We start from the raw sequence: 142,246 nt of genomic DNA on the forward strand, positions 1-142,246 counted from the left end.
GAGTTACTAAGATTCTGGAGCATTAAAGTATCTTTATTAATTGAAAGAAAAGGGGGTTAATTAGCTTTAGCTGTTCACGCTCTGGTGACAATTTCTCTCTATTATTCTTTAAGATTTAACTCTTATTTATAATGTTGTACTTTAAACTGTGCCACTTTTTTTCTGCAAGTCAGGAAATAGAATAATCCACTTGAAATCAAGCCTATTTAATGGACAATGACAAACTCATCCTGATATTTAATTTTATTATTCTTGTTTTGAAAATGGAACTGTTAATTAGATTTGACACTCATGGCATTATATCACTGTCTGATTTAACTTTTCCTTTGTCTGACTCAAAATAATTGGTGAACATGAATGGGGTTTTATTGAGAAACACGTACAGGAACATCTTTTTTATTTGAAATAAAATATGTTAAAAGATTATCAATAGCTCTGATGTTCATCCTGTAAAACATGGGTGCTAAATCAGGTATTCTACCACAGCAGTGTAGAGGGAGAATAGAGAGATGCGAAGAGTATGTTTTGTCTGATTAACATGGTCAGACAGATGAAGATGAGAGAGACAGATGACTTCATAATCTATTGAAAGAGCCAATGTAACATCTCATCATGTAGTTAGAAGCAAGCAACAACTCATCAAACCCGAGCTCTACACCTTTATCTGGAGCTCCTTTGACAATGTGAGCTCTGTGTTCGAGCTTCTCCACCGCAATCACATGGTACCAGCTCATATCTCTTTTATTGGTCTTTACCTTTTCCTTTTTTTTTTACTCTCTACTTGTTGCCTTTGTATCTTTTCCATATTCTGCTGTTCAGACTATCAGAGATATTGTTCCACCTACTACACGCAACCCCAGAAAAACCTTCAGCCCACCTGTACTACGGTGAAGCCTGCCTCTCTAAATCCAGCTCAGTGCGATAAACTTGAAATCTGTGCTGATCAGGGCGTTGTGCTGTTACTGTGAAGCTGTGATGGTGATTGGCAGTGGCACTCTTGCTCAGGGATTTTAAATTTTGCAGCATCACGCCTCGTCCTCACTACTGAAACATCTATTTTTGCTGCACAAGAAGAGAGGAGGGTTGTGATATAATACACTCCGGATAAAACATCTTAACAGTGGCAAATAAACGTGATTGATCATTTAAGAAAAAATGATTCTCCCTATATTTTTCAGCTTAAGGATATATATATATATGTGTGTGTGTGTATATATATACACACACACACATATATATATATCCTTAAGCTGAAAAATATAGGGAGAATCATTTTTTCTTAAATGATCAATTTACAGCAAATTTATATAATGGATCACAAAGCAATGACTGTATTCACGTTTATGTGTCCATAATAAAGTGTCCAGTTCAGCGCTCATATAACCGTATAAAATTTTAGAAAGCTGTTTTTGAACTACTGTAATGGTGAGGTGGATCTGCGGCTGATTGTTATAGCAGTGTCCATGGTGCTAAATCGTCTATAGCTTAAGGGTCCTTCAGCAGGGCAGGTTGTTGAGTTTGAGTTTGTATAATTGCTGCATAATGCTTCCCTCTACTGGTCAAAAGCACGAAGAGCAGCCGATATACAGAATCATTAGAAATAGTGGTAATGGAGAAGTGTGCATTCATGCGTGCACAGCTGTAGCAGCCACTGATAGTCAACCTAGAAACATTCAAATAAAAGTCATTATGAAATAATAGGTTTTCTCAAGGCTGCCATCTAGTGTTTAATAGTCAACGAAACAAAACTAAACGTGACAGAAGAAACGTGATTCAGTCATTGTTTCAATAGTTTATATTTTGTTATCTTCAACAGCTGTAGGAAAATGTAAAAATATCTTCATCTTCATGGAGTATATTTACTTTTTTAAGCCTGGATGGAAGTTAATATCATCTTTTTCTGTATTTTCATGCACTACAAATCTTTACTTGAATATTCAGTAAATTTACAAAATGACCACAATCTTCTCCTCTAATGTCAAAAGCAACAACGAACAAAAGAATTAAGAGAAAAAGACACAAATAAATGTACAAAAACATACTTTCTGTGTTTTAAATCCATGTGAGCCAGATTAATCAGCACTCTCTGTAAAAGCTTCATCTTCATACAAGTCCTCCAACTCTCCTTCTCTGCTTCCCTCTCTGCTGACTTTCCTGCAGGCGACAAACGCTCAGTCATGTCGTTGAAGGTGCAGCACTATGTGAGATTGCATGTGAGGAAGAGGAGGGAGGAGGGGTCACACTAGACTACAAATGTTATGGCGTACTCGTCCTTCACAGCAAAGCTTATCACTTGCCCCCCAACATCAACCTCAATAGAGGGAGGAAAAGCCAACACAAAGCAGTTGTCAACAACGCCATGTGTCCTTTTATTTTTGGTACAGCTCGTTGCTGAGAGATTTGTGTTGTCTTGTTCCTCCTAAATCCTCTTAAGGTTGAACAAACAACCGATGAGCTCCACTAAGTATGAAGCATCTGAGCTCAGCCTAAATGCTTAAAAATTTACCTCAAGGAAGGATGAAGGTGAGACGAAGACCCCAGTAAGCCCCAAGAACCACTGTAAGAAGGAGATGTGACGTAAGAGGCCAGGATTTAAAGTTTGTAATGCAGTTTATGACAAACACAAATTTTACTTTAGAAACGCAGCAGTTGGTTGTGGACAGAAATTTTGGGGAAAATTGCTTTTTTGCTTGAGAGTTAGATCAAAAATTTGATGACAGCTATATGTCTGTTTATATTTATGAATGTGAAGCTACAGCCTGATACTGGCTTAGCATAAATACAAGAGAAGTGCAGGAACTGCTGATCTTAATTGTAGCCTTAATCTTTAACAACTCTTTCAATCTGTACAAAAGAGCGTGTTGTGGATTTTGGGTGTGTTATGTGTAGAATGAAAGTCATTCATTTGCAAAGTTTTGTTTTTACATTTCAGTTTTTACATGTATTGTGTTACTGTGTAAGATTGTGAGGTGCTGTTATCCAGATTTTGAGTGATGGTAGCTGTTTTTGCTGCTGGCTAGTGCTTCATATTTTACTGATAGACATGTTCTCTGCAGAAAAAGATCAGTGAGTTCAGTTCATTAATTTTGTGGTTATACGTAAATAAGATGAATAAGATCACTTTTTTAAGCTATTTTTGCCCACCAGGTTTTTTTTCCAATGACTGAAAAACTTGAGCGTACAAGCAGTCAAAATAAAATCAAGCAATAGACGAAGAAACAGAATAAATCTACTTCTGTGATCGTCCATTAATAATATATTGTAATTTGTGCTGGAATTTTTTAAAAAATGTCTAAAAAAAACAACCCCATTTGTTAGTATTATACTATGATAATGCGTTGGAAGATTAACCTGGCTCAGGCTAAACATGAAGTTAATTCTGACCTGGATCAAAGTGCCGCACTACGTCATCCCTCCAAGAAGATCAATCTAAAAAGTTTTGATCTTCTTTAAGCTGGCTGGAGCGCCAATCAATACCTTTCAGAGTGTGGAATATTTCTGCCTTTAATTTGATTTAAAAAGCGTTGCCATTATTAGCTCAAATGATCAGAAGATTTCAGTATTTACTCATCACATGTGTCAGATGGGCTTCACATATTTTGCTGAGTGGGAGACTGCAGCTCTGTGCTGTAGTACTGCTGGTAGCTGGGTAAGTGTGGAGGAGGATGTAGCTTCTCATCTCTTCTCATGGAGGCGTAATTAGCTGTGCCCCCCACAGACCGTTAATGGAAAACAAAAGCAGCGCAGCCACTACCGCTGCCACCGGGGGCTCCCACTTAGCTTATCAGGAGAGGACAAATGCTTTTATCTGCCTGCTGCTCGTTTAAGGACACAACAAATACAGTGTAAGAGCTACTCGGTATTTGAAGATTAATGCTCTTGATATGCTGGAACTGTAGATCTCCTATGTGTAATATGGGAAAGAGACTCTACATATGAACTGATCTATTTTTATCCAAGCATCTGCTCGCTGCTTTGCTTTGTTAGAGGCCTAATCGCAGAGCTGGCAGTCTGGCAGAGCGGCGCAGGCAGGATTTGCAGAGTAGGCTACTTACGTAAGAAGACCTCCAGGGGCAGACATGGACCTCTCCGCCCGTCTGCCCTGACACTCAAAGGGATTACTGAAAGACCGCTTCCTCAGCATGGACTTCACAAGAATCTGAGGGACATCAGAGAGAGTATCAGTGAATTCCCATTTGATTTACATTTTTGGTAAACTGTTGAGCTGCAAATCTTAGTTTTTAATTCTATTATATAATGAAAAAATAATTTAAAAAAATTATCCCATGCAATGTTAAGCATGCAATATGTCTTCTAATGCATGCTTCTGGAGGCAGGAGGTCTGAGCACTTCAAAATCATAATAACCCACTGATTTTTTTAACCATTTTACTGTTACTTTTGTGTGCTTTCTCTCTTTTCTCTTGCGTGGTTTTGAAGCATAAAGGACTGAAGTAATTGAGTTCTACTACCAGATTACCATTTAAAACATGCAGATGAGATGTTTTTGTTTCTTTTCATTGTTGTTGTTGCGTTACTTTAACACATTCAAATTACAGCCACGCAGTACATTACTTTTTTTTTTTTTTTTGCAAAGACCACAGTGCCAGCTGCAGGTACTGTGGTCTTTGCATGATCAATCAGATGTGTGCGACTCACCACAGTGGAGAGGCTGGGGATGAGTTTAATGCTGTTCTGCACCTCCTCCTCAGTGACCTCAACAACCGTGCAGTGCTCCTCCTCCAGTGGGAGAGGATTTGCACCGTTCTCTGTCACCCACGGATGGAGCTGCATCCGGACCACATATGTTCATTATAATTGATGTTGTTTCTGTGATTCTAGGATGTAGATGTGATAGATTTTCCTTCTCACCTTAATTTCTGGGATGGTGATTCTTGTTTCAGGGTTTTTATCCAGCATCCTTTCAATGAGCTCCTTCAGTTCATTACTTATTAATGGCCTGTCAAAATAAAAGAGTCAGAAAAATAAGTGGATAGGAATTAAACACATTTAGGTATGTTAACATGTGACATGAAGCTACTGATGAATAATAATATATTATACAATAATATTAAATATCAAATCATTATAGACTGAATGTCAGTAAGTTCCAAAATGCTAAACAAGTGAGCACAAGTTTATAAAATATTTAAAGCGCCGATGAAAAAAAACAGCTAGCTGACAGAAGATAAATGAATTAAAGTAAAAACACAAATTACTGACTCCTTACCTTTAACTAGATTTGATAAAACACTTATGAATAAAGAAAATAACAAATTATAATCAAATAAATGATCAGAGACCAAAAGCAAATAGATTTGTTCCCATTTTTTGCTTGATCTCAGGAGAAATCTATTCAATGAATCTATAAGAAACTACGATTTTAACCCATACTGGTCCTACTATATTTTAGTCTTATGTATCTACATAGAACATTTACACAAACCTTGAAAGTCAAAATCTGATATTGTCTACTGAACAATCCTACAGTTTGCTTACGTCTCTGGAAACTCCACAGGTTTGTTCTTTATCTTGTTGTGTAGAGAAACTATGTATTCATCATAAAAAGGACACTAAAGCAGGAAAAATAGAAGAAAAGGGATTCAAATGTTAAACGACTGATGTAAAAGTGTATTAATCTACAAGCATCATGCTGCAAACATGCTTACCATCCCAAAGACGAAGCAGTACAGTGTGACTCCCATCGCCCACACGTCTAATGCCTGGCAAATAAACACAAATGATCACAGTGACACCACTGAAAGGCTCTCAGCTGGTTCGCTAAGCATCACTTCTTGATACTTTCTCTCAACTAACACAGCCTGATATGTAAAATCAAAGCATAGTTAAATCACTGATGACCAATAGGGAAAAGATTGTCTCACTTTTCCACTGAAGCTCTGCTCGTGTTCGGTCATCATCTCCGGAGCCATGAAGGCCGGCGTCCCCGCTGTGCTTGACAGAAGGGCGTCTGTCCCCTCAAACTCTTTGCTCACACCAAAGTCTGCTATCTTGACGTGGCCATCATCTCCCAACAGCAGATTAGATGGTTTAATGTCCCTGTGAATAATCCTTTGGTAGTGTACTGCACAAAAAAATATAGATTTAACATTAATTTACATTACATTTACATTTTTCCTGTTAAGTTTATTATTTATGTACAGTTTTATATTCTAAAGTTAAAAAACAGCTTAAAATTAACCTTTGAATATTTTCTCAAATATTTTTCTTTTAAAGTCAAATATTATCCAACAGCTTATCTGACCCAGATCATGGGGCAGCTGTCAAAGCAGAAACACCAGACTTCACTGCCCCAAAGACATCCTCCAGCTTTTCCAGCAGGATACTGAATCATTCCCAAGCTACTGAAGAGACACAATTGAGGACATCCTCCTGTCCAGGGTGTCTTCCTGGATCTGAGACAGATCCTGACTGCTTTTGGTCTCCACACACCTCAGCTTGATATTGTAAAAGCTCATGATGAACATATTTGCAGTTAGTAAAATCAACTTAGTTAAGCTGCTAATCGTTTTGAAATGTGTAGCTGTGACAGGAACGATCATTTGGGCTTAATTTCATATGGAAACAAATTGTAGACACAGATATTCACCCATTCCTGCCTTGAGGCTTATGAGTGAAGTGAATGCAACTGAACAGATATGTAAAATCAGATAGAAATGTGTCAGAAAGTCTGTGTACTTACAGTACTCTATTCCAAGGACAACGTCTCTGAAGTAAAAGCGAGCCTGCTGCTCCGTTAGAGGGTTGTCAGTAGGCACCTCCATCACCGGTCTGACCAACATGAGAGGTGCACAAAAGCAGAAACTTACATTAAATAGTCATGCTGTATCTAATCATCATGGTGGCATCCCCAACTCAATAAAATCCCAATTCAGAGCTCAATAGAATACATGAAAGCACAACAACATACCCTTTTGTCACCAATTCGAAGGCTTGAAGACAGATTAAAATGAGATTTTAATGACTTCTTGCCTTCTTATTGAAAACAGTATTGCAGCAAAATAGATTCATAAATTATAATAAATATAAATTATTGCCTACCCATGTGAAGTCCATCTTCATCAGGATCATCCAGCACCTGGAAGACACAGTAACTGATGTTTATAATAATAGTAATATTATTATTATTATTATCATTATTATTATCATCATTATTACTACTACTACTATTATCATCATCATCATCATCATCATCATCATTATTAAAATAATAAGTCTTTGGCTCCTTTCCCTTTGCTAGTGGAGAAAGTTTAGTCTTTTTCTAGTCTATCGTTCTGTCCACCACAAGCACATTTTAAGCACAAGGAAGCAGCACAAAGGCCAGTGACACAGTTACAGTGTTTGTTTGTTTTTAAACATCTTTTACAAAGACTGACTCAAACAGGGATAGAAGAAATAGATGGTTTTGGTTTTCTACATTAATACAACCAGGAAGTGTAAATTATCAGATTAATGATGGGATGACACAGGCACAGTTAATCTGGCATGTTTTTCATCGGCAAGAGCAACCAGGGCTCAGGCACAGGGTGAACATGCAAACTCCACACAGAAGAGCGGTCAGTACTCGGGTTTGAACCCACTGCTGTGAGGCAATAGTGCTGCCCTCACCTGGTAACTAGCCTCTGTTAAATCTACACTGTAGGTACGTTTTAACCCCAAGACGCTCTAAAATCTTAAAATGTAACCTGACGTCCAGCGCTCTGAAAATGTACCTACACCTCTCATTGATTCAGGCTGAATTGGCCTATTTTCTACTCCTCCTGTGCATTTCCAGCCTCAGTTTTTGAGTGTATCAGTAAGAAAATAACAACATTGCCTCAGCATAATATGTCCACAATTCTTGAAGGGAGATTTTGAAAAACGATTGACGTGAATGTGAGGGAATGTTCAAAGATGTGGAAAAACCTGAGCAATAGATATGTTTTCCTCCAGAGAAAAAAAAACACACACAAAAAAAAAAACCTGCCCCACCAGGGAAATACATCAGAGGGTTTTTTTTATTTGTTTCTATTGTGGCTGGCACCACATAAAATACTGGGCCGTGACCACAATGTAATTAACACTACACACAGGGATGCATGCTGGCAACCGCGTCAACCACATACATAGGTTACGTCATAAGCTCTACGAAGATTCACTGCCGAAGTCTAAATCAGCCGTGAGATGTTTCCATCACTGCAGACTGGAGTTGGACCTTACACCAGTCACTAATGCAGAATCATTTCACCCAGCAATGTTTATGGTACCGAACTGAAGACAAAAACCAGATGTGAGCAGATTCTTTTTAGTCCATTGCTGGAGGTTTGAAGCTGCCAACAGCAGGGACAACTTTAGAAGTTGCTCGTTATGTTTTCTAGAAAGAATAAATATCAGTGATTACTACAGAGTGAATCCACTGGGAGAATTCAAGACAAAAGCCTGATATTAACATACATTAGTGTGTACCATTGCGAAGGGGCTTAAACCACCCACCAACACTATCTAATATCTGCCTTTTTCCTGGATCAAATAACAGCTCATGATACGAAGCATGTTGAAGATGTCACTTCTGTGGGGAATCACTCTGTGACTCTGTGTAAGCCACCATTTCCCTGCATCTCTGCTTGAACCTTAATCCAACATATTATCCAATCCAAAGTTGCATTCCGCTCTGTATTAAAAGCAGAAAAAGACTTTTCTATTATAAAGTGTTTATTGCATTCAATATCGTGCATACTTCAGCACAACTTTCATTCAAAGCTGAAATGTTTGTCGTGTTTATTTGTGTTGTTCTAAGCTTCCAATGAGATTGTAAGACTGAGTCCTCGTACCAACCTCGATCAGTTTGACAACATTATGATGGTCCAGTTTCTTCAGGATGGCGATCTCCTTGTACGCGCTCTCCAGAGGCAAGGCGGCTTTAGGGAACGGATCCTGCTGTGACTTTGACCCTGAGGTTGGCAGGCGGCCTGGAATGTATACACATACATACACACACATAACCACTAAAACCACAGCAAAAATGCCAAAAGGGAATTAATACTTATGACTAAGAATACTTATTCACTCACGCAAAAATCCACACTGCCTCATCAGCTTCTTCTTTGAAACTACTTTCATTGCCTAAATGAATTAAATAAAGCAAATTGTGGTAATAAAGGCAAACTGACATGTAAATTCTTCAGTATAGTTTAATCTTTTGACTTACATAGTGTTCTTCTGAATCTTCATTATAAGCCAATTTCACTACTCCATACGAACCCTGGAGTGAAACACCAAAGGTAAAAAGGTTCATAAATCGCATTCCCTCACTTCTGTATTACCAGAGTATATGCTATATCATGATTTTAATTTACCTTTCCAATCTCTTCCTTTAGTTTATACTGGTTAAGCTGGATACAGTCCTACATAAGTGAAGGATAGAATTCCATTATCTGATCAGTAAAATATCAAATTATTTAAAAATAATGTGAAAATTATGTAAGAATATCTCACATCAACGCCAGTGATTGACACACGTTTGGTCTCAATGGTTGGCTGTCGGGCCATGCGACTCCCTCTCTCCTGCAGAGACATTTTCCTGTCTGAGAGGCGAATTCGGTTGGTGTTGGTGGTCCTTGGACCACCCGACCTGTAGCCATTAGGAGGGGTTAAACGGTTGGCGGCCACGTTCATGGCTGCCACCAAGTCAGCAAGCTCGCCGTTGTTCTCCAATTCCAGCTCTGGCCTGCTGACGGTGTCAGCGCTCATGGTGGTTAACTCTGACTCACTCACAGCTCAGCGTCCCAGAGATGTTTTGGTGAAGAGCTAGAGGACGCATCATGGTGCTGACAGGTTGAAGCAGAAACAGAGGCATGACGAGATTTTGATACTGAGATCTTTGACTGGAAGAAAGTACTACTGCATAGCCTCTGTCAAATATGTTGCTTCGATTTTTTTTGAGTAGTACTTCTGTGTTGACATTTGCATCAGCTCTGATTCATACAAAAATGTTCTGCTGCATTTTAATACAATATTAACATCTTAATGCATAATATTGCTGGCTGTGACCGCACCAAGAGTCAGTGCATCTACATCTGTGGCGATGAGGTTCAATGTTGCCTCTCATTAAGACACACATTAAAGGAGCAGGTTTTCCAACCTTGTTAGAGTCTGTACAGACAGATTGTGGGATGTTGACTAACGCCTCAGGGTGACACTGTCACTGTAGATGTAACTATGACCTTCTGACTGTCTTTGTATTTGTTTTTGATAAGACTACAATGCTATGGCATTTCCGAGCATCTGGTTACATTTTTGCCTTAAATTCAATAGAGACAGAAGATTAACTAAAATAATGACTGATTTTTAACATTTATAGTAAATCTTAAAGGAGGCACACAGGTAGGATTAAAACTGTTATCTCTTTATTTGTATGCAAACATTTAATCATATAGTACACCATAATGCAGCCAGGTCACCACAAGATTTATTTCTGCACTAAAGCCGCAGCAACTGTTGCATTGTGGGTAATGTAGGCACCAGAATTTGTGGAATAAAGAAGAAGCCCAGCAATGTTGTTGTTATTTGACTGCATAAGAGTTGAGGGTAAAATATAAACAATCTGATGTTAAAGTGTCACGTGAAGATGTGGTAAATTTGGTCTTCAGTAGTAAAAGGAGAAAAATGCAGTTTCAAGAGTCCAAAGGTGTAAAACAAAATTGGGCTCTTATGATCTGGATGAGGTTTTCAGATCATAAGAGTTAGCGGGAGCCAAAACAGACTTGTTGACAAAGGACAAAAGGAAAGACGTGACTAATTATATACAGAGGACTGATTACACAACAAGACAATTAAGACAGGGCGGGCAATCGCAAACAAGGACACTCAGACAGGAGAAGACAAGTCACACATGGAAAAGGAGTGAGTGAAGACGATGAGATAAAGTACAGATGAGTGAGATGACACACAGGGAGGAGAAACTACCAACGTAAGGCAAGACAGAGAGGAAAAGACAGAAACACTGGGACACTACAAACACAAGAAATGAATAAGAATAAAATCCAACCAGGAACCAGAACCCAGAAACAGAAAGTAATGTTTGTCCTGTAACACTGAAAACACATGAACATTAACTGTCTCAGGAGTCTTTGCAGTCTTAGCAAAAAACTGCCCGTAACCAAAACAAGTGACTGTTCACTTCAGGTCGGTGCAGTGATAACTAATGAGACAGTGAATAATCACAATACTTCAAACTACAGCTCATGTACTGTGAAAGAAAAATCACAAATTCATGGAGGGACAGAAAAAATGAAAAGAGATGTGCTGAAAAGTGAAAGGACAGCTTTTAGCACATCGTGTCAAAATGAGAGTTTCACATCAGTGATTTTGTTTTAATAACTAGCAAAATTAAAATTCAAGTGATTGCTCTGAAGCCATACTTCAGAGGACTAACTTTTAAACTTACGTACAAAAAAACTCGAAATATCAACCTAACCTTGTTTGTTAGTTGTTGTTCATCCCCTCCATGCCATAATTATTTCTTATTTACTCACAACATGCAGGAATCACAGACTCACAGGACTCTTTTCACACTTTTTCTGCAAACTTTTGCGAACAATAAAATGTGTTGTGCTTTTTGTGCAAATAGAAAGTCTGGTTAAGAGAAAGGCCCGTTTGTGGTTTGTGAGTTGAAATAATCCTTTGAGGAGTTTGGAGTTATATAAATAATGACTTCTGCAAACTCCAGCACAAGCATAGATAAGATAAGAAGTGATGTGAACAGAAACAAAGGCAAAGACACAGAAAAGGAGAAATCCTAACAATCAGAAGGTTAACTCTTTATGAGCAAGACTTCTGTTGCCCATAATGCAAAACTGAGAACTGCAAAGCTTTTTGTGAAGATCTGTAATATTTCAAGACGACACAATTTGCACATTTAAAAAGTAATGTTGTTATAAATTTTTAAAAAGGAGAAAAGGACCTAAGAAATGCAAAAAAAACCTAAAATAAAACCCTATAACCTCATTAGAGCCGTCTTCAGCATACCACACACACAGTAAAACACATCACTATGCAAAATTTTAAAAAATTAAGTACAAGCAGAATCGCTTCCTCACCCAGTGGACATGTCCTGTGTTCAGAGCTGTGGTGGTAAATCTGAATGTTGTCTGGACATGAAGCGCCTCTCAGTCTCAGTGCAGGACTTTCACTGACGGATGGCAGCGCTGGACTTAAGGATTAACTGAGGCTACATATAGCCTCAGTTATTCTGAGGGCAGCAGTGGTCATGTTGACAGGGTGATCAAGACAGGACAAGGCTAGACAACAGAGACACACAAAACCAAGAATAATCCCACAGTGATAGCGACAATATGTCAACAACACACACTCTCACAATATGCTGTGCACTGCCGTTTTCTTTTCATCCTTTACTGTGATAAATACAGCAGATTTATATAAAAAGTATGCAGTATATAAATACTAAGGTCTTTAATCATTACAAGTTACAATTCTTTTAAATTATTTTGAAATTCTCTAGAACTCATCTTGAACAAATATTAAGCATGGCAAGGAAACTATTTATGTAATTTATTGACAAGAATAAATAACTACCAGCATTATCTTCAAAGGCTTTTTCCCAAGTCCTTGATTCATTAATAGATGATGTGTTTCAGTGATTTTTACACATTCAAACTCAGTTTTAAGACACTCCCAAAGAAAACCACACAGACCTTTTTGTGTGAAAGGTTCACACAAGCTTAAAGAAGCATTTTTACCAATTTAGTTATTGGCTATTATTTAACCAATAACTAAAGTTATTATTTAAGTTAAACTAAAACATAAATATGTTTTAGTTTAACTACTTTCGGCAGAAAGTAGCAAAAATTACAAAAAAAAAATGCAAAACATTTCTTTCTCCAGGATTTCAAACTTTCAAAGGAAGATTCATGTTTACTTCCACAAGTTCTGCAGTAGTATAACCTCTGACTGTCTTTGAATGCAGCATCAACAGCTCCCGAAGGACGCTTCAGGAGCCAGCAGGTGTTATACTGAGGAGACAGAGAGCATCCAGAGCACGGACGGTCAGCATGTCTCTGCCGGTCCGGTTTCACTTCGGCGTCCGCAGAACCAGAGAGCTGCGAGAGCTGCTGGAAGACGAGGACAAAATAACTCACATGGCCAGGAGCAGTGAAAAGGTGAGTGAAAAAGATGTTTAAACTAACACGAATAAGAAGTATTCGGATTCTTTTAAAAGTGCAGCGCTTAACAAATTCATTAGACCACGTTTCCCAAATTTGAGCCTGCACCCTTGAGATCTCCGAGAAGTAAATAAGTGAAGTAAATAACTGTAATTTGGCATCTTAATAAAAAGAAAAATGTTAATATGCTTTATAATTTGTTACTCCAAATTTATTCCAAAATTGATGGATAAAAACAATAATTATATGTTAAAACTACAAATATAATGTGCACACATGTAAATAAAGACAGGGAGAAAATTATTTTCGTAATTACCAACATGGTTAATTGAGGGCATTGGGTGGTAAATGTGTTAAGTAGGTTACTCTACTTCTGCGAAGTATTAATGACACACAGTAAAATACTCTAAGAAATATTAAAAATATTCATACTTGTTACATAAAAATGGTCCCTGTCAATGTCCTACTATTCGTCAGTGTTATAAAATCATCAACTAATTATTATTATCATCATAAATTCACAGTAGGACCTCTTCCATTTTATAATCTTTGACTATCAAGCATTTAATATTTATTGCTTTAAAAAAGAGATTTAAACAAACATTATAATAGCGACTAATACATTCCTCCCAGTTGATTAATCAATCAAACATCTTGGGTCTGCTGTTGTTTACTTTTGCACATATAGGGGAAAAGCACAGCACTAATTCATTTCTTGTTTCTAAAACAAGATGTGGTGCTTTTTTAGTTTCAGAGGCTCCAGCAGGCTGCGCAAAAGACACGGATTTCAAATCAAAACCTGGCCAAAGTCAATCTTAGCCAGAAACCCAAATTTAGAGATGCAAAGCTGCTGCTTGCAGTGAAGTACAAGGAGCTGAAGAAACTCAGAAGCATCATTCAGGCCAAACAAGATCAACTCGGTAAGTGAAAGCCCTTCTGGTCTGATTTTCTTTGCCTGTCCAAAAACTATTTAGACAACATGCTGAAACACTTTCATTTCTCATTATAGCAGAAAAATACAGTGTTCATTATGCTCACTGGTGTCTCCTGAACAAGATCAGACATGCAGAGGAGGAGTCTGAGGTGAGGAAACAATGTTTTGGGGGGTTTTTTTTTTAATAATTTGCAGAGCCACTTTGTTGATCTGTGATCAGTGAAGTATTTTCTTTAATAACACACTCAAATACCTTGTTGTTAATAAGACGATAGTAACTAAATCTCACTGCATTACATCAGAAAGATCTGCAGGATCAAGATCTGTAGGAATGAAAGGTTTGCCAAGTAAATAAAAAAAATAAACAAAACACAGGATTCTTTTGTTTTTTTCACATTTATATTAATTCAGGAGTAATATCCCTGCGTTGGCTCAATATGTTCACTCTGTCTGGCAAAGTTGTGGCAAACTATTATCCCATTATAAAAATAGTCCTAAAACACAATAAATATATAGAGTTTGGTCAAAAAGTATTTGGACAGAGACAATGTTTTTCTAATTTTAGTTTTGTACAAAACCACAATTTTTCTATTTTAGCAACTTAAGGATGGCTTGTTTCACCTGCATTGACCCATGTTGTCTGTTCACAGCTAAATCTTCCAAATGCAAGCACCACACCTCAAATCAACTCCAGGCTTTTTATCTGCTTAATTGACAATGACATAATGAAGGAATTGCCCACACCTGCCCTTGAAATAGACTTTGAGTCAATTGTCCAATTACTTTTGGTTCTTTTAAAAAGAGGGTGGCACATGTTAAGGAGCTGAAACTCCTAAACCAGGGCTGCCCAATCCCAGTCCTCGAGAGCTACTATCCTGCAGCTTTTAGATGCATCCCTACTCCAACACAGCTGAATCAAATGTTTGATTACCTCTTCAGCATGCCATCGTGTTTGGCAAAGGCCTGATAACAAGCCATTCATTTGATTCGGGTGTGTGGGAACAAGGATGCATCTAAAAGCTGCAGGACGGTAGCTCTCGAGGACCGGGATTGGGCACCCCTGTCCTAAACCCTTCATCCAATTTGAATGTTGATACCTTCAAATGAAAGCTAAGAGTCTAGACAGTATGCCCATGTCCATTATATAACTGCCATTGGAATATGTTTCATTAAACAGTTAAAAAAAAAAAAAACTTGTGTCAGTTTCCAAATATATATGAACAGCAAGCTACATTTTTCCCACTTTAATACCCACAAACATTTCAGATTGATGCTGGAGCCAAGTTGTGCTCTGCAAAACGCCTTCTGTATGTGTTTCTGTCTCACAGCTACTGTTTCAGAGGTTTACAGATGGAAAGACAGCAATACAAGATTTTTTGGAGCTCTTTGTCAGCTCCCAGAAACTCCACCACATCAGGTTGGTCCTGATGAAGAACCTGCAGGAGATAATCCGAAATGAAACAAAAACAGCACAAAGGCTCAGTGAGGCTCACTATTTGTCTCTGGGCCTTCCTGAGCAGGTCAGTTTGACCACAGCTGCTGTCTTACCTCCATTCCTACTGGTGCTTGGCGCCCACATAAACACTGTCCCCTGTATCCAGCCTTCGCTGTTTTGCTCTGATGAGGATGAGCTCCTTCGAATGGGAGTGCACCTCCGAGGCCGCAAACCCATCCGTCTTCAGCCACTGAACGTGCAGCCGAGGAGGCACCAACCAGCACCGCACTGAAGTCATGGATTTTTAATCAAATTTAGTCTGGATTAATGTGTTTGTTGTAATAAATAAATAAATAAAATAAATATTGAAAAAAAGTAAAGCATGGGTAGAAGAATATATTCAGTTATATCAGAAAAAAACTCAGCAGGTTTATTGTTTATTCTGCAGAAAGGGGTTCTTTGGGGACTAGACCATTTATTTAACTGTGCAGGGACCAGAATTAGTTAATTTTCAGCTTGTTTGGACTGATGACTGACCAGCCACTTAAATCACCCTCAACAAACTTAACATGGACATTTTAAAGAAGCTACCAAATGCAAAGTGACTAAAGATAAAGCGCTTCATAGCTCAGAGTTTTATTTATTTTATTTTATTTTTTTGGGGGGGGGGGGGGGGATCATCCAACTCCCCTCAGAAACAGTTCCTAATGTATTTACTCTGCTGCTGTACTTTGAGTTACACATTTTTTGAAGCCTCACAACTCTATGAAGACCTTGAAATCTTTGAAAGGTAGCGTTTTCTTTTCTTTTTTTAATCTTTTGCACACCAGATCTGTGTCTTTAACTCATAGCCAGCATATGACGGATACCACTCAGCTTTCAAAGCTAGTGCCATTAGTGGAATATTATGAGAAAACACTCTTGCTGAGCTTACGGAAAGGTATCTTTTGAAGCACTTTTTAAGTGATGTTGATGACAGTTCTGTCTGGAGGGCAAAATTCAACTCATCTAGCTGACTTCTTTTCTATTCATTTAAAGGTGGCTGTGTGCATCTGAAGTCATTAGAAAGGCATATAAACCATGCCCCGTTTGCTTTTTCTAAAGTTTTGTTTTCCTTGCACATGATACATGATTTCAGGTGATCGATATGGAGGTTCTTTCCACAACTGAAAAAAAAAAATGCCATTCATAATGAAAAATTTCAAGTTTCATTCATTCAGTGCTGGAAACAAGTGTCCTTAGAACCATACACTGCAGATATACTATTTTAACATGGTAAACCACACCAACAATAACAGGAGGAAAAATCAAACTTTGATCATTTTGATTACAGAGTTTTAACTTAAGGTGATTTTACTGTAAACGCCGTCAGTAATTATAAACTGGTTAGAACACAGTAATGTTTTCTCTGTGGTGAACTTGAACTGCTCACTGACACTCGATACCTGCAGCCATTTATGCCCAGAGACTCCTGCCAAGGTCAGAGAAGGAGCACAAACAACGCTTCCTTCATGATGATGTCCACGCTCAAAGTCTTTTGATAAAAGACCAACGAGTCCATGTCCTGCTTTGGCTCAACATGGACTCGCCTGAGCGGACATTAGGGTTAGCCTGGGTGCCATGTGGTCCACCACACTTTGCCATACCAGTTCAGCCATGGAGATGATTAGCAAGGTGGACCATGTATACGGGCTTTTGTTCCAGCACAGACTTCAGTTTCATCTTTGTCAGCAGCGTCTTTTGTCCTGCAAGACTCAAACTGGGCAATTTTCTTGTCTGTCAGCTGGTTGTTTTGTGCTGTTCACCTCCGTGTCTCTGCATTGTTTGGCAGGAAACTCGATTATGTTTGAATATGCGGATACTTTTGTTAATAAGCTTGTATACACACCAAGAATGATACAAATGGCATAAGAAAGATGAACTATCATAAAATATTTGTAGGAGCTTGCATCCTCTAGCCTGAAAAGTCTTTTACTGGCTTGAATCTCACACTTAGGTGGTGTTTTATCTCTGTATTGTTTCCCTGAAAGGTCTCATGGGGGATTATACAGAAGAGTATCTGTAACAGCATCCAGTAGTACAGCAGGTATATAGTAACACATGATGAGGTTCATTGTGTACGTGTGTGGGTCAACATTTGCCCCCCTATAGAAAATCTTGTCCTTTTATTTACTGCCTTCTTATTTCATCTACATTTTATTCATATTTTTAAAACTTTAAACAGGACAGTCCAGTTGGTCAAAGCATAAACCATACATTAGACATAACTGACAGGCATACAAGTGCAACAGACCAAGTGAACCAGTATACTTATACATAGAGTCTAACTCACACACAGTCAACCTCGTATATGAGGTTAGAGAGAGGTTAAGAGATAAAAATGCCCTGACCCAGCAATACATTCACTTAAAAAAAACCCAACAAAAAGTCACAAAGCAATAATTTTACCCAAAATACAGAAAATATATGAGGCTTACAGGGAGTTTTCCCACAGTAGCTTAAACCCAGTGAGCAAACATATGCTATGAGTGCTGAGTTCAAGTTTTCAATGAAGACTGAGACATTTTAGAAAACAAATATTATGTCGGATTTAATGTAACCCATTTAATCTCATCTGTCACAATACTGATCTGAGTTATATAAAGGTCTAAAACTATGTCGGAATTATATATCTATGCATTTTGAGCAGATATTGAAATAATAACACTTTAGCATAACTTGTCATATGACCAGAGAAGATGGTGGGTTCAAAGCCACCAAGCAAAAGGTTATTGATCACGGTAACTAAAAGAGGCTTATTTGTTTTGGTCATCATTATCCAGCACCCACTGAGAATGAGCGACTTATTGCTGGAATTGTGAAGCAGCAAACCACAACAGTTTGCTCAACACCCTTACTCCTGATTTACCTCCTACAAAACACAGGTAGACTGGGTGGGCAAATGTCTATGCACCTCAGGATGATATAGAGCTGGCCCACCATTACACAACCAGAATGAAAGCTGTTGTTCCTCCTGAATCTGCAGTTATAATAAACAATTTGCCCTTTTCTCTAGTATCCAGGAACATGCCTTTCTGAAGAGTGTGAGTAGAGTATACATGTTATCTCAGTAGTTTCAATTATGGCCTAACATAAAACAAACATTTCTACCTTATCCATGAAATAAAATAAAAATAGGAGCTGCTCATTCCAAAAGGTGTTAATTGTATGCTTTGGGAAAATTCAGTATGAAATGGGATAATTACTCTGGGCTACATATTTACATACATTTGCACTTCCTATATTCTTTTTTACAGCCTCAGAAACATGTTCGACCTGTTCTGTCAGTATATATCCAACAGTCATTTGTTACCTTGCACATCTAAATTCAGCTTTGTGCTTCTCCATTCATGCGTGTATTACTACACTTGGAAGCAAAGGCAATGAATGCATACACTTGCCTAAGAAAGATACAACTTAAAGAATGCACTGTGGGCATTTTGTCTTGTGCGTCTGTTCAAGTGTGCCAGTAAACATTAAAATGCCTCGTGTGAAAAGAGGGCTTTTGGAGATATAAGAAAAGAATTAGTAAATATTTAAATAAATGCTTTTTTTTTAAAAATCAATCATCACTGCAGTTTCTCCTTGTTAGATGTGCACTTTTATTCCTGAGGGTGAAAAGGTCTAAACCAACAACAATAGCTGTGCTACAATGGCTTCAGTATCAAACCAACAGGCAAACAGGTCCGAGCAAAGATTTTCAGAACTGCTGAAACCTCATCACAGCTCTCTTTATCTGCTCGTAGCTCACAAACATCACAATGTTCCAGGAACCCAGGCGAAGGAATGAGGGCACAAAGCTGTGAAAGAAATCAGATGAAACAAGAATGTGTGTAGGAGTCACTCTGTCATGCTTGGTTTTCAAAAATACATTCCTTACCCCTTGTAGAAAGCTGTTGGTCCTTCTTTAATCAGCATGGTTATAGCACAGTTAACAGCACCGCTGTACTGCCCAGGCACTGAGTTCATGAAGCGTGTCTTTATCACATCCACAGGGGATGCTACAATCGTGGTGCAGAAACCGGCTGCACATGCTGCGGTGAAGTGGCACGGCATGTTGTCTGCAGGAAAAACTGATTTGTTATTTAAACAAACAAACACGACGCTGGAGAGAGCGTTAGAAAGATTTGCACTTACCTGTCATCAGGTTATACTTCAAGATGAGCTCTTTCATTATGTCATAGGTCACAAGCTCAGAGCAGTTTACGATGGCGTTACGAGTTATATTTGGAAGACAACCTGTAAGAACAGCAAACATATAGGAACACTTTTCTTTCTCTGGTGAACTCAGTCTTAAAAAACATCCTGCGCTGTCATCAAACAGTCATGAAAATCAGTCATGATTTTCACTTTGCTATAAAGAAGAAATTCTTCTACTGGCCTCAACAGTTAACAGCATCTCATTTTAAATCAGTTTCAGCAGCACACTCATGTCATTATCAGCAGAAATTTGCAATTTTTTTTTCAAAAAATGGAGTGAGAGGATAAAAAACAAAAGTAAATATAAGTTTAAATTTGTGGCATATTTGCTTATTCCTTAAAAATCTATTGTGTAACTTATTTAGGGCTTTCAGGGGAAAAAATGATCATGTAGAAGTTTCACTGGCTGCTAATTTATAAAAAATATCCACAAGTCCCTCTGGAAGCAAGTCTTGCCATTCAACAGCCATCGTGGTAACATCTCTGGGTACTTGCTGTATTTGGACTGTTGTTTTGAAGCATTGTCTAAATTAATTCTAGTTTTAATGGTTAAAGGACACAAAAAAATGCATATATTGAACTATTAACCCACACTGATTAAAAAAAGCACATAGAAATGTAATGACTTCACCGCCAAATAAGGTTTAGGGTTAAAAGTTAAAGCTGAGAGTCTGCACTCAAGAATGTAGAGTTATGAAAAATGTGTCACTGTCCAAAGATTTCTAGACTCTACTGTATGTCTTATTCACTAATAGAAATGGGAAAAATAATTGTCAATTGTGGGATTATACAGATTTGTCTTCCTTGGGGAAAACCTTGTGATTTGATTACCAACAATTCCAGGGAGTTTGTTCAGTTCTGTTATGTTGCAAGCAGCTAACGTAGTTTTAAGCCCTTTTTTTAATTAATCTTAATTTTCTTCACCAAAACAAATTCAAATCACTTGTTGTGTTTTTGTCAGTCAATAGAGGAAGCACTTTTTTTCTGGAGCCACACAGTATTTTCCCAAACATACAGTAGTTTCATGAACACCTGAAAAAGACTCACATGTAAAATCACTGTGGTTCCCCTTTAGGAAGACTAATCTGAAAATGTGCTGGTTTATCCAGAGGTCATTGTGGGCTCTCTGTCAGATGCCTGAAGTAACGCAAGCGTCACATCTTTGTTTTGCAACATAAAATCTGCACATAAGGCAGCCGGTTTCTCTGAGAAATGCTCGGCCAACAGAAGACTCCGTAAAATTCTGGGGACAAGTCAGTTGAAGTCAGTCACCTGTGGTCTAATTTGTGACGTAACATAAGTGTTAGGCTGCAGAAACCATAAAAGCGCCACTAACTTGTGTAAGTATGATTTTTACTTTTGTTTCCCTCAGAGCTTATATTTTTAACATGACCCTAAACCCTTGCTTTTTGCTTTTTCCTTTTTGTTGACCATGATGTTACAGCTCAGAGGCTGACATGAATCATCCCTGTGGCAATCTATGAGAAATATAATGATATAAGTCATAACTGCTACAAGATGACCGCTGCTCAGTGGTGTTAGGGATGTCATGTTGTGCAATAATAACACCTAAACCCTGTGGAGTGTATTTTAATATACCTTTCCAGAGGCCTTTAAAACCTTCGTCCCTGGCAATGGTCCTGTAGGCATCAGTCGTGCTGCTGTATCTCTTGACAGAGCCGCTCTCAGGCCGCAGGGCCTGAGCCTGGAACCTGACTTTCACCACGTCAGTGGGCTGAGCAAAAGCCACGGCCATCGCTCCTGTGGTGGAACCTGCCAGCAGTCGAGTCCCGAGTCCAGCATCTGTTACGCAAGCAATTGATTTATGACATGTTGGTGCCTCAAACAAAGACACACACAGCAATTAGAGATCAAACTTGGTGCAGTTCGGATAATCATAGTGAAACCTGGATGCACAAAATTTTTCAGTTATGCTTTTAATATGAAGCGAGTTAATATTTCACTTTCTATTTGGTAGATCCTCTTCTCTCAGGTTTCAAGCATCATTTCCTACTGGGGTAGACATACACTGTTTTCTTTGGTAGAACATTATTCATTCAAACTGGTTTAATTGATAATTTCACTAAATAAAGCAACAAGCTAGGCCAGAGATTATAGTTTGGAGATGTCCTCATCAAGGTCAGGCAGATGTCCTTATGCCTTTGGGAGAGTTTAAAAACCAGAGAAAAAGTGAAAGAGAGGGTTGGACATGGAAATGAGAACAAGCGGGTGTGTTGTTGTGTCTCTAATTTCTGAAGTTTTATTGATCTGGGTGGAAATCTGGATTGCTTAATAATGCCACAGCGGCATAGTTAGAATAGGTGAGGCCTCCAGCATAAACACATTCCTTGAAAGAGGACATTTTGTCCCACACGCCATCAGACTGTTTAACTCCTCTCTGGAGGGGAGAGGGAGGGGAAACAGGAGGACAAAGGTGGGGGGAACAACTAAGCTGCAGTGCCTCTGCACCTCACTGTACAATACCTTGTGCAATACTTTTTGTAAATAGTCAACAGTGCAATAGACTCAATACTTGAAATGTGCAATTCACTTGTATTTTTATTTTTTATTCCTATTTATTCTATTTATCCCCTTTGTATATTTTATTTATATTTGTCTCTGTATTTATATATGTGTGTGTGTGTGTGTGTGTGTGTGTGTGTGTGTGTGTGTGTGTGTGTGTGTGTGTGTGTGTGTGTGTGTGTGTGTGTGTATATATATATATATATATAACAGTTCTGTAACTGTAACTTCGGTCGGTGCTGTGCTTTTTTTGGAAGTCGAATTTCCCAGAGGAACCCACCCGAGGGATTAATAAAGTTCTATCTTATCTTATCTTATCTTATCTTATTTTTTCTCCATGGCTTACATCATGGAGGCATTTTCTGCAAAACAAGTTCAGGCGATTACGGTTTAGACTTATACTCATTTTAGTCTGAGTCTGATTTCCGGTTAGATGATCAGGACTTTTCAATTTCTGAAGTTTATTTTCAGATATTAGGAAGGGAGTGTTTGAGCTCATTAGCCCCTTAAGAAATCTTAAAAAAATCTAAACTAACCAGTTGCTCTAAACATCAGTTAAACGTCTCTTTCTGAACATAATTTCTTACATGTTTATACCTGCCGACTGGCATGTATTTCGTAACAGCTGTGAAACACTGACATCAAACTCACAGTAAAGGAATTTTTGCACATCTGGATCACCTGCAAGGATTTTATCTGTTTTCCATCTGTACCACCTTTAGCTGTGATAATTTTAATTATTAATCAAAACAATAAGACAGTGAGTTCTTCATAAAATAATTGTATTTGAAGCTCATTTTGGGGGGTTTTTTTTATGTTTATTTTTACTTTAACCAGGAAGTGCCGTAAATTAAGATCTCTTTTACCAATGGAAACCTGGCTTTAAAAGTTCACCATTATAAGGTTTGTTTAAAAAAAAATCTAAATTATAACATAAAGAGACATCGGACAGAAACAATAAATCCATCCAAACAAGGCAAATAATACAAAGTCCAGCTCAAGACCAGCAACAGGTTTAACAGGTTAAATTTGTTTGGTAGTTGTGAAACTCCTGAGGTACACTGGCTGTAAACTGCTGTGTACTGAGTTGTGGGATGTGGTTTTGATGCAGACGTACTTTCTGAGCTTTCTGCTGTGTACTGAGTTGTGGGATGTGGTTTTGATGCAGACATACTTTCTGAGCCTCGCGTGTAGAGCTGCTTCATGGTGTCATACATGCCGATGCGGATCGAGGCAAAGCTCATCTGCCTGTGCAGCCCTGCCACCAGGCCGCTGTACAGACTCCTCGGCCCCTCTGTCTTCACCATGGTGAAGATGGTGCCAAACACACCTCGGTATTCCGCCCTCTGGCCTTTCAGTAAGGGCTTGGATTCACCTTGCACCTGAAGAAACATAATAACAGGTTCAAGATGTGCCATCAGCCTCACTGCCTCACTTAGAGGGAAAATGTCCACATATGTCTGTGATCAGGCTGCTTTCTTAATTGTTAGGTTACATTCGTGTAACATGCAGCCGTGTTGAGATATTTCTGAGCATATGCTTGAACTAGGGGGTTGGACAACATGAAAAGCAGTTTATCTTCTAGTCAGCCAAAACACAGGTATTGGCTGACAACAATCTATATCTATAGTATCCTAAAAATGCTCATGTGGTAACATTATGAATAAATGTTATTTTTTATGCTCTTAGACAGATATGGCAACTTCAATGATTTTGGGAAAACTGACACTCACTGGTAATTTTGTTAGTTACGCCTGTAAAAAAAAAACAAACAAACAACATTGTTTTTAACAGGCGTTAACAGCCTGTTTCAAATAACTCCCAAGCATCTCAATAAGATTTCAGTCTGGAGTTTGATAACGCCAGTTCCTACTTTGACAAGGCCATTTGGGGTGGTTATAGCTCAGGTGCTAGAGCAGGTCATCTGCTAATCAGAAGATTGGTGGTTCCATCCCTGGCTGCTTTAGTCTACATGCCAAATATCCTTGAGCAAGATACTAACCCCAAGTTGCTCTCCGATGCATCCATCGGAGTATGAATGTGTGTGAATTGTAGATAGAAAAAGCATAGCAAAAATTGCTTGCTTGAATGGGTGAATGAGGCAGAGTAAAAAAGCACTATATAAGAACCAGTCAGTTTACCATTTAGGAGCAGGATAAGGATCCAAAACACTAGTGTGTTTCTTGCATAACTCAAGTGTTTTTGGGTTTGAAGGGACAAACTTATTGCTGGACATTCTCCTTCAGGATGTTCTGGTAGAGAGCAGAATTCATGGTTCCATTAGCTACAGCAAGTCGCTCAGAAGCATCAAAGCAGCTCGACACCATCACATTCCCATCACCTCTATACCTCTGACCCTAGCTGAAGTGAGGCCTGCAGTTCTTCAGATGTTGTACTGGGTTCTTTTCTGTGGTTCACTGGAGTCCCAAAGCCTTAGAAATGACTTTCCATTTCCATTTCCATTTCCAGACTGATATCTTTCAGTGACTTTTTGTTTTACATGTTTTGTTTTGGTTTTTTGTTTCTTTGAATTGTGTCATATTTTAGCCTACTTCACTTTTTAGACTGGCAGTAATCACACCTGGGTGTGGCTAGTGAAATTGAACTTTGCTTTCTTAAAAATGTGAGTGGTCACAGTAAATTTTACATTTTCACACAAGGCAAGGTAGGTTTGGATATCTTGTGTAAAATGTGGAAGTAAATTTAAAGGTAATTTGATATACAAAAAGAGGTGTTTACAAGGGTTATAGAGCTAGTTATGCAGCTATTTGGTGGTTACCTGTTTTGGTATTTACATGTTTACACATTTGAATGTTTACACATGCATGTTCAAAGCAGTAATAAGTATGTGTTATATCTACCTAGTTGGTTTTTCTGCATTGATCTGAGTATAACATTTCCTGGCTTCTTAGAGCCCAGTGAAATATTGATGACGGCGGCACACAGGAAGTGTTGGTTTTTGTTGTTGCTGTGTGCTGAGAGTAAAGAGGCTGGTAAGACAGTTAACTGTCTCCATCGTGCTGTTCCTAATTATTCAGGGAGATTCCATCAAGTGAACCCTCACGTTACACTTGTTTCTTTAATAACTCAAATCATCAGTTAAAAACGGACTTTGGGGTTTCGGTAATTTGGTGATCTGAAACATTTGAGTGTGACAAATATGTTAAAAGAAAGAAAGAAAGAAAGAAAGAAAGAAAGAAAGAAATCAGGAAACAACACTTACACGATAAGCTGAGCCGGGTCGGGGTGAGGGGGGTGTCCCTGTGCACCAATTTTTCCACTTTTTTTATATTCTGAATTGTGTTACACTTTTTGTTATAAAATATAAAGCTCTTAATTACCGAGAATATTTTGAGGTGGCTATAGTTGCAAATACCATGAGGTGGGTGGGGCTTCCTGATGCCTCACCTGTAGCCGGACTTTGGCGGTGTCCAGAGGGAAGGTGACTAGGTCCGCCACGCAGCCTGCTGTTCCAGCTGAGAAGATTTTAACAGCAGTTGTGGGCACCAAATCAGCCGCTCTCCCTCCAACCATGATCAGTGCCTGAGCTCAACAGCAAGCCTCAGCAACAACAAAACTTAAATAACAAAGTGCGCATTGAAGGACTAATCATCATTTCATCCTTCGTGTACGGAAACGAATAAAAGCGATGTAGGTCAAGCTCCATGCAAAAGAAAGTTTGGAGTTTGAAGGGAACAGCGTCGTTGTGCCATTACACAGAAACGCTCACGACAAGAAGTCGAAAGCAAACTGAACTAAGTCGGTATCTTTGCATGTCAACAAACACCTGACTGCGCAGCCGACGAGTGAAGCCTGGCCCACATTTACTGACTTTGAACGGACCTGCTGCACCGCCCTGCAGAACTCCAGATACTCATCACACACATGCGCGGAATACCCCGGATTGTTCTTTATCGGTGTTCTCTGTCATGATCCACCTGCTTTCAAATAAAAAACAATTTCAATGTCAGCGGACAAGAGCTGAGGCGTCATCAGGAAAGTTTTATGTATCTTAGTACGGATAATGTCCTCCCATTCTTATGGGAAATAATCCTGCTTTTGGTGTTTTTATGATGGCAATGGCGACCACCAACTCACAGGAGTTCACGTGGGTGTATATCTGATAAATGACCTGTATTTGTATAGCGCTTTTCTAGTCCCTAAGGTCCCCAAAGCGCTGTACACAACCAGTCATCCACCCATTCACACACTGGTGATGGCAAGCTACATTGTAGCCACAGCCACCCTGGGGCGCACTGACAGAGGCGAGGCTGCCGGACACTGGCGCCACCGGGCCCTCTGACCACCACCAGCAAGCCGGGGCTCGAACCGGCAACCTTGTGATTACAAATTGAGCCACGATCGATAACTATGAAGGGAAATAATATGAAATAATAGTCTTTTATTATAGAAATTGCACTTTCTCTTGATTGGCAGTGACATTTTCCTCTAAGAGGGACAAGAAGACTCAAACCATGGCAAAAAAAAAAAAAAAAAAAAAATGCCCCCCAAAGTATAACAGAACCTCACAACATCCTCAGTACAGGAGTAAATGGTTCAGGATTAACTTTAACTGAGTTATGTTACATCCCCAAAACTACCCTGCAGTGTCATTTGGGTGTTGTATCATGGATATGTGGTTGTTTTTTTGTTTTTAGATCGATTCAGGTTTCATGTTTCTGCTATCATACATCTTAAGGATGATGTATTTAAACCCTCTATTTACAGGAATTGTAGGTGTGTTAATATTTCAGTAGGACCACTATCTGAAAATATTAAAGTCTGGAGATCACACCTCCCCACTCTTCCATATTTGTTTATCTTTTATATAGTTGTTTATTATCAACGAAACGTTCAACTTTAACTGCCACCACATATTCCATAAATATTCCCAGTTATCCTGACTTATGCCTCATTTTTGCATTTTTTTTATTTGATGCCAATTACGTGTATCACATTTCTCATATAAATACCCACACATATGTACAGGTGCCCTTCTGTTATGTCAGCTACTATAATGAGGTGAAGAGGTGATGTGGACTAGCAATGGCATTTTTAAACTGAACTTCAATGTTTTATTTCTTTAACAAATCAACATGATGGGAAACCCAAAAACATGAAATTAACATACACAGCTGTCTTATTCAAGAGAGAACCTGAAACAGTTACATCACCAAAACTTGTGGCCACCAGCCTGCAGACATTCAGCTTCAATAAAACATTTAAAAAAACAAAAACAACAAAAAAAAAAACTTCAGTAGTGAAAATGGTTAATATTTATTTATAAAAATACAACATGTTACATTTAATATACATGATTATTGTTGCAGGCTGAAACCAAACGTCTCTAATTAGTCTCATCAAAGTGAGCTGCAAAAATTTTTGCTATTCTCTCCGTCTCTTTCTTCATGGATGACGGTGACATGTTGGGACGCTGCCGAGGGCCTCTGGGAGGTGGGGCGCTGTGAACCGATGAGTTCTGGTCCTGAAAACATGAAGCGTTAAAGTTAAAAAAAAAAAAACTAAAAAAAAAAAACACAAGTTCTGAACTGCTAGCACACAGTGTACCAAGACAGCTTAGTTGCAGGGGAGGCTGAAGACAAATAAGTTAATTGATCTGAATCTTTTTTTGTGATTATATGACTCACAATTCACACACAACAAACCTTTGTTTGGTTAGCCTTCATGTTGTGAGACTGTCAGCTGCATGTATCAGCAACAAATGGCATGCCTGAACTAGTTTCTTTGAAAGGTCTCGTCATCATGCAGGGAGGAGAGGTGGTGCCAACAGTCACACCACCTCTCCAAATAAGTTCTAACTCTCAACTTCTCTGTTTTATTGTGCTCTTCAAAAAGTTGTAAAATTAAAAAACAGGAGTGACAGTCATCTCCATTGATTCTTCTTTTTTGCATGTGACAGCATCTTATTGTATTGTACTGCAGTATTATATTGTGTTGTATATAAGACTTTTATTTTATTTTTATCTTTATATTGTTTTAGTGTACACTGAGGGCCGTGGGACCGTTTCAATTTCAAATTCTTGTGTATGGAATGTACATATGGTTTTTGACAATAAAGCTGTATTTGATTTATTATTTTTGTTTGTTTTAAATTGCATTAAAATGATCAATTGCATTAGAAGAGAGATCCAATCAGTGGTTTTAGAATTCATACTTTTTACTTAATCACATCCAAAGTTTGCAAAAATACAAAAATGTGTTGTTGGTTTAAAAAACAAAACAAAAAAACCCCAACATTTAAATGCTGGGCAAACACTGTGAATGAGATCAGAGAAAGTCAACCTGTTAGTGCTGCAGAACTGAGTGTTAAATTACACCGAATGTCAGTCTGGCATCACGCACATCACACATCATGCGAAAGATTATTCATAACACTGTGTGTACAGAAGGTTGGGCAAGTATATTTGCAAAATCATTAAATTATGCAAACATGAACAGATACATCAAAGGTAAAGGTTAATCTCTAACACCACTGTAAAAGTAACAGGAGTGGAGAGAGTGAACATATAAGCAGGCGTGACGGCCAAAAGCACTGCCCGTGGACAAACACTCACCGGGTTGCTGGATGCCTGGGAGAACGTGGGTGCTAAACGTATAGCTCTCATCGACGCCTCCAGTTGGTGGGAGGGGAGGAAGAAGTTTAGAACCTCTGCAGGAACAGAGCTTAATGGATAAAGTTAAAGAAAACACGTTCTCAGTGTGTTTTGAGGCAGTTACAACTGAAGAGGAGGGGAACTGTGTTTAAACACTCCCCAAAAACATGAAAGTAAATGTTCAGAAAAACAAAACAAAAAAAATATCTGTTTGACCTCCACGGGAAAACTATATTAAGGGGAAGTGCATCTGAAGGTTGCCGGTTCGATCCCCGGGCTCTCAGTCCTGGTCGTTGTGTCCTTGGGCAAGACACTTCACCTACCGCCTACTGGTGATGGCCAGAGGGGCCGATGGCGCGATATGGCAGCCTCGCTTCTGTCAGTCTGCCCCAGGGCAGCTGTGGTTACAACTGTAGCTTGCCTCCACGAGTGTGTGAATGTGAGAGTGAATGAATAGTGGAATTGTAAAGCGCTTTGAGTGCCTTGAAAAGTGCTATATAAATCTAATCCATTATTATTATTCATTATTACACAGACTGTGAGCAACCACATGGGATTTAGTGTGTGTGAGTTTATGTTCAGCCTGCTCAGCAGGAATGTTTTCGCACTTCCACCTGTCAGTCTCCTTATGTCTAGATTGTTGAGATGAATGTTGAAATAAAACCCTAAAGACGCCACACAAGATGAAGCATTTACACACCTAACACAAGTTTTATAATGAATCACTGATTTGAACTGGCTCAGAAAAGCAAAAACCAACAGCATAACCTAACGGCCACAAATGAATCATGAAACACATTTAAAGATACCGTTGGAGGTGTGGCTCGTCTGAGGAGGCGGAAACACTGTGGGTGTCTGTGGTGTGCTGTTTGGCTGGTGATGAATCTGTGTCATGTGACTTCTTGTTAGGGCTGTTTAGTTCTTGTTGTTGTCTTTCACCTCCAGCATGTTGCGACGTTTCATCACCTCTCTCCAGATCTGAAGCATCTCCTGTGGAACCATTTAAGCTGCAGTCGTCTTCACTTTCCTCTTCCCTGTGCTTCCCACTGGGGTGACCCGATTCCATATCTACCAGCAGTTCCTTCTTGCCCTCATCTTCACTCAGGTCCAGGTACTCTGGTCCCTCCAGGCTCTCCAGAGAGGCCAATTCAGGATCTGACAAGATGCTGGTCCAGGGACTAGTTTTGTCTGTTAATGAGGTCACCTCATTTAAAGGCCTCAGCTTCACTACAACCTCCTCATAATCCTCATCTGTCTGCTCATCCACATCATCGTCCTCTTCCTCTCTGCAACCTGTTTCTTCTTCATCACTCTCAGTCATTTTAGCCTTGCCACTTCGTCTGTCCTTTTCTTCCTCAGGCTCAGAGTCTGTGAGGTCCTCAGACACTTCTGCTGGTGTAAATGACAGAGGAGACGTGACTTCTGGGGAACAATGTGAAACTCTGTGAGGACTGGACGATCTCTCAGTGATTGCTTGTGTATTGCTGTCTCCAACAGGTGACACTGTTGAGCTACTCTGTGGGTTTGAAGGAATTGTTTCCAAGCGGTGTCGTTGTAGACCTGTGTAAAGAGACAGACAAAGTTTGAAGGGTTTGAGAAACACACATGCATGCAACATGTGTCTAAACCCAAAGCTGAATCTTTTTAGTTTTGTCTGGCTCACACAGAAGAAGTTAATAACATAAATGTAATTTGCATATAAAATAAATATAATGGGATATGAGAAAAACTGTACAATGAGCTCATTTAAATAACAAGCAGCAGAAGACTGTCAGTCTGCCCCAGGGCAGCTGTGACTACAACTGTAGCTGCCTCCACCAGTGTGTGAATGTGAGAGTTAATGAATAGTGGAATTGTAAAGCGCTTTGAGGGCCCGAAAAGTGCTATATAAATGCAATCCATTATTATTATTATTATTATTATTATTATTATTATTATTATTATTATTATTATTATTATTATAATAAATGGACTGGTTCTTATATAGGGCTTTTCTATTCTGAGCACTCAAAGCGCTTTACACAACTCGTTCATTCACCCAATCACACAAGCACTTTTCTCTTTTCTTAAGTTTTTTAGTTCTGTCTAACTAACATTCATACACACATCCACACTCCGATGGATGCATTGGAGAGCAAGCTGGGGTTAGCATCTTGCCTAAGGTTATTTGGCATGCAGACTGGAGCATACTAGGACCGAACCACCAACCTTCTGGTTAGGAGGTGACCTGCTCTACCAACTCTGCCAACTATGCATAAAAAAGCAAAACAAGAGAAATTAATAAAAAGCAGATTTAAAAAGTTTTGTTTTTAACTGGCTTTTAAAAGAGTCCACCGATCTTAAGTCTTGAGTCTGTGGGCCACTAAACAGAAGAATCTGTCTCCTTTTGTTTTCAGCTTAGTATTGGGCACCATCAGCAGGCCCTGGTCACAGAACCTCAGGGGCCTGCCATAGACATATGTTAGTAGAAGCCCTCTGGTATAACCTGGTGTCTGTCTGTGAAAAGCTCTCCAAGTTTGCCAAAGAACCAAGAGGTTCTAATTATTTCATTTTTCTCTTGATTTAGCTGAAGAGAACTGCCTGCCATCCACTGTTTAACAGTGTCTAGGCACTTCAATAAACTGCTAAGTTTTCAAATTTCATTTGGGTGAAATGAGGTGTAGAACCAATTATCATCTGCAGAGCAGAGATAAGAGATGCCCTTAAAGGTTGACAGAATGTGCCCAAGGGGGACCAAATACAATAAAAACAGCAGAGGCCCCAAAACAGAAACCTTGAAGTACACCAAAATGAACTGGATAAGGGGAGATCTGTGCTTTGAAGTAGCTACAGAAAATGATCTGTCAGACGGGTATGAAGAGAATCCCTCCAACCAGATACTGATATACCAACCTAGTACTTCAGCCTATTAAGCAGAATGAAACGTTCAGCTGTATCAAAAACTGAGGTAAGGTCCAACCTGAGCAGCAGAGAACAGTTTCCCCTGTTGCTCGGCCTCAAAATGTCATGTGATACTCTCAGAAGAGCCATTTCAATTCAATGAAATCTACAAAAACCTGATTGAAAGTGGTCAAGAATGCTGTGCTGATCCAGAGCAGCAGTTAACTGGTTGACCACAACGTCCTCTAGGACCTTAGCAGTAAATGGATGAACTCACCACTGATGATGTTGTGGACTTCTCCGACTAACTGGTTTGACTTTAGTAGAAGCTGAGATGAGCTGTACTCCGAGTCCCTCCGTTTCTCATGTTTATTGTGACTTTCCTGCTCTGGCATAGGTGGGAATGTAGGAGTTGAAAGTTTGCGGCTGAAATATTTCTGAATGTTGTCAAGCTCGCTCAGTTTTTTCCTGTAAGAAAAGAAACAAAGCTCAGGCTCTGCATCAGTCATAAATGGTTAAACAATGCAGTGTCCATAAACTGGTACCTGAGTGCTGAGAACAGGATCGAGCTGGAAGGATTGATGTCACCTGCACTGCTGCTGTGAAAGGACTGAGACGCTGTTTGCTCCTGCAGACTTTGATGGTACAGGCGTACATTGTCCATGTGCTCAGAATGACGGTCACTCTCACTGGACCTGCAGCAGTCATTACAATAACATATAAATACAGTTGCAGACTTTATATTGTAGCATGTGGCAATGAATAAAACTATGCAAGGACCGGTTCTGCAAAGCACCAGTTCTGTGCCAATACCAATGTTTAAAATAATCTGATAGCAGACGCTTGTGTTCTTTTGTTTTGTTGACATTTTGTGACAGGAAAACGAATTAATCCCCATTGCACAAACACAGTATTATACACAGTACTTACACTACACTCATTTATTTGTATTTTGTTTCCAAAGGGGTCAGACTTGTAATTTTTTGAAGTGGTCTTGTGCAATAGTTCTCCAGACTTTCTGAAGGTTTTTGGAGGACATTGGCTGCTTTAAACTCATTTTCAGTCCATATCATTTTCAGAGACCAGTGTTTTTTTAATTTTATTTTTGTAAAATATTATTTTATTTTACACAAGAAGTGGAAACTAAACTAAACTGTGTCACCAATGTTAAAACTGTTTTTTTGCCTAAATGCTTAATTGTTTGTTTCCAGATTTATACGTTTCAACAAATCGCTGCACATATTTCTGATTTTCATGGCAAAATACAAAGAAATGAGGGGAGGCTTAAGGCTTACTTACTTACTGTAGATATACAAAAACCTGCCCTAATGTTTTTCAGTCCTCAATGTGTCTAAACTAAGTGATACACATTTATGAGACTGGATCTCAGGAATAAGGACCACAAAAATGATGAAACACAGCTGATGAACATCTTCCATTGCCTTACTGGCTGCAAATATTCTAACAGATGATCGGCACAACCATGGTGTGAATAAAAACCTTTCAGAGAACAGCCTGTCCGTGTGGTTGGGTGATGAGATCTTCTGCTCAGGGAACCTGCTGATGTGAGAGGGAAAGCTGCTGTATGTGGCTGTAGTCTGGTAGCTGAGAGGAAAGGCCTGGAACAAACCCTGCCAGACAAACACCTTCTGGTTTGTTTCAAATTTTGAGAAAGCCATCAAGAGTAAAAAAATCTGTTCAAGCAGTCTGAGTTCTCTCACCAATGAGTTTTTGGCAGCTTCTTCACTCACAGATAGTCTCTGCCAGCGTAAATCTTGGACCCCCTTCAGTGGAGTGATGGACACTTTAAGCTGGCCGTGACACTGGCCGCCAAAGTCTGTGATGTTGTACCAACCGCACACTGATGGGAAGCCACAGACTAAAGGGGACAGGTCTACAGAGGCAAATCCAATCACCCTGTCCAGCTCTATGGAAGCAAAATGAAAATGAATAAATTAATCCTTCAAAAACATTAAAGCAACACAAACAACGGGGTGAAACAGCTCCTGTACCTCCTTTATGCCAGACTTTAAACACAAGGGATTGTTGTGGATCAACCAGGAGCTGCTTTGATAGCCTGGAAATTTGAAACAAACACATTAGCCTGATGTTTGATCAGTAGGTTATTTAAGTTGAGGTCTGTGAAGTTATTCAACCTGCACTCGTGCTGATGGTCCCACACAGGGGAGTCTGTGTTAGCTATCACAGCCGTGGACACTGGTTCAGCAGAGTCAGCAGTGGCGTATGAAACACAGCAACATGGCATCCCTTCACTGCGTTCTGCGAGGGGACAGCCTGATGGAAAAGACAAACATGTTGTTGTTAGTGAACTGTACGTTTTGTTTCTGTTTTGCTTTCTTTTTTTTAGAAAAAAAAAAGGCACAAGACATCAGGTCACACCTTTCAGGTTCAGGTGCATGGCCCGATCCACTGTGACTGTCACAGGGAAAGATTCATCTGTACTCTGTTCCGTGTGCTGCACAGATGAGATGTCTGGAGTGGCTCTGGAGGATTTATACTTGTGTTTGCTCTGTGCTGATGATTTTCTGAGTGTAGATGGAGAAAGGACTTGATCTCTTTCTTCCATGTCCTCTGATACCAGTTCTTCCTGACTGTCAGAGTCCACCTGAGTCTCAGCTCCAGTAGGTATTTCTCCTGGATCTGAACCGCCTGTCAAGGTGACGTGTACCCTGAGAGCTGCTCCTTGTAGATCTGCTGCTGAGCGCCTGAACAGAGGGTACACTCCTGTGAAAATACAAAATTTATTACACTCTGAAATATGGAGACGATTTTACTAAAGCATTGCTGAGCAGTTATTTCATACCACTTAGCGTCAGCTTCTGCTTGGAAGTCTTTGCAAGCGAGGACAGATCGACGAATGCTGAGCCCACCAGTCGGTCTGTGTCACTGGGCCTTCTGGTTTTATTTTTCTTAAAGGCAACCCACACCTGCACCTCCAGCTTCTCCTCCCTTAGATACCACATTAAAGGCTGCGTACGTCTCAGTTCAACAGTCCTACTTCCTTCAAAACTCACTGTGGCCTTGTCTTCCCCTGCGCCTTCATCAGCAGATGGGTGTTTCAGGTGAGAACAGAAGGCGTCTCGGTCATAGAACTTGTACCTGATGTAGCAGTAGGTGGAGCGCAGCAGCTCACTGTGCCCAGGTAGCAGCAAACAGTGGATGGGTAGCCACACTCTAGGCATGGTAAAGGTCAGCGAGAGTTTTCTCATGCTCTCTTCAAACAGTTCTTCTTCATCCTGCATCATGGAACTGTCAGTCAGGGTATTTTCCCAGCCTAAACCCTGAGCAGCTTTAATGACCCTTTCTCTATCAGAGTGGTGAGCGAAGCTAATGGAAAGCTCTAGGCCTCCGACCAAGATGTGCTGGTGCTGAGAAGAACTTGCTTCAAGACTTATATAAACTCCAAACCAGCCAGAAATACCTACATATGTGGAAAAAGAAAAACTCTGACAAAGTCTTAACAAAAAATAACTGCTTTAACTATTTTAAGCCCAACATACCTGTTCTTTTGTTGATGAGCTCAGACAGAGGTATTTTCACAGTCCCCAACATTAAATCTTTAGATTTGGAAACGTTCACACCTACAAAAGAAAAAAAAAAAAAAAAAAAAAAAAAAAAAAAGGACAATATTAGAAACAAATACTGCTAATAAATTTTTTACACAATAATGTTTCAAAAATTTTAAATACATGTTTGTTTGTTTTTTAACTTGACATTATGCTGCCAAAAAGCAAAGGTATCCTCCAATGTCCCATCCTGGATCAGCTCTTTTACAAACTTTTCCAACGCATTGATGTTTGTCTCACTGTTAAATGGTGTATAACGAAAAATATTCACAAACTAGGGCTAACATTCATGACGATTCTTAATATCTAGATCAGTCAGTTATTGCACGGGTGTATATGATATAATATAAAAAAAAAAACTATGACAATTTCTTTAAGGCTCCACTGATGGGTAAAGAAAAGATAAATAAAAAGTAAAATAAATGATTAATGGTCTCAAGTTAAACATAATCAGAAAACTGTAACATAATATACTTTAGGCAAGTTAAATGTAAGAGTAACCTCATTTCACAAAGAGTGCACTGAGCTCACTTAAACTTTTACGATTGTCTCGGTTCCACACAGTGAAGACAGCAGAAGCCTGTTCCAGCTGCTCAGCAAGGCTGAAGGTTTCTCCGCTGCTGGTCTGAGCAAGCAGATCACAGGACACCTCCATGTGGTGGTCGAACTCGGGGCAGAAAGCCTTTGCTGCTGTGCGGGTGCACCTCCTTTCACTCTCGGGCAAGAAAGAAAGCTGGACTGTGATGAAAGTGTTCAAACCAACGCCGACAAAGTAGCTGAACCTCTCATCTTGTTCTGATAATATCCTGAAATAGCAGAGGCAGTATTTCTAAATACTAATTTGGGCATTATGGTTTCAATACACATAAAGAAGAAATGAGCGAATACTTTTATTTTGATCAGATGAAATTTGCCACCAATCTCAGAATGAACAAAAATAAAACAGCAGAGTCTCAACAACTGTAGATTTGGTGCACATCATCAGCTCTTAATCCTACATCCTAACCCAAATATTTTTATCAAAGTGAGCAGGTGTACAAAAAATCTGTTCTAATTAATGAGCTTTATCATACATAGATGAAATAAAAAAGGCAAATTGTCCAGAGGTCAGTAATAGTGATGTACCTTGCGGCAGCCTTCAGACCACATGCTCTGTGCACTTGAACCACGAGTGTCACAACTCGAGAGGCAGCTCCTCTTCCAGTGTGTCCTTCAGGTCTCACAGGCCTGTGCTTGTATCGAATGCAAACATCTAACAGTCCTACAAAAACAAAAGCAATAACATTCAGATACGGCCTGTATCTATATATTCCTATTAGCATGCGTGCATAATTATGTGTGTATACCTGAAGGCTGAGGTTGGTGTACTGTGGGACTCTCTGTCCTGGGAATCAGGGGCAGAGAGAACATCTGAGCCTCATCAGGAGTTTGCCTCTGCATGGTAACCATGGCACACAGCTTGGACAGTGGAAGCATTCCTCTGGCCACGAGCTGATCTCTCACATTTGGATAGTAATATCTACAGAGAGACATTATATTGATCACAAAAAGAAAACAAGTTGAGCCAGTTACAATTAAGACTGATTACTTTCACATAAATTCTGATTTAAGTTAGTGGATCTCAAAATTCTGTCTGGCATGCCCCCACTACACCTGGTTGTCTGTACACACACATGCAGCTTGAGAATCACTTCACTAAAGACACTAAAGAGTAATGCTGCAGACCTGTATATCATTACCGTATGCACAACTGAGCATTTAGAAATAAAGTATTTTCCTTAACAGGATACAGTGTGATACTCACTGATTAAAAACATACAAAATGCACTAGATTTATGTAATGAAACAAAATTTACAAAAGCTGCCAAGGAAGTAAAGTTTTCTGTGCTCCTTGTACCTAATGAAACTTTAAGTAAAGTTTAAAACCTATTTTTACAGAGGGCACTTCAGCTAAAACAGGAAACCAAAACATTACCATTCCTGGGGTAAAAATATTAGGCTTATAATCAGCATTTTAACTGTGGTAAACATCATTTCATTATTTTATTAAAGTTTAAATGATACATGGATGACATAACAGCATCCACAAACCTGCACCACACTTCAAACTGGATGCCTCCACCGCTGCTGAGACCTTGCCTTGAGAGAGAGCTGAGTAGCAGCCTCTGGACAGGAACTCCTTCGGGAGCCAGGAGCACATGAGTCTCTGTGTGACCAAACACTGGGTCAGGAACACAGAGCGTTGTGGTGGTACGAAATGGTTTCAGGTTCACAGCTGTTGGGATGTGATTAAGCTTGGAATGATTCAGAGGGAATAGAAACATCTTATGATGAAGATTTGAAATGATTAGGTGGCCTTACTGCTCTCTATGAGGTTTTGGTCCATGTCTGCAGCAGAGTTGCCCTCCTGACAGGGGAAGCTGTACTGGATGTAGCAGTCTGCCTCACCCCACACTGTGGACTGCAGAGGAGTCATCCCACTGACCCTCTCCACCCTTACCACAAAAACATGCTCTCTCATAGATTCTACATGTGCTGCAGTCACCTGAGGGAGCAGAGCAGTTAATGTTTGTTTGTTTTCATACCAACACATTAGAGAAAGAAAGGGAACAAACAAGTTGTGTTGAAGTTTGGTGTTAACGTTTTCATGAATATTTATTCTACCAAGTCACATTCATGAGTTGTGAGGTTTTAAGGATCTAAATTAACAAAAAACAACAACAACAAAAAAGCATTGCAGCGAGTTTCCATAAAAACTCAATAGGGACAAATGTAAATTGTGCAGATTTATTTATATTTATATTTTGGTCTGTATTGTGTGCCAGCACATATTTAAAGTGGAATTTTCTCTATACTTTCTATTAAAATAAAATAAAAAAAACTGCCAGACTAATCTATTTGACAAGTATTATGCAGCCAATGGTAACACCAACCTTTGTTTGTGAATGTGGATGGTGATCAAGCAGATGAACTGGTCTCACAAGATGAGGCAACGAGTCATATTCTTCATCTCTCGTACGCTGGAGGGAAACGATCTGCTCTGATTGGCCCATAGCCAAAACAACCCTGAGGTTTCCTTTACAGCTCCCTGAGAACACATCAATGACAGGCATGTAGCAGTCCACCCCTAAAACAGGGTACTGCGCCTGCAGGAGGAGGTGGGTGATCTTTGGATCCCTGAAGGGGACAGACATATTTTAGTAAACATGTTAGTATGTTCTATACTTTGTCATATATTTTAGGAATCCACTTAGTGACTAGAATGTAGGGTAACTGCCTTTTACAATACATTCTTGGTGTATGTAAACCTGGGATACTAAAAGTTTTCACTGCTCTTCCCTCTCAGATATTATTATTGTGATTCCAATTTATAGGACTGTCAGCTAAATAACAATTACAATTGTTAATCAGTGGATAACGTTCTCAAAGCGTTGGTATATGAACAGTCAAAAAAACTAAACATCAAAATATAATTCCCAGGCACAAATGGTGTAGCATTCACATTTAACTAATTCCTTCAGTCAAAAACTCAGAGATACTTTTTGCAAACAAATAAATGGTCAGCTGACCAGCTAGCAACTGTAATATTTCATAATTATCCTATATTATTGTTTACCTATCTTACCTGAATGACATGTAGAACTGATGAAGAGGCAATTTAACTAGGCCAAGGAGTCGATCCTGCCCTGAGCTTCTAGTCTTCTGCCACACTTCTATGACCATCATATTATTCTTCATCCTCTCCAGCAGCTTAGCTGTTAAGGCCACAGGTGTCACCTAAAACAGAGAAATGTAAAGAGTGTATTTAGATCAAGCTGCAGGCACTGAGAAATCATCAATGATCCCGACAACTAAAAATGCCAGACTAAAAAAAAGGATTAAAGCCTGGAACATAAAACAGTTTTAAAGATAATAATAATAGTAATAATAAGTAATAATTATAATAATAATAATTATAATAATAATTATATTATTATTACTACATTTAATTAATCTACATTTACTTTTCACTAATTCTGAAGTGTCTGTTTGTTGCATCCATGTAGTTTTAATTGATTCAACAAACAGCTTCCAAATCTGGTAGCTTCTGGAATAAACAAATAAACAAAACGCCTGCCAGGTAAAACAGACTAATGTATGCATTGATTTTTATGTCAGATGCCTTTACTGAAGGAACCCCAAGAGGATTTGTTTCTCCTCCTGGTCTCCAACCAGGGATTTTTCCCATGATAGACAAACAGATAAACCACTACTCTGTGAAGCCACAGAATAATTTCTAATGCTAGTTTATGCTAATTTATTCTTATGTTAATTTTACTACTAGTTTCTTGTAGAATAGCACAGTATCAGGTACATAAATAAAATATTAAAAAAACCATGTAACAATATGTAAAGCTTTTAAAACAACAGTCAAAAATAAAAAACTCATAATGCTCCCATATACTCCTTTATTACAAAAAACAGCTTTGTGCAAACTCTTTGTAGATCCAGAAAAAAGACTTAAGAGAAAAAGTAAGTTTTATGTCTTTTGTTTTGTGGATTCAGTTTGCAAAAACATTATAGTAATTTCCCTTCATAAATAAGATCATTTCAATGACGTACAAAGCCAGGCAGCAAACTTTAAATGTGGTGAGAATAATGGACCTGCAGCACTTACCTGAACAAAGTTAAACGTAGGGTTTGGCTGACCCCAGCTGACAACAGATCTTGCCGGCTCATCACACCAAAACAGTTTACAGTTCAAATAAACATTCGGAGCCTGCAGAGGCCCACAGTTGAAGTTCTTCCCATCTGGTACCATGAGTAAGGCATGCAGCAGGGCCTCAGGTTCCTCCTCCACCTGCTGCCACGATTTAGGGGGAGATGTTTGATAGCCGGAAATAGGAGCAGGTTCCCTGGAGGGTCTCTGAGGTGTCCAAACATTCAGCCTGGCTTCTTCAAAAGAACTAGCCGGTAACTCCTCTCTGCCATTGGTAGCATGCTGGGTTCTGAGGCTCACCTGTCTCTCAGGACTTTGTGACGGTGACATGTCTCTCCAAGTCACCTTGCTTTTACTTTTTTCAGAGGAGAAACCTTTACTGTGTGCTCCAAGTTCTAGTGAAACCTGCAAAACACATCAACATTACTTCTGTGACAGTTGCTTCCAAACATTACTTCCTGAGTAAAAGAAGCAAGCCAATGAAAATATATTGCCTTGAGAGGTCCAAACTCCCATGTTTCACTGTTGCCTTCTCTCTGAACAGGCAACACGACAGACTGACTCAGCTGCTCGTTCTGCAGCAGACTGCGCAATGGATGAATTGCCTTACCAATGGCAACAGGCTGCAACACAGGATATAGTGATTTAACACATAGTACACCCGAGCATTTAAAAGAAAACAGCAATGATCTTTTTTTATATTTAATGGAATCACAGCCATGTGTTTGTAGAACATGTTAGAAATACAATAACAGACTCTTCAATATTTTAATCACACTTGTGTTATTGTCTGAAAATGTGTATGTCAAAAATATTTTAACTTCAAAACAACCAGTTAATTAAAAATAATCATAACGTAAAGCCTTTGTTAAGAAAAACAGTAGCTCACATATCATGAAATAATTGACAAATTTCAACAAAATCAAATTACTAATAGTCAGCCTGAAGATACTTACTTTCCTTTGGTCACTCTTTCGTGAGTAAATCTTGAAAATCAGATCAGTTCTCCACCACTGTTCAACTGTGGCTGTACTGAAGTTGACAGGAAACACAGAGAGATGATGGAAGTTCACCACTAAAAAACATAATGTTTGTCAGTCACAAACCTGAAGCACCACAAGCAGCACTTTTCACTTGGGATGATTTCATTAAAGCAGATTCTCAATGGTCATACCTCTTCCTGTGACTTTACTGGAAACAACTCTGGTCACTTCCCCATCTCGGCTTGCCTTACTGCGATCATGTCGATTTGAAGTCACTGGGAACGAATACTCAACAAAATATGTACTAAAAGAAGAAAATGACATACGGTTTTGTCCCTAAAAGTTTGTATTTTTTATAACAAAGTCAGTGATTTGCATCATCATCATTATTATTATTATTATCGTTATAATTATTATTAGCATTATGATCAACAAGATTTTAAATGTTTTCCTAACCATTTCCTGGCAATTAATGGCCGAAGTGGTTTTCCTTTATTTGAGGTTTTTCTGGGTGTTGTGGGTGAGCTGCCAGCTGGTACAGTCAGAGACTCAATCGTCACTCTTGCCAGCCGCACCGAACTCAGCAAAGTCAGCTGCTCTGCACTCAGGAGAAAATGGATATTCCCACCATCTCCTGACCGCTGATTCTCTGAATTGTGGCTGGACACAGAAAAACACAGTTCCCAACCATTTCATGCATCTAAGAACAACCTGAGCCTCTGAAAGAAGCTCTAGCTCTGACTTAAAAAGAATACGTAAAGGCCCTCACCCTTCACTAATCTTGGGTGCAGACTCAGTCAGCTTTTTTGCCTGATTTTTACTTGAAGACACGATCCCTTGGCACTCCTCCTCAGTGTCAGCTAATGTGGTACCTGTAATCTGAAAGAATGACAGTTATACTAGAAAATCTGTTAAACTGACAAAGCTTACTTTACCAAAATTTAAAAAAACAAACATATAAAAGTCATCTAGTTACAGGAGTTTTGTAGAACAAATTTTCCAGCAAGCTCTGATCATACTGTGGATCATTGAGCTCGCTATCGCTACAGACACTGCTATGACCAGAAAGAGAATCAGGGCAGGGGCCTTGTCCATCCCAGAGAGGAAAAGCAGAAGTAGAGCTTTAAAGAAAAGAGAAAAAAAGGGAAAACTTTAAGTAAAAATACAACATCGTACATCTGCATCTGGATATAAATTCAAACATGGATACCTGCCAAGTACCAGATCCACAGCTCTGTTGTCTATGTCAGCAGGTCCGTCCAAGCCACTGTCTGAGATTACAGTGACATCATCAGAGTGCTTCAGAGTTAAATCAGTGTGAAGGATATTTTCAAGAAACATCCCAAAAGGAGAAGACAAGGGCCTGCAAAGAAAAGAAGAAAGTCTTACAGAAAGTGAATTGGTAAGAGAGAGGAAGCACTATTTTTTTTCAACACTAACTTTGGCAGAGGTTGGATGTTATCCTTTGGTAGAAGCAGTGGAGTATCTTTCAGAGCCGCCGCACTATCGGTGTCAGATTTCAAAGCTGATATAACCATTGCATTTCTGAGTTTGTTTCCACGGTCGAGAATAACTGAGATGAAAGAAATAAAATTTCAAAATATAGATATGCGTTTCTGCAAACTGATAATGCATGGATGCTTAAACAAACCTGAAATGATATCATTAGTTGGTTGATTTAAAGGATTCACAGCTGTTTGACTGTTCTGAGATCTGTTTGTTGTTGGCATCTGATTTTCAAGCGTCTCTTCTTCGTCCCTCTGTGCATTTTGGAAATATAAGTGGTCCTTCCCTCTGAAAATATTATAGCAACGAATAAAGTAAGATCACTGTCCTCTGATTTAAAAATGGCACTGCGTATGCCAAGATATGAGATGCTGTGCAGGTGTTTGAATTCAACTCTAAACCTTGGTGTGTTTCCGCCACTGCTCTCGGCTGATTCTTTCCCGTTGTTGGCTGAAAGCAACCTGTGCTGTGAGGGCACGGTCATTGGGGTGACTTGTCGTCGCTCGGTGCTGAGGTCTGTGTGGGGACCGGAGCCGCTGCTGTCATAAGCTTCTGTCAGTGGCTCCAAACTAAGAGCTACCTGATGAGGGGTGTAAGAAAAAGCTTAGATGTGGACTGTCCTCAATGTCACAAACTGAGTGAGCAAAGCCCAATTTCAATACAGCCAATAATACTCAGATCCAAATAAGCACTTGGCAAGTAAATATGATTTTAAGTCTACACTCACCTGTAGCTCTCCCAGCTTTTCAGACGTTGGAGATACAAGAGTGTAAAATCCACTGATTGACTGTGATAGTGACAGGCGGGAGATGCCAGTGACCTGAGCTCGTGCAACTGGCAGATGATCTGGTTTAGTTAGGGCTTCCAGCACCAAAGAGCCCATATCTGTTGATGAACAGCATAATGGAGATTAAAAGGAAATCGAAGCAGCATAGCAAACTCAAGAGCATCAACCTCTCCTAACTACCTGTAAGGTAAGAGGTGAACTGTTTTGGGCCACAGCGGATGGGGAAGCGAGCTGTGGTCTTGATAGTTTTCTGTGCCAGCTGTGATCCATCTCTGGGAAAGAAATGTGTACCGTCGGACGACTCTCCCCACCAGCGCAGCCTGATGAACGTTGCAGATGGTGGCTTGTGAACTGTCCATAAAACTCGGCCTATGGTCACCTTCAGGAAGCATCTGAGCTGGCCCTCGACCAGAGGTGGGAGACTAGTGGATGGGGACACATCACTGGGGACTGCAAGAGATAAAGTGGAAACACAAAGAAAGTAATAAAAAGAATGGGATGTTCAGTTTACCTATATTTTCTTTTATTGCCTTGAAAAACATTGGACAAATATAACAGATTGGATATGACAAATTATATCAAGCCTTCCTCTAGAAAGAAAAACATGTACTGAAAGATTTTACCTAATGTTTTTCTTTAAACGAATGAAAAATATTAGGTTAAAGAGGGAAAATTTTACTGTCAAAGTTACTTTAACCCAAACTAAAAATCACACTGACAATACTGTTCTAACTTCAGCGGGATATAACTGGTTATATGGGGCTTTCAGTTAGGTCGTATGTTACAACATAGATCCACAGAGATTTAAATCAGACCTAAATAAATTTACAGCAAAAAACACCAATGCTTATACGTTCAATGGATATTTTATAAGTTCTTTTAATATCGCCCATTGCTCTATTAGATTGAGATCTAATGACTGTGAAGGCTAGTTACGTACAATGAACTCTTTGCCATGTTCAAGAAACCAACATTAGACAATTTGAGCTTTGTGACATTGTACCCATCAAAAAATGGATACAATGTTCAGTAAAGGGATGGACATGGCCAGCAACATTACAAAGGAAGGCTGTGTTTTGTTTTTTAAACAGTTCTCAGTAAATACATACTAAGGGGTTCAAAGTGTGCCAAAACAATATCCCCACAGCCTTACACCACCAGCAGCAGCCTAAACAGGCGTACTTTAATCTTACACCAACTTGCCATGTATTAGCAAGTATTTTGGTATCTCTTATGAAATCAATACAGTCTTGTTTATGCATAAACACCACAAAAACGAAAAAGGAATAAAACAGAAACCGATTGAAGGCGCCCGTTTTAAAGAGAGATTGTATACTTTGCCTTTAGCTTTAGCATATTTTGACAAAACCACAAACAAAGGTTGCATAAAGTTGACTGCTAGAGCTACACGTAAACAAACAAAAGAGATTTGTGAAGACCGGCGAAACAAACTGAAAGACAGTGCATACAAAACAGACAGTACATAGAGAAATGTAACTAATAAGTAAGTAAACATTTGAGGCTAATCTGAGGCTGACAGCTGTCGGTAACATTACAGTAGCTAACGGCTAGCTAAACTGAGTTTACCTTTCTTTTTGCTGCCTGCAGTTCTGGCGGACCTCTGCTTTCTGCTCTTCATCCCTCAGCTCAGTAAGCATGGACTGTAACTAACAGCCAGGCCAAAGCACAGTCAGAGACGTTAGCAGGCATGTTATCGCTCTGCAGCTAACTTATAATCCGTTAAACGCAGCTGAGTGAGCGGCACACACACACACCCACAGACACTCATAATACAAACAGCAGCGCGGAAAACTGTTCCCGAGCAACGAACTACCCCGCTTCCGCTGCCGCTGCTTTTCACAGAGGCATTCTGGGAAAGTGAGTTAATTTTTGCTGCGATGTTTTTTTTTAGAGCTATTGAATAGATTCATTCATAATAAAAATGTGGAAAACTACGACTACACAATTACTGAGCAGCATGATAACCGCCACGAGGGAGGATTTATTACACTTATATTTATGGCATTTACATTGTGTTGTACTAATACAGTAACTAACAGTGTACAATGTCTATCTTAATTATGAGGTTTTTAAACCATAATGTTTAAATAATTGCTGAAATGGAAGCAGGAATACAGAGATTAATTGGGATGGGCGGGGGGGGCAAATAATATTCTGTTTTAAGACTTTTCTCTGCCATTTGCTTTTTAGCCACAGTGGACACTTTTACTTTTTGCAGCTCAACCATTACATTGAATTGAAGCGATTCTAAAATTTGTGAAATATGTATCACAATGTATGTGACACACACATATGAAAGCTTTATTTGCAATCATTTTATTCAGAAGTGTATTTTATTGGCACAAAAGTGTTTTTTCTTGTACCCAGTGTCCAACAGTCCTTTAAAACAACCATAAGTGCAGCTTCAACAATGCATCCAAAACTGTTCAACTGTGTAAAAGCAAATAAACAATAGATTAAAAAAACAACCAAACAATATATATTACTGTGAAAAATTACAAATACACCTCCGAGCTGTCTACCAGTAGAGGGAAGCCCTGGTCTTTCAGTCAAAGCTGTTCACTAACACAAGTCTGTAATGCTCCCCCCCCCCCCCCCCCCCTTTCTTGAATCTGAGATTAAAAAGACTTGTTATTACCTATGATTTGCTTTTTATGTTGCTACTTATCTGTATTTTCCATCAGTTGTGCAAACTCACTGACTTTAAAAAGTGTTCGTTTAGTTCTCAAAACTTAGAAAGACCCATAAGGCTCTGAAGAATTTGTTTTGTGAGGAACAGAATCACTGTGTGCTCTTGACAGTGTGCCGAGGAAGACCTACGCATGACCTGATATTATGACCTCTGGTTATGTGAGCTTCAAATAGTTTGGACTTTACGCTTGCAGAGCAGCAAGTCCATCTGCAGCTATATTTGCTGTGGAAACAGTGAGAACCAGTGATAATGAGTACATCCAGAGTGCAGATTAAAACTCCTTCAGTTCTAAAAGAAACAGTAAATTTTAAAACAGACAGAAAGAAATGATTACTTTAAACCATTCTGATTATTGAGATGTTTGATTTGATGAAATAAAAATAATCTTTTTATTAATTTAAAAAATAGATGATTTAGATGATTTTTATAGGTAAGAAAATGAAACTAAATACCTAACCCAGCTTGTAACTACAGTGTTTTTTAATATAGTAGTATTTAGTTATTCTTTAAATGAAATAAATTTGTGTTCTAAGATCTTTTTGCTTTGAGCATTTCCTGTGACTTACACATGACAAGCAAAGCGTTATTAGAGCTTCAGAGCAGTCGAGCCTGTCTATCCATCATCTCCCTGGGAAAACAATCCTGCTCTTTACTGTGCATGCAGGAATGTGAAACAGGCTGGTTTATATACTTGGAAGTACTGTCTGTGTACACTGCGGTGAGCAAAGGTATTATTCAGAGATCCTTTCCACTCAAGCAGCAGGGCATCTCCAAAATGTCACATACATCCAATCCTGCTTTTCCTACCTCATATTGTGAATTTCAGCACTGTTTTATGATGGGTTATGACCTACTTAGACACTCATATCTGAATAGTATGCAGTCAGGATTGTTCATGTGAGTTTACACAAGTTCCAACATTAATGAAGAGCAGAATCTGAACCTCAACTCTCTACTCTTGCTGGTTCATTTGTTCCATGAGACATTCAGTTAAATCCAACCAAATTCAAAGAGTCTCCCACAGACAGCAATGACCACATCATTCAGCCAGCTGGGAATGTGCAGGCACATTCACAATTTCTACTTCCTTTGACTCACTGGCACCACCCTGAACTTCGAGCCTGAGCTCTGACAACATTAATCTCTGGTGACTCGGATTTTAACCTCTTGAAACCTGATTCTTTCTGAGACACTGATTATCTCTGTTGACTTAGTATTTATTATTAATTTACTATTTATATTTCAAAATAAAGTTTGATTTGTAAAAGCAGATCCCTGAGTGAGCCCAGTGTAGGAACAGGGCTGTATAAGATCTCTGTTTAAAGCTGTCAGGAGGTAAACAGCCTTGCACAGTGTACTAAAGCCAGCACAGTGTGCAAAGGCAAAGGCCTCTATCCATCTGCAGGAACTGGCCAGAAAGAGCATTTCGCCCTTGGGGGCTGGCTGCCAGATGCCCCACTCCTCCTCTGCCTCCTCCTCCTCCACCATGTCCACTGCAGCAGTGTCCGCTGTACACTCCAGGATCCCTGGGGCTTTAGGGCTCCAATCACAGATGCATGCTTCCCCAGCTCTCGCTGCCCTTGCTTGTGCATCAACTTTCCTGCTGCCTCCTTCTCTCTCCCTGTAGATGTGGCTCACAATTGCAAAGGCTTGCACTCCAAAGGGGCCCAGCAATGGCTCCACCCCTTCACTCTTGAGGATTCAGACTGCAGCGATGTTGGAACTCTTGACCATACTCATGGATCCATTTGTTTGCTACTGGAACACAAAGACAGACACAAATCATGTGAAATTATCTTCTACAGAAAAAAAAAACAGTATCATGAAAGTTTTTTTCTTTTTTTTTTTGCTGTTGAATATTTTCAACTTGTACTTGGAGTCATTGTACTTGGAAAGTGTAGCCTGGAGGTTAATATCTGGCGATATATATGGCTGCTAAAAACAACACCTTCACTAAATACTTCTGCAGCTGTTTTTCAATGATTCATATCTTTCTGTCAGCTTAACTGAGTCCTGAACACACGTGTGATGACCTGGTTCCAGGCATCAGCAGATGTTTACATTCCAAGTGTCTGAACTGCTCTCTGCCACATCTCTAAATGCCTAATGGGGTACAGATGTGCACCAGCATATCAGGAGAGCTGAATGCTGGATAAGCGATGGTGACTGATTTGCTACTTTCCATATTTACGCTACTTTTTCACAGCCCTGTCACATCATAATGCACCTGGGTCTTACCCCATTTGTCTCCAATAAGTACGGGGCAGCCAGCATGCAGTGTGTCGTCGTTTCCTTCACCATTTCTGTGCAGGTTCCACCAGAAGATAGCAGCTTTCTGTGACATGAAAAACAAAACAAATCATTTTGAGTATCTTAAAAAAAGAAGTGTGGTTTAAACTATGGTCAGTAACTATCAGTTATTTTAAGTACTTAATAATAAGTTCTATAGTCTTAATTTTTGGCCTATATAATATTATTAAGTAAACAAGTTTAAAAAGTGGGTATTTTATTGCGTAAGTATTTTATTTTTCCTAAAAAAAAAAAAAAAAAAGCACACTGGATTCTGCTGTTGTGCGAGGCAATTTGCTGACATGGTCCACTTGTCCCCTTAAACAGGATGTCTGCAAGTCAATACAGTCGCAGGAGGACGATATTACATCCTAGAGGTCAGTAAATGGTTTATTGTGTCTAAAAATGCTTTAAACCGTGCTTGGCATTCACAGTAACCACAGCAAACCAAATTTAAAACCTGTGGTAGATTTGGACTACCATGTTAGACCTTGTCTCCCCACGGCCATAATTAAAACACCAAAGGGGGAAATTTCTTTTCAAAGAGCATTTTTCAAAGACTTCCAGAGAGTTGAAGAATCAATGCCAAGGTGTTGGCATTTGAACACCTTGGCATTGAATATGCTGGCATTGTTTCCTAGTATTTTACTTTTTATGGTGGTGTTTCTTTTAATTTGTCACCAATGTGTATGGCTTCTCTTTCTTACTTTTTTTTTCTTTTTTTGGTCACTTTATCTTTTTCTGAAGTTTGGACAAGAAATGAGTTCTAAGGTGAAAGGTTAAACCCCAGGAATGGCCTGTTAAACTTTACACTGCAGCTCATTTATCAACCAGAAAAACATACCAAAAAACAAAAGATAAAAAAAAACCTCCACTGACTTTGCAAAGTAAAGTAGTAGTGAAATAAAGTAGTAAATTCATCTCAAGGCTATTGTTTCTGTGATCGGACATTTAGTATTTTGACACCAAACTTATTTAAATGTGTAAAAGGGAAAAATATGAAATAAAAGTAACAGATACTAAGATATTTGCAGTGTATTTACCTCCACAACAGGAACGCTGAAGTTGGCGTAAATGAACGCTGTGGACCCACCTGCCTCCACCGGGCTGAGCTGTGGAAAAGGACATTCCTTCAGAGCTGTGTCTTGTGTTTACGTGCTCATGTTATGAAAAGCCGCTCTGTCTGCTGCAGTGTTTGAAGACTCATTCTTTTTCAATCACCACCCAGTTTTACTTTTATTGTAAGGACAAAAGCACTCAGCAGAAGGACAAATTGGTTACATGAACACAAATAAAGGTTCAAATAAATGTGTTCTCCCACCAAATATTTCCTGAAGCCACCGCATCAGGACAGATAAGAAGGTGACTGTGAGAGTTTGTTTCAAGTTTGTTGCGTGGCAGAATATCCCTAAAGTGTAAATGTAGTTACTGTTGTCAGTTTCTCAGGCTTGCTGTCCAAGTTGGCCAGGTTCTCCAAATGTGTTTATTTTTAATTTAGACTTTTGGACAGCTGAAAAAGAACTGCCAAAGAACTTTTAGCTACGGGGTCAAATAGGGTCAATAGATGGTTCGACTTTACTCACATATATCATAAATGTAGCCACCCGATTCCCAGTTTTCAACTTGAACACGGGGCTTGAAGGTGACTGTTTTTACAGAAATGCAAACAGACATTATAAAGGCAATTAAAATATCCACGATCACCATGTAAATAAGCGCTAATCAACTAACGCAACAAACTTACAGTAGCATGGTCAAAATGAGGTTCATAATGGCCACCAATCCCATAATTCACCACCTGGAGGTACTCGCCGTATGGATGCTTCACATTCAGACCTGTGAGCAGTGAGATCCTCTGGTCCAACTTCCCAACAATAGACTGTGCTGAGCCCTTCAGCCATGCACTAGCAATAAAAGATATTGATTAATAAAATGATACGGTGACTGAAAAGAAATACCAGCTGCATGTAGTAGTAAACCTGCAGCAGATGTTTTTATTGTTATGGCAGTAGTAGAGTAACAAGAGGTGATGTTTGTACCTCTTACTGATCCGATAGTCTGCTGTTGCTTGTTTCTCTCCAGCTGCCACTACAGACCTTCTCAGCTTGTTAGCAAAGACAGAAAAAAGCATCTTAATTTTGCGAATGTTACAGCAGCCAAACTTTAATGCATCTAAGGATGGGTTTCCATTAATCCTTCTTTCTTTTTAGGGCTTTGGAGGAAAGTGAAGCAGAACCTGAGAAAAAAGCACCGCAAATATATTTGTGTAAACCACAGAGCTTCTCCGGTTTTCATGATTGTTTTCCAATTTTCCAACAGGTATACACAAACATTTCCATGCTGAGAATCAGTAGTGAAATATTCAACTCAATATATACAGTTCAAACAATTAATCACCAAGAAAACCTATTTAAACTGTTTGTTAACAGACCTGTATTCTGGGATCTAGCAACAGCAAGCTGGAAACCATGCTCCATTCCACTCTCTGCTCCAAACTAAGACCAGGGGCCTGTTTTCAATCAGCCCACAAGCTGACATAATGATGAAATAAGTACAGGGGTTTCCATCTGAGCAAGAGATGGAAAACCCACTGAACAATGCCAAAACCTCACAGAAACTATAGGGGCAGCAAATGTGTTATCCCACCAAATATTTCCTGCATCAGAAGACTGAAGAGCTCTCAGGACGATCCACTGCAGTAAAGTTTCACTTTACTCATTGGATATTAAGACTCAGCTATCGTGGACTGAACATTTATCGGCCCCAGCTCTGTTGGTTTATTTGGACAGTTTGAGGAATTCAGCCAAGTTTTTGTAGTAATGTATTCCTCTTTTCCTTAAGCTTTGCTAAACGTTTGGAAGCACGCCAACTCTTCCGCTATATGATCCCTCCAGAATCTTCCCAGTAGGAAGTCTGGCTTAGACGCCAGCAGTCAGAGGCATTTTGTAACACACCTACACACGGTCTAGATTCAAGTCTTGTCTTTGCAAAATTAAAGAATGATCAGCAAAAAGCACTAAAATTAATAGTACTCATTATGACCTACATTTCTATTCACAGCATTTTATATACATCTATATTAAAATATTAGATTCCCTCTACTCATGCATTAATTAAGTGTACCAAATTTTAAAAACTAAATGTATTAACTGTTTATAACAATTCAGCATTTGATGTTTTTCACCATCAAGAAACATGACTTAAAAGTTTACTCTGAATCTTTATCTGTTATAAATAAAAGCTCCAAAGACCGAAAGATGTGTTTCGTTAAAGAAAAAACTTGTCAAATGATAATGTTTGTTAGTGACACACACATATACACATATACAGTGGGGCAAAAAAGTATTTAGTCAGCCACCGATTGTGCAAGTTCCCCCACTTAAAATGATGACAGAGGTCAGTAATTTGCACCAGAGGTACACTTCAACTGTGAGAGACAGAATGTGAAAAAAAAATCCATGAATCCACATGGTAGGATTTGTAAAGAATTTATTCGTAAATTAGGGTGGAAAATAAGTATTTGGTCACCTCAAACAAGGAAAATCTCTGGCTCTCACAGACCTGTAACGTCTTCTGTAAGAAGCTTTTCTGTCCCCCACTCGTTACCTGTATGAATGGCACCTGTTTGAACTCATCATCTGTATAAAAGACACCTGTCCACAGCCTCAAACAGTCAGACTCCAAACTCCGCCATGGCCAAGACCAAAGAGCTTTCGAAGGACACCAGGAAAAGTATTGTAGACCTGCACCAGACTGGGAAGAGTGAATCTACAATAGGCAAGCAGCTTGGTGTGAAAAAATCAACTGTGGGAGCAATCATCAGAAAATGGAAGACATACAAGACCACTGATAATCTCCCTCGATCTGGGGCTCCACGCAAGATCTCATCCCGTGGGGTCAAAATGATCATGAGAACGGTGAGCAAAGATCCCAGAACCACACGGGGGGACCTGGTGAATGACCTGCAGAGAGCTGGGACCAAAGTAACAAAGGTCACCATCAGTAACACACTACAACGGCAGGGAATCAAATCCCGCAGTGCCAGACGTGTTCCGCTGCTGAAGCCAGTGCATGTCCAGGCCCGTCTGAAGTTTGCCAGAGAGCACATGGATGATACAGCAGAGGATTGGGAGAATGTCATGTGGTCAGATGAAACCAAAGTAGAACTTTTTGGTATAAACTCAACTCGTCGTGTTTGGAGGAAGAAGAATACTGAGTTGCATCCCAAGAACACCATACCTACTGTGAAGCATGGGGGTGGAAACATCATGCTATGGGGCTGTTTTTCTGCCAAGGGGACAGGACGACTGATCCGTGTTAAGGACAGAATGAATGGGGCCATGTATCGTGAGATTTTGAGCCAAAACCTCCTTCCATCAGTGAGAACTTTGAAGATGAAACGAGGCTGGGTCTTCCAACATGACAATGATCCAAAACACACCGCCCGGGCAACAAAGGAGTGGCTCCGTAAGAAGCATTTGAAAGTCCTGGAGTGGCCTAGCCAGTCTCCAGACCTCAACCCCATAGAAAATCTGTGGCGGGAGTTGAAAGTCCGTGTTGCTCGGCGACAGCCCCAAAACATCACTGCTCTCGAGAAGAGCTGCATGGAGGAATGGGCCAAAATACCAGCTACTGTGTGTGCAAACCTGGTAAAGACCTATAGTAAACGTTTGACCTCTGTTATTGCCAACAAAGGTTATGTTACAAAGTATTGAGTTGTATTTTTGTTATTGACCAAATACTTATTTTCCACCCTGATTTACGAATAAATTCTTTACAAATCCTACCATGTGGATTCATGGATTTTTTTCTTCACATTCTGTCTCTCACAGTTGAAGTGTACCTCTGGTGCAAATTACTGACCTCTGTCATCATTTTAAGTGGGGGAACTTGCACAATCGGTGGCTGACTAAATACTTTTTTGCCCCACTGTATTGATTTAGTCTATTAGAACATCTATTATATGCTTCAGTTTGGCAGTCCCACACCTTAATGTGACTTTGCAAAGGAAAAAAGTGTTCATTTAGTGCTTTTGTTGATTTGACTTCTTGTTGCTAAGTTAACATTTTGCAGATTCATGTTTTGTGAGTCCCATGTGGGAAACCCCCTCCCTTTGTTGACAAGATTCTCCAAAAGTTTGGATTACAAAACCATTCAACAATCTGACGGAATCAACTAAAACACAAGACGTTAAGACACTGTTTGTTTGTTTTTTAATTCCCAAAAATCTAACGTATTGAAGGCACATGGGTTGTTTGACCACATGCGATGAGCACTCACTCCTGGCTGGGCGAGGCTCTTGATGTCTTCAGCCTCTGTGTCAGTAACAAAGTCATGGTAGAGGACCACATACGGCTGCAGGCTCACCACCTCCCGTTTTGCAGGCATCAGTATCAGTGCAGGATTGTTGTTGGTGAAGTAGTCACAGAAGAGTTGGGGATTTGCAAAATGCCTGCGCTGTAAGAAGCAACGACCATATGAAGTCTATTAACAAGATCAAAACATGGATATCCATCTACAGTTACTCATATAATGGATCTTGTCACCACATAAAAGCTTAAAAACAAAGACAACATTTAGAGTTTTTGCGGTGCTTTTTAAAGCCAAGAAAACATTTTACAGACCTAAAAATGTAGAAATTAAATGAAGTTGTTAGAGTATGCTAGGAGCGAAGCTTTATGACTTCAGATCGGCACTTTGGTCAAGACTTACATTTGTAAACTAATTTGATGGATTCATGTGTTTTTGGACAGAAATTAAGGATCCTCAGAGGATAAAATCAAATCAAATCACTGAGATTTTCCTCTGTTAGTACTGGTGGTGTTTTGGTTTTTTTTGTCAGCAGTATCTTAGTGTCAATTTCCATGTTTGTTGTTTTTATTTGATGTGAAGTTTGTGCTTGTGCTTTTATCTTGAAAGAGGCTATGTAAATAAATACGTATTTACTTTTGATGAAATAATTTCATGAGTGTGGCAGGCATGTTTCAGGTGAAAAAAGGTGAAAAAATAATTATTTTTATTGGCATACCGATGTGAAGATTTTAAAAAAGGCTCTCCAAAATTGCCTCAACTTTTATCTCACATGACATCTACATACACTGATGTAAATATTTAAATTGTAGTCCATGTAAAACTGAAAAAACAAAACATCCTCTTAAATAAAGTGCATCCTGAAACACTGAACATCCAGTGACATAAAACCCTGTAACTCAAGGCTACATTACTGTATATACATTTAAAAAGTTTGATGTGTTCCTGTCCTGATCTGCTCCTCATTATTGCAATACCTGAGAGCCTCGAGTCCGGCACAGTCTCTCATAAGTGTCCCTGGTCCTTAAAAAACTGGAGGAGGGTCTCGTCAACCCAGTGCCTCTGGGTGGACCAGCAGCAACCAGGAGCTTCTCGTATTTCTTAACATTCTGCAAAACTCTTCCATTCATTGGATCTGAGAAAGAAAATGTGTAAACAGTCTGAGAGAGGGATGACACGGTTCACTGAGAAAAGGGGTTTTAAGAGCCTTACTGTGATGCAGTAACTCCTGAGATAGACTCAGAGCGTAGGAGACGTTTCCTGTCTGAGACAAGAAAAGGAATTCAGAGAAATCTAAATCATCAATCATGCAAATTTCCTCAGTCTGTCTGTTTACTTACTTTAAAGTGAGAAAAGGCAAGGTGATCCAAAGCATCCTCCAAAGTGCCTTCATTTTCAGGGCTCCACTCCTCTCCTGCTCCCCTGAAAAGGCGCGCAGACTCCTCCAACCACTGCACTGAGTGATAATAGTCTTCTTGTTCATAGGCCACCTGGGTACAATAACACCAAAAAAAACAAGTACTTCACAATTTAAACAGAGTCTGTCTAGAACTGAAGAGCTGAATACTGCATCCATGTCAGCCAGAATTTGTGAGGTTTTGTGGTTGCAGGGATGATTTCAGTAAGGATCACACTAACAACTGTAAGACCAGCCAGAGTCAGAGTCAGCAGCCAGAGTCAGATAGTTTCTCATGATAGTCAGCTGATATATGTTTGTGGCTGGCTGAGCCATTTTAGCCATTTCAGCTTGACTTGAATTCTTTTCTTTTGGATTTACTGGGTTAGGATCTTGTTTCATTTTTTTGCATATCACCGCCATCCTTTTTCTTAGGGTTTACTCTTCTGTGTGTCCTGTGGTGCCTTGTACCTCCTCAATTCTTCTATATGTGCTTCTTGTTAATTGCTTTCCTTTGTTCTTGTTCCACACCTTTATGGCTATTTTTGCTTTTGTTGTCTCTCCCTCACCTTCACCCTATTGTCGGCCCATCTGTTCACCCACCTGTGTTTATTCCTTGTGCTCTTCCACTTTCAGTTTTTGTTTAGTCCCCCCTTTTATCCTGCGTGTATCATGTAGCAGCTTATGTTCTACAGCTGCCATCAAGGCCCAGTTTCAGAAACCTTTCGCAGCACACTGACACCTGGAATCAAATCTCTGATAAACACACACAACCAAAATAAATGAATTCCTTCTTTGTTCTTTCAAAAACTGACTTTGTCTTTTGAATTTCTCTTTTCCTTGGGTCTCATGATTTTAGAGAAGCTCTGCAAAATCTGATAAAGTACTACAAAGTGGTGTCAGCTGAAAGATATAATTGGGAAAAAAAATCTAGGTTGCAGAGTCAATAAAGTAAACCTAACAGACCTCTGCAGCCTGATTCTCATCAGTGCCTGAAGCAAGTAGATAAAAAAATAATCTGGACATTTCTGTAACCGAATATGGGCGGTAGATTTGCATTACATGTAGGCATGTCTTCCACAGAGTGTGTCCCTGCATCACATTTTCATGTATGATGTGGAAATATAAAACTGGACTACAGCATTTTTAGATTTTGAAAGTCACAAACACTAAAGGTCTCCTTTACTTAGGTTCAAAGCAGTTTAGCAGTTGACCTGACTTGATGAAGTAGGTGCTGACTAAAGGGCTGACAGCACCCACACTGAAAGTGGGTTGTAAGAGACTCCTCCCGTCACAGATTACATCCACAACCACAGCTCCATGTGTGCTATTTAACCCCCACAAACACACACAGAAGCCCACCAACTCATCACACATGCTGAGTTAATCCACCACAGGTTTACACCCACATTTCACTCTTTAATTTAAGATCAGCTATTCTTAACAGAAATAGCCTAAAGAGCAATAAATGTGTAAAAATACTCAGCTGATGAGGTAATGAGCCTGAGGGAAGCGTCAGCTGGCAATTACCTTAAAGGGCCCTAAACCTCTCCCCACTAAAACTGAGACACTCAAATTTGTGTTAAATGTGTCTGGTTTTGAAGATCAGTTTAAAAACTACATGATAGCACATGCATGCAGGAGCTCTGTTATAGAGAAAACCCTAAAACTAAGCATCTCTGCTGACTGACCGCCTCACATAATTTCAGCCCTGGTACAAGTGAAGACAAGCTTCTGCAGCATGACTTAATGTCTTTTCCATACAAGAGTATGTCTCTCCCACACAGTGCCCTACCCTTACACATAACCACTGCATGAAAACAGTGGAATTTATTGTGGGGAAAATCTCCTTTTTTTCCCCTTCTATAGAATATTATATTCATCTGCGCATGAAAAGAATTCCCAGGCACACAATGGAAAGAATCCCAGTTTTCTAGTCTAGGTTCCCACAACAGAACTATTAACAAGTCTGGGATAAAACTGCAGCCCTCTGGAATGGGATGTTAACCAGAGTGAAAACTTTTCAGGACACCAACTTCCAAATACGTTAATTTCCTTCAGTGACTCCTCCTACCTTATGTTACTCTGACAGCTGTTCCAGAAAGAAGACAGATGTGTACTTGCACCACACTTCCTTTGTTGTGCTTTTAAGAAATACAGAGTTGGCACAAATACTGTATACTCTACACTGCTTTCATTTTATGCTTCGTCACATTTTATTTGAAAACATTTATAACACAGCTATATTTTCCTGTTTAAAAGAAAACAATAATCTTGCATTGTTAAAGATTAAAGCGGGTGGTGCAGCCAACACATACAGCTGAAGCTAACAGCTGCCTGTTTAGATGTCATCTCTACTAAATCAAGTCACTGAACCTTCTCTCTCGACTTTGTTTCTGGTATTGATTTTGGAGGATTTTCACTGCAGTAATCGGACAAATAATATGGCCTGCGCTGTGGTTAACTGCACTAACAGCCTGCCAAGAGGTTTGTGCACCACTTTTATGGTTTTCTCAGAGTTTGCACTAACTGAAAGTTAAGTGCAATGCCCCTTTACAGTCCACAGATAATTTAACTTCAAATTCATTTGTTCACTTCTGGCTCAAAAAACCCCAATATGGAGATGGTCAAAATGCCAGACTCAAAGCTTTAAACATCAACCCGCCAACCTTTGAATGATGTCATTGTGGCTTTATCCATCTTTTATGTAGGCTTAGGTCGTTATTAGATTCACTGATGAATGGTTTGCCTTTCAGGCAATTTGGTAAAAATTACTTTTTGATCTAAAGTGTAAAACTTAGACAAATAAGACAAAATTGTGAACACGTATTTGTGTAGCAGTAGAAGATTTTCTTTCCCAACACATTAAGCATAGGAGGAGAACATACATGGCATCGCCCATCACATGACCAAACCCTGGGCTGGGAGCCAGACGTAAAAAAAGCTACATAGTAAAACAGCACCATTATTTTTGTTACTTAAATTTTCCAAATATTTCTGTTCTTTTACATGCAGGATTGTGTTTTTTCCAAAGTACATAATTTTTTCAGTACCTTCCCAACCAGAAAGCAGTCATCACCAGAGAGCTGGACAGATACTGCAGGCATGTAGACATCCACAGACTCGCCATTAGTGACTCTCTGGAAACGGCCCCTTACAAGGCTGGAAACTTGCAGAGCATATACATCCTGCAGCCTCATTAGCCCCTTAGCAGCCCCTTGGAGGTCTTCCAGATTGGGGAGATCAGCCTCTTCCTCCTCGTAACTGGACCTGAGAGCTGGACAGCAGAGGGGCAAAAAGGTGAATGGTGAGGGGTTGGGTGGTGACAGTAGAGGGGGGTGGATGCTTAGATATCACCACCAGATGTGTCTTTGAAGAAGGCAGTGGGGCAACCTTGTAGGTTCTCGAGGGCTTCATTGCTGTAGACGACATTCAGCCACTCTGAATGAAGACGTTTGATCAAAGTAAAAGCCACCAGAGGGTTGGCCATTGTGACCGCTGGGCCTTTGTAAAGTTCTGTGTGCAGGTTGGATACTTTGGCATAAAAACTGTGTGAAGATACAGAATTATTAAACAGGGTCTTCAGACTGGAAACAATAAAAACTCAATAATTAAAATGGCATTTTATGCACAAAACATTATTTTCACCAGAAGAAAAATTAGAAGCAATTCTACAAAAAAACAAACAAACAAAACTACAGTTATTTGTATAAATTAGCGGGAGGTGACTTCGTTTTGTAACAGTGATCCTGCATACAACATTGTGAAATAAAGCCACGAAAACCTAGTCTATTTTTTCTGCTTTTTAATGACATACATATAAGGTTTATGTAGTTCATTATATGATCATTTCACTATCAAGCCTCACATCTGCAACGCTTGTTCTATTACTATTTACTATGTGTGTGTGTGCAGTGTCTCCCGGGTTAATTACCACCTCTGGAAAACTCGAACAAACCGAGATAACAATACCTATGGGGGTTTCTTTTAATTCTGTGTGATATTTTCCAAGATACACATCGTTTAAATCCTTTACAATCAAATCTGTTTCCAGTGTTTCACCATTACTCACCGTTTGATGTCTTCAAGTCTGTCCAACTCGTGGTCAATGTAAGTTCTCAGGTAATCGATCAGCTTCCGTTCAACTCTGACCGCCTGCTTTACGTTCAGCAGCGATGTATACATTTCCCCTCTAACGACACTCAGGAGGCCCGAGAGAAAGCAAACAAGAACACAAAACTTCATCTCCGAAAGTGAGCTGTCCGCTCTCTTCCTCGGCAGATTCACCAGTTCTAATTGCGTCTCTCAGTTTTGCTGAACAGCACCGCTGAGCTTCAGCATTTGGAGCAGGCTCTCAGCTGATCTGAGATCAGCCTTCGCCCTCTGTTCATCATATCATACGTACAGCCTGGATTCATTCAGAACAATTAGTTTGCGCTCATGTACTCACCAACATCATCTGATTTATGGGGTTTCGCGGATGCTGATGAAATGAGTTCAGTTTTTGCAAATAATGCGATGTAATATATTTGCAATATTTTGTTTAGTTTTACTTTGAAGTCAATTTTCTAAAATGTGAAAATCAACGAGAAATCATCTGCTCTTCAAAAACTGAGTTTGGAATCACAGCGACATCTGCAGGACAAAGCTCTGCGCAACAACCAAGCTGCAGCAGCGAAGTGCCACAGCAAGGATCCCTAAAAGACGGACTGCGCCTCCCTGGTGGTGATTTTTGATCAGTACAGTGGAGGAGGAGGAGGAGGCCAGGAAACTAGCAGTGAGAATGGAATAGATAAGGAAGTGTCAAAAGCGGAAGATGGCATGGAATATAATCTGTGCAATCTAGGCTAAAAAATAACTGATGAGAAGGAACTCAGTGATGAGGAGAATGGCTATGTTGAGGCTGTTGTCACTCAAAGAAGGGGAAATCCCCACCTGAGAATCAAGTTTGGCTTTCAGCTAAAAATGTCATCAGGATGATCACAGAACCAAAAAACCATGACGTATCCTGGACTGATGACATCAATTACTGCTTTGACCTATTCTTGACTGAGTCCAATAGTGTTTATTGCAATGAAAGTGGAGGGGAAACAGACTTATAAAGACAACTGAAAGCAAGTAAATCAGAAAGACATCAAAGCATACATGCCTCTTTTTATTCTGAGCAGTGTGTACCTTTCCAGAAATGAATCTACCAGCAGTGTACAGTATGGGATGCAAAGTCATTTCAGAAATTTTATTAACACAACAAATAGTGATAAAATATTTATTGTTATAATTTCTCTAAAAAAGAAAAAAAAAAACAGGTCACCTGCCTAAAAAGATCATCAAAGAGGGAAAACACAATGGGTTTCAAAATTTCCATGCAAATCTCACAGTAGATTTTAGAACTGATCCTGTGTTTAAAAGTATGCATATTTATTTATTTTATCTCTGTTGTCCTCTATAATAAAATTATTCCCCATTTGTTTCTTTATTTTTTGTTTTTTGTTTTGGGGGGGGGGGGGGGGGGGTTCCTTCTAAAGTGTGCCGAAAATATGTATCAAACATGCTAAATTATTAATATTTTTTTAAGTTTGACATTGCTGTAAACGATCTATTTAAATATTCAGCCTGCAGTTAAAAATGAGTTAAACCGAACCAGAACAAACTCAAATGTATTTAATTCATTGTAAAGACTATTTTAGTCTTGTGTAAAGATTTTCTTTTATTATTAATATGAAGATATTTTCAGATTGCCATTGAATTGCGATGCCATGTGCAGCAAAAGTAACAAGCAGGAGACAATGACTTATTGTAAAGTAAGGAAGGCTGTAACTGTGATATTAATGATGAAGAGATTCATCTGAAAAAAGGTGTTTTTTTCTCAGATTAAAAATTTGTGGAATTACGTTTTTAAGACTAATCTACAACAAATTTGTTGGGTAACCGAGAAGAAAATTTTTTATCTACTGCTGTAGACTTTCAACAGCTCTATTCTGTGTTCAGTTTTATTAACATCACGTGATAATCATCCTCAAAGAAATGCAGTAAACATCAAAGTCTGATAAGAAACAATATCATTATATGCATTCAAATGTTCTGCATCCAAATACTGTTGCAAGGATTTCTTTATAATACTGACAACATAAGATTTTAAACATGTGATTACTAAATGTCAAACTTATCAATAATGCTTAAATTAAAAGGTCAAAGCATTATGGTTCGCAAATTTCAGATTAAAACGGCAGAAAATGTTCACAAAGTACAGCTTTTTAAAACAGAGTGCAGTTTAAGATGATTTAATGATAATACTAACCAAAGTGTTTAAGAATAAAACTGAGATGATAAAGGCATTTTATCACAATTTTGTAGAATTTCCTTTCAGTATAAAGTGACATCTTTTAATAGTGCAGTTATTTTTTAACAAAAAAGTATTTTCTGAGATTCACTCTAAACTATTGTAGGTTAGAGATGTAATGGAGCTGTCAAACATTTATTAGTGCAAATATCTGACACAAACACATGACCAACATGAGGAGTTTCTTATTAAGATTTTAGACACCATTTATTAGCCTTTTTAAGGAAAAGAAGTCAAATCAATATTTAAATTACCACTGAAATTTTTTTTTTTTAAATTTACTGTAAATATTTACTGATAATTACAGAGCCCCTATCATGAGCCAGATTCTTTGATCTGTGCAAAAATATGTGAAGGTAATATGAGGCTTTAAAAACATTAGTCAGACAAATAAACTGGATCTGTTAGATATATTTTTAAATATATTGCCTGTTTGTGTTTCCAGATTGAGCTTTAGAGGAGGAACAGTAATACAAAGAGTTTGTTTTCTCTCCAGTGTAACTTTTTCCACTTACTGTCATTTCATGAAGACTGGTTTTAGGTTATTAGTTTGTTCCACGTGCAGTATAAGAAGGAATCTGTTATTAGCCAGTGTGAATGGAAAAAATAATTACAGCGTAAAAAAAATTGCTCGGTGTTCATTCGGGCAACTGACAGACAGAGATGCAGATACTCTGAACAGGTTTTCTGCAGGAGTCTAAACTGTTTTTTTTTTCAAGAAGCAGACAAGCTGTCCTGCTGTTTGCTTCTGAAATGGGGCTTGACTGTGTCTAAGCAGCAGAGGAATGTTTTCCCAATGTAGCCCCTCAGACTGTGATCTCTGAAGCCGTAGATGAGCGGGCTAAGAAAGCGTGGGATTAGGATAAAACAGAAAAAACAGAAATAGGTAACGTCTTCCACTGGCCAGTTAGTGTATAACAATGTGAGACTTTCAGTGATGGGGAGAGTGAAAGCCAACATGCACAGAAGCAGCTGAAAGCCGTGCAGCAGCACAGTGTGCTTGGCTTTATTCACAGATACTCTGTCCTGTCTCAGCTTCCTGGTTTCCAGCAGGATTCTCACATATGTGAAGAAGATGACAACAGCCACAACTGCAAAGAACATCACACTCACAGCAGTTCTGAATAATGCTTGGACTGGAGATGAGTTGATAAATAAATTTTTGCAAAGTAGAGGTGTAGAGAGGACATCTACAGCAGGACGCTGCTTTCCGATGGAGTACTCGATTATGAGGAAAATGCAGCTTGTAAGCCACAGACAAAGATTAATGATCCAGATACGGCCTGAGCGCCAGGCGGCCGGGCGCTGCAGGGGATAGAAGATGGCAACATAACGCTCCAGGGACATTGCAGCCAGGATTAAAGGTGTGTTCTGATAAGTAACAGTGGATATGAACAGCAGAGGAAAACAGTAGAAAACGGGAAATTTTACCTGACCCATTACAAGTAGGAAAAGCAGCACAGAGGACAGAAGCTGCAGGGTGTCATTGATCAACATGTGGGCAAACAGGATGTAACGTGGAGTGTTTAGGAACTGCCTGTGAGATGCAAACACATGCAGCATGACAACAATGCAGTAGAGGAAGGTGCAGAAGAAGGGGATAACTGCACATACTTTGATGATAACAGACAGGCTTTTTTGGGAAGTTGCATTAAAAGGAAGTTCAGTCAGATTCTGCATTCTGCAGCTTTAAGTTGCAGCACACCTGTTAAAAAAAAAGCACAACTTAAACTTCCATATACAGAAGATAAAATAAAACATAATGCATACTATCATTTACATTTACAACAGAAATTAGCTGCCTCATGTTAATAAAGTAATCATTAAAGTCAAATCACCCTGTAATACTAACCATTTACCCATTAAAATGAGACAGTGCCTCGCTCACCTAATAACAATGACTTTGTCTGTTAGAAGAGCTCAGATTTCTCTTCTTCTCAGCACACAACATGTTTTCAGCAATCAAAGTGTCAAAGATGGTCTTCTCTTGTCTGATCTGTTTGGCATCGGTTATCTTATGTTTGACTCAGTGCTGATTCCCCAGAGATATATTAATTTCATGCTATCGTCATTAAGCATCATGGTTCTCATTAACTACAGATTACTGTAGGGAAAAGGATAAAGCACCTTTTATCACAGGATCCATGAAAGGAAGTTAAACAGACAAGTGATTCTATATCGCAAGGCATCCAAAGCAGCAGTTGCAACAGTCAAATTAGGCAAAATGTTCTCAATTTGTATTTCTACAAATTGTTTTTTCCTTTTCAGAGCACCAAGCTCCATCTCCACCTCCAGTTTCATGCGTCCTCTTCTCCTCACCTGCAGTGCATCGTAAGTAATTAGCTCACCTTTATTTAGGACCAGCTCACACCTCCAGTCTTCACCAGTTTGTCAGCTATTCTTTAGCAGTAAATCAGCCTCAATGCTTCGTTTAAACTTTGTAACATCCTGTGTTAACCTATTGTTCTCTTTGTCTTCAGTCTTTGGCATTTCTGGATCACTACCCACACTAACCAGTTCTTTCCTTGGATTTCCTGGTGCAGATCTGCTACCCGTGACTACTCACCTGCTGCTGCCAACCCATTGCTCATTGGAAATCTGAAAAGGATCAAAGAACTCACCTGCCTGCCGTCCTGCCCGCCGACACACACCCAGCAATATCCTCGATATTTCTCAGTGCCTGCTTATAACCCTCCTCTCCTTCTGTAACAGTTGCTGCTGCACCTGCATGATTACCTTTCAATGCCCTGCTCTTATCCCAGACCTCTTTGTGTTGAATAAAGATTTCAGTGTTTGGAAATCTTGGTCTGTTGTGTCTGCTTTTGGGGTCCAACTCTCTCTCTTGGCCCTCACATTACACTGACTTTGCTGAATGGACACCTTGCAAATGATCATGGTTAATTGGGCCAGCTGTTTCTTGTATAAACTGCGGCTATGTCCACACGTACCCGGGTATTTTTGAAAACGCAGATTTTTCTATGCGTTTGCACCTTTCGTCCACACGTAAACAGCGTTTTTGGTCACTGAAAACGGAGATTTTTAAAAACTCCGGCCAGGGTGGATATTTTTGAAAACTCAGTTTTTGCATTTATGTGTGGACTAGAAAAACGGAGAAAACGCAGCGTCAAAGGTGTGCGCATTTTTTGACATCACACTGTGCGCCACGTTATTGTTTCGGTGAAATGAATTTCTACAATACTGTTACTGTTAATTCTACTCTCTGCAGTGTTTAAATGCTTACAAATACACACAGTTACTGTCCCTCCACACATACGACTCGGTTCTGCTTCTATGCCCCAGCTTTGTTTACTTTTTCCCACCGAGGCTTCTAGACTTCTGATCAGTGTTGCCAACTCCTCAGTAAGGAAAATCGCTATTGGCTGTCCTAAAAGTCGCTAGAAGTCGCTAAATGACGTCATCACCTAATTTGCATAATTGGTCATGCTAATATAATTGTAACCTACGCTGTTGGAGAGAGAAATAACATCGTGGAAGAGACATAAAGTGAGCAAAAAACGTCCTAAATGCATTTAGAACTACAAATTAAATTTCTTTTAGCAATTATTGTTTTTTAATGTCACAATTCCAACCCTGCTCCTTTATCCGGGCTTCGACCGGCAAAAGTGACCCGAAATAGGCACTCTGGTGGAGTTACTTTGTGTGTGTGTTTATAAGTAGTTTTAAACCTTGTGATCCACAAAACAGCATAACAGTAAAAGAAGAACTGACTGGTTACAGACAGTGCGGAAGCAGCGGCTTCGCTCATGCGCGATTCATTTGCAGTTTGGACGCATAGGTGTGAACATCTCCTGCAGCTGGGGGAGGACTATCCTCCGCCCGTGAGTGCTTTAGCAGGTGAGGTGCCCACGGCAGCACCGCTGCTTGTTGAGAGTAAGAGCAACACGCTCTTTCACGTCAAAAGTCGTCAAAAATAAGTCTCCAATAACAGCAGAAAAAGTCGCCAGATTTGTCGCTAGTCGCTTTTGAGAAAAAAAGTCGCTAAGGGGCCTGAAAACTCGCTAAATATAGCGACAAAATCGCTAAGTTGGCAACACTGCTTCTGATTGGCCAACATTTCTGCACGGTTAGGAATATATCGCCACCTGTTGCTTTGGCATGTTCATAGCAGTGTTTTCCTTCATTTCTGCCTTTACGTGTGGACGGGATTATTTTTTAAAACGAAAACGGAAAATCGCCGTTTTCAAAAATACCCGTGTAAGCATGGACGTAGCTTGTGAACGTCTGGGCGATGGCATTTGACCACATTTATGTACAATTAAATTTTAAGAATGACTGTGGAAGTCAGTGTAGAGACAGTTTGTGATGTGGGGATGTTGGTGAGGCCTCTTTCATAGTGAGCCTGTCAGTGTAGGGTTATTGAAAGGTTAATTTAAGACAGACTTCTGTATCATTTTTTATAATTATTTTCTACACGGTTGCATCAAAGTATTTTTAATTTGCCTGTTCATAGTTTTTCCTTTTAGTTTAATCTAGCTTTTAGGTTTAGTACGCCTAGTTAATGTTAATATGAAACAAGTTTACTATATCATCATATTCACTCTGAGCTAAGAGTAAAACATGGGCCTTTAAGTGTTTCTTACTAACAATGTAATAAAGCAGGACTCATTTTGTGCCACATGCAGTGCAATTTTACCTGGACCAGCAAAGCAATTCCCTCATAATACTGTCAGTGTTATAGTTACAGAGTTTACATTGTCTTGATGCATGTTCAGTCATCCAGGTATGGAAACCCCCTCTAAATTATTCTGTTTATCTGGATGGGAGAAAAGTTTTGTTGCTCAGCCAAGTGACTTCTTCAGTCTCAGCTGACTGCAGGTTTCTCTAACTTTATAAACAATACAAATTCAACAGTTGCTGTGAGTGCCACTTATATTACTCTGTTTCCTCTGCTTTCCAACCCCAAAACACACTGCAGCAAAATCTGGTCCAAGGATCTGGCCTCTAATATGGTAATATAGCGTATGCTGTTGCAGTAAGTGCCAGGAGGATTGCAGTGATTTATACATCAGGGAAACCAAACGACCTCTGGCTAAGAAGATGGCACAACACAGAAGAGCTAACTCGTCAGGCCAGGATTCCGCAGTCCATTTACACCTACAGGCCAGTGGACAGTCTTCCAACGATGAGGATGGACACATGAAAAGGGAAAGACCATCTCTGAATCGAGGAGGGGCCTAAGGGTACATCTTTCACCATCTTACAGTACTGTGATTGCAGCCATTGAATACCAGTCACTCTCTGTGAATGGTACTCATGGCCATTGATCAGTGGTGACTAATCAATTTGCATTTTAATGATCAATAAACTGACCTTCCACCCATTATTAATCAGTGGTGCCGGTTTCAGTCATTATCCAAATGTTCTGTTTATAAAGTTGGGGAAACCTACAGTCGGCTGAGACTGAAGAAGTCCCCTGGATGAGTGACGAAATGTTTCTCCCACTGAAAATGTCACGACCAGATGAACAGACTCAACTTTTTGGGAAGACTTTAGGGAAAAGTCTCAAGGTCTTCCAGTTTCAAGATTAGCCTCTTCCTCATTGTAACTGGACCTGAGGACTGGACAGCAGAGGGGCAAAAGGTGAATGGGGAGGGGTTGGGTGGCAACAGCGGAGATGAGGGGACAGATGTGTCTTTGAAGAAGGCAGAGGGGCAGCCTTGTAGGTTCTTGAGGGCTTCATTGCTGTAGACAACATTCAGCCACTCTGAATGAAGACTTCTGATCAAAGTACAAGCCACCAGAGGGTTGGCCATTGCGCCTGCTGGATCTTTGTAAAGATCTGTGTGCAGGTCAAATACTTTGGCATAAAAACTGTGTGAAGATACAGTATTGTTAAACAGGGTCTTCAGACTGAAAATAATAAAAACTCAATAATAAAAATGGCATTTTTATGCACAAAACCTTATTTTCACCAGAAGAAAGGAACAAAATGAAAAAAAAAAAGATAAGAATGTATTAAATTAACATCTGCCAAAGTCCTCCATGGGCAAAGTATCAATTAGAATATTAGACTGATTTAAGGAAACCCGTATCTCATATAAATACCATAAATATTGAGCTTATTCCAGCTCAAACACTGCAAAAATCCACCACAATCTGTCACGGCCAAGGCCGAACTCGACAACCAGACTCAAATGCAGATCATACACAGAGGCACGGACGAGCGTAATAAACAGAACTTTATTTCCTAGGGCCTGACTACGGAAGAGGATTAGGGCCACTGGGGGAAAAAAAAATAATAAAAAAAATAATTCTGAGATTAAAGTCAGAATTCTTTTTTTTTTTTTTCTCTCCTCTCCAGTGGCCCTAATCCTCTTCCGTACCTGACAAATACTGTGAGCTATGAGGAATAACATGGGACTTCAATTACGGTGGTAAACAGGAGTGACGCTAAACTATGAGAAACACTAGATTTACGAAAGCACCAGAGAATTGTGACGAGGGGATATGTACAGGCGCAAGGGGCAGGAAACATGACCTGGAGGCTCTGAACACTAGAATGAGAGGAGACAAGTTTTAGTGACTGAGTCTGTAAATCCTGGTGAGTGTGAACCATAAAGAAACATTCTTACTTTGGCAGGTGGAGGAATGGCAAGGAAGGGGTGAGAGGTCCAAGTGAGCAGTCTTTGGTCTACAGGAGATGGTAGTCTGATTGAGTACTGTGACAGGAGGGCAGGCAGGCGAGTGAATCCGAGAGGTGCTGTGACGCAAAGAGCTGCCAAGCACAAACCAGCTTCAGGATGAAAGTGTGTATTGCCAGGAGATGGAGGTGGCAGACAACAGGATAGCTGATGGAAGAAAAAGCACAGGTTGAAGATAATCCTCTTGCAAACAAAATCTCTTTCAGTGAACCACTATGGTGACCCGCACTAACTGTGATTAGCTGAAGGCTTAGCGAAGAGGAGTGGTGACCGCTGGTCTTAAGTACTGGCAGCTCAATTGCCAGCAGGTGTGGAGACATGCAGGAAAGCAGCGAATCCACCCAGGGGTGGAACTGTGACTCAGTGGAAAAACCCCAGCACTCACCCAGACCACGACACAATCAAGCCAAAGTTTGATTTCTCATGACCAAAAGATTCCTTCACAAAATTAGAAACACTTCCACAGAAGAACTATTGAGTTATTTGTATAAATTAGCGGGAAGTGACTTAGTATGTTTTGTATCAGTGATCCTGCATCCAACATAGTGAAATAAAGCCACAAAAACCTTAAATCTATTTTTTCTGCATTTTTTTAATGATATCATACATATAAGGGTACGGGCCTCTCCATTGACTTTAATTGCGTCTCTCAGTTTTGCTGAACAGTACCGCTTCTGCATTTGGAGCAGGCTCTCAGCTGATCTGAGATAAACCTTCGCCCTCTGTTCATCATATCATACATACAGCCTGGATTCATTCAGAACAATTAATTTGCGCTCATGTGCTCACCAATATCATCAGATTTATGGGGTTGTCAAGGATGCTGTTTCTGATTAAATAAGTTCAGTCTGAGCAAATAATGCGATATATTTTTGCGATATATATATATATATATATATATATATATATATATATTTGCAATATTTTGTTACATTTTACTGTGAAGTCAGTATTTTAAAATCTGAAAATAAAAGAGAAATCATCTGCTCCTAAAAACAGTTTAAAAACCGTGTTTGGAATCACAGCGACATCTGCAGGACAAAGGCAGTGAGCCTGAATGAGCTGTGTGAGATTGTACAAATGTGTAACGACGCACTATGTCTATACACTTGCAGTAAAGGCAAACTCACAAAGCTACACTGGTTTCAATTCATCTTTGCAATATATGCATTCAAAAGTTCTGCATCCAGATACTCCTGCAAGTATTTCTTTTTAATACTGACACCATACAATTTTAAATATTTGCTATAAAGTCCAACTAACTCACAGAGAGCCAAAAAGCATTTAGAGTTACCTTGAATGCAACTCAGTCCCTGTTAATCATAAATCCTCACTGAAAGAATGAGAGGATGTGTCCCTTCAAACGTCATTAAAGTTACGTTAAATTCACTCCCACAATTGAGTAATCTTGTCTGATGGTTCTGGCACAGATTTTTAGTCTCTGCTGGTTTATGTTTAACAGCCTTAGATCTCTAAAACATTTGGGGTCATGATTGTTTTCACAGACAGTCCGAGAGATTTAGCCAGTTCATTTTTTAAATCTTATTTACATATTAAATTACTAATGTCAAAATTATCAATAAATCCTTTGCTCAAAAGGTCATTTTCACTAATTTCAGATCGGGAACATTTTCCCCAGTGCTGATCAAGACAACTTTTTAAACCAGAGTGCAGTTTAAGATGATTTCATGATAATACTAACCAAGGTGTTAAAAAATGAAACTGAGATGATAAAGACATTTTATCACAATTTTATAGAATTTCCTTCCAGTATAAAGGGACATCTTTTAGTGTTGCACTTATTTTTGTTAACAAAGTGACAAAATTGAAACAAGAATAAAAAAGTATTTTCTGAGATTCGCTCTAAACTCAAACAACTATTGTAGGTTAGGGATGTAATGGAGTTGTCAAACATTTATTAGTGCAAATATCACACTTTTAGTCAAACATGCAATCTGACACAAACACATGACCAACATGACGAGTTTCTTATTAAGATTTTAGACACCTTTTATTGGCCTTTTTAAGGAAAAGAAGTCAAATCAATATTTATGTGCTCAAATTACCACTGGAATTTTTTTTTTTATTTACTGTAAATATTTACCTGATAATTACAGAGCCCCTTTCATGAGTCAGATTCCCTGTTCTGTGCAAAAATATGTGAAGGTAATATGAAGCTTTAGAAACATATTAATCAGACAAATAAAGTGGATATCTTAATTTAGCATTTATATATACATGTATATATGTTGAGCTTTAGAGGAGGAACAGTAATACAAAGAGTTTGTTTTCGCTTCAGTGTAACTTTTTCCACTTACTGTCACTTCATGATATTAGTTTGTTCCACGTGCAGTATAAAAAGGAATCTGTTCATGGCCAGTGTGAATGAAAAAAATAATCACAGCATAAAAAATTGCTGTTCATTAGTGTTCATTCGGGCAACCGACAGACAGAGATGCAGATACTCTGAACAGGTTTTCTGCAGGAGTCTAAACTGTTTTTTTCATAAAGCAGACAAGCTGTCCTGCTGTTTGCTTCTGAAATGGGGCTTGACTGTGTCTAAGCAGCAGAGGAATGTTTTCCCAATGTAGCCCCTCAGACTGTGATCTCTGAAGCCGTAGATGAGTGGGCTAAGAAAGCGTGGGATTAGGATAAAACAGAAATAATTGAAAAAGGCAATGTCTTCCACTGGCCAGTTAGTGTATAACAATGTGAGACTTTCAGTGATGGGGAGCGTGAAAGCCAACATGCACAGAAGCAGCTGAAAGCCGTGCAGCAGCACAGTGTGCTTGGCTTTATTCACAGATACTCTGTCCTGTCTCAGCTTCCTGGTTTCCAGCAGGATTCTCACATATGTGAAGAAGATGACAACAGCCACAACTGCAAAGAACATCACACTCACAGCAGTTCTGAATAATGCTTGGATTGGAGATGAGTTGATAAGTAAATATATGCAAAGTCGAGGTGTAGAGAGGACATCTACAGCAGGACGCTGCTTTCCGATGGAGTACTCGATTATGAGGAAAATGCAGCTTGTAAGCCACAGACAAAGATTAATGATCCAGATACGGCCTGAGCGCCAGGCGGCCGGGCGCTGCAGGGGATAGAAGATGGCAACATAACGCTCCAGGGACATTGCAGCCAGGATTAAAGGTGTGTTCTGATAAGTAACAGTGGATATGAACAGCAGAGGAACACAATAGAAAACGGGAAATTTTACCTGACCCATTACAAGTAGGAAAAGCAGCACAGAGGACAGAAGCTGCAGGGTGTCATTGATCAACATGTGGGCAAACAGGATGTAACGTGGAGTGTTTAGGAACTGCCTGTGAGATGCAAACACATGCAGCATGACAACAATGCAGTAGAGGAAGGTGCAGAAGAAGGGGATAACTGCACATACTTTGATGATAACAGACAGGCTTTTTTGGGAAGTTGCATTAAAAGGAAGTTCAGTCAGATTCTGCATTCTGCAGCTTTAAGTTGCAGCACACCTGTTAAAAAAAGCACAACTTAAACTTCCATATACAGAAGATAAAATAAAACATAATGCATACTATCATTTACATTTACAACAGAAATTAGCTGCCTCATGTTAATAAAGTAATCATTAAAGTCAAATCACCCTGTAATACTAACCATTTACCCATTAAAATGAGACAGTGCCTCGCTCACCTAATAACAATGACTTTGTCTGTTAGAAGAGCTCAGATTTCTCTTCTTCTCAGCACACAACATGTTTTCAACAATCAAAGTGTCAAAGATGGTCTTCTCTTGTCTGATCTGTTTGGCATCGGTTATCTTATGTTTGACTCAGGGCTGATTCCCCAGAGATAAATTAATTTCATGCTATCGTCATTAAGCATCATGGTTCTCATTAACTACAGATTACTGTAGGGGAAAAGGATAAAGCACCTTTTATCACAGGATCCATGAAAGGAAGTTAAACAGACAAGTGATTCTATATCGCAAGGCATCCAAAGCAGCAGTTGCAACAGTCAAATTAGGAAAAATGTTCTCAATTTGTATTTCTACAAATTGTTTTTTCCTTTTCAGAGCACCAAGCTCCATCTCCACCCCCAGTTTCATGCGTCCTCTTCTCCTCACCTGCAGTGCATCGTAAGTAATTAGCTCACCTGTATTTAGGACCAGCTCACACCTCTAGTCTTCGCCAGTTTGTCAGCTATTCTTTAGCAGTAAATCAGCCTCAATGCTTCGTTTAAACTTTGTAACATCCTGTGTTAATCTATTGTTCTCTTTGTCTTCAGTCTTTGGCATTTCTGGATCCCACACTAACCCACACTAACCAGTTCTTTCCTCGGATTTCCTGGAGCAGATCTGCTACCCGTGACTACTCACCTGCTGCTGCCAACCCATTGCTCATTGGAAATATGAAAAGGATCAAAGAACTCACCTGCCTGCCGTCCTGCCCGCCGTCACTCATCTCCATTGACACTCACCCAGCAAAAGCCCCTCCTGGATACTTCGTACTTTATTCTTCACGCAAACTCTGACTCAACACTTCTCCCAGCAATATCCTCGATCTTTCTCAGTGCCTGCTTATAACCCTCCTCTCCTTCTGTTACAGTTGCTGCTGTACCTGCATGATTACCTTTCAATGCCCTGCTCTTATCCCAGACCTCTTTGTGATGAATAAAGATTTCAGTGTTTGGAAATCTTGGTCTGTTGTGTCTGCTTTTGGGGTCCAACTCTCTCTCTTGGCCCTCACATTACACTGACTTTGTTGAATGGACACCTTGCAAATGATCATGGTTAATTGGGCCAGCTGTTTCTTGTATAAACTGCTTGTGAACGTCTGGGCGATGGCATTTGACCACATTTATGTACAACTAAATTTTAAGAATGACTGTGGAAGTCAGTGTAGAGACAGTTTGTGATGTGGGGATGTTGGTGAGGCCTCTTTCATATTGAGCCTGTCAGTGTAGGGTTATTGAAAGGTTAATTTAAGGCAGACTTCTGTATCATTTTTTATAATTATTTTCTACACAGTTGCATCAAAGTATTTTTAATTTGTCTGTTCATAGTTTTTCCTTTTAGTTTAATCCAGCTTTTAGGTTTAGTACAAAACAAGTTTACTATATTATCATATTCACTCTGAGCTAAGAGTAAAACATGGGCCTTTAAGTGTTTCTTACTAACAATGTAATAAAGCAGGACTCATTTTGTGCCACATGCAGTGCAATTTTACCTGGACCAGCAAAGCAATTCCCTCATAATACTGTCAGTGTTATAGTCACAAAGTTTACATTGTCTTGATGCATGTTCAGTCATCCAGGTAAGGAAACCCCCTCTAAATTATTCTGTTTATCTGGATGGGAGAAAAGTTTTGTTGCTCAGCCAAGTGACTTCTTCAGTCTCAGCTGACTGCAGGGTTCTCCAACTTTATAAACAGTACATATGCACAATGCCTGAAATGAGCACCACTGACAAACAATGGGCTGTACGGTCAGTTTCTTCATCTTCTGATATGCAAATTCAACAGTTGCTGTGAGTGCCACTTATATTACTCTGTTTCCTCTGCTTTCCAACCCCAAAACACACTGCAGCAAAATCTGGTCCAAGGATCTGGCCTCTAATATGGTAATATAGCGTATGCTGTTACAGTAAGTGCCAGGAGGATTGCAGTGATTTATACATCAGGGAAACCAAACGACCTCTGGCTAAGAAGATGGCACAACACAGAAGAGCTAACTCGTCAGGCCAGGATTCCGCAGTCCATTTACACCTACAGGCCAGTGGACAGTCTTCCAACGATGAGGATGGACACATGAAAAGAGAAGGACCATCTCTGAATCGAGGAGGGGCCTAAGGGTACATCTTTCACCATCTTACAGTACTGTGATTGCAGCCATTGAGTACAAGTCACTCTCTGTGAATGGTACTCATGGCCATTGATCAGTGGTGACTAATCAATTTGCATTTTAATGATCAATAAACTGACCTTCCACCCATTATTAATCAGTGGTGCCGGTTTCAGTCATTATCCAAATGTTCTGTTTATAAAGTTGGGGAAACCTACAGTCAGCTGAGACTGAAGAAGTCCCCTGGATGAGTGACGAAATGTTTCTCCCACTGAAAACGTCACGACCAGATGAACAGAATCAACTTTTTGGGAAGACTTTAGGGAAAAGTCTTAAGGTCTTCCAGTTTCAAGATTAGCCTCTTCCTCCTTGTAACTGGACCTGAGGACTGGACAGCAGAGGGGCAAAAGGTGAATGGGGAGGGGTTGGGTAGCAACAGCAGAGATGAGGGGACAGATGTGTCTTTGAAGAAGGCAGAGGGGCAGCCTTGTAGGTTCTTGAGGGCTTCATTGCTGTAGACAACATTCAGCCACTCTGAATGAAGACTTCTGATCAAAGTACAAGCCACCAGAGGGTTGGCCATTGCGACCGCTGGACCTTTGTAAAGTTCTGTGTGCAGGTCGAATACTTTGGCATAAAAACTGTGTGAAGATACAGTATTGTTAAACAGGGTCTTCAGACTGAAAATAATAAAAACTCAATAATAAAAATGGCATTTTTATGCACAAAACCTTATTTTCACCAGACGAAAGGAACAATATGAAAAAAAGATACAAATTCTGGGTATAAAGTATTAAATTAACATCTGCCAAAGTCCTCCATGGGCAAAGTATCAATTAGAATATTAGACTGATTTCAGGAAACCCGTATCTCATATAAATACCATAAATATTGAGCTTATTCCAGCTCAAACACTGCAAAAATCCACCACAATCTGTCACGGCCAAGGCCGAACTCGACAACCAGATTCAAATGCAGATCATACACAGAGGCACGGACGAGCGTAATAAACAGAACTTTATTTCCTAGGGCCTGACTACGGAAGAGGATTAGGGCCACTGGGGGGAAAAAAATAAAATAAAAAATTCTGAGATTAAAGTCAGAATTCTTTTTTTCTTTTTTTTCTCTCCTCTCCAGTGGCCCTAATCCTCTTCCATACCTGACAAATACTGTGAGCTATGAGGAATAACATGGGACTTCAATTACGGTGGTAAACAGGAGTGACGCTAAACTATGAGAAACACTAGATTTACGAAAGCACCAGAGAATTGTGACGAGGGGATATGTACAGGGGCAAGGGGCAGGAAACATGACCTGGAGGCTCTGAACACTAGAAAGAGAGGAGACAAGTTTTAGTGACTGAGTCTGTAAATCCTGGTGAGTGTGAACCATAAAGAAACATTCACCAGGCAGGTGAGTGAATCCGAGAGGTGCTGTGACGCAAAGAGCTGCCAAACTAGCTTCAGGATGAAAGTGTGTATTGCCAGGAGATGGAGGTGGCAGACAACAGGATAGCTGATGGAAGAAAAAGCACAGGTTGAAGATAATCCTCTTGCAAACAAAATCTCTTTCAGTGAACTACTATGGTGACCCGCACTAACTGTGATTAGCTGAAGACTTAGCGAAGAGGAGTGGTGACCGCTGGTCTTAAGTACTGGCAGCTCAATTGCCAGCAGGTGTGGAGACATGCAGGAAAGCAGCGAATCCACCCAGGGGTGGAACTGTGGCTCAGTGGAAAAACCCCAGCACTCACCCAGACCACGACACAATCAAGCCAAAGTTTGATTTCTCGTGACCAAAAGATTCCTTCACAAAATTAGAAACACTTCCACAGAAGAACTATTGAGTTATTTGTATAAATTAGCGGGAAGTGACTTAGTATGTTTTGTATCAGTGATCCTGCATCCAACATAGTGAAATAAAGCCACAAAAACCTTAAATCTATTTTTTCTGCATTTTTTTAATAATATCATACATATAAGGTTTATACAAGCCTCTCCATTGACTTTAATTGCGTCTCCCCGTTTTTGCTGAACAGTACCGCTTCTGCATTTGGAGCAGGCTCTCAGCTGATCTGAGATCCGTCTTCGCCCTCTGTTCATCATATCATACATACAGCCTGGATTCATTCAGAACGATTAATTTGCGTTCATGTGCTCACCAATATCATCAGATTTATGGGGTTGTCAAGGATGCTGTTTCTGATTAAATAAGTTCAGTCTGAGCAAATAATGCGATATATATATATATATATATATATATATATATATATATACACACATACATATATATTTGCAATATTTTGTTACGTTTTACTGTGAAGTCAGTATTTTAAAATCTGAAAATAAAAGAGAAATCATCTGCTCCTAAAAACAGTTTAAAAACCGTGTTTGGAATCACAGCGACATCTGCAGGACAAAGGCAGTGAGCCTGAATGAGCTGTGTGAGATTGTACAAATGTGTAACGACGCACTATGTCTATACACTTGCAGTAAAGGCAAACTCACAAAGCTACACTGGTTTCAATTCATCTTAATATGTGCAACATATGCATTCAAAAGTTCTGCTAAATTCACTCCCACAATTGAGTAATCTTGTCTGATGGTTCTGGCACAGATTTTTAGTCTCTGCTGGTTTATGTTTAACAGCCTTAGATCTCTAAAACATTTGGGGTCATGATTGTTTTCACAGACAGTCCGAGAGATTTAGCCAGTTCATTTTTTAAATCTTATTTACATATTAAATTACTAATGTCAAAATTATCAATAAATCCTTCGCTCAAAAGGTCATTTTCACTAATTTCAGATCGGGAACATTTTCCCCAGTGCTGATCAAGACAACTTTTTAAACCAGAGTGCAGTTTAAGATGATTTCATGATAATGTGTTAAAAAATGAAACTGAGATGATAAAGACATTTTATCACAATTTTATAGAATTTCCTTCCAGTATAAAGGGACATCTTTTAGTGTTGCACTTATTTTTGTTAACAAAGTGACAAAATTGAAACAAGAATAAAAAAGTATTTTCTGAGATTCGCTCTAAACTCAAACAACTATTGTAGGTTAGGGATGTAATGGAGTTGTCAAACATTTATTAGTGCAAATATCACACTTTTAGTCAAACATGCAATCTGACACAAACACATGACCAACATGACGAGTTTCTTATTAAGATTTTAGACACCTTTTATTGGCCTTTTTAAGGAAAAGAAGTCAAATCAATATTTATGTGCTCAAATTACCACTGGAATTTTTTTTTTTATTTACTGTAAATATTTACCTGATAATTACAGAGCCCCTTTCATGAGTCAGATTCCCTGTTCTGTGCAAAAATATGTGAAGGTAATATGAAGCTTTAGAAACATATTAATCAGACAAATAAAGTGGATATCTTAATTTAGCATTTATATATACATGTATATATGTTGAGCTTTAGAGGAGGAACAGTAATACAAAGAGTTTGTTTTCGCTTCAGTGTAACTTTTTCCACTTACTGTCACTTCATGATATTAGTTTGTTCCACGTGCAGTATAAGAAGGAATCTGTTCATGGCCAGTGTGAATGAAAAAAATAATCACAGCATAAAAAATTGCTGTTCATTAGTGTTCATTCGGGCAACCGACAGACAGAGATGCAGATACTCTGAACAGGTTTTCTGCAGGAGTCTAAACTGTTTTTTTTTCAAGAAGCAGACAAGCTGTCCTGCTGTTTGCTTCTGAAATGGGGCTTGACTGTGTCTAAGCAGCAGAGGAATGTTTTCCCAATGTAGCCCCTCAGACTGTGATCTCTGAAGCCGTAGATGAGTGGGCTAAGAAAGCGTGGGATTAGGATAAAACAGAAATAATTGAAAAAGGCAATGTCTTCCACTGGCCAGTTAGTGTATAACAATGTGAGACTTTCAGTGATGGGGAGCGTGAAAGCCAACATGCACAGAAGCAGCTGAAAGCCGTGCAGCAGCACAGTGTGCTTGGCTTTATTCACAGATACTCTGTCCTGTCTCAGCTTCCTGGTTTCCAGCAGGATTCTCACATATGTGAAGAAGATGACAACAGCCACAACTGCAAAGAACATCACACTCACAGCAGTTCTGAATAATGCTTGGATTGGAGATGAGTTGATAAGTATATTTTTGCAGAGTACAGGTGTAGAGAGGACATCTACAGCAGGACGCTGTTTTCCGATGGAGTACTCAATGATGTGGAACATGCAACTTGTAAGCCACAGACAAAGATTAATGATCCAGATACGGCCTGAGCGCCAGGTGGCCGGGCGCTGCAGGGGATAGAAGATGGCAACATAACGCTCCAGGGACATTGCAGCCAGGATTAAAGGTGTGTTCTGATAAGTAACAGTGGATATGAACAGCAGAGGAACACAATAGAAAACGGGAAATTTTACCTGACCCATTACAAGTAGGAAAAGCAGCACAGAGGACAGAAGCTGCAGGGTGTCATTGATCAACATGTGGGCAAACAGGATGTAACGTGAAGTGTTTAGGAACTGCCTGTGAGATGCAAACACATGCAGCATGACAACAATGCAGAAGAGGAAGGTGCAGAAGAAGGGGATAACTGCACATACTTTGATGATAACAGACAGGCTTTTCTGGGAAGTTGCATTAAAAGGAAGTTCAGTCAGATTCTGCATTCTGCAGCTTTAAGTTGCAGCACACCTGTTAAAAAAAAGCACAACTTAAACTTCCATATACAGAAGATAAAATAAAACATAATGCATACTATCATTTACATTTACAACAGAAATTAGCTGCCTCATGTTAATAAAATAATCAGTAAAGTCAAATCACCCTGTAATACAAACCATTTACCCATTAAAATGAGACAGTGCCTCGCTCACCTAATAACAATGACTTTGTCTGTTAGAAGAGCTCAGATTTCTCTTCTTCTCAGCACACAACATGTTTTCAGCAATCAAAGTGTCAAAGATGGTCTTCTCTTGTCTGATCTGTTTGGCATCGGTTATCTTATGTTTGACTCAGTGCTGATTCCCCAGAGATAAATTAATTTCATGCTATCGTCATTAAGCATCATGGTTCTCATTAACTACAGATTACTGTAGGGGAAAAGGATAAAGCACCTTTTATCACAGGATCCATGAAAGGAAGTTAAACAGACAAGTGATTCTATATTGTAAGGCAGGGGTGTCAAACGCCAGGCCTCGAGGGCCGGTGTCCTGCAGGTTTTAGATCTCACCCTGGGTCAACACACCTGAATCAAATGATTAGATCAATACCAGGTCTTTGGAGAATTTCAGGACATTTTGAGGAGGAAATTTAGCCATTTGAATCAGCTGTGTTAGATCAAGGACACATCTAAAACCTGCAGGACACCGGCCCTCAGGGCCTGGAGTCCGACACCTGTGTTGTAAGGCATCAAAAGCAGCAGTTGATACTGACTAAATGTTATCAATTTGTATTTTTACTTTTTTTCCTTAAATTCACTTTAATTTCACTGCTCATATTGACAACAAAGATCATTAAAATTTCACAATTACTGGTGCTAAAATATTAGCGTACATTAAAAAAGTAAATGTTCTTTTTTTTAAACAGTACAAAACACAAATACCCTGAATATAAACTATATTATATTTAGTGGAGGGGTATGTGAGCCAGTGAGCTTTCCTGAGCAGCAAAATACAATAGCAAAAGTAAAAATGTATTAAGTAAAACCACAATAAATATAGATCATTATCATCTGAGCTTTGCAGTATTTTTTGGTGTAGCAATGTCTTAGTAGGATGAGTTTTTTTACCTAATAAATTTTGCTAACAAAATTATATACAGTTAGACCTTAATCTGGGTGTGACTAATGAGGGTGTGGCTGCATTTGTTTACAGTACAAAAAAGACATAACTTCTATAGATTTTTCTAAATTGACTAAAAGGCACAGTTCTTACTCCGATTATAAAATAAATGTAGCTACCTTGACCTCACCTAGTGACCCAAAATGTGGTTTTGAAGCACTGATATATCATGCCTTCTAGCACAGATTGTATGAAAAAGATGGCTGTAGCTGTTGTGGTCCAATCCAGTGGTTTTAGATAATAGGAAGTCTCAGCATTAGCTTTTCAGTAGCTGCTATATAAAGACAGAAGAAATTATGCTGGGGTGTCAAGCCTGGCTTGCAAGCACAGGAACAAATGTCTACTAATAATGGTTAAGTAACAAACAGTATGCTGTCATCATTATTTTTTTACTGGAAAGTTTCATTTTAGCAACATGCTTTTGGGACTAGCATTAAGATCATCAGGCCTCAGTCCTACGCTATTTCCTTTAAATGTCCTCCTGAAAAGACTAGGGATGGGTATCGTTTAGGTTTTATCCGATACCGGTGCCAAACCGGTACTTTTGAAACGGTGCAGGTGTTTAAACAGTGCTCAAACCGCTGCTTAAAGAATGGAGAACACAAACTTTGTCCAAAAACCTCTCATGTTTAGCTGTTTTTTTTGTAAAAAGATAACAATGTTAGCCTTTTCTGCAGCTATAGGGCATATGTGGTATCACTTTTGGCTGGAAGCAGTGCTTAAACAATGGAAAAAAAACACAAACTTTGTCCAAAAACCTCTCATGTTTAGCTGTTTCCCACTTTTTCTTTGGTCATTTTTGGCCAGGGTGAAGGGAGTATCTGCCATCAAACAAGAGGACAGCCGCATGTAACTACGGCAGTGTTTGCTAGTTCACCTTACATGCATTAATGTAATAACGTGGTGAGCCTACTCAACGTAAATTACACACGAACAACATTAAGCTACTCACGCAGAGAAGAACGGCTGCTGCTGCCATCATCATCCGTCATCATTTCTGCTACACTGGCAGGGCTAGGGGCCAGGACTCTCCTCTTCGGGTTCTTGGGGGATGTTGCTAACTCCGGGTCTGATAACAGGCACCACACCCGCAGTAGATGCGCTCGGTGTGAGGTCTCGCAGCAAGCTATCAAATACGGTGCATTTCTTGGCTTTTAAAAAAACGCTATGCATCGTCAGGTGTTTCATCAGATTCGAGGTGTTACCTCCTTTGCACAGTATCAGCTTAAAGCACTTGTTGCAGGCTGCTGAGTTTGCATCTTTTGCTGTGAAGTACAGCCAGACTTTTGACCACTTCGCCTTGGGCATTTTTAATCTGTAGCTCTGCTCTAAAAGAATGTACGTACCTGGGCCTGCCTACTATCCTTGGAAAGGTAAAATGATTGGCTAGAATCCAAAGTGTACACAGCAAATCCAGCATGTCCATATTAACACTGTCGGATTTGATTTCAACACTATTAAAGTGTCTATATGGGTCCACACCAGAGAGTGTTAATTTAACTCTTTTTGGAGAGTTGGTACGTTAACTCTGATTTAGTGTTAAACACCAAATCTGTCTGGAGTTGATAATTTAACACTTTGTGTTAAGAGTTTATATATTAACTCTCAAAGAGTATTTTAGTTTAACTACGTAAGAGTTATCTTCTAATTCTGTCACGGCGAGTGAGGTGAGCCGTGTGGAGGCAATGAAGGAGGATCCAAACGCAGGCAGTCGTGAAGGTGTGAAGGTGGTTTATTGCGCATGAAAGTAAATACAAACGGCAAAGGGAGCTATGACTAACTAGACTGGGAACAAACTAACTACAGAACACGAACCTGAACATGAGCAGAAACACTTGGCGGTTGACAGCAGGGAAACACACAGATGACGCAGGGTGGAATACACAGACGGACCAGCAACTACAATGACGGCAGACATGACTTAAATACACAGAGAATCACAGGGGAATTACACACAGGTGGTGGACACAGCTGGGAATAATCAACAAGACGAGACAAAGGTAAAACTGAACACACTCACATGAGACGCAGACCATCACAATAAAACAGGAACAAGCAACCATCACACTAAGACACAAACTTGACATAGAGAGACAGACAGAAAATGGCACATGGAGCTAGACAAATACTAAGCAGACACAACTGAAGAACAAATCCTAAACACCACAGAAACATGAAACTCAAATAATAAACATCATCATAATCAACACTACAAGAGAACAAGAAAACAATCCCTGATGCAAACTAAAACCAAAACATAATAAAACTCAAACTACTGGGTCCGACGGACCCAGAACCGTGACAAATTCATTCTAAAAAGCGGGAATTTTACTGTTCTGAACTTCTAGAAATTTCTTTTGGAAATAAACATTTACTAAAAAGATGCAATGGTTTTTGAAAAACATTTATTCTGAACTGTGCACCACAATTTCAAAACATTTTCTGAAAGATGTAACAGTATACATGTTCTCACTTCATTAGAATTTTGTTTATCAAAAGGTCTGACATGGTAAATGCAAATAACAGCATTCTCATCACTTATTTCTTCAATACAATATGCATGTCCTTCATTCATCCCTTTGTGGAACTTCAACGCACTTCTGCTCTCCCCCATATTCCATCTTCACAAGCATATCCTGTGCGGAGATTGAATAAAAATTAGTTGACACTAATTAATGGCACAAACAATCCAGTAAACAATTGCAGCACAGTAAAAAAAAAAAAGGAATCCTCTTTGAGCCATTACTTGTGTAAAGTATTTTCCCAAAAGACAAGGACACAGGCAACAGGTACTATCCGGTGCATACTGGTACCCATCCCTAGAAAAGACTGTAGGGTCAAAGAATTTAATGTATATGTTAACCTTCATAATCAAGATATATAAAATATTTAAACCAACAGCCAAGAATTAAAAAACACCTAAATGATCATAAACCAGAACAGTAATTACCTTCCTAAGCTCAGTGTTTTTCCATCCCACAGGCTTAAAAGTTTGCTGAACTTGGCTCCATGTTGGAAGCCTCTTATGCAATGAAGGTTCATGTGTACCAAAAGCTGTACTTTGAGGGCACGGAAAAAGGCTCGAACACAGTAGAAAAGCCACAAATGCTGATACTGATGAAAATGCAGATGTAGGTCCAAAATGCACACCACTTTGTTCTTAAAATTTCCACATTTTGTAAACCATCCACTATGACAGATTGGACATTTGGTGGGCCAGTTCTGGTTATATGTTGGACATAATTGTTAGAGAAAATGCAAGAAAATGTAGTACAAGAATCTAATGCTTTAAGATGTTTTTTTATATTTAAAAAAACATTTGATAAAATGTATAGTTAGCTGCAAGTTAAAAATAATTTGCTTGATTATCAATAAAATAAAATGTTTTAGAGTTTGAACCCCTTCAGTCAGTATTTTTAACAAAGTGGAAAATGGAAAATGGTTGGTGGGCTAGATGGCACACTATTGCTCACATTTGGTCTGGCAGCTCTAAATGCAGTATCACTGGTAAAGAATTTAGACATCTAGCTAAGATTTGGCTTTGGGTTTTTACCAGAATCTAAGTTTACTCTACCTGGTCATACTATCTTAGTTTGTAGTGGATTGTCCAAAACTGTCAATGGCTCAAAGCTACTTAAACAGACCATCAGACTCTTGATGAAGTCCAGGATTATGTTCAGACATGTGATTAAGTGTTCAGTAAGGTTTTAACGATGATAATTGCTGGTATCATATGAGAAGTAATGTTTTTGCCAGATAGGAGGACAAATATGTGGACCTCTGTATATCAGAACTCCAGCAGGAATGGCCTGAATGTTTTGAACACAATGCACCATTTAATTTTTGTTTATCCTCCAACTGTGATTTTCAGGTCTGTACTGGTATATGCTGCTTAGATTTTTGTCCTGGTCTTGTAAAAATGGCAAACACCCTACTGGCACAAAACCTGTGGTATCTTTGACATAGTGCATTATCTTTTTGTGACAATGTTTAACATTCTTGCACAACATCACTCAAGTTGGTAATCAGAGCATAGAGCTGCAGGTGCAACAACAGTATTGTTTTTTAAAAAAAGGTGATGAAATCTATTAAGAGGTTTTTCTTCATTGAGTGTTGAATCTCCAGAGGGCCGTTAGAGGGCATGTCCCAAGTCCCCCGCTTAGTAATTAACAGACTCGCTGATTATTAACACAAAGCTCTCGAGTCCCATTGAGCAACCCGAAGTTTTCTTTTGTTTGGCAAACCAGTTGACTCTATAGAGAGCAGCTCATGGGGGTTTGTCAGCTGTTTACGTAAGTTCTGCGTCAGTAATGAGGACCCCAGAGGACTGGGCCACAGTTCTGTCCAAAACAAACTTTCTGTTTTTTGAACCCAGCTCAGCAAATAACTTTCATTGCATCAGACAAAGGGCAATTGCCAGACTTTTGGCCAGTTGAGTTTTAGTGGAACATTAAATGGCACACAGAGAGAAACGCAGAGAAGGTGAAGTATGTGTGTAATGCAGATTTGACGAAGAAATGATGCATTATTTTGCTACAGTGTTGGCCCAATTGTATGACCATCCAATGTGCTCATCATGTTGTAGTTTTCCTGAGATTCAACACCTAAGTATATAGTTTCTCCAGTCATTTTCCTCAAAGTAGTTTTAAACCTGTTGAAGTCAATTTATTATCTGATCATATCAGCTTATTTAATGCAGTACTTACAAAGAAAAAAAAAATTAAAACCGAAGCTTATGACATCAGCAGTTCCTCATTTCCCAACTGAGGCCCTCTTTCTCCACCATAAACAACTGTAGTCTCTTTTTGGATTCCAACACAAAAAGTTTATTTTGGAAAAGAAAACATTTGTAATGTTTTGTGCATCATTTTGAAAAACTACCTGCCAAAATTCATCTTGGCATATTTGATATCTTAAGATTTGCATTAGTAATTAAAACTTTCTATTTTAACATTGTTTGTTTTGAACACAGTTTAGATGACTTGTACAAAACAATGGACTCAGTGCTGCACTTATGTCATATTGTTCATACAAGATTAACTTGATCCAAAAGGGGGGGGGAGGCGAGAAAGTGTCTGAAAATAGTGCAGCAGAAATAAACCAAATACAGTGGGGCAAAAAAGTATTTAGTCAGCCACCGATTGTGCAAGTTCCCCCACCTAAAATGATGACAGAGGTCAGTAATTTGCACCAGAGGTACACTTCAACTGTGAGAGACAGAATGTGAAAAAAAAATCCATGAATCCACATGGTAGGATTTGTAAAGAATTTATTCGTAAATCAGGGTGGAAAATAAGTATTTGGTCAATAACAAAAATACAACTCAATACTTTGTAACATAACCTTTGTTGGCAATAACAGAGGTCAAACGTTTACTATAGGTCTTTACCAGGTTTGCACACACAGTAGCTGGTATTTTGGCCCATTCCTCCATGCAGATCTTCTCGAGAGCAGTGATGTTTTGGGGCTGTCGCCGAGCAACAGACTTTCAACTCCCGCCACAGATTTTCTATGGGGTTGAGGTCTGGAGACTGGCTAGGCCACTCCAGGACTTTCAAATGCTTCTTACGGAGCCACTCCTTTGTTGCCCGGGCGGTGTGTTTTGGATCATTGTCATGTTGGAAGACCCAGCCTCGTTTCATCTTCAAAGTTCTCATTGATGGAAGGAGGTTTTGGCTCAAAATCTCTCGATACATGGCCCCATTCATTCTGTCCTTAACACGGATCAGTCGTCCTGTCCCCTTGGCAGAAAAACAGCCCCATAACATGATGTTTCCACCCCCATGCTTCACAGTAGGTATGGTGTTCTTGGGATGCAACTCAGTATTCTTCTTCCTCCAAACACGACGAGTTGAGTTTATACCAAAAAGTTCTACTTTGGTTTCATCTGACCACATGACATTCTCCCAATCCTCTGCTGTATCATCCATGTGCTCTCTGGCAAACTTCAGACGGGCCTGGACATGCACTGGCTTCAGCAGCGGAACACGTCTGGCACTGCGGGATTTGATTCCCTGCCGTTGTAGTGTGTTACTGATGGTGACCTTTGTTACTTTGGTCCCAGCTCTCTGCAGGTCATTCACCAGGTCCCCCCGTGTGGTTCTGGGATCTTTGCTCACCGTTCTCATGATCATTTTGACCCCACGGGATGAGATCTTGCGTGGAGCCCCAGATCGTGGGAGATTATCAGTGGTCTTGTATGTCTTCCATTTTCTGATGATTGCTCCCACAGTTGATTTTTTCACACCAAGCTGCTTGCCTATTGTAGATTCACTCTTCCCAGTCTGGTGCAGGTCTACAATACTTTTCCTGGTGTCCTTCGAAAGCTCTTTGGTCTTGGCCATGGCGGAGTTTGGAGTCTGACTGTTTGAGGCTGTGGACAGGTGTCTTTTATACAGATGATGAGTTCAAACAGGTGCCATTCATACAGGTAACGAGTGGGGGACAGAAAAGCTTCTTACAGAAGACGTTACAGGTCTGTGAGAGCCAGAGATTTTCCTTGTTTGAGGTGACCAAATACTTATTTTCCACCCTAATTTACGAATAAATTCTTTACAAATCCTACCATGTGAATTCATGGATTTTTTTTTCACATTCTGTCTCTCACAGTTGAAGTGTACCTCTGGTGCAAATTACTGACCTCTGTCATCATTTTAAGTGGGGGAACTTGCACAATCGGTGGCTGACTAAATACTTTTTTGCCCCACTGTATCTGTTTCAGTTATGTTCTGTATTTTTTTAATCGTTGATGTTTTTGCATACTTTTCACATTCTTAGTGAACTTCAATATTGCTCTCTTCCCTATTTCAGTCCATTTGTCAACCGTTCGACTGATGTATAGGCCATTTACACTCAGTGACATGCAGTTAGTGAAAACCCCTCTCCCTATGAGTCTGTATGGAAATCTGTATGCAAAGTGATAGATTTGCAGTACCATAAATTACACACAACATAGTGATTTTCACAGTGGTAGTTGATGAAGAAATGCTGACGTTAGGCACAGACAGCAAATGCACTACATATGCACCACAGTCTACCCGAATTGTGACAAATCTACCTCTTCAAGGAGTATAGTGTGCCATGACCAGATGTGGTACACAACTTACAGTCACTTCCTTCTATTTTGGAAACTTTCCCTTATGCATCTTTTGTTTTTTTCTTGCTACCTTTGTCTTGCTTTACCTGTAATTCCCTAATTATTTTCACTCAATCCTTGGTCTCTCCTGTCTCATTTCCTCACCAATGTGAGCATGCACAACAGCCCTACTTCCAATCTTTGGCTCTTGTGTTAACCTGGGGTGGTTTCATTTGAAGTTACTAGCTTCAATAAGCCTGTTCAAAACACCTATATTACCCACAATGCAACTCCCAGTAGTTTGTTGTTCTAGGTAGTGGCTACTGACTTTCGTTGTAGTTATGCAACATTACAAAAAATGATAATGAAAAATGAAAAACAGAGTTTGGCCCTTGTGCTTTATCAATCTTCTGCTCTGCCCTAACCCTAATTGTACATTATGAAATAAAAGCCCCTTTTCAGGTGTGGGAAATTGTATGAGTAAAAATAGTTGTTTTGCTTTTTTTTTTTCAAATTAAAATGTAATGAAAGTTGGTAAACTTTTTGCCATTAACTACATCTAGCCATACATATAAACCCTAAGCAGTGATAGACATAGTAAAAGATAGAAAGTCCACAACCAGCACAAATGGTCTCTAACCTGCACGTATCTACAGGGTTTTAGAGATAACACCAAATACGCACATTTGCAGGGACAGTCAACAGATCAATGCCTTTTGCGTAATTGAGTGGTGCTGAGTCACTATAAATACTGACAAGACATGATAGTTTTTATTCACAGAGCAGATTCAAACCTCTCTAGCAGCAAGTAAGACTTTTACTAAGGAAAGGCAACAGTGAGAAAAGTGCAAGGTTTAAACTGAACAGAAAAACCTCCAGCCAGGAACTTATTTTACAGATTAGATAAATAGACTCTGTAAGTGCAGCAGATCAAATTAATCTGCAAAATGCAAGCTGTTCGTCAGTGTTCAGTGTGTGCGAGCCGTGCCGCTACAGGACTTGTGCGGAATCAGATAGATATTTCAGTGCTGCGGACCAGCAAGAGCGTGCTGAGGAGAGGAGCAGCCTGCATTCGTTTCCTCGGGTAAGTTAAGAATAAATATTCAACAAAATGCTTTGCAAAGTTAAAGCCGGACTTTGATCTTTGGTACTAATTGATATTTACCACAAGTTGGTCCAAATCAGATCATAGGACAATAACTCACAGCATTTCAAACTGAAATATCATTAATTTGTTTGCTGGTCCTACTCCTAACGTTCTGCACTGTTTCTACAGCAGCTCTGAGAGCAGGATACCTGGAAACCAGAAGTTTGGGGAACCGATAAAGCCTTCACACATGAGCATAGCATCTTTAAGCGTTGCCCGTGGGTTTTGCACTGTCCGTTTTACACAGGTGGGTGAGTCTCCAAAAATATCATAGAAGTATGAATTAGTACAGTCACCTACAACTAGCACTAATGTTGACTCTTCAGGAAAATTTCTTCTTCTTATAGATAATATACATATGGAGAAATTAAAGAAAAGACTAAAAAACACTGATTTGTTTGCAGCAAGTGGAAAACCTCTCACATGACTCTCTGATCAGAAGAGCTGCCTCAGTGATTACAGACAGCTCATGTACTTTCCTCTCCCAGACCACCTTGGCTTACTTTGATGCCCTTGCAGACTATTCAAAGGTAGCTTTTTACAGTGTGTAAGACATGGTTTGTAAAATTTCATATCCCAAAAGATTTAAAAAAGCTTCTTTTAAATTCAACACAAATATGAGAGGACAAAAACATCTGGACACATCTATTCAGTAATATACTGCAGCAGTTTTCAGCCTAATATTAAATATGGTGACAATAAACTTTGGAATTTAATTTACTTGGACCAATTTACAAAAACTGAGAGACAATGGATAAAATTTGCAAAAAATCTAAAATAAAGTCTTGTATGTCTGATTTGAATTTACACAAGTAGCCCGAAATACTTTTCAGTGTCCTACAAACTCTTCTGAGTTTGTAATTCAAATGTTGCTGTGTACTGTAACTGACTGCTTTTGTTCCCTCTGTTTACTCACAGGCTGTGCACTCACGCATTGCTTTTCAAAGACAATATTTGGCCTCACTGGGAAAAATTACCCCAGCAGAGGAGGATTCACTCCAGCAAGCGATCAATGGCTGGCGTGCAGAGGTTGGTGTGTGTTGTCCTCTTTGTTCTTAACCTCTTAAGCCCCAAGCCTACCTGATCGCCTGCCTTTTGCCCCCGTATCAGCGGGCGTTGGGGCTTAAGAGGTTAAAACAAATGTTTAATGTACTTTTGTGTTGAGTTTATATTTTGGAAATTAGCTTTTACACCACAAAATTATTGAGTTTGTCACTTCTCTCTGTCTTAACAGGCTAGTGAAAGACTAGTCGAATGCAAACGTTATGAATCAGCTTGGATCAATGCCATCAGCCTGTGTAAAATGGCAGCTGAGGCAGCGTGCACTTCAGGTGAGAAGAATATTTTCCTGAATTATGGATGAATGAAGTCATTACAATCAAATTTGAAACATGTGCTGTTACTTTATAAAGTTCTGAGAATAGTTGCATACACCTATATTTTTACTTAGAAATCTGACAAAATGAATCTGTGTTTCCAGGAGCTCACCAGGCATCCATCTCAATGAGGACAAACATCCAGGTGGCCCAGTCGCAGGTGGAAGAAGCACAGAAACTTTCTGCAGAGGCAGATAAGAAGCTGGCTGAGACAAAAGTAGAAGAGATCCAGAGGATGGCAGAATATGCTGCCTTCCTTGAGGATAGTGATGGGCCTGAGGTGCATGAGGCTTATCTACGAGAGGACTAACACAGACATATGGGAAAACAGGAAAACAATGTGCAAGTGCTATTGATTTCAAAGTAATATGAGCTCAACTTTGAAAACTTTTTCTACTCTTTTTGCTGTAATAGCTTTCCTGCTGTGAGATATTTACATGTTTACTTTCACAGAAGAACAAAGCACAAAAGGCTAATTTTGAAAATAAAATTAACAATAAACCACTTGCATATATTTTTATTTAAGACTATTTATTAGGGTTAGTAAATGTAGGAAAACGATGGAATCACTAATATTTTGTTCCAGTGATTCTTATCCATCAGTGGATTACAATATATGTTTTGCTGTAACAAAGATTTTTTTTAAATAAAATGACTGTGTCCTCCTCCTTGTTTTTAAAGATTTAATTTCAATTCAATTTTATTTATAGAGTGCCTAATCACAACAACATCAAGGCTCTTTATATTGTAAGGTAGGCCCTACAACAGAACATACAGACAAAAACCCAACAATCATATACCCTATTATCCCCTATTATAACTATCACGACAGTGGGACGAAATACTCCCTTTGTGGAAGGGAGCCAGAGATTAATAGTAATTAATGATTCAATGCCGAGACTTCTATTAACAAATGGTGAATGAGAAAGGTGACTGAAAAGGACTACTCAATGCATCATGGGAATCCCCCAGCAGCCTATGCCTCTTGCAGCATAACTAAGGGTGGATGGGGATCACCTGATCCAGCCCAAAATATATGCTTTAGAAAAAAGAAAGGTTTTGAGCCTAATCTTAAAAGTAGAGATAGTGTGTGTCCCCCGAATTCAAATTGGAAGCTGGTTCCACATAAAAGGGGCCTAAAACTGAAGGTTCTGCCTCCAATTTTACTTTTAAATACTCCAGGAACAACAAGTAAAGTGCTCTAATGTAGTCATATAGTAGGGCTGCACGATTTTGCATAAAATGAGAATCACAATTTTTTGGCTTAGAATTGAGATCACGATTCTCTCACGATTTTCTTTTCCAGTATAAATATTTATTGCACTTATTAACTGCACATCAACTTCGTAACAGTTGAGACTGAACATAAAAACAATAAATAAACATAAAAACAACAAATGTCTCACGTTTTGTTGTTGCCGCAAAATGTTGTACTGCTTGAAATTCCGTCTCCACCGTTGCTCGACACTGCATGTATAGAGCAGGTAGTGCAACAATAGAAAAATAGTTGCGGGACGGCACTGTGTAGCGTTTGTCTAGGATGTTGATCATTTTCCTAAATCCCTCGTTTTGCACAGTGTTGATGGGAGCCGTTAGCTTCGAGCTAGTGGGTGTCAGATCTCCAAAAACGTCGGAGCACTTTTGCAAATATGTGATGTCTTGTAAACTGAGCAGGTATCTGACGTTTACACAACTACATTCACGCCTCAAAATATCTTAAAAGTGTATTTTGTGACCCAGAAAGAGTAATATTAAAACTAAGTAGCTGCCGCCATTGTTGGAATTCAACTTTTGCGAGATCCCGAGTTTGTTTTGCGAGATCTCCCAAAAGTCCGTCTTAATTTTTTTTTCTCCCATGTCCCCTGCGGGGCTCCGTACTAAACCAATGTTGTCTGCAGTTTTGGTTGTAGCATGCAACAAAGTTATACTGATTTTGATGATACTGCTAACAGAACTTCAGCTCTTTGCAAACATCTGCAAGACGGCATGCTAACGCAAAGCTAGCCAAGAACCCCAAGTGATAAGATACGATAAGACTTTATTGATCTTATGGCGGGAAAATTTATGCTTTACCTCAGCTCAGGTACAGAAGAAAAATACAAAAATACAAATAAATACAAACAAATACAAAATAAGTAAGATAATATTATAAACAGTAGTATACACAGTATGTGATTATGGATATAGAGTTCTGGAAATATGCAAGACGTAAATGATATTAAAGCTGAGTGTATGGACACCACTGCCCAGCAGCCAGAGCCTGATTGCTAACAGGTAACAAAGGCAGTAATGAGCAGTCAGGCTTGCAATCTCCATTTCTACCTGTTCATGTGTCTACAGTAAAATCATTGTGGTGTCTTTAAAGTCTCTTTGAGCTGGTTTTCAACTTCGCTTGCTGCATTACTTTTAGGAAAAGTAACACAAACTCACCAACAAGCATTTATTTCATTTGTTTACTTGAGGTTTGATACAACCTTTAATGAAGCCAAGTGTATTAATGATGAGTTGAACCAAGAACTTTCTAAGTTGGATAAATCGTTACAGCTTGTTACTATTAACTTTCAGTCCCGTTCTTATGTAATTTGGCATACTTCAGCCTTTTCTTGCTGTTTTTCTTCCTTAAGAATGACTTCTTGACAGACACCATTCTATCTAATCCATAAGTGAAATATAACATGTGTTTTGCTTTAATAATATAACAAAATTATTGTGTGTTCCATTGTTTTATGACATCTACATAACAGTAGTAAAAGAAAATGTGTATTTGTTACAATTTATAATTGTTATGATATCGGTTGTGCATCCACATTTGGTGCCCTATCACATAATGCCAAATTGCGATGACATGATTCAGGTGTTTTAATAATGAACATATTAGATCCTGGAAAATTCCATTTAGTTTTATTTATATTGTGATAAATAATCATGAAGTGTTTGATCTTGCTGATTAAATATGTCTATGCCTAAAGACATTAGAGAAATAAATTTGTTCAAAAAGACATTTATTCTTATTTAGCCTCTTATGTTAGACTTGATAAGTGGAAAACACCACACATACTTATTATTTTGTTTATTGTTCCACATATTGTGTAGATATTCTACAGTAAATTCTGTCAAATGAGATGAACTAACTCTTATTATTTACATTTTTTTTTTTAAAACCTCAGTGTAAATTGTACCTGTTAAAATATATGAAGTTAATCATTACATGCTTGTCGATATTGTCCAAATTAATGAATGTTTTGATTAAATATGGATGTTACCATTATTAATAGTAGTGATGTACTTTGTCAAATCACATGTTTTTTTGAACAGGATGAAGTAGGCATGAGATTTTTCAAAGAAAGAAAGAAAGTTTCATCCCTGAGGCCATAGATGAGAGGACTCAGGCACCTTGGAACAATACTAAAAAATACATAGTTAAAATATCTGAAATCTCTAAACAAGTTGACGTCAATCTGAAGGACAGCTGTTTCTATGAATGGACTCCACAGCTGAACAAGACAGAGAAACAGCTGGAAAGCATGAAGGATCACTGTTCTCACTCCTTTTTGTGTTGACTTCTTACTCTCTCCTGATGCAGCTTTGGCCACTTTCATTATTTGAACATATGAAAAAACAATAGTGATGCCCATAGTCATGAAATAAAACTGACTTACAGCTGAGCGAGCATGATCCTGCCATCTATAAAGCATAAACATTTCAACAGAGCAAATAGTGTATTGATTGTAGAAGCTAAGTGAAGCAGTAGCAAAGAACATGGAAATGATAACAATGCATGGCCCAGAGCTGAGGCCATGAATAATCAGGATACAGTACATAGTGCTGCGTGTGGAGCACAGCTGTCCATGACGAAGGGGCATACAAATGGCCACATAGCGCTCCAGAGTCATTGCTGTCAGAGTAACTGGTGTGACAATAGAATACACAAGCACAAAAAGACAGATAAATATACACAACCAAACTTGCACTGAACATCTGGTTAAAATAAGCAGGATATCGGTCATGAGTAACAAAAAGCTGTCTGACAGTAAAGTGACAAAAAATAAAATGTAGCGAGCAGATGTGTGAAAACATTCCTTTTTTACAAAGGTCACAATGAGCAACATGTTGATACAAAGAAAGATTATGACCAGGGTGTGCACAATCATGACCCGGACTGTCAATAGTTGGTGCAAGAAAGCACAAATTAGTGAGCTGTTACCTGCCATTGAGAACAAACACGAGTATTTAAATAACTTCTAAGAGTCAATCATTGTCATTATAAATGTAAGATTTACTCTAAAGACTGAAACCAAAAAATCAGTCTAGTGGAGAAACCTTTCGTCCTTTTCCAAACACAAATTTCCTCTTCTGACCGCTGCAGTTCTCTTATAGATGACAGTGGAACATTATTTTAAAGGTTATATGAAACTGAAGTTGTCATATGGTGTCATCATCTTTCCTAAGAGATCATTCCCCTTGATAGCTGTACACTGTTGATAGATGGAGCACTCAGTCAGGAGAGTCTACAACTAATTAAAGTTTTGAAAACTTCGTTGCTTGTTGACAAGTTAATCAATTGGCATGGTTATTGCCAGAAGCAAGACTACATCCCATTATTTTTTTAAGGTATGTCTTATTATGCCCTACAGTGACGTGACCGTGACAAGCAGTAGGCCTATTTTGTGCAATATTCAAACAAGTCAATAGGAAAAATTATTTTCTTCCCTACTTATTGCCTTTAAGGTATTTATTGCACACTGGGCAGCGTAAATGATTTGTTGTTGTTTTTTTAATAAATTGCCAATACGTAGGGAATAGGACTCAGACACCTTGGAACATATCCAATAAATACACTATTCTCTTACATGTTTGTCTGAAATACCCTTATCATGGTGGCGGGGTTTGTGTGTCCCAGGGGATCCCAGGGGTTATGTTGTCTGGGGACTTCTGCCCCCTGGTAGGGTCTCCCATGTCAAACTGATCATCCTCTGTTGTTGACTTGGCTGTCTCTGACCACTACTGTGTGTTTTTTAACATCACCGGTTTTATTCAGCGGGAGACCTCGGTGCGAACTGTGAGGAGGCGCTATCTAACCTCTGAAGTGGCTGCAAATTTTACCAGGGTTTTAGACGAATGCCCCCCTGTGATTTTATCTGCACCCTGCGATTTGATTTTTAATCATTTCAACAGCAAACTGAAGAAAAGCCTTGACTCCGTTGCTCCACTCACCACCAAAAAGATTAACGTAAAACACGTATCACCCTGGAGAAACGAAGAAGTCAAAAAACTCAAAAGAAATTGCAGGGCAGCAGAAAGGAGGTGGAGGAAAAATAAAAATACTATCAACCATCAAATATTTTGCGAGCAACTTAAAATGTACAATAATACATTAAGGAATTCAAGAAATTCATACTTCGCCAAAATAATCAGTGATAACAAAAATAATCCCAAGGTCCTCTTTTCCACCATAGATCATTTATTTAACCCTGATTTTAACAGCTCCCAAAGAACCCCCACAGACTCACTCTGTGAGCAGTTTGCAGACCACTTCAGGGGAAAAGTAAGCGCCATCAGATCTGATATTTTATCTAATCGCGATATGTTTGTATCTGAGGGCTCGATTGTACCTGAGGAGACACTGGACAGCTTTGTCCTGGTTAATGCTGAGAACCTTCAGAAAGTTTTCTCCACAGTGAGACCCACCACATGTCTTTTAGATCCAATCCCTTCTTCACTCTTTAAAACACTTTATGGATTTTTTGAGGCTGAGCTTTTATACATGATGAATTGCTCTCTTCAGTTGGGTGTCTTCCCTGCTGCCTTTAAAACGGCGGTGGTGAGGCCCCTTCTGAAGAAGAGCAATTTGGATTGTAATGATTTTAATAACTACAGACCTGTATCCAACTTACTATTTTTAAGTAAAATCTTAGAAAAACTTGTTTTTACTCAGATTAATGATTTTCTAAATGATAGACAGATCCTGGAGATATTCCAGTCTGGATTTAGGGTGAACCACAGCACAGAGACTGCTCTCCTAAAGGTTTTAAATGATCTTAGATGTAACTGGGACTCCCAAAAGCTCTCAGTCCTGGTGCTACTGGATCTAAGCGCAGCCTTTGATACAGTAGACCACGCTATTCTTTTAAACAGACTGAAACACATGGTAGGCCTCTCTGGTGCTGTACACAACTGGTTCACTTCCTATCTCTCTGACAGAACTTTTATGGTGAGTATGGATACATGCTCCTCTAAGATCCATAAAATGACATGTGGTGTGCCTCAAGGGTCGGTTTTAGGCCCTGTACTTTTTAATTTGTATATGCTCCCTCTCGGCGGTGTCATCAGGAGGCATGGAGTGAACTTCCACAGTTACGCTGATGACACGCAGCTGTACATCTCCGTGTCTCCTGATGACACCAGACCAATGGATGCCCTTTTTAACTGTATTTTAGATATAAGATCTTGGATGGCAGAAAACTTTTTACAGCTTAACCAGGACAAAACTGAAGTTTTAATCGTCGGTCCTGAGGCTCAGAGAGAGAAACTCTTGTCTAAATTAGAGGCATTTTCACTATGTCCTTCGCTACAAGTGAAAAACCTGGGTGTTATTTTTGACTCTGAGCTTGGCTTTATCCCACATATTAAACATGTAACCAAAATTGGATTTTATCATCTAAAGAATATAGCCAGAGTCCGCCCTATTCTCTCTCGGGCCAACACGGAGATGCTGATGCATGCTTTTATTACCAGTCGCATTGATTACTGTAATGCCCTGCTCTCTGGTCTTCCTAAGAAGAATATTTCAACTTTACAACTTTTGCAAAACTCGGCAGCTCGTGTGCTGACGAAGACCAGAGGGCGGACCCACATTACACCGGTTTTAGAATCGCTGCATTGGCTCCCCGTGTGTTTCAGGATCGATTTTAAAGTTCTTTTATTGGTTTTTAAATGTCTTAATGGTCTTGGGCCTTCTTATCTCTCAGATCTGCTTTTACCATATGAACCCTCGCGGACCCTGAGGTCCTCTGGTACTGGCCTTTTGATTGTCCCTAAAGTCAGGCACATACTCACGGAGAGGCAGCTTTTCAGTGGTATGGTCCTCGTCTGTGGAACAGCCTGCTGGAGGAGCTCAGGGCCGCAGAGAACGTACATGTTTTTAAGAATAGGCTCAAGACTCACCTTTTTAATTTAGCTTTTACTTAGCGTTTATTTATTTTATGCTTATTTATTCTATCCTGTTATTTTATTATTAATTTAGGCTTTACCTAATATTTATTGATTTTATTCTTATCCATTTTTTAATCTTCTTACTCTATTTATATTTATATTGTATCCCGTTCTTATTTATTTTATCATTTTACCCTGTATATAGCCTATTGTGGCATATCTCCAGTGTTTCCTCGGAGGGGGCTCTCTGCACCGGGGCTGTGATCGACCGTGGCTGCTGGGTCTCCGGGGGTCCTCTCAGCCTGGCTGGGGGGCTCCTTTGCCTCCCTCCTGCTGTGTGCCCAGCCTGGAGGCTGCGGTCTGTGACCGGCTCTCGGTGCAGACGGCTCCCTGTTATAGTGTTTCCTCACTTGGCTCATGTGAACCCAGCCCAATTTTTACTCTTTAAGTGTGCGCGTGTGTGTGTGTGTGTGTGTGTGTGTGTGTGTGGGTGGGGGGGGGGGGGGGGGAGATATGTGTGTATTCACATCATTTATGTTAATGAGAGTGTGGGGAGTGAGTTGGAGGGTGGGGTGGGCTGCTTTTAACTATGTAAAGCACTTTGTGCTACATTTTTTGTATGAAAAGTGCTTTATAAATAAAGATTGATTGATTGATTGATTGATTGATTGATTGATTGATTGATTGATTCAGAAGACCCCTATGAGCACAACACCAAGGAAACCGTTCACCCTGCCTGGGAAGGGTGCCAAGAGTGAGCGTCTGGTGGCCAGTCCTTAGTCCATGGGAACCGGCTGGGCAAAGCCTGAAAAAGGCAGATTCGGCCATCCTCCTTCAGGCCCACCACCCACAGGAGGCACCATAGGGGTCGGGTGCACTGTGTGCCGGGAAGCGGCCAGGAGCAGAGGCCCTGGCGGGCCTACCAAGACTGGCAATTAGGACATGGAATGTCACCTCTTTGGTGGGGAAAGAGTCTGGTGGGGAAGGTGCCTGAGTTAGTGGTGAGGTTGAGAGGTACCAGTTAGATATAGTCGGGTTCACCTCAGTACATGGCTTGGGTTCTAGAACCAGTTTCCCGGAGAGGGGCTAGACTCTGTCTTAGTCTGGAGTTGCCGCTGGTGAGAGGCAGCAGGCTGGGGTGGGTATCCTAGTATCCCCCTGGATTGCAGCTGTTATTTTCTTAACGTGTTTTGTAAGTTTAAGTCTGCGTCCATCACTACACCCAAATTTCGTGCCTGGTTGGTGGTTTTTAGGTGTATAGATTGAAGTTCTCTGGTGACCTCTACTTGTTTTTCTTTGGCTCCAAAGACTATTACTTCAGTTTTGTTTTTGTTTAGCTGGAGAAAATTGTGGCAAACCAGTCACTAATTTCCTCAATGCATTTACCAAGAACCTGTACAGGGCCTTGGTCTCCCGGTGACATTGTGATATTTATTTGTGTGTCATCTGCATAGCTATGATAGTTTATTTTGTTGTTCTTTATAATCTGTGCCAGTGGGAGCATGTAAATGTTAAACAGAAGAGGTCCCAAGATGGAACCTTGGGGAACCCCACATGTGATACTTGTCTGCTCAGATGTGAAGTTACCTATTGATACAAAGTATTTCCTGTTTTCTAAGTATGTTTTGAACCAGTTTTGTACAGTTCCTGAAAGACCTGCCCAGTTCTCCAGTCCTTTGAGTAATATGTTGTGGTCAACTGTATCAAATGCTGCACTGAGATCCAGTAAAACTAAGACTGACATTTTTCCACTGTCTGTATTCAGACATATGTCATTAAACACTTTGGTCAGAGCAGTTTCAGTGCTGTGGTTCTGTCTAAAACCTGACTGCAAGGTATCATAGTAGTTATTCTGTGTTAAGAAGTAATTGAGCTGTTGAGAAACTGCTCTTTCTTTTTTTTTTTTCTTTTTTTTTTTGCCTGTCCCGTTTGGCTCTTTTGCCATCAGAATTGTTGTCTAAAGGCAAAGAAAGATGCCCAACGGATTTACTTTACCAAATTGACCATCCCAGCCTTGCCATAATGGTCCATTTGATTCACCTTTTATTGTTTATTTTATTTTCACTTACTGAACATGGGACAGACTTGACTGGGGGAAAGAAGGGGAGAAAGAAAGAGGGAAAGAGAAACAGCTGAGAAGAGGGACGGGGGAGAAGGGCAAAAACCAAAAACCAACAGAATGAGCAGAAAAAGAAAAAAAAGAAAAAAAAAAGAAAAAAAAATGCATATATCAATCACCTGGGTCACCTGCTGAGAAAGAAAAAAGAAAACAAGCAGAAGAGAACAAGAGTAATAGAATAAACAACATCACAATGATATATGGGAATATGACAGTATATACTAAATATTAAACATTATTGTGCAGCACATAAGATCAACAGAACCAACACGTTCTCACTCCCAACTCGTCAAACGTGTGACGCATGGTCAGGCTCCCTCTGCTGCACTTATGGACGCGCAGGGTACCCCTCTCGCGTCGGGAATTGACGTGAAGGGTCCTCCGATTGAAGAGATTGCCGCGGAAGTGCCTTTTGTCGGTATATTTAGACATTTTCCAAATCACATTGTAGTGACGTATACAGAACACAATAAATTATATAATGTAAACAACTACCTGAAAAACAGGTAGAACGATACTTATGTATGGTTTATTGCATTTACGGAGGGAGTGATGTATGCTGGGTAATGGCACAGCTAGCTACTGGGTGACTTTATTCACCCGCTTCGGCTGTTATCAGTCCATACAATGGGCGTTATTAGCACAAATCAGTCCCATAGATATGGGCCATCTCCTGCTAGATTGTTCAGAAGGTTGTTCTCATCCATCCAGATGGAGGATCACTAACAGGAGCGTGGAAGACTCCAGAATCCACTCTGGCTGCAATCCGGTGGATATACAGTGTTTACAGGTAAGACCATTTAAACGGACAGCATTTATAGAATGACTCTTAAAAGTCAGCGAGTGTCAGTAATGTTAATGTGGTTATGTTAGTAATACACAGAGTGCTAATATAACAGCTTTAAGATGCATTTGTAGATATTATTACGTGTTTTACCGTCTTTATGGTGCTAGCTTAAAGTTACGGTGTAAACGTTAGCCTATATTGGAGTAAAGCTGTTGCTGGTTAAACGATGTTAGCACAGAAATATTAGCTTCTGTCATGACTGATGAAGTTACTAGTTAATAAAGTTTCCAGTAAAGTGTTTAATCGCAGCCACAGATTGACAGCAAATATCTCGATTAGCTTCAGTGCATCTGTAATAAATATGTGCAAGTTTCAGTGCTTCGTTTAAACTGTATGATACTTATACTGACCCAGGGTCAGTGTAAAATACAATCCTAGCTGTGTGAACAAAGCCTGGCTCCTTTAATCCTGCATGACAAACCTCAGGATGCAGGCTATTATTACTCTTTACTGCTGGCACACCTGTCACACCTGAGAGTCAGCTAGAAACTTACAGTGACGTGGACATCATGCAAAGACTGCCAGACTCTGTAATACTGCAAATGATCAGTGACTCAGGTTATCACTAAACTTTAAACGGTACCTCTGTGTCTCTGTGTGCTGAACATCTAGGATTGGGTCAGGCTGCATCAGCTGAAGCTGTTATTTGTATATATCAGTATTTTTTATTCAGGTGTGGGGAAAATACGTAAGACTGCAGTGAAGCGATGCACCAGATTAATCCCTGGCCAAAGGTATCGTACTTAAATCAGACTACTGATCCAGCCACATCAGCCTTTTGTGAGGTCTGTTTAAAGTAGACTAAAAGTGAACTTTTGTTTTAGATAAATATTGAAATATCTTTCGAATTAGTTAAATGTCAGAATAAAGAGAGACAGAGCTGTCTATTTTTTATCACTTTGATCAAATTTAGGAGTACATATACACTAAGTTTATTGTTAATTAATAAGAAAACTCTAGACGATTCCATTCTGAGCTGAAGAAGCTTCTGATAGGTTAGTAGAGTCCATGTGAGTAAATTGGTGGCACAGCTGTGGATGCATATAAGGCAAAACACAGAGTCTGTTTCTGTGACATGGGAAAATCAAGAGATGTCAACCAAAACACCAGAAAAAGAACTGTGGAGCTCCATAAGTGTGGCTCAAGTTTGAATACAATTTGATGCCATTTGCAATTAAGAAATACAGATAGTTTCTCTCTTTACTCTTAAAGTTAACAAATATGTTTTTTATATTTAGCAATCTAAAAAAATAAGCATTTAGTCTGATTTGATGTTACAATTAAAAAAGTGTTTGTGTTTTGATCTGAAGAGTACATAAATATGTGATTTCAACTGTATATTTGATGATTGTCAGCACAGAGAGGGAGAGAGAGGAACAGAGAGGGAGATGGAGAATGAGGACAGAACAGAGATGGAACAAGAGCAGGTGAGACACACATGTTAGTCAAATGGTTGTTTAGCAAAAGTATCACCGTATCATAGGTACTCATGTATCTAGTACCTAGTGTTTCTTTTTAGGTTTGCTATTTTTCAAATTCGATATTTATTAAGTTATGCAGGCTTGTTTGCACAACAAGGCTAAATAATTATATGAACTTTTCTCAATCTAAATAGTGGACTTTGGTAGAATTAAAAAAATAAGTGTAGTGCAGGCCTATGATGATTTTTAGTGCTACTATCATCTAGTTCTGATTCTGGTTCTGTCTTGGTTAAATACCAAGTAGTCCTGATTTTGAACTGTTGTAGTCCTGTTTTCATTCCGGATCAGTCTTGGGTCTGGTTGAATTGGGGTTTAGTCCTCATGTCTTGATAAAGCCCCGATTTTGTTCTGCCTTGCTGCTTAATTAAAAAACCAGTTTAAGGTGTCCTGCACATGTGATATATATTTTTTCTCTATATGAAGTCATTCTTTTTTGAACAAAACTCAAAACGGAGCCAATTAATCTTTCAGTCATTTCTAACCCCCCCCCCCCAAAAAAAATCCCACATACATACTACCCTTTAGGGCATAGGTGTCAAACTCTGGCCTGCGGGTCAAATTTGGCCCGCAGCCTAATTACATTTGGCCCGCGAAGCCATACCAAATTACTATTAGAGCTGGCCTACTGGTATTATACAGCTAATATATATATTGTTTAGTATTAAGCTTTGCTTGTTCCATATTCAGTTTTTCAGCAAAACTTGTTTGAGTCCATAAGAAAAGATTCATTCTTATATCTGGAGGAAGATTTTTTTTTCCCCAATAAATATTAACGTTAGCCCGCGACTTTGTTCCAGTTTTGAATTTTGGTCCACTGTGTATTTGAGTTTGACACCCCTGTTCTAGAGTAATTAAGATAACCAAAACACACTGAAATGTTTTTTTCAGCCAGGATTTTACCTGTCACGTATGTCTTGGGATATTTTATTTTCTTGAAACTTGCAAATATAACTTCAGGACTGTTGTGTTTTTAAAGCTCATCAAAAATTGAGGATGTTGCAAAATGTCTGCTGGAATATTTACTTTTCGTTTTAATGTGTTTGACATTTCAATCCCGGGTAAAGGCCATAATTTTAACACTTTACTGTTGGATGCTCATTATGAGTTTTATAAGCAAGACCAGTGTGTATGTAAGATACTAACCCCGTGTTTGCCTACTGGTGGTGGTCAGAGGGCCCGGTGGCGCCTGTGTCCGGCAGCCTCGCCTCTGTCAGTGTGCCCCAGGGCAGCTGTGGCTACAATGTAGCTTGCTATCGCCAGTGTGTGAATGTGTGTGTGAATGGGTGAATGACTGAATGTAGTGTAAAGCGCTTTGGGGTCCTATGGACTAGAAAAGCGCTATACAAATGCAGGCCATTTACCATTTACCATCTGGAGGAATAAATATATTTCAATAAATATATTTCAATAAATATTAACGTTAGCCTGCGACTTTTTTCCAGTTTTGAATTTTAGCCCACTGTGTATTTGAGTTTGACACCCCTGCTTTAGGGCTAAGCCCCGGGTGTTTCAAATGTCTGGCTCCGCCTCTGGATGTGTCCTCTTGCCACTGCTCTACTCCCTCTACACCAGCGGTCCCCAACCCCCGGGCCTCGGACCAGTACCGGTCCGTGAGTCGTTTGGTACCGGGCCGCGAGAGTTGAGGCTCAGGTGTAAAAAGTGTATGGTTTTCAGGGTTTTTATCGGTTTTCAGCGTTATTTTGTTATCGTTTTTATCGTTTACTCGGTTTTCCTGGTTCTTTTCACGTGTGTTATGAATAAATTTTCTTTTTTTCGGTACCGGTACTAGTTTTATTTCGTTGTATTTATCCGCGACACCTTAAAGGCATAAACCGGTCTGTGACGCAAAAAAGGTTGGGGACCGCTGCTCTACACTTCAGACTGTGTAGCCGCCCATCGCTCCAACAGCATTGTGAAGTTTGCTGACGACACAGTGGTGTTGGGCGCCATTCAACAATGAATGAATGTATATGAATAGATTAGATTAGATTAGATTAGATGAAACTTTATTAATCAACAACACACAAATTAGTGTGTTGTTACCTGCCATAGAGAGCACTTCTAAGAGGGCATCGGAGTGTAAATGTAAGACTTATTCTTTTCAGGTTTCCTGTTCTGGTTTTCTGAGAGATGACAGTGGAACATTAATTTAAAGGTCATATGAAACTGAAGTTGTGAGATGGTGTCATCACCTTCCCTTAGCAGCCATTCCCCTTGATGGCTCCACATCAATGATAGATGGAGAACTCAAGAGACTCTACACTGAAGTCTAGTTCTGAAAGTTCTGAAAAAGTTTTTGCGTGTTCAGAATTTAACTGTCATAGTTATTGCCAAAGAGAACAAGCATATCCTGTTATTTTACATTTGTATATTCCTACCCTCATATGTCTGTAACAAATAATAATCAAAACCTATTGCCTCTTTTAAGGTATTTACTGCATGCACAGCACTGTAAATTAGTAAAAGAAAATTGTCTTCTCTGTTTCAGATACTAATTAATTTTTTAAATTGTTCAGTTTTATTGTGATAATATGTAACATGAAGCATGCCACATGCCATGACATTCCAGCAAATTTGCTGCAATAGCCCAGTATAACTCTAGATCTTAACCCTGAAATGCTGAAAGCTAAAAAAAAACAAAAAACAAAAAAAAAAAACAACTTTCCATAGCATGCATGCTTTCTATTATAGGATGCACCAAAATACTATAGATGTGGAAAAGTCTGTACAGACTATCCCAGAAGGTTGTTTCTGTTCATCTGAAAGTAGTGTTTTCAATGGAAGAAATGTTTCATCACTCATCGAAGTGACTTCGTCAGTCTCAGCTGGCTGCAGGTTCCCCCAACCTTATAAACAGTACATTTGCACAATAACTGAAACCAGCCCACTGAATGAAAAATGGGCTGGGAGGTCAGTTAGTACAATTAGTTAGAACAAGACAATGCTATTGACCAGACCTCATACCACAGGCTATACCCAGGCGAATCTACACCTAAACTGAATGGTTTACACAAATAGGGTGTTCCTTTAAGAGCAATTGTCTGTATGATAACTTGGTCACCTATAGCATCTCAAAGTTTCTGGCCTCAATCTTCAACCTGTTGGTAGACAGCTCTGAACACCAGATCCAGAACACCTTGGACCTTGCTGAGAAGGTGAGAGATGACATTATGGAGGCAGGTGAAACAATGGACTTGCATGATGTTACATCACTCTTCATTTGCGATCCAGTCACTGAAGCGTTGGAGATAGTCCTTGAGAGATTACAGGATGACCACAACCTCAGCAACAGGACTATTATGACATGCATAGGTTCTTTCTCTTCAGCACCCTCTGCTGGTCATACTGGGAATAGTCACCAGCTTATATTTTGGTGGGGTTTTTCTGTGTTCCTGTGGGTAGAGGAAACAGGAAGCTGGTCGCTTGTTAACCTGCAGAATATGTTGTTGCTCTTTAAAACGTTTTATTACTGTATTAATGTACAACATGTTTACAAGTTTATTTGGTGCATTTCTATTACAGAGATTTGTTTAGAAACCAGTTATTTCATCTGTTATGTTTATCTTTGAGGAAGCTAAACTCACTAAGTTGTATTGTGATCAATACTGAGTCGCTGTTGATTACACATACTATATAACAGTACAGTTCATATCCTAGAAGTGTGAGTTAAAAGGAAAAGACATCTTGTAACATTTACTTTGCGTTTGTTTTTAGTTTTACGGAAAGAAAAGGATGTCAATCATTGAACTACTGACGAAGTAAAAAGCCTTAAACTTACTTCCGCCTCCAATGTTCATTGAAACCGTTAGCTGTCTGTCAAGTTGGGCAAAGGGACGCACAATAAGGACAGAGCAAGGACTGTGTCTTAATTCCACCTACAATGGCTTGCAAAAGTATTCGCCCCCCTTGAACTTTTCCACATTTTGTCACATTACAGCCACAAACATGAATCAATTTTATTGGAATCCCACGTGAAAGGCCAATACAAAGTGGTGTACACGTGAGAAGTGGAACGAAAATCATACATGATTCCAAACATTTTTTACAAATAAATATCTTAACAGTGGGGTGTGCGTAATTATTCGGCCCCCTGAGTCAATACTTTGTAGAACCACCTTTTGCTGCAATTACAGCTGCCAGTCTTTTAGGGTATGTCTCTACCAGCTTTGCACATCTAGAGACTGAAATTCTTGCCCATTCTTCTTTGCAAAACAGCTCTAGGAACTAGGTCAGTTTTAAAAACAACAACAACAACAAAAAAAACCCTTCCCTCAACAAGTGAGCTTCTGTAAATACTGTTCACAAAAATACAATAAAAAAGAAATCATTCTTATTATTAATGATAATAACAATTTATTTACTGTTAAATATCGTTAATATTTTTGTTGTCATGATTGTTATCAACGGATTATGATCAGTACTGAAGATGTTTTTCAAAATAATATTATTCCAACATTCATCATTGTTCACCGCAGCAATAAAATGATAAAAGTTGTATTTGTTGTATATGTATATATCATTTGTGGATCTGTATTTATTACCCTATCAGATAATACTGAGTTACAATGATATTCTTTAGGGCTGCCATGTAACACATACTAAATCATTTGTATATTTCAGATAAAATAAATGTATGTTGCACCAATTCATAACAATAGATCAAGCTAAACCGATCAAGCTCCAACATTAAGAAAACTCAACAATTCATTCTGAGAAAAAGTTAAGCATCTCATATTAGGGGAAAAAAATTCTCTTGGACAAATATCGTAGATAAGTACAATAAACAAATCCCTTATTTAAAAATACGATAAACACAACATTTATTTTAATTGTATTTTCTGATTTTAAGATTTTGTGTAATTTGCACCCATACAATTCACTGTTCACTGCACCTGAAATTGCTGTTTACATCTCTTAGCAAAAAGTCCCTGGAGCGCTTGCAGATTTTCCAAAACGCTGCAGCAAGGCTTCTGACCAAAACATCTAAGAACTCTCAGGTGACACCATTGCTAATACAGCTGCACTTGCTCCCCATGGAATTTAGAGTCCATTTTAAGATTCTGGTTCTGACCTTTAGAGCTCCAGCCTACATCATTGAACTTCTACAGCCCTATGTCCCTTGCAGGCCCCTGAGGTCATGTGATCAGGGCCTACTTGTTATTCAGCATACAAGGCTGAGAACTAAGGGAGACAGAGCTTTTGCAAATGTGGCTCCCAGACTGTGGAACTCCCACTGAGCTTAAGATGTGTGGACTCAACAACTAAAAACACATCTTTTAAAAATTGCATTTTGTTAACTTTTGTCTGTTTTTGATTTATACTTTGTCTTCCCTGTGTGAAGCACCTTGTCATCTTTTATCTAGAAAGGTGCTATATACATAAAAATTTGACTTTACTTATTCACTAAACAGTGACGTAATACACAAAGCACAGTTTGTTTTAAATAAAAAAAATGCAACCACACAGAACATATACAGAAAAAAAACTGGAAAACTGGAAAACTACAAATAATTTAATCATCCATACATTTTAACATGAAATATAAATGACAGCATTTATATTTCTATTGTGATTCAAATTACATTTATTTTGAACAGGATGAAGTAGGCATAAGATTTTTCAGTACAAGAAAAATATTTTCATCCCTGAGGCCATAGATCAGAGGACTCAGGCACCTTGGAGCAATGTTAAACATGATGTAGTTAAAATATCGGACATTTAGAATTAAACTGAAATCAATCTGAAGCACTGCAATTTCTATGAATGGGCACCACAGTTGAATGAGACAGAGCAGCAACTGGAAAGCATGAAGGATCACTGTTTTGAGTCCTTTTTGTGTCAACTTCTTTTTCTCTCCTGATGCAGCTTTGGCCACTTTCATTATTTGAACATATGAGTATGCAATGGTGATGCCCATAATCAAGAAATACAATTGATACACAGCTGATCGAACATGATCCTGCCATCTGTAAAGAGAAAATGTGTCTCCACTACATATCATGGATTGCTTGTAGAACTTAAGTGAGCCGGAGGCAAAAAACATGGACAGAATAATTATACAAGGACCAGAGCTGACACCATGAATGATCAGGATACAGTACATAGTGCTGCGTGTGGAGCAGAGCTGTCCATGACGCAGGGGCATACAAATGGCCACATAGCGCTCCAGAGTCATTGCTGTCAGGGTAACTGGTGTGACAATGAAGTAAAGAAGTACAACAACAGAGATAGTTATACACAACCACACTGGCATTGTAATTTCAAAATGGGTCAATATAAACAAAATATCTGACAGCAATAACAAAACACTGTCTGACAGCAGTGTTACAAAAAACAAGATGTAACGTGCAGATGTGTGAAAGGATTCCTTTTTAACAAAGATCACAATGAGCAACATGTTGATGCAAAGAAAAATTATTACCAGGATCTCTACAATAATGACCCGGTAGCTGACTGGTCGTGGAAAAAAACCATAATTCACTGAGTTGTTACCTGCCATAGCAAACAAACCTGTTTGAAGTACTTCTAAGAGTTCATTAAAGTTTTGTTTGATAAATGTAAGATTGTCAAAACTCAAAATCAAATCCAGTGGAGAATCAAATCCAGAGCCAAATGTCTTCTGCTGCGTTCCCTGCAGTTTTCTGAAAAATGACCGTGCATCATGAAATTGAAGCTTACAGCAACTAAGAATAACAATTACACATGAAACTTCGTTCTACTGTGTTGTCATCGTGCTCTAGTACCCAATCTCCTCTGATCAATGCCTCTAAATAGGTAATTGATGGTATACTCAGGAGACTTTGCAGTAAAGTCAACATAACAGATCTGAAAGAACTGAAAAGTTGTTGTTTGCTGTGAAGGTAATCAATTCTGTAATTAGTGCAACAAGTGAGACTAAATCCCATTATTTTAGTTTTATTTGCTTGCATTTTATTTGCTTATTTTGGCGCTCATCTACATCTACTATCTGACTCCTGTTTGAGATTTGAAGGTATTATTTTGAAGGCACGACTACCTGTAAAATTGTTGTCTGTGCAGTTATCGGGCAGTTTGGAGGAGAGTGTTGTAACGGAGCACGTGGAAGTTTATTTTGTCATTAGCAGCCCCCTTGATAGAGGCAAAAAGGTATGGTTATGATGTAAATAAGTACATCTTTAAATATTTTGAGTGACAGAAACGGCAATTGTTAAGTTTGTCATTGTGGGAAGGGATGCTTGTGTGATATGTTGATTATGTACTCATGATTTTATATACAGTGGCTTGCAAACTCATAACACATCTATGTCTTTGCCTGTAGAAAACTTCCTCATATTTGAAATACAGTGGCTTGCAAAAGTATTCGGGCCCCTCGAACTTTAGAAGACTAGCAGCTGTAATTGCAGCAAAAGGTGGTTCTACAAAGTATTGACTCAGGAGGCTGAATAATTACGCACACCTCACTTTTCAGTTATTTATTTGTAAAAAATGTTTGGAATCATGTATGATTTTCGTTCCACTTCTCACGTGTACACCACTTTGTGTTGGTCTTTCACGTGGAATTCCAATAAAATTGATTCATGTTTGTGGCTGTAATGTGACAAAATGTGGAAAAGTTCAAGGGGGCCGAATACTTTTGGAAGCCATTGTATTTTCATTGTAGGCAAGATTAGAGAGCTAGATTTAAACTTGGGTGATTTTATTTATAGTGCTGAGATGAGGAAGACCGGAGGCAGGACAGGACAGTGTAAGGGGGTGGTACAATGGGCGGGTTGTGACCTAGACCTCAGTAGACGTAGTTGAAGCAGGCTAGTTAGCTCCAGATGAATCTGTATTTTATTGTGAAGTGTAAACACAGATGTCTGACTTTATAAGTAAAAGTTTCCACCTGATCGCTACCATCATAAAGAATCTGTGAAGTCGGTGTACTTCAATATCACGTAGAGTCATTGGTTAAGTTATTTGTTCTAAATGTTTACAGTTGTAAGAGTATGGACTTTTAACTTACACGCTGTTTTTATGTACACTTTCCCAGCTCTTACGGTGAAACTGAATGGTTATTACCAATAAACCTGAGGATTCATCATTAAAGTGTCATCCTTCATTCTACAGCATTAGTTTATGGTAGCTAACTAATAACAGAACCAATAACTCAGGGGAAAACAATGGGATTTATATTAAAAGTGAGTCCAAGGGGGGCACTTTCGCACTGCCACTAGCTGTAACAGTGAGGTTTATGTTAAGAAACCAAGGATATACTGTCCACTCTGATTGGTCTCATTGATATGCTCTTCCCTGGGCACTGTAAGTTCCAGATCAGATCAGATCAGGGGCCCGTTCTTCGTACGTCGCTTACTACATCCAAGATCAAATGACACATCCAAGACCAAATCATCGCGCTAACCGTGAGCTCGCTAATCCGGTTCTCCGAACACACCTGCTGTTGACGATTGGATGAAGTAATGTGCGATCACTGGGTGTCGTAAAAGGGGCTACGCATCGATAGTAGAAACATTGATCGGCAACCCTCTGATTGGTCGGCGAAAATGTCGAAGGAGCGCGCTCGGTATTTTTCGGCAGCAGAGCAAGAACTCTTGAGTGAGGGATTTCAGGAGTTTCAGAGTTTAATTAAAACGCAAGGGAACACTGCAAAGGCTGCAAAAGCAAGGAGAGAGGGCTGGCAGAAAGTTGCTGACAAATTAAACTCATAAGTAATTTAATAATGACAATAATAATGGAGTGGATTGATATAGCGCTTTTCAAGGCACCCAAAGCGCTTTACAATGCCACTATTCAGTCACTCTCACATTCACACACTGGTGGAAGCAGCTACGGTTGTAGCCACAGCTGCCCTGGGGCAGACTGACAGAAGCCAGGCTGCCATATTGCGCCATCGGCCCCTCTGGCCAACACCAGTAGGTGGTAGGGTAGATTTATCATATCACACTATATTATCCAATATTATATTACATTATAATATGTTATATTATATCCCCTTTCACATTAGAGCCACAACAGGACCCACTAGAACATGGGAACAAGTAAAAGTGAAATAAGAATATTCTACAGAATGGTAATATTTATCACTTATATTGCTTTTAGTCTCTTGGAATGAGACCCTGGAATACTCTGTTTGTTGGTTCATAACAGCAACCAAGAAAAGGGCAGAGCAAAAAAAGACAGGTGGTGGTCCTGCACCCCCTCGTCAACAAGTTGGTTAAGTGAATAATACCCTCACGGGAATATTGATATCTCTCAATGAGCACACTGTTGCGCTGAGCTGAGGGATCCTGTCTATCCCGCAATATACGCTGAATTCTGAGGACTCTCCTTATCAATCTTGCACCTTTCGCAATGGGTTGCTCGCGTAAACGGACAGGACATGGCTGCGACAGGCTTCCCAAATCCACCTTCGCTTTTATAGCCGTGGTCTCCCATCTTGATTGCACAAAGTAATTTGCAATTACTACTCTGAAATATGAATTACATCTGTAATAATCACATACATGTAATAGAATGTTAATAGTACATTTCCCTTTTTTAGGAAATGACCTGTATGTATCTGTGTGAAATCAATAAATGGATCAAGTGCTGCATTATCTTTAGTTACATTGATGTTATTTATTTATGGTGAAACAGTGGTGGAATATCGCTGTTGCTTTCGTATAAATGAAGCGGACATACCTGCGTGGCCGCGATCTAATCCTGTTTACATAAAGTAAACCTGCTCCCGAGCAGGTTTACGCTTATGGCTCTGTTGCTATGGCAGCAAGTCCCGGATGAGCTTCGGGGAACCGAACGATCCAAGATCACACGAAATCGTCAACAATCAAATCCAGCTAACTTACTTAGCGAGGTACGAAGAACAGGCCCCTGATGTGCTGGTGGGAACTTTAGCTGTTTACTCCGCTCAGCCTGTAGCTGCCAATCAAGTTGAGCAGGCTGGTTGTTAACCGTGGCCACACCTGGGGTTTCTCTTGAGCCTTAATGAAAAGAAGTCTGATTTTACTTTTAATAAAAATCAAAACTCCAAATCAAATCCAGTGGAGAAACCACCCATTCTGTTCCAGAGCCAAATGTCTTCTGCCTTCCCTACTTTTTTCATAGAAATGACCGTGCATCATTAATTTGAAGCTTACAGCAACTAAGAATAACAATTATACATGAAACTTCCTTCTACTGTGTTGTCATCGTCCCCTAGTACCCATTCTCCACAGTATCGAAGCCTCTAAATAGGTAATTGGTGGTATACTCAGGAGACTTTGTAGTAAAGTCAACATAACAGATCTGAAAGAACTGAAAAGTTGTTGTTTGCTGTGAAGGTAATCAATTCTGTAGTTAATGCAACAAGTAAGACTACATCCTATTATTTTAGGGTTATGTCTTAAAAACTCCTACACTAATGTTACTGTGACAGGTACGAGGCCTGTTTGTGAGGTATTCAGTTAAGTTAAAACTGTGCTGTCTTTCTTTTCTCAGCGTTGTCTCTTTTAATCTGTTTATTATAAATGTAACGTGAGGGTTCACTAGATGGTTTGGAATCTCTCTGAATAATTAGGAACAGCAAGATGGAGATGGATAACTTTTTCAGCAGCCTCTTTACTCTCAGCACACAGCAACAACTAGCACTTCCTGTTTACCACCCACATAAATACTTCACTGGCCTCTCAGAATCCAGGAAATCTTATACTCAGATGAAAACTGGGAAAACAACTAGGTGGATATAACACATACTTATCACTGCTTTGAACATGCATGTCTAAACATTCAAACGTGTAAACATGTAAATATCAAATCACGTAACCATCAAATAGCTACATAACTAGCTTCATAACCTTTGTAAACACCTCTTTGTACAGTATATCCAGTTAGATTTAAATTTACTTCTACACTTTACATTTTCCTCCCCCCCTCACATAAGTAACGTCCCCGTTTCCCTACAGAAAAGGAAAAACAACATGCTGTGAGCAAGGGGATAACAATAAAAGAACAGCAAAACCAAAAACAAGTTCAGTTCAAAACATAGTCCTTGAGGTATCTGGGAGGCACAACTTGACGTCTCCCACATCGCCGTGAAACACCAGATACTCGATGAGGAGTTGAGGGGACAATGTCTGATTGGTGTATCACCACATGGCCAGAGGGGGAAGTCGTTACAGTCTCAGACAGAGGAGAAGGGGACAAAGGAGAGTGGGAATGGGGTTGTGACTGGTTTAGAGGTGGTGGCTGGCAAACCTGAGGGTCTGATGAGGTTGCAGGGCGGCCCTGAACATTCCAGCTCCCTTTAGCTCCAGATTTCTAAGCTGTGAAGGGCAAAGCACCTGATAATGCAGTCAATTGTGGAATCTGGGGCTGTACAGGTATGTCACCAGCAGGCGAGTTGGTTCCACCTTTAGGGACAGGTGCATTGTAAGGCCTGAGATGATTGTAGTGAACAATTTGAGTCTTGTCTGATTGGTCCAGGAGGTAACAAATCTTGTACATGACACCAGAGTTTTCTCCATCTGTTCCAAGGCACTCCAATATCTCAAAGGGGTCCTTCCAATGTGGAGCAAGTTTTTGCTTTGCTGTAGTGGGGTCATTTAACCACACCAAGTCACCCGGAAACATAAGGAGTGTGTTTGATGCCCCTATCGTACAGTTGTTTCTGCTGGTTGCGGGCCCAATCTCTGTTCCATGCAGCAGTGTTGAAGGCAGACTGAAGTCTCTGAGTCAACTGGACGTAGTCAGCAGGAGAAGCAGAAGTAGATGATGCTGGCATGGTGGTAGGCAACAGCATATTAGCAGGCATCTGTGCCTCATGTCCATGTGTGAGAAAGAATGGCATGAACCCCGTGGTAGAGTGAGGACTGGTGTTGCCAAAGCAACTTGATTGAGGCAGTCATCCCATTCGCCAGGCTGCTGACGGAGTAACTTAGCTAACTGGTCAATAAGTGTTCAGTTGAACCTCTCGACCATCCCATCACATTGAGGGTGATATGGGCTGGTCCGTGTCTTCTGGATGCCTAGCAGCTGAAACAGGTGTTTCACCACGTCAGATTCAAATTGACGTCCTTGGTCTGTGTGCAGCATTTCAGGGACGCTGTGCTGACAGATGAAGTTGTCAAACAGGCATTTTGCAACTGTTGTGGCACGTTGGTCTGGGATAGCATAGAGGTTGACATATTTCGAGAAACAGTCTTGAATTCCCAGCGCATACCTGTTGCCATGACTCGTAATGGTGAGTTCAAGTATGTCAGCTGCCACCTTTTGAAATGGTTCCGCTGCAACAATTGTTTTCATTGGAGCTCTGTGATGAGGTGTGGGATTCCATCTGGCATCACATGGAGTGCATTGTGTGCACCATATTCTGATGTCCTGTGACATGAATGGCCAGTAATATAGCTGCTGAGCACGTTTCAGGACCATCTCTGCTGATACGTGACCGGACACTGGGTTGCCGTGCAGCAGCTGTAGGACAGTGTCTTTTAAAGATTCAGGAACAACCAACTGATGCAACACTGAATTTTGGGATGGGTTGAAAGCTCTACGACAGAGTAAGCAATTGTGAAATGTAAGTCTAGAGTACTCATGCCATAGCACTTTTTTCTGAGGTGGGCATTTTTCATACACCAGTAGGGTGGTTTTCGACCCTTAGCTTTCCAGCCAATGACTTCTGACAGTACAGGATCTTCTTGTTGTTCACTTTTGAGATTATCTTCAGGCAGCTCAAGCACAAATGTGGAAGACACAGATAGCACTGCACACAGCAGTCGTGGATCAGGAAAGTCATTGCATGGAATGTGTTTTTCGTCAGTAAGGCAAAGGCAAAGGCAAATTTATTTGTATAGCACAATTCAACAACAAGGGGATTCAAAGTGCTTTACAGAGACATTAGAAACAAAAACAAATAAAAAGCATGATTTAAAATTGATTAAAACAAGCAAACAAACAAACTAACTAAACACACACATTTCACACCTGTTCGCGCGATCTGAACCCTTATCGTAAGGGGATCTACCAGTCCTTCTGTGGACGAGCTACTTTCTATTTTAAATTCCCTGAATTTAAAATACTCTCTAGACCCAGTCTAGACCCAGCTGGGGAGCTACCCAGAGCTCTAATCCCACACCTGTTCGCGCGATCTGAACCCTTATCGTAAGGGGAGCTACCAGTCCTTCTGTGGACGAGCTACTTTCTATTTTAAATTCCCTGAATTTAAAATACTCTCTAGACCCAGTCTAGACCCAGCTGGGGAGCTACCCAGAGCTCTAAACCCACTTAACAAACAAACAAACAAACAAAACAGTATATAAAATCAAAACAGATAAAATCAGAACAGTAGATAAAATCAGTAGTTAATGTAAGTTTTGAAATTTAAGCTTAACAAACAAACAAAACAGTATATAAAATCAAAACAGATAAAATCAGAAATAGATAAGATCAGTAGTTAGTGTAAGTTTTGAAATTTAAGCTTAAAAGTGTGGATTTGGTGCTTTATTCAAATGCAGCTGAGAACAGGTGAGTCTTCAACCTGGATTTAAATAAACTGAGTGTTTCAGCTGATCTGAGGCTTTCTGGGAGTTTGTTCCAGATATAAGGAGCATAAAAGCTGAATGCAGCTTCTCCGTGTCTGGTTCTGACTCTGGGAACTGATAAAAGACCGGATCCAGATGACCTGAGGGATCTGGAAGGTTCATACTGGGTCAGGAGGTCACTGATGTATTTTGGTCCTAAACCATTCAGAGCTTTATAGGCCAGCATCAGAACTTTAAAGTCTATCCTCTGACGGACAGGCAGCCAGTGTAAAGACCTCAGAGCTGGACTGATGTGGTCCACTTTTTTGGTCTTAGTGAGGACTCGAGCAGCAGAGTTCTGAATGAGCTGTAGTTGTCTGACTGATTTTTTAGGTAGACCTGTAAAGATGCTGTTACAGTAATCAAGCCTACTAAAAATGAATGCATGGACTAGTTTTTCCAGGTCCTGTTGAGACATCAGATCTTTTATCCTTGATATATTCTTGAGGTGATAGTAAGCTGATTTTGTTATTGTCTTAATGTGTTTTTCTAAGTTTAGGTCTGCATCCATCACTACACCCAAATTTCTCGCCTGGTTTGTGGTTTTTAGATGTATAGATTGAAGTTCTCTGGTGACCTGTAATCGTTTTTCTTTGGCGCCAAAGACTATTACTTCAGTTTTGTTTTTGTTTGTTGTTAGCCTGTCAACTGTAGAAAATAAGACCCGAGCATTATGGCTGTTTTTAGTATTTGGGGTACCACTTGGGAACCTGGGAGGTGCATCCACAGATGGATAAAACTGCAGCCGTCACATTCTGATTGCACCCCAAGTCCAAAAAACACATGAGTCGGTTCTTGAGACTGGCTGGTTACTACCCTGGTTCATGCCAGGCTTTGCAGACCTGACCAGCTCCTTGACTGATCTCACCCGTAACAGTGCCCCATATCTGATCCGATAGACAGAGCAGTGCCAGGCGGTGTTGTGGGGAACCCCTCCTCTACATGCGCCGACCGACACCTCGCACAGAGGGCTGTTTTGTCCCAGCAGGTAAGGGGGGGTCGACCGACCAATTCCGCATGAAAATAATAAGAGCAGGAGGCCAGTGGAGAAAGATGAAGATGATGAAGAAACTTTTATTTATTTGTCACTTGCAGTTGCCTGCAAGAAAGAGTGCCTGGCCATCCGGTGGGCAGCCGATTCTCTTCATTATTACCTCCTGATTCTAGACAGAATGTGCTGATGTTTTGTCACCTTTGTTGTGCATTTTACATCTTACAACTTGATAGTGTTCATCCAGCTGTTCTACTATGCTAAGCCTACTAGAAAGGTGTAACTTCATGCTACTGTCCATATGGCTACAGCTAGTTTATTTTGTGTTTTGCACTTTTCTGTTAAGTGCTTTAAGTGGTGCACACTCGAGGTGGTCCAAAATGTACTGATACCAGAAGGCATTCCTCACCCATGTCTAATTAGTCAACTGCGCTTCCCATATGGTGTGCTGGAGAAAGTTAGTATATATGCTCTCCAACAATTCATGGACTGCTGCTGAATATTCAATTTTCAATGGTCAGGTCCAAGCACTTTATTCTTTCATTTGTTTTGATAAACAGCCTTAATATTGGATGTTGCCATAAATAAACAACTGAATTTAACTTTTCTATTACAACAGCACTTGAATTTGCTATCCTCAGTCAAATGTGCCTTTTCTCTTTTGGAGGACAAGGGTGCCTTCAATGTGGCAATGTGTAAATGGCATTGTACTATCCAATCAAATACGTAAATGAGGCATATTGTCCCTGCCGGTAGACCTGCCTTTTGTGTTCCTGTATAGTTTTTTGTGTTTTCTTCTCCTCCCCTCCCTTCCCTGTGTCTCTGTTTTGATGTGGGATGTTTAGGACCAGGACGTTTGGGCACCGAGTGCTGTTCACCCTGGAAGTGCTCCCGCGCTGGAGATTGCCCCATCTGATGCCCATCAGCCACTGCCACGTGTAGCTGATTAGAGTCTTCAGGGGCGTCCCTTTTTATACTCGTTAGTATGGCCATGGCTGGCTTTTTGTAAACATCTTTTTTGTAACGATGTTTTTGATTTGTTTTCACTAAGAGTCGGGAGCGGAGTGTTTCACGGGAGAGGAGCCAAAGCTGGGCATTGGAGTTTATTGTTACCATGATACATGCCACGCACACTTGCACTGTGAGTGATTCAGGAGGCATCACCTTGGGAGCCCCAGTGCATTGCATCCAGCACATTGTTTATTTATTGTTGTTTCATTTTCATTCATTTTCACTGTTCATAAACACACTGTCTTTTGAAGAGTTCAGCATTTGGGTCCTCTGCATACCTCAGACGTTACACATACGTTACACAGACGCACACACCTGCCTATACATACAAACGTGGACACAGACAGCAGAACAGTGCAGCAAAAACACATAATAATAATTGAGTGGCCACTTTCATGAGTAAATCCTATAAGGCTTACATGATTTACTCATGAAAGTGGCCACTTTCTCATTACTTTCATATATTGTTTTAGTAAGTATCCAAAACATACAAGTTTCATTTATATAATTTTTCAAGGGATCTTATATCTGTTTTCAGGGGATATAAGATCTGGGGGCGGGGGGTCTGCTTTAGCTGGTACAATGACCTCTAACCTCTAAAGGTTGGTAGAAACAAGAAAGAAACTGTGTGTTTTTAAGAGCACAACAGGCATCCATCTCAGTTACTATAAAAAACATTCACGTGAACCAGTTGAATGTAAAAGAAGCACAGAAAATTTCATTGGCATTAAACTTTGTCCAGAAGATGGAAATTATGCTGCCTTTCTAGACTATGGAGAAAAGCGTTAGGTGCAAAAAATGAAATCTTTTTTGGCAGCCACTCTTCACGTGTACTATAGGTGGCTGCTTCCTGTCATTCTGCATTTCTGCATTTGGAATATATGTACATTGTGCCAACTGTGTTGAACTTTGCAGAACATGCAAATCCTCACTGAGCAGCACCTTTGTGCTGTGCTTTGCTCAAGGCAGCAGGAAATTGTTTTTGTGTGGTGGAAGCAGTAGAAAACAATGGACTTCAATGGACAGTTATTTAAGACAAAAAGAAGAAGAAGAAAGAAATGGGAAAAGAGTAGAACGAAATGCAAGCACTGTTGATCTCATAGTTATATTTACAGTGGGGCAAAAAAGTATTTAGTCAGCCACCGATTGTGCAAGTTCCCCCACCTAAAATGATGACAGAGGTCAGTAATTTGCACCAGAGGTACACTTCAACTGTGAGAGACAGAATGTGAAAAAAAATCCATGAATCCACATGGTAGGATTTGTAAAGAATTTATTCGTAAATCAGGGTGGAAAATAAGTATTTGGTCAATAACAAAAATACAACTCAATACTTTGTAACATAACCTTTGTTGGCAATAACAGAGGTCAAACGTTTACTATAGGTCTTTACCAGGTTTGCACACACAGTAGCTGGTATTTTGGCCCATTCCTCCATGCAGATCTTCTCGAGAGCAGTGATGTTTTGGGGCTGTCGTCGAGCAACACGGACTTTCAACTCCCGCCACAGATTTTCTATGGGGTTGAGGTCTGGAGACTGGCTAGGCCACTCCAGGACTTTCAAATGCTTCTTACGGAGCCACTCCTTTGTTGCCTGGGCGGTGTGTTTTGGATCATTGTCATGTTGGAAGACCCAGCCGCGTTTCATCTTCAAAGTTCTCACTGATGGAAGGAGGTTTTGGCTCAAAATCTCACGATACATGGCCCCATTCATTCTGTCCTTAACACGGATCAGTCGTCCTGTCCCCTTGGCAGAAAAACAGCCCCATAGCATGATGTTTCCACCCCCATGCTTCACAGTAGGTATAGTGTTCTTGGGATGCAACTCAGTATTCTTCTTCCTCCAAACACGACGAGTTGAGTTTATACCAAAAAGTTCTACTTTGGTTTCATCTGACCACATGACATTCTCCCAATCCTCTGCTGTATCATCCATGTGCTCTCTGGCAAACTTCAGACGGGCCTGGACATGCACTGGCTTCAGCAGCGGAACACGTCTGGCACTGCGGGATTTGATTCCCTGCCGTTGTAGTGTGTTACTGATGGTGACCTTTGTTACTTTGGTCCCAGCTCTCTGCAGGTCATTCACCAGGTCCCCCCGTGTGGTTCTGGGATCTTTGCTCACCGTTCTCATGATCATTTTGACCCCACGGGATGAGATCTTGCGTGGAGCCCCAGATCGAGGGAGATTATCAGTGGTCTTGTATGTCTTCCATTTTCTGATGATTGCTCCCACAGTTGATTTTTTTCACACCAAGCTGCTTGCCTATTGTAGATTCACTCTTCCCAGTCTGGTGCAGGTCTACAATACTTTTCCTGGTGTCCTTCGAAAGCTCTTTGGTCTTGGCCATGGCGGAGTTTGGAGTCTGACTGTTTGAGGCTGTGGACAGGTGTCTTTTATACAGATGATGAGTTCAAACAGGTGCCATTCATACAGGTAACGAGTGGGGGACAGAAAAGCTTCTTACAGAAGACATTACAGGTCTGTGAGAGCCAGAGATTTTCCTTGTTTGAGGTGACCAAATACTTATTTTCCACCCTAATTTACGAATAAATTCTTTACAAATCCTACCATGTGAATTCATGGATTTTTTTTCACATTCTGTCTCTCACAGTTGAAGTGTACCTCTGGTGCAAATTACTGACCTCTGTCATCATTTTAAGTGGGGGAACTTGCACAATCGGTGGCTGACTAAATACTTTTTTGCCCCACTGTATACTGGTTCAATTATATTTTTTCAACAGTGGTTCCTATAACAGCTTTCTTATCGCATTCTATTAAATGCAGAAATAGTCGAAAGCAATTGTGATTTTTTTTTTACTGTGGTAAATACTGTTCCTAAAAATACAGTTTTTTAAAGAAATTATTATTAGTATTATTAGTAGTATAGTTATCACTAATAATAGTAACAATTTATTTTATTGTTAAATATCAGAACAGTTATAAAATACATTTAGAATTCATATTTTTGTTGCAGTGATTCTTATCAGTGAATTACAATCAGTACCAAATATGTTTTTAAAAATATTAATTATTCCATCATCCGTTCATGATAGTAATACAATTAAAGTTGTATTTGTTGCTATATATTGTGCATCTATGTTGATTGAATTCTGAGGAAGTTAACCATGTCATATCAGAGAAAAAAACAATTTTGGTCAAATTGAGCACATACCCTAAAATAAGTGAATAAATTATAATAAAAAAAAAAATAAACACTTGACAATTATTTTCATTTAATTTTCTGGGGGGGGAGGGGGGGTTAATGCATAACAATATAGCATCATAGAGCATGGAAAGCAAGTTGCACAATTACTAATAAATTGAAATTCATCATTATTTACATGAAAATTTTCTTGCATATTGAAGCAGTTTCCCTGTATAGATTTAGAATTTAGTATTTATATTTCTGATGTAACTCAAATTATGTTTATTTTGAATAGGATGAAGTAGGCATAAGCTTTTTCAGTACAAGAAAAATATTTTCATCCCTGAGGCCATAGATCAGAGGACTCAGGCACCTTGGAGCAATATTAAACACGATGTAGTTAAAATATCGGACATTTCGAAATAAACTAAAATCTATCTGAAGTAGTGCAATTTCTATGAATGGGCACCACAGCTGAATGAGACAGAGCAGCAACTGGAAAGCATGAAGGATCACTGTTTTAAGCCCCTTATGTGTCAACTTCTTTTTATCTCCTGATGCAGCTTTGGCCACTTTCATTATTTGAACATATGAGTATGCAATAGTGGTGCCCATAATCAAGAAATAACATTGATACACAGCTGATCGAACATGATCCTGCCATCTGTAAATAGTAAATGTCTCTCCACTACATATCATGGATTGCTTGTAGAACTTAAGTGAGGCGGAAGCAAAGAACATGGACAGAATAATTATACAAGGGCCAGAGCTGAGAACATGAATGATCAGGATACAGTACATAGTGCTGCGTGTGGAGCAGAGCTGTCCATGACGCAGGGGCATACAAATGGCCACATAGCGCTCCAGAGTCATTGCTGTCAGAGTAACTGGTGTGACAATGAAGTAAAGAAGTACAACAACAGAGATAGTTATACACAACCACACTTGTATTGTAAATTCAAATTGGCTCAATACAAGTAAAACATCTGACACCAATAACAAAACACTGTCTGACAGCAGTGTTACAAAAAATAAGGTGTAACGTGCAGATGTGTGAAAGGATTCCTTTTTAATAAAGATCACAATGAGCAACATGTTGATGCAAAGAAAAATTATTACCAGGATCTGTACAATAATGACCCGGTCATAGACTGGTCGCTGCAAAAAAACATCATTCACTGAGTTGTTACCTGCCATAGAGAACAAAAATATGTACTTCTAAGAGTTCATTAAAGTTTTGTCAATAAATATAAGATTTTCTTTTTAATAAAAATCAAAAATCAAATCCAGTGAAGAAACCGCCCATTCTGTTCCAGAGCCAAATGTCTTCTGCTGCGTTCCCTGCAATTTTCTGAGAAATGACTGTGCATCATGAAATTGAAGCTTACAGCAACTAAGAATAACAATTACACATGACACTTCCTTCTACTGTGTTGTCATCTTCCCTTAACACCCATTCTCCTCAATATAGATGCTTTTAAATATGTAATTGATGGTATACTCAGGAGATTTTGCAGTAAAGTCAACATAACAGAACTGTAAAAGAACTGTAAAGTTGGTGTTTGGCGACAAGGTAATCAATTCTGTCAATCAATAAGACAACACCCCTCTATTTTAGGTTTATGTCTTAAAAACTCCTAAACTGATGTGACTTTGACATGTACTATTTCTGTTTGTGAGGTATTCAGTTAAATGAAAACTGTCCTTTTGTTTTTTCCTCAGCATTTTCTCTTTTAATGTATTTACTATAAAGAAGGAAGTTTAAATTTCAAGAAAATTTCTTGTATTTCATTTTTTTCCCTTTTATTATTTTAAAATGTATAGACAGAAGTTAGTAACACATGACATGAAAAACATCAGTTATTTATATCCTAAAACTGACCACATACAGATTGGCCAGTTGGTAGGTTTAAATATAAGTGGCTACCTCAGATCATCAGTAATCCACCCAGCAGAGACTTCATGGTCCCACTGCACACACTGTTTGTACGGTATGTGACTGTCTGTACTCAAGTAAACTACTCCAACACATGCATTTGTGACTAACATGGGTTAAAAAAAAAGTCATTTAAGACACCTTTGGCATAAAGACGGGTAGGTAGATCGGGGTCTGGTTCTGCTCATTGTGAATGTTACTGCATTGATTTCTTAACTGAAGATAAAAACATTGAGAGTTAATTCTGTAACTGAAAACGGAAGTGATAAATAGTTATATGGTAAAATAATAAATGAAATTATTATTTTAGATGTGCATTATTTATTCAACTGGAATATGACTATATAATTACAAAAAACTTAGTTTTATCATTGTGCATATTTTGCTTAAATGGCATAGATACACTACACTAAAGGATATAAACCAAAAAATTACAAGATCGCAATCGTTTGTAGATATTTGTAAATTGTCCCTTACAAAAAGGGGTGGGTACTGGTATCCGGTGCCATTATGGCAACCGGTAGTAACCAGAACGAAAAAAGCAGCGCACATTTCGGTGCTTTATTTCGGTGCTTTTTTTTCCCCTGAGATGTCATACACTTTGGATTCCAGCCAATCATTTTACCTTTGCAAGCGTAGTAGGCGGGCCCAGGTACATACGTTCTTTTAGAGCAGAGCTACAGATTAAAAATGCCCAAGGCGAAGCAGTCAAAAGTTTGGCTGTACTTCACAGCAAAAGATGCAAACTTAGCAGCCTGCAACAAGTGCTTTAAGGTGATACTGTGCAAAGGAGGTAACACCTCGAATCTGATGAAAAACACCTGCCGATGCATAGCGTTTTTTTTTTAAAAGCCGAGAAATGCGCCGTATTTGATCACTTGCTGCGAGACCTCACACCGTGCACATCTACTGCAGATGTGGTGCCTGTTATCGGACCCGGAGTTAGCAACATCCCCCAAGAACCCGAAGAGGAGAGTCCTGGCCTGTTGCCCTGCCAGTGTAGCAGAAGTGATGACTGATGATGATGGCAGCAGCAGCTGTTCTTCTCTGGGCGAGTAGCTTAATGTTGTTCGTGTGTAATTTACGTTGAGTAGGCTAACCACGTTATTACATTAATGCATGTAAGGTGAACAAGCAAACACTGTCGTAGTTACATGCAGCTCTCTTCTTGTTTGATGGCAGGTACTCCCTTCACCCTGGCCAAAAAAGCTAAAATGACCAAAGAAAAAGTGGGAAACAGCTAAACATGAGAGGTTTTTGGACAAAGTTTGTGTTTTCCCATTGTTTAAGCACTGCTTCCAGCCCAGAGTGATACCATATATACAGTGTTGGGAAGGTTACTTTTAAAATATATTCCATTACAGATTACAGAATACATGTCCCAAAATGTATTCTGTAACGTATTCCGTTATGTTACTCAATGACAGTAACGTATTCTGAATACTTTGGATTACTTAATATATTATCATCTTTTTTACAACTACGTGAATATACTATTGCTGTGATTTATTACTGTTACTGAAGGTCCGAACCGTAGTAAAGGGACCTCTGGCTAATACGTCGGGTTCTGTGTAGGGCTGTAGCCGAAAAATAGCTTTACTTTGTTGTGTGGAGAGGCGTTGAAAGGCTGTTCCAACGGAACTTATTGTTTCGGAGGAAAACACGAACACAGCGTACAGTCGAGTCTTAATAGCTTACTTACAACTGGGCTCGTCAGGCACTCTTCTTGGCTGCAGTGGTTATTATTATATTTACATGCTTCCAGCTCCCGTTTCTGCTCGATGACAGCTTGTACTTTTCCACTCCCCTTTTTCTCCCTCCTCGTGCTCACAGACACATAACGTGTATGGCAGTCCATTCTCCCTGCAGCACGGACTACAATGCCCATGATGCTACATTCTTTAGAGCAGTAGCATTCTGTTAGCATTCAGCTTAGCACAACAACAACAACAACAAAAAGACGCTCTCTCACCCAGGAAACACACAGAGAGAGAGCGTCACCCTGTAATCATGGCAACCGTAACGCTGCCGCCTGGAACAACAGAACATAGCTGTCAAACAAAACCCAAACAGTCCTGACCCGCCACAATATGAAACAGGAAAGTACCGCCGTGTAATCCATTTATTTCAACAAAGTAACTGTATTCTAAATACCACATTTTTAAATGGTAACTGTAACGGAATACAGTTACTCATATTTTGTATTTTAAATACGTAACAGCGGTACATGTATTCCGTTACTCCCCAACACTGCATATATGCCCTATAGCTGCAGAAAAGGCTAACGTTGTTATCTTTTTACAAAAAAACAGCTAAACATGAGAGGTTTTTGGACAAAGTGTGTGTTCTTCATTCTTTAAGCACCGGTTCGAGCACCGTTTAAGCACTGGCAGAGTTTCAAAAGTACCAGTTTGGTACTGGTATCGGATAAAACCTAAACAATACCCATCCCTACTTACAAATAGTTTCTGATTTAAAAGTCAGATGCAAAAGGGTTTCCTCTTTTTACAATATAAAAAGAGGAAACGGGCATGATCTTTTGGCCAGGATCTTTTTTTACGTCAGCCAGCTCGGTTCCCATCAGGCGCCGTTCTGTGGAAGTGGCCCCCACAATGGGAGTAAATACCTGGCTGGAACATTCTGTCAGGTTGGAGGGCAAGAAAAAGACCCAAAACACAGGGCTTCCTGGTTAGCAACAGCAAATTTATTTATGCTTGGACACATCTTTTGTAAATACAATATTCAGTTTCACTGTTATGCTGATGACACCCAGCTTTATCTGTCTACTAAACCTATTTTTGCTTTCCCTCTGTCCTCTCTCACCCTCTGTTTAGCTGAACATCATGGTTCAATAGTACTAAACTCAATAGTAACAAATCAGAGCTTCTCCAGGTAAATTAGCAGATGTTGGTTCTCTGAGAAAGGCAATCTCCAAACTGTATTATGTGCTTCTTCAGGCAAGGAAGCATATTAAATGGGAAGGGTATAACAAACAAAAGCTGAGAGAGGATTTGTAATTTTCATTGGTACTCAGCAAGTTCAATATCTTGGAGAGACCACTGCTGGAAGAACATTATTCGATTTTTCAAAACCCCTCATCAAACTAGATATAAAAATGGGACAGTGGAATGCTGGAGAAGATGTGTATCACAAGTGGCACATCATTACCATATCTTTTGGGATTGCCCTAACTTAAAAAATTACTGGCTGGCGATTCATAAAACTCTGTGTGAGGTCTTAAATATAAAATTTGATATTAATTTTGTAAATTTGTACTTGGAACTGGTTGCTGGTTCGGTCCGGGGAGGGAACACATAGCTCTTACAAAGCACTATTAGCGGCCAGCTAAAAATTAATAACCAGAAAGTGGCAAAATCCAACTCCGCCAACACTTGAGGATTGGTTTCATGTGATTTTTGAGATATTTAAAATGGAAAAATCGACATTCTCCATAAAAATTTGAAAAGACCAATTCTACAAAATATGGAATAAATGGACTTGCTTGTCCCCCCTCCACCCTGAATTTAGATAATACCAGCCCTGAATTGGTGTATCTCCCATGCACTGTACAATGTCAGGTCAACCCTCTACTTCACAATATGTATTAATTGTACTTTATGTAAATAAGTTAAACATGCTGCACTTTGTATACACTGTCAAGCCACCGAGTTCACTTTTTGTTATTTGAATGAAAAACAAAAGGACTAAGAAAAAATTCTTTTTTTTTGACTAAATAATATCAATGCCCTTTATTGTAACATGTTCTTTTTCAATAAAAATATAATTTAAAAAAGAAGGGGCTTTTTATTATTATTATTATTATTAGTAGTAGTAGTAGTAGTAGTAGTAGTAGTAGTAGTAGTAGTAGTAGTAGTGGTAGTAGTAGTAGTACAGTGAGCAAAGAACAGTGAAGTTTCAAAAATGTGATCCCTTCCATAGCAACTCCCGACTCTGTTCAGTGTTCTTGATCTGTGGTGTGTGAGGTGAAATCCAAAACACAATATTTACAGCTGTGCACTGCTCCTGCCAGCCCTCTCCTTCCCAGGTTCCTCACAAAACAAGACACGACGATTAGTTAAATTTTTTTCTTAGGCAAGGGATAAAGACAGACTCACCCTGGAGCTGGGGCTGTACTCATTATGTCACCCAATGAGCCAGCATTGACGAAGTTCAGCCTCTCTGTCAAGTAGTAGGCTAGATGATGAAGATCATCAGCAGAGGCCGGTGAATCTTGATTGGCTTTAGCGCAGAACCTCCAAAGGCCTGGTATGACTCATACACTGGCACACAGACCACACACACACATACCCACATAAAAGGAAGCAGGGGAGCGGGAGAGAACATAACAAAATGGCAGGTCAACCAGAAAGAACTGATGGACCATTACAAAACCCTAATTCTGAAAGTTCAGAAAAAGTGGTTGAATGTTGAATGTAACCAACTGCCATAGTTACTGCCAGAGAAAAAAACTATATCCTGTTGATTTAGATTTTTATAAACTCCTACCCTGATAAGTCTGTGAAAAATAAATGTGCTGATTTTTTTTCCCTACGTATTGCATCTTTTAGGTATTTATTGCACAAAATTAGTAAAAGTTTGTCTTCTATGTTTCAGATCCTAATTCTTTTTTTTCTAATTATTCTGTTATATTGGGACAAATATGTAATAAAAATCATGCCTCATGCCACGGCATTCCAGTGGATTTGTTGCATTAGCCAAGTAAAACTCAAGATCGCAACCCTGAAATGTTGACATGATGTGACGGGACACCTGCAGTGTTTAGTCCATTTAAATTGAAAACTGGTTCATTTTTCCCATTGCTTAAAGATGCTGGGAAATGATCTTCCAGGCAACTCAATATAACCCCATGGCAGGGCATATGGGATATGACAAAACTGTGGAGCAAAGAATGGCACAATTTTATTGGCCTGGCCTCTGCGCAGATATGTGTCGATGGTCCGCATTCAGCCGCATTGTCAACTGGTTAACCAGCCAGCCATTCCAAAAGCTCCTTTGTGTGAGTTACCATTAATTGATGTCCCATTTGGCCACATATGCATGGACCTCATCGGTCCATTTCACCAGAGTGCACATGGATATAACTTTTTATTAGTTCTGGTGGATTAGCAATGCTATACCCTGAAGCAGTGCTGTTGCGCTTCATTTCTGCAAAGGTTGTGGCACAGGCTCTGTTTCATGCCATCTTCCAAGTTGGCATCCCAAAAGAGATACTGACTGACAAGGCCACATTGTTCATGTCTTGCAAACTGTATGAATGTACAGCTGTATTAATTATTGGTGCAACGGTTAAATCTAAAAGAAAAGTGTCTGGACTTCTTTAAGTTCCTTGAAGACGTTTCACACCTCATCTGAGCAGCTTCTTCAGTTCTTCAGAACTAAGAACACAGCAGACATCTCAGTGATTACAAACATTTACGTGACTCAGTTGCATGTGGAAGACCCACAGAAACTTTTGATGGCTTTAGACAAGAGGTTGTCTGTAACTGATTAAAAAAAGATTAGAAGATGGAAAAGTATGCTGCCTTTGTTTTGTAAGGCAATGAGTATTAGTGATGGTAAATTTGATTCTTTTTACTGAATCGAGTGTTAATGAGTCACTCACCAAAGTGAATCGGGTTTTTTGAGTCATTTGATTCACTGAGTCAGTTGACCAGAGAGTGCAAAAATTTTACATTTTCACTCAAACTTAATTTGTTTCCCTTTTCATGTAAATCCCACTGCTAAGATGAATGATTAAAAAAACAACAGCAACTATTTTATAGAGAAAAAAGAGCAAAAACATTTCTAAAATTAAGCAATTTCCTATCAAAATTGCTTAATAAACATTTATTTTGTTTATTTATATTTCATTAGTATTTTCCTTAAGTGTGTCAAATATATATTTTCTCATCTAAATGTCCACTGCGCTGTGAGCCAGGGGGCAGTAATGCGCCTTAACATTGGTTGCCAACCAAGAAGAAGAAGAAGAAGCTGTGAGCCGGGGGGGGGGGGGGGGGGGTGTGAGTGAGTGATTCGTTAGCTCGCTCGATGATTCAACACAGGAGGGGAGGGGGTTAGTGAGTCCTGAGTGATTCGTTCGCTCAGTCTTTGATTCAGCACAGGAGGGAGGGGGTTAGTGAGTCCTGAGTGATTCGTTCGCTCACTCTATGATTCAGCACAGGAGGGAGGGGGTGAGTGAGTGAGTGATTCGTTCGCTCTATGATTCAGCACAGGAGGGAGGGGGTGAGCGAGTCCTGAGTGATTCGCTTATGCTTACGATTCAGCACAGGAAGCGAGGGGGTGTGTCACTACCCGATCCGTACCGGAAACCCGATCGGTACCCCGCATGCGCATATCTTACGTCACTTCCTCTCTTTGCCAACATTGCGACATTCAATATATTTGACTGATACGGTTAGCGCCCAGTTAGCTCCTAGCATTTCTCAACAGCTCTGCCTCCTTTTCGACTGCCCGGGACATTTAAACAATGGATAATCCGTATACAAAGAAATTCATGCTTTTCTCCTCAACAGAGAGCATCTCCCGATTGAGCAACAGCGCCGTAAAATAAGAAGAATGGCGCCTAATTACAGAGTTAATAATGCAGACTTTGTAATATCTCACGTGTAGATTCATCAGCCAGATGAAGTGTTTACTGACAATTGACAGTGATAGCGCACATCATCATCACTATTCCAACAATCCTCTCCTCACAGACAAGCATAAACACACTCGACTATCGCTAAATCAAATTTAACACACGTTTGTAATGACGCTAATTCAGTTTACAATAGGGTTTATTCGCTCGGTCAACAGGTGGCGGTATCCTCGTACACTGGGGAGTAAACTGCCATTAAACGAACAGAAGAAGAAAAAAAAACATCTGCACATGCGCGGTACGGATCGGGTAGACCCGATTTGTACGGTCAGACTTTACACATGCGCAGTAAGGATCGGAGAGTCCTGATCCGTAACTTTCTTTTTATTTTTCGTTTTTGTCTACATTGTACTGAAATGCTTCATTATTGCAAACATTTTAAGATATACTTGTTATTCTTAACATCTTAACAGATACTCTGACCCATAACTATCGTAAAACGCTACGACCGGAAGTAGAGACCTTTCGCGCATGCGGGGTACCGATCGGGTTTCCGGTACGGATCGGGTAGTGACAGGGTTTTTTTTTTTTTGGTTTTTTTTTGTTTTTTTTTTTCTTTTATTAGTAATATAAACATACAAACAAAATGCACCATATATTACAGATTCAGAGAATAAACATTTCTTACATATTAGCAACTTTCATATATAGTGAAAATAAAATATAAAGATGGGGTCACATAAATTAACAGATTATTAACTCACTAAATCAAAATCTTCTACAAAGGAAACAAAAAAAGCAGCCTTTTTCTTTTTAACTAAAGTCAAAGATTTAACCAACAGGTTTAGGTCGTTTTTCCAGTGAGCCAGTGTTGGTTTAATCTTAAAAAAGCGACATTTATGTATAAAATACTTACACAAGATTAATAACACATTAACACCATAATTAGCTTTCTTTTCTTTCAAAAACACTCCAAACATTATCATATTTAAGGTAAATGGGGTAATTTGAATCCCACTGGAATAAAGCCAGGTATGAAAATCCAACCAAAATATTTGTATAAAATTGCACAAAAAGAATAGATGGTCCAAATCCTCCTCTTCTGTTTCACAAAATACACAATTACCCGTTTCTATTTTGAATCTATCACTAAGGAGTCTATTTGTCGGGTAAATTTTATTCAAGATTTTAAATTGGACTTCTTTCCCTTTAGGAGGGATAGGGAAGGTGATATAATTAGTTCTTATTTTTTCAATTTCTTCCCTTTGGAAATCTTTTAATATGTAATTACGTCTAAGTAAATTTGGAGAATAAAGACTCCTTAATGAAGATCTAAGAAACTTATTGTTGCATTTAACATCACAAAATCGAATACCATCTATATATAATTGCCTTAACTTGGGGGAGATGTCAGAATATATTATATCATTTACAACTATGTTTTTAAGTGACAATGGAATGGATTTTATAACCCGATTAAATTTACTTTTAGAACATTGGATATTAAACTTTTGGCAAAAATCTTGATGTCCTAGAACATGTCCTTCCTCATCTACAAAATGGGCAATTGCCCAAACACCTTTTGATAACCAATCTTGAATAAAAATAGATTTTCTGTTCATCAGTATATATCTATTGTTCCAAATTGGGCTATTATGTGGAGTGAAATTATGTTTAAATAACATTTTCCAATAAAGAAGGACCTGTTTATGGAATTCAGAGAGTTTAGCAGGTAGCTTAGTAATTTCAAAGTCACACTTTAGGAGAAAGTCGATACCCCCTAGTGTGTTAAAGACCTTACTTGGTATAAAAAACCAAATGGAGTGTGGATTATTTAGGAAGGATTTTAACCATTTAAGTTTCAAAACACCATTCACGGGTAGTGACAGGGTGAGTAGCTCAAATGTGTTGTTAGCATGTTAGCAGCGCAATGCTACTCTGAACCGAGGAGCTATTTTCTTGATGTGAGCTTCTACTCAGGGTTTTTTCTTCCAGTTCAGAGGGAAATGCTTTTGTTATGAAACTGGCTGTTATTCCCCCCCCCACAATTTTAATTATAAGCTAGATATATTTCTACTAATGGAATTATTTTGCTAACAGCAACAGGGATGAGTCAGTGAGTCAGTTGGGCTTGTGAATCATGATTCACGAGTCAGTAAAGTGATTCTCGAGTATTGAACGATTCGTTCACGAATCGAACATCACTAATGAGTATGGAGAAAAGCATTAGGTGCAGAAAATGAAATAATTTTTTCGGGAGCCACTCTTCATGTGTTCTTCAGGTGGCCGCTCCCTGTGATTCTGCATTTATGTTGGTCACTCGAATATATGTCACACTATGTTTACTTTGTTAAACGTTGCAAAATGCGCAAATGCTCCCTGACCAGCACCTTTGCGCTGTGCTTTGCTCAGGGCAACAGGAAAATGTTTTTGCGTGGTAGAAGCTGTAGAAAAGAATGGATTTCAGAGAACAGTTTTCTGAGACTAAAATAAACACAGAAAAGAGGAAAAAATGCAAACACTGCTGATCTCATAGTTATATGTATACTCATTCAATGACATACTTTAATAATAATAATGGCTTTCTTATTGCGTTTAAATGATATTTATAAGTTTGCATTTACATGCAGAAATAGCATGTCCCTCTATAAACCACCACTTTATATACATAACATATATTTTTTATTTATATTTGTACATTTTATATATTTTTTCTCTTAATACTGTTCATTAGTATGTAGTGCTGCAGATTTGTGCAACTGTGCTGTCCCCTCTCCTCTTCACCCTGTACACCTCTGACGTCTGCAGTAACTCTGAATCATGCCATATTCAGATGTTTGCGGACGAAACAGCCATCATGGGGTGTATCTGGGATGACCAGGAAGAGGAGTAGTCTGGTGAGGAACTTTGTCACATGGAGTCACACAAACCACCTGCAAAAAAAAATCAAAATTCAAAAATCAAAATTCAAATTTTATTTGTCACGTACACAGTCATACACAGTACGATATGTAGTGAAATGCTTGGACAACTGCTCGTGACCTAAAGAAAACAAAAAAGGAAAAGGCTATGAATAAGATAGGAAATAAATATGAAAAATTAAAAAGGGTAAATTTAACTAGGAAGGAATAAAATATAAATTAAGGTTAAAAATGAAATAACTGTACAACACAAATTAGAATGAAGGGTAAATTTAACTGGGAAGAATAAGATAAAGATAAATATATAAATTAAAGTTGAAAATAAAATAACTGTACAACAAAATACACAATACACAATATAGAACTATATAAGAATGTATGAAGAAATCTAAATATAAATAAATATATACACAATAACAGCAGCTGTACAAGTATTAACCGGAAATGAAGAATATAGTGACCAGTGTTGTGCAAAACCAATGTCCAGAATGTCCAGTGTGTGTGTAAGAACCATATGTGTGGGTCAGTACTGTGTGGTGGTGTGATTGAGAGACCGTATCGCCTAATTTCCTGCCAGAAAGCAGTAGGTGTCAGCACGTCCCCTCCTGAGAACCCTCAATTTCTACATGTATTTAAAATTGAGAAGTGGGCACCGGCCCCAGAGGTTAGGTTGGATATACAAACTGTACTCTGGATACCGTACTCCCAAAGCCCTATACAGTGGGGCAAAAAAGTATTTAGTCAGCCACCGATTGTGCAAGTTCCCCCACTTAAAATGATGACAGAGGTCAGTAATTTGCACCAGAGGTACACTTCAACTGTGAGAGACAGAATGTGAAAGAAAAATCCATGAATCCACATGGTAGGATTTGTAAAGAATTTATTCGTAAATCAGGGTGGAAAATAAGTATTTGGTCAATAACAAAAATACAACTCAATACTTTGTAACATAACCTTTGTTGGCAATAACAGAGGTCAAACGTTTACTATAGGTCTTTACCAGGTTTGCACACACAGTAGCTGGTATTTTGGCCCATTCCTCCATGCAGATCTTCTCGAGAGCAGTGATGTTTTGGGGCTGTCGCCGAGCAACACGGACTTTCAACTCCCGCCACAGATTTTCTATGGGGTTGAGGTCTGGAGACTGGCTAGGCCACTCCAGGACTTTCAAATGCTTCTTACGGAGCCACTCCTTTGTTGCCCGGGCGGTGTGTTTTGGATCATTGTCATGTTGGAAGACCCAGCCTCGTTTCATCTTCAAAGTTCTCACTGATGGAAGGAGGTTTTGGCTCAAAATCTCACGATACATGGCCCCATTCATTCTGTCCTTAACACGGATCAGTCGTCCTGTCCCCTTGACAGAAAAACAGCCCCATAGCATGATGTTTCCACCCCCATGCTTCACAGTAGGTATGGTGTTCTTGGGATGCAACTCAGTATTCTTCTTCCTCCAAACACGACGAGTTGAGTTTATACCAAAAAGTTCTACTTTGGTTTCATCTGACCACATGACATTCTCCCAATCCTCTGCTGTATCATCCATGTGCTCTCTGGCAAACTTCAGACGGGCCTGGACATGCACTGGCTTCAGCAGCGGAACACGTCTGGCACTGCGGGATTTGATTCCCTGCCGTTGTAGTGTGTTACTGATGGTGACCTTTGTTACTTTGGTCCCAGCTCTCTGCAGGTCATTCACCAGGTCCCCCCGTGTGGTTCTGGGATCTTTGCTCACCGTTCTCATGATCATTTTGACCCCACGGGATGAGATCTTGCGTGGAGCCCCAGATCGAGGGAGATTATCAGTGGTCTTGTATGTCTTCCATTTTCTGATGATTGCTCCCACAGTTGATTTTTTCACACCAAGCTGCTTGCCTATTGTAGATTCACTCTTCCCAGTCTGGTGCAGGTCTACAATACTTTTCCTGGTGTCCTTCGAAAGCTCTTTGGTCTTGGCCATGGCGGCGTTTGGAGTCTGACTGTTTGAGGCTGTGGACAGGTGTCTTTTATACAGATGATGAGTTCAAACAGGTGCCATTCATACAGGTAACGAGTGGGGGACAGAAAAGCTTCTTACAGAAGACGTTACAGGTCTGTGAGAGCCAGAGATTTTCCTTGTTTGAGGTGACCAAATACTTATTTTCCACCCTAATTTACAAATAAATTCTTTACAAATCCTACCATGTGGATTCATGGATTTTTTTTCACATTCTGTCTCTCACAGTTGAAGTGTACCTCTGGTGCAAATTACTGACCTCTGTCATCATTTTAAGTGGGGGAACTTGCACAATCGGTGGCTGACTAAATACTTTTTTGCCCCACTGTATGTATGTGTGGCACCCCTGTGAGGGAATGACCACATTAATATTATTTTGTGTAAAACATCCATGTAACGGGACATTTTTCATTACTATATGTATTTATTTTCAGTTTCTTTAAAAGTCCAAGTAACAGGGATTCATTTTATGTTAGAAAGCAGTGAGGGCGGAACTTTGGTGGTTGCTCCGGGGTTTCGGGGTGCATTAAGTGGAGTCCACCTTCCGCTGCTTCCTCAGACACGTTCTGGAGGAAAGCAGAGATGCATCGTGTCTTCCTTACTCTGCTCTTCACCTGCTTTTACAGGTCGGTAAATGGTGCTCGCACCGAAAATGTTGTTTATTGTTACCATTGTTACCCACGTAAATGTGAATGAGAGAGTCCGCCCGAGTTATTTATATGTAAACACGGGAGAAACCAGAGGGGTGTTCCGCGCAGCCGCACTGCGAGCCCGCTCGTTAGGTGGAGCGCTCGTGAAGCAGAGTACGTGCGCTCCTATGCTCTGTGCAAACGTGTTGTAATGCTCCAATCAAATCAGTTCTGTGAGATGTGAATGTTAATAGTTATGTTAAAGTGACTGAGTAGATTAGCTAGTGTAACACAAGCACTCTGAGCAACTCTGTGTAGCTAAATATATGGATCTCATTTTTCTCCAAAACAAAACTCAGATAAAAAAAATCACGTAATTCTTTGTTTTTACATTAAGCAGGTCCCAATCAGCCCAAATAGCGAAGAGAAATTAAAAATGCATGCCATGAAAGAGTTTGCGTCCCAGGAGGTTAAATCTTTAAATACACAGTATGTACCTAAATTATGGTAAGATGATGTGGTAGTTCCAGCTCTAACTATAAGCTTTATAAAAATGGAGACTTTTGAGCCTAACCTTGAAAGTAGAAGGGGGGTCTCTCTCCCAAATCTAAACTGGTCCTGATTTTGCAGAAGAGGGGCCTGAGAGTTTAAGGCTTTGCCTCTCATATAACTTTTGAATATCCTAGGAGCCACAAGTAAGCCAGCAGTATATGGGAAGAGCATTGTGCTCTTTTGGGATGATGTGGTACTGTCATGGTCAGGCATGCCTTCCCAGGGTTCATCAGCTGGACTATTGTTTTTGTTATTGTTCTCTCTCTCTCGCTCCCACCCCTCTCTACCTGGGTGGAACTTGTTATGGGTTATTGATGTTTGGGTGGTTGACCGGGACGGATTTCCTCCTGTCACTTTCTCGTCATCCCTGACGTGCTCTCCTTTGTTTTTTCCCTGCCAATTTTAGCAGCCAGCTTCTGTATTACGTGGTACAAGGCTCCGCCCTTGTCATTTGTTGAGCAGGAAGAGTGAGCGCTTGTTTTCATGTAGATTACGTCCCGGATCAAAATGCAGTACAATCGTCGTCGTCTTTTTTTTTTTTTTTTTAAATCGTTGTCATTTGGAAATGAGATTTCACATAAGTATGAATCGAGATCGTGATTTTCTAACGATTAATCGTGCAGCCCTAGGTGCTACTCATCGCTGGATTGTTGTACTACTCTCATCAGTGTAGTCCTGGCTCCAACTAAGCTCTTTTCTTCCATCAGTGTTGTCTTCAGTCTAACCTGTGGTTCTCTTTGCGAATAGACCTCCTGGATCCATCCCTCTTCTTCCCTGGAAGTGAACGTGAGTGAGTTTGTGAGGGACCAGCAGATCACAGTGTGTGGCTGACCTACCCTGTTTCCCTGGATTCCCTGGAGCCCCATCCGCTTGCACAGTTCCTCTCCAGATAAGCAGTTAGCTGTTTCACACATAGTCTTTCTAGATTTTTTGAGATATAGAAAGTTACCAAAAGGCAGAATGAGGAATGTCATTCAGCAAATACTTATCAAAATATTAGCCCATTTGGATTCCAAAGTATGAGTGCAGTGTTGTCTGTTAGTCAGAAAAAAAGTAAAACAGTAAGTAAAAGATTGTGATGTATGTGAACGAGAGATGGTGTAAATTGGGGTACATCAGTGTTAAGGAGTAGTGCTATACACGAGCTGTGGCGCTGTTAACGGTTAGCATCCGACCGTATTACCTGCTGCGGGAATTCTCGCAAGTCATCGCAATAACTGTTTACATTCTGCAAGCGGCAGATGCGGCAGTAGCATGCGAGACAATTCACACAGTAGTGTCCCAGCTGGAGACATCACACCCCCAAGCTTTCCTTTTCATCCTTGGGGATTTTAATCATGTTTCCTTGTCCTCAACTCTTCCTACTTTCACCCAGTATGTGGGTTGTTTTACCAGAGAAAACAAAACACCGGACTTACTGTATGCAAATATGCAAATACCAAGGGTCCATATAGATCATCACCCCTCTCCCCACTAGGTCGCTCAGACCATAACCTGGTCGATCTGGTTCCCTCATACATAAGCTGGTGTGTAAATAACCCCCCACCTCTTCAGAGGTAAAGAGGTGAGCATGGCACTGAAAGACTGCTTCCAAACTACAGACTGGGAGGTAATATGCAGCCCACTTTTCTGCTGGAGCAGAAAAGGAGGGGTTTCAGATCTGGAGACAGAGAGGAAATGAGGAGAGTCCAGAGGAGCTAACGAGAGAGATAAGGAGGGGAAAGGACAGCTACAGGAGGAGCATCTCCAGCAGAGCAACACCAGAGGTGTGTGGAGAGGACTGAACACCATCACAGTGAGCAGAGGGGGTCCAGAGCCTGAGGACCTGGATAGTCAGGTTTGGGCTAATAGATTTAACCAATGTTAGTGAAGTTGCCCCCCCGCCCCCTCCCCCACCTTCTTCAAATCTAACAAAAGTGGTATCAAACATTTGTGCTATGTTTGTGCTGCAAAAATTTTCGTTTGTGCCGCTTTCATTTTAAAGATATTAATAAACATTTCTAGAGGTCATCAGAGGTCAACCAGCCCCCCCGCATTGATGGAATCAAACAAAATTGATGTCAGTCAACTGTGCTATGTTTGGGTTGTGCTGCAAAGATTGTCGTTTGTGCTGCTTCTGTCTTAAAGATATCAATGAAAATGTAAAGGTCAAAAGGTCAACCAGCTCCCCCACATCACCCAAATCAAACAAAATTGATGTCAAAACCTTCAACCACTACTGCCTCCTCTGCCCATGCCAGTCACCAGGAGCCACCCACCCACACCCTATACTACAGCCTCTCCATCACATCTGACCAGGTGCGGAGTCAGTTGAGGGAGATGTAATCTAGGAAGGCCAGGGGTCTGGATGAATTCAGCTCCAGACCTCTGAGGGACTGTGCAGATCAACTTTGTGAGGTTATTACATACATCTTTAACCTGAGTCTCAGTCTGGAGAGAGTCCCATTCTGTGGAAGACCTCCTGCGTGGTGCCAGTGCCAAAGACAATGCACCCCAAGGAGCTGAACCGCTTCAGACCTTTTGCACTGACTTCACACCTAATGAAGGCCATTGAGAGGATCATACTTCACCACCTTCGCCCACTAGTTGGAAGAGACCTAGACCCACTGTAGTTTGCCTACCAGCCGAACATCGGAGTGCATGATGCTGTCATCTACCTGCTGCTTCTCTCATCTGGAGAGTCCCAGGTAGGGCTGGGCCATATTATACCGTTCACGGTAATACCGGTATAATGTTAGGCAACGATAGGAAAATGAAATATCGCGATAGAATGGGAGTAAAACGCGCATGCGCAGTGCCTTTGTTTTCATACGCACATGGCCGATTGTTGAGTGAAACAGATGAACCAGAATTGGTTTGTAAAAATGGTGCAACTTCAGTGATGTGGAACTGGTTTGGTGTTTGTCTGTCAGATACACGACAAAGCACATTTTTTTGCAGAACATGCAAGCGGCCGTCGTTATTGTCGTATTTGTCGGACTAAGATGCTCTTAAATCTGGGAGTAATCTGGGTCCTAAACTCCGTATGCTTCAGGTCAAACAACACTGTAGCATCACTGAGAGTTAAAAACTGTCTAAATTCTTTCATCTTTAATAAAACGATCAGCATTGCTGCTTTACCAGGTGTAACTATAAAGTTTAACTTCCAGGCATCCATGAAAACAAAAGTTATTACATTTAATGGAGTTAGAAGTTAGCAGGAAGCTAGCGGAAGTTAGCTCGCTAGTTTCGCTAGTTACCTAAGCATGATATTGCATGTTCTGACTGAGAGATTTCTGAAAAAAATCAAACGTACAGCTCTGCTATCACTTCCAACATAAATGAAGACAGGAAACTAAACAGCAGTGACGTTTGTAGGGTTACTGAAGTTGGGCTAGCTGGTATATAATGATGTGCTACGTGATCGCTAGCGACACAGCTATGTTAGCATAACATAAACAGTGAAGCTGGAGGACGAACACTAACACTTTTCCACTTATAAAAGTTAACGTGAGGGTTCTTCATGGTTAGAGACAAATGCAATCGCATGGCAGGATGCTGTAAACGGACCAAACTTCAGTCAGGAGAACAACTGAGATAATCTATCCACAATACCAGGTTAGTCATTAATATACTGCAACAACATGGGAATAGAGCAGCTGCCAGAGAATTCAACATTAATGAATCAATGGTACAGAAGTGGAGGAAGCAAGAAGAATGAGTTTAATAAAGTTTGATTTATCTGACTGCTTTGTTTCGCTTAATGTGCCTTATAATCCCGTGCACCTTATGGTCCGAAAAATGCGTACTGCACACTGCAGTTTAATGTTGCAAAGCACCTCTTTTTAACTTCAGTGGATATTATACATGGTTATGCTCAGGATATGTCAGCCCATTTCTACTGGAAATGCCTTTTGGTTAAACTTTCAGCAAGGAATTTGCATTTGCACTGTTACATTTTTATAAAGCTTTAATGTACATAAAAACCAGCTTCTTGTTTAAGTGAAAATAAATGGAAGGTTGTCTTTTTGCGCTAGTAATGTTGTGGAGTTGTATTTTGTCTCGCATCAATTATATCGTCGGTTATATCGTTATCGCAAATTTTCAAATATATATCGTGATAAATATTTTTGGCCATATCGCCCTGCTCTAGTCCCAGGTGTACTGTGAGAATGATGGGGGGTTTTTTATTTCTCCGGTGCCTTCAACACCATCCAACCCTCAGTTCTAAGGGGGAAGCTGCAGGGAGCGGGAATGGACCATCAGCTGCCCTCATGGATAATAATAATAATAATAATAATAACAACAATAATAATGGAATGCATTTATATAGCGCTTTTCTAGGCACCCAAAGTGCTTTACAATTCCATTATTCATTCATTTTCACATTCACACACTGGTGGAGGCAAGCTACAGTTGTAGCCACAGCTGCCCTGGGGCAGACTGACAGATGCGAGGCTGCTATATCGCGCCACTGGCCCCTCTGGCTAGCACCAGTAGGAGGTAGGGTAAAGTGTCTTGCCCAAGGACACAACGACCAGGGCAGAGAGAGCAGGAGGATCTAACCAGCAACCTTCCGGTTACAGATGAGCTTCCCAATCCCCTGAGCCACGGTCGCCCCCGATTGTTGATTACTTACCAGTTGACCCCAGTATGTGAGGCTGAGGGACTGTGTGTCTGAGGTGGTAGTCTGTAGCATGGAGGTCTCACAAGGAACAGTACTTGCACCTTTCCTCTTCACCCTTTTATCCTTATAACATGGACACTTGCCATCTCCAGAAGTTCTCAGACAACACCGCCATTGTGAGTCAGGTGTCAGTGGGAAACGAAGTGGAATACAGGGGGGTCATGAATTACTTTTTTAGCTAGTGCGAACAGAACCATCTTCGCATCAATGCCAGCAGGACGGAGCTGGTGATTGATTTCAGCAAGAAGCCACCCCCTATTACACCAGTGAACATCCAGGGTTTGGACACTGAAACAGTAGGGGAGTACAAATACCTGGGTGTTCACCTTGGTAACAAACTGGACTGGTCCACAAACAAAAATGCACTCTATCTACAAAAAGGATCTAAGTCAGGGGTCGGCAACCTTTAGTCCTTATAGTGCGGCTCCGCGTGGTTTGGGAAAATTAATTAGAAGTATTTAGTGTATTTTATTTATGTTAGTTATTTTTTTTTTACTTTTAGTTCTAAATTGTAAGATTATTGTGATATTGAAATATAAAAATTTAATTCTATTTTATTATTTTTTCATCGCTCACAATAAGCGTCACATTCGCGGAAGCCGGTATACTCGCTGAAACTCCATACATTTATCGAGACTTTCAACCCCAGGTAGGCCAATTATGGATCTTCGGATCCACATTATGCCAGCAGCTGTTCTCCACCGTGAACTATGTTAAAAACAAACACCGCTCACGCATCACAGATGACAGCTTACAGTCCTGGGTAAAGATGAAAGTGACTTCGTACAGCCCTGATTTGCAGACGCTGTGCGCTTAATATGGGATATGCGCAGAGGTTCAAGAGCAGAAGTCCCATTGTAAACATACCACGACGATGTTTGCATGAACATGCTTTTCAGCATCTCTTTATTGACCGGTTTTCACACACGGTTGCTGACTCATACAGCCGGCTGAAGCTTTTCAGCTCACAGCCTGGCATACACCAACAACAGCATAGATAGCAAAGACGTTAAGGTGGCGAGGCGTGATTGCGGGTGCCGCTAAAGTGCGTCCACCTCCCCTGCAGTGGCACTGCAGACAATGCCCCTCCACACACCTTAACCTGGCAAAATACATATTTCGGCAGAATTTTGCAAATATCTATTTTTGATTTTTTTTTTAGCAGCATAGTGCTTTTTTTCCAATTATTTTTTAAAAGCCAGGTCAAGGCTCCAAAAGCCCAATGGCGATATAAGGGTGGCGGCTCACAACAGTTTTTGTTTGCTACATGGATCATTTTAGTTCAGCTGGGTGTCTTTCCTTTTGTTATATTTCTTTACGAGTTCAAAATGTGTTAATTACATAAATAAAATGTAACTTTCTCTGTAGCACTTCATGGATTTCATAAGCAACACATCTTAGTTGTTCACGCAAAGCATAAAGGTAAAAAACTAATATATACAGTGTTATCTTCATTTTAGATGTCAAAAAGTATTTGCGGCTCCCAGTGTTTTGTTTTGCATGGAAACCAGGTCCAAATGGCTCTTTGGGTTTTAAAGGTTGCTGACCCCTGGTCTAAGTCATCTCCACCTGCGATGGCGGCTGAGATCTTTTGGGGTGAACAGGACTCTGCTAAGGAAGTTTTATGACACTGTGGTGGCATCTGCTATTTTTTATGCTGTGGTCTGCTGGAGTGGTGGAATGGCAGAGAGGGACAGGGGGGAACTTAACAAACTGGTCAAGAGGGCCAGCTCTGTCCTGGACTGTCCGCTGAAGTCCATCGAGCAGGTTGGGGAGGAGAGGATGTTGTCTAAGCTAAGATCCATCATGGACAATACCTCCCATCCCCTGCATGAACCTGTATGAGCACTGAGCAGCTCGTTCAGCAGTAGACTTTTACACCCACAGTGTAGGAAGGAGTGCTACTGCAGGTCATTCTTACCAGCAGCTGTCAGACTCTATAACACAGTTGAACTTTTTTTTTTTTTTATCTCTGTACAATTTGTATACATATTTCTGTGCATTGTTACGTGCATATATGAACTTCAGTTGCTTATGTATATAGGACTGCATTGTGTCTTCCTTCTACATTTTATATTCCCTTTAGATCTGTGTAACACCCAAATTTCTCATTCGTGAGATAATAAAGGTTGATTCTATTATATTCTAAATATTTTTTTATTGTTTAAAGAAGCTACAATCACAAGTACAACATGTTTTGTTTACAAACAAATGTTATTATCTGAGCTGCATTTTCAATTCAGTCCAGTTGTATTTATATAGTGCAAAATCACCACAAAAGACTACAATAACACAAAGCAAGCTGCCTGTTATCAAAATTTTTTAAAATAAGAACAATAGAAAGGTGAAAAGGGTCATATTATGCATCAGTTTAATATAAGACCAGCAGAGTGAACAGAATGTCTGTTTTTATCAGTAAAACTCTGACCATCCCTGGAAATCTGTGGATCATTAGAACATAATAAATCAAAAAGCTGTTGAATGTTTCTTATATAAGCCACAGAGAGCGTAGTATTTCAGTGCATTAACAAACATCTCATCCCTGAGGCCATAAATTAGAGGACTCAAACATCTTGGAGCAAGAATAAAGGTTATGTAATTAAAGTACCTCACATTGATAAATAACATAAAATCAATCTGCAGGACAGCAGCCTCTATAAATGGACACCAGAGTTGAATAAGACACAGCAGCAGCTGGAAACCATGAAGAACCACTGTACTCAGCCCCTTCCATGTCGACTTCTTATTCTCTCCTGATGCAGCTTTGGCCACTTTCATTATTTGCACATATGAGAAAACAATAGTGATGGACATAATCAGGAAAAACAGCTGACTTATAGCTGACCTAAGATGTCCCTGCCATCTGTGAAAAATGAACATTTCAACAGCACAAATTCTGCTCTGGGTATAGAAGCTGGTGATTGCTGAAGCAAAGAAAATAGAAAGAATAACAATGCAGGGAACAGAGCTCAGACCATGAATGATCAGGATGAAGTGCAGAGCTCTCTGTGTTCGGCACAGTTCTGCATGACGGAGGGGAACGCAAATGGCCACGTAACGCTCCAGGGTCATTGCTGTCAGAGTAACTGGTGTGACAAATGTGTACACAGACAAAACAATATATATAATAACACACAACCACACTTGTATGGTGAAACTAAAATAACTCAAAATGAGCAAGACATTGGTTATTAGCAAAAAAAGTGAATCAGACAACAGTGCAATGGCAAATAAGATGTAACGCATAGTTGTGTAAAAAATATCCTTCATAAAAAATGTTGTGATTAGCAAAAGGTTGATGCAAAGAAACATCGAGATAAGTAACTGGACTATTATGACCTGATTATTGATG

General features: G+C 39.7%; 10 protein-coding genes, 1 long non-coding RNA gene and 3 pseudogenes across 19 annotated transcripts in view; 2 read left to right on the forward strand and 12 right to left on the reverse strand.

Moving 5' to 3' along the window:
* Positions 1-1,258: 1,258 nt before the first annotated feature.
* Positions 1,259-12,251, reverse strand: camkk1b (calcium/calmodulin-dependent protein kinase kinase 1, alpha b). 2 transcript variants are annotated; one of them, XM_086261989.1, is made up of 17 exons: positions 12,098-12,250; positions 9,495-9,826; positions 9,356-9,403; positions 9,208-9,261; positions 9,071-9,122; positions 8,835-8,968; positions 7,062-7,098; positions 6,931-6,952; positions 6,703-6,791; positions 5,885-6,084; positions 5,669-5,722; positions 5,499-5,572; positions 4,872-4,959; positions 4,659-4,787; positions 4,056-4,159; positions 2,507-2,557; positions 1,262-2,154 (listed from the first exon to the last, which is right to left on the reverse strand). In XM_086261989.1, the coding sequence occupies exons 2-17, from the start codon at positions 9,747-9,749 to the stop codon at positions 2,073-2,075; spliced, it is 1,473 nt and encodes a 490-aa protein (XP_086118115.1). In that variant the 5' UTR covers positions 9,750-9,826; positions 12,098-12,250; the 3' UTR covers positions 1,262-2,072. The 2 variants fall into 2 exon arrangements, with proteins under 2 accessions (XP_086118116.1, XP_086118115.1); XM_086261990.1 differs by lacking the exon at positions 2,507-2,557 and having other exon boundaries at positions 1,259-2,154; positions 12,098-12,251.
* Positions 12,252-13,054: 803 nt separating this feature from the next.
* LOC147314885 (vacuolar protein sorting-associated protein 37D-like) lies at positions 13,055-15,973 on the forward strand. Its single transcript, XM_086260290.1, has 4 exons — positions 13,055-13,177; positions 13,929-14,100; positions 14,190-14,263; positions 15,443-15,973. Exons 1-4 carry the CDS (start codon positions 13,070-13,072, stop codon positions 15,839-15,841), a joined length of 753 nt encoding a protein of 250 aa, XP_086116416.1. The 5' UTR covers positions 13,055-13,069; the 3' UTR covers positions 15,842-15,973.
* A 3,193-nt stretch (positions 15,974-19,166) lies between these two features.
* Positions 19,167-26,129, reverse strand: LOC147314886 (dicarboxylate carrier UCP2-like). The gene is made up of 6 exons (XM_086261995.1): positions 25,720-26,129; positions 23,486-23,693; positions 21,388-21,591; positions 19,726-19,827; positions 19,469-19,649; positions 19,167-19,388 (listed from the first exon to the last, which is right to left on the reverse strand). The coding sequence occupies exons 1-6, from the start codon at positions 25,843-25,845 to the stop codon at positions 19,289-19,291; spliced, it is 921 nt and encodes a 306-aa protein (XP_086118121.1). The 5' UTR covers positions 25,846-26,129; the 3' UTR covers positions 19,167-19,288.
* A 1,443-nt stretch (positions 26,130-27,572) lies between these two features.
* On the reverse strand, positions 27,573-45,211 carry c2cd3 (C2 domain containing 3 centriole elongation regulator). Of its 4 annotated transcripts, none has more exons than XM_086261993.1 (33): positions 44,955-45,208; positions 43,548-43,817; positions 43,308-43,465; positions 42,982-43,160; positions 42,726-42,868; positions 42,515-42,647; positions 42,285-42,437; positions 42,051-42,195; positions 41,844-41,953; positions 41,531-41,734; positions 41,266-41,378; positions 41,048-41,166; positions 40,586-40,714; positions 40,050-40,496; positions 39,018-39,169; positions 38,326-38,569; positions 37,754-37,937; positions 37,484-37,598; positions 36,739-36,911; positions 36,518-36,653; positions 35,924-36,198; positions 35,327-35,407; positions 34,630-35,247; positions 34,206-34,550; positions 33,962-34,100; positions 33,818-33,882; positions 33,527-33,732; positions 33,306-33,436; positions 32,351-32,500; positions 32,083-32,273; positions 29,735-30,485; positions 28,887-28,995; positions 27,573-27,796 (listed from the first exon to the last, which is right to left on the reverse strand). In XM_086261993.1, exons 1-33 carry the CDS (start codon positions 45,004-45,006, stop codon positions 27,659-27,661), a joined length of 6,558 nt encoding a protein of 2,185 aa, XP_086118119.1. In that variant the 5' UTR covers positions 45,007-45,208; the 3' UTR covers positions 27,573-27,658. The 4 variants fall into 4 exon arrangements, with proteins under 4 accessions (XP_086118119.1, XP_086118118.1, XP_086118117.1 ...); XM_086261992.1 differs by having other exon boundaries at positions 37,484-37,667; XM_086261991.1 differs by having other exon boundaries at positions 33,306-33,732; positions 37,484-37,667; positions 44,955-45,210.
* Positions 45,212-46,004: 793 nt separating this feature from the next.
* Positions 46,005-59,402, reverse strand: p4ha3 (prolyl 4-hydroxylase, alpha polypeptide III). Of its 2 annotated transcripts, none has more exons than XM_086261998.1 (13): positions 59,148-59,402; positions 58,469-58,623; positions 58,129-58,352; positions 55,020-55,169; positions 54,892-54,943; positions 54,657-54,814; positions 53,650-53,826; positions 50,409-50,473; positions 50,114-50,273; positions 49,953-50,015; positions 49,413-49,481; positions 48,319-48,415; positions 46,005-47,835 (listed from the first exon to the last, which is right to left on the reverse strand). In XM_086261998.1, exons 1-13 carry the CDS (start codon positions 59,318-59,320, stop codon positions 47,768-47,770), a joined length of 1,611 nt encoding a protein of 536 aa, XP_086118124.1. In that variant the 5' UTR covers positions 59,321-59,402; the 3' UTR covers positions 46,005-47,767. The 2 variants fall into 2 exon arrangements, with proteins under 2 accessions (XP_086118124.1, XP_086118123.1); XM_086261997.1 differs by having other exon boundaries at positions 46,005-47,838.
* Positions 59,403-59,732: 330 nt separating this feature from the next.
* LOC147314889 (odorant receptor 131-2-like) lies at positions 59,733-65,334 on the reverse strand. The gene has a single exon (XM_086260291.1). It carries the CDS (start codon positions 63,093-63,095, stop codon positions 62,130-62,132), a length of 966 nt encoding a protein of 321 aa, XP_086116417.1. The 5' UTR covers positions 63,096-65,334; the 3' UTR covers positions 59,733-62,129.
* A 5,246-nt stretch (positions 65,335-70,580) lies between these two features.
* LOC147314890 (odorant receptor 131-2-like) lies at positions 70,581-71,518 on the reverse strand. The gene is made up of 2 exons (XM_086260426.1): positions 71,481-71,518; positions 70,581-71,403 (listed from the first exon to the last, which is right to left on the reverse strand). The coding sequence occupies exons 1-2, from the start codon at positions 71,516-71,518 to the stop codon at positions 70,581-70,583; spliced, it is 861 nt and encodes a 286-aa protein (XP_086116552.1).
* A 6,062-nt stretch (positions 71,519-77,580) lies between these two features.
* On the reverse strand, positions 77,581-78,546 carry LOC147314891 (odorant receptor 131-2-like). Its single transcript, XM_086260292.1, has one exon. The coding sequence runs from the start codon at positions 78,544-78,546 to the stop codon at positions 77,581-77,583; it is 966 nt and encodes a 321-aa protein (XP_086116418.1).
* Positions 78,547-81,440: 2,894 nt separating this feature from the next.
* LOC147314892 (uncharacterized) lies at positions 81,441-82,835 on the reverse strand. Its single transcript, XR_015124535.1, has 3 exons — positions 82,670-82,835; positions 82,466-82,548; positions 81,441-82,355 (listed from the first exon to the last, which is right to left on the reverse strand). It is a non-coding gene; the product is annotated as an uncharacterized LOC147314892 (long non-coding RNA).
* Positions 82,836-87,544: 4,709 nt separating this feature from the next.
* Positions 87,545-89,985, forward strand: LOC147314893 (diablo IAP-binding mitochondrial protein-like). 4 transcript variants are annotated; one of them, XM_086261999.1, is made up of 6 exons: positions 87,545-87,878; positions 88,071-88,188; positions 88,346-88,471; positions 88,860-88,970; positions 89,176-89,272; positions 89,422-89,985. In XM_086261999.1, exons 1-6 carry the CDS (start codon positions 87,742-87,744, stop codon positions 89,625-89,627), a joined length of 795 nt encoding a protein of 264 aa, XP_086118125.1. In that variant the 5' UTR covers positions 87,545-87,741; the 3' UTR covers positions 89,628-89,985. The 4 variants fall into 4 exon arrangements, with proteins under 4 accessions (XP_086118125.1, XP_086118126.1, XP_086118127.1 ...); XM_086262000.1 differs by having other exon boundaries at positions 88,074-88,188; XM_086262001.1 differs by lacking the exon at positions 88,346-88,471.
* A 2,499-nt stretch (positions 89,986-92,484) lies between these two features.
* On the reverse strand, positions 92,485-93,574 carry LOC147314894 (odorant receptor 131-2 pseudogene; annotated as a pseudogene).
* A 12,915-nt stretch (positions 93,575-106,489) lies between these two features.
* On the reverse strand, positions 106,490-107,415 carry LOC147314895 (odorant receptor 131-2 pseudogene; annotated as a pseudogene).
* Positions 107,416-119,832: 12,417 nt separating this feature from the next.
* LOC147314896 (odorant receptor 131-2 pseudogene) lies at positions 119,833-120,824 on the reverse strand (annotated as a pseudogene).
* A 20,536-nt stretch (positions 120,825-141,360) lies between these two features.
* The window catches only part of LOC147314897 (odorant receptor 131-2-like), a 933-nt gene continuing 47 nt past the window's right edge, over positions 141,361-142,246 (reverse strand). The window contains exon 1 of the mRNA XM_086262004.1: positions 141,361-142,246. This exon is cut by the window's right edge and continues 47 nt beyond it. Within this exon, the coding sequence (XP_086118130.1) occupies positions 141,361-142,246 (886 nt within the window).

The sequence above is a fragment of the Aulonocara sp. 'chitande type north' Nkhata Bay genome, linkage group LG14 (assembly GCF_057382095.1).
Source record: "Aulonocara sp. 'chitande type north' Nkhata Bay isolate Kocher_YH1m ecotype deep benthic linkage group LG14, A_spYH_male_GT1.1, whole genome shotgun sequence".
Lineage (NCBI taxonomy): Eukaryota > Metazoa > Chordata > Actinopteri > Cichliformes > Cichlidae > Aulonocara > Aulonocara sp. 'chitande type north' Nkhata Bay.

Bases quoted from the DNA above. Each gene is read 5' to 3' on its own strand.
- camkk1b (XM_086261989.1), bottom strand. From the start codon at position 9,749: ATGAGCGCTGACACCGTCAGCAGGCCAGAGCTGGAATTGGAGAACAAC. The intron at 6,953-7,061 runs GTAGGCAATAAT...TCTGTCTTCAAG, and splicing joins TGAAGATGGACTTCACATGG to CCTTCGAATTGGTGACAAAA. The intron at 5,573-5,668 runs GTAAGCATGTTT...TTCCTGCTTTAG, and splicing joins ACTGCTTCGTCTTTGGGATG to TGTCCTTTTTATGATGAATA.
- LOC147314885 (XM_086260290.1), top strand. From the start codon at position 13,070: ATGTCTCTGCCGGTCCGGTTTCACTTCGGCGTCCGCAGAACCAGAGAG. The intron at 13,178-13,928 runs GTGAGTGAAAAA...GTGCTTTTTTAG, and splicing joins TGGCCAGGAGCAGTGAAAAG to TTTCAGAGGCTCCAGCAGGC. The intron at 14,101-14,189 runs GTAAGTGAAAGC...TTCTCATTATAG, and splicing joins GGCCAAACAAGATCAACTCG to CAGAAAAATACAGTGTTCAT.
- LOC147314886 (XM_086261995.1), bottom strand. From the start codon at position 25,845: ATGGTTGGAGGGAGAGCGGCTGATTTGGTGCCCACAACTGCTGTTAAA. The intron at 23,694-25,719 runs GTGAGGCATCAG...ATGTTTCTTCAG, and splicing joins CCGCCAAAGTCCGGCTACAG to GTGCAAGGTGAATCCAAGCC. The intron at 19,828-21,387 runs GTATATTAAAAT...CTGTTCTTACAG, and splicing joins TTTTAAAGGCCTCTGGAAAG to GTTGTCTTCCAAATATAACT.
- c2cd3 (XM_086261991.1), bottom strand. From the start codon at position 45,006: ATGAAGAGCAGAAAGCAGAGGTCCGCCAGAACTGCAGGCAGCAAAAAG. The intron at 36,912-37,483 runs GTTTGTGGATGC...GTCTCTCTGTAG, and splicing joins CAGTTTGAAGTGTGGTGCAG to ATATTACTATCCAAATGTGA. The intron at 35,408-35,923 runs GTGAGCTCAGTG...TTTCTTTTGTAG, and splicing joins AGACAATCGTAAAAGTTTAA to GTGTGAACGTTTCCAAATCT.
- p4ha3 (XM_086261997.1), bottom strand. From the start codon at position 59,320: ATGAAGTTTTGTGTTCTTGTTTGCTTTCTCTCGGGCCTCCTGAGTGTC. The intron at 54,944-55,019 runs GTAAGTAAACAG...TTCTTGTCTCAG, and splicing joins TTGCCTTTTCTCACTTTAAA to ACAGGAAACGTCTCCTACGC. The intron at 47,839-48,318 runs GTAAGACCCAGG...TTTGTGTTCCAG, and splicing joins ACTTATTGGAGACAAATGGG to TAGCAAACAAATGGATCCAT.
- LOC147314889 (XM_086260291.1), bottom strand. From the start codon at position 63,095: ATGCAGAATCTGACTGAACTTCCTTTTAATGCAACTTCCCAAAAAAGC.
- LOC147314890 (XM_086260426.1), bottom strand. From the start codon at position 71,518: ATGCAACTTCCCAAAAAAGCCTGTCTGTTATCATCAAA. The intron at 71,404-71,480 runs GTATGTGCAGTT...TGCATCTCACAG, and splicing joins GCCTGTCTGTTATCATCAAA to GCAGTTCCTAAACACTCCAC.
- LOC147314891 (XM_086260292.1), bottom strand. From the start codon at position 78,546: ATGCAGAATCTGACTGAACTTCCTTTTAATGCAACTTCCCAGAAAAGC.
- LOC147314893 (XM_086261999.1), top strand. From the start codon at position 87,742: ATGCAAGCTGTTCGTCAGTGTTCAGTGTGTGCGAGCCGTGCCGCTACA. The intron at 87,879-88,070 runs GTAAGTTAAGAA...CTGTTTCTACAG, and splicing joins GCCTGCATTCGTTTCCTCGG to CAGCTCTGAGAGCAGGATAC. The intron at 88,971-89,175 runs GTTGGTGTGTGT...CTGTCTTAACAG, and splicing joins TCAATGGCTGGCGTGCAGAG to GCTAGTGAAAGACTAGTCGA.